Below are 141,264 nucleotides of genomic sequence, written 5' to 3'. Positions count from 1 at the left end.
AATTGGAGATAAGAGACTCATAGACCCTCCTGCTGGGGCTGGCTTTGAACCAAGATCCTCAGATCTTAGCCTCCTGAGTAGCTAGGATTATAGGTGTGAGCTATGGGCACTCTCTCCCTATCTAACCCTTTTCCTTGTCTTACTATGCTTCCTAGTTCCATTTTCTTTTTTTTTTTGCTGGTCGAGGAGCTTGAACTCTGGGCCTGGGCACTGTCCTGAGCGCTTCAGCTCAAGGCTAGCACTCTACCACTTGAGCCATAGCACCCACTTCCAGCTTTTTCTGTGTATGTGGTGCTGAGGAATCGAACCCAGGGCCTCATGCATGCAAGGCAAGCGCTCTACCTCTGGAGCCACGTTCCCAGCCCCTACTAGTTCCATTTTCACTATGTATATTGAGTCTTTTATTTTTAGCTTTTTTATTATCTTTTAAGTGGTTGTACAAGGAAGTTCCCATTCTGCCGGGCGCTGGTGGCTCACGCCTGTAATCCTAGCTACTCAGGAGGCTGAGATCTGAGGATCGCGGTTCAAAGCCAGCCCGGGCAGGAGAGACCGTGAGACTCCTATCTCCAATAAACCACCAGAAAACCGGAAGTGGCGCTGTAGCTCAAGTGGTAGAGCGCTCGCCTTGAGCTGAAGAGCTGAGGGACAGCGCCCAGGCCCAGAGTTCAAGCCCCACGACCGACAAAAAAAAAAAAAAAAAAAAAAGGAAGTTCCCATTCTACAAAACAGTAGATTAATACAAAGTGTCTGATGTATATTGAGTCTTATAAGTATATTCACCCCACAGTTTCTCTACCCCCCACATTATTGAGTTATTTATTCTAGTACTTTCTCTGTCTAGCATCCTATTTGGCTTCTTTTACAGCCATTTTCGCATCAGCCTCCTAACATGATGACATACAACGCACAAGTTCCTCCTTCCTTGTTTTCCATGTAGAGATACTGCTTGTGTTTCAATTGCTGCTGGAACCAGCTCTGGGTGTGGAATCCTCTCTATATTAAGAAATGGCAAACCTGTGAAAGTTGAGGTGACTTGATACAGGGCCTGGGGGAAACATGATGATATTGCGAAGCTTCCCTTCAAGTTCAGATCTAATGCTGTTACACCCCAGGGTGCTTTCAAGGGTCTCTGCACCTCCATGGGAGATGCTTTTCTCTGTGAGTCATGGGTGGAGGTCTGTGCCTGGTAGGTGCCTTTGAAGTTTCTCTTCACACCTTCCCTCCTGTTTATACACCTGCCTGTTTCCTCAATGGATGCTTTGCTCCTCCCATGTCATACACAAGAAATCTTTAGGACAGAGTAGCAAGATCACTTCCTGCCCTATCAGAAAGTGATCTCAGGCTTCTTTGAGCTGCCCAGGGCCAGCTTCTGGGTAGCTTAAACACCAGAACTAGGTCCTTTCCCACCTCAGCATCTCTTTAATTTTTGCCTGTCTGATAAGGAAAAAGCAGTCTTGTATTATCATCCTAATATTACTTTCACAGAGGGAACATCTGTGTGGTGTAGTGTGGTGTGGGATGTGTGTGTGTGTGTGTGTGTGTGTGTGTGTGTGTGTGTGTGTGTGTGTGTGTGTGTGTGTGTGTGTGTGACATCTGGATTAACTTGTATTTTTGGTTGTTGGTCATGGGTCTTGAACTCAGGGCCTGAGCACTATCTTTCAGCTCTTTTGCTTAAGGCTAGTGCCCCACCACTTTGAACCACAGTGCCACTTCCAGTTTTCTGATGGTTAATTGGAAACAAGAGTCTCATAGACTTTCCTGTCTTTCCTGCCTCTTTCCTCCTGAGTAGTACCAGGATTACAGGCGTGAGCCATCAGCGCCTGGCTTGGATTAACTCTTAGGTAACTGCCCACTATTTTTTTAAAACTATTTTTGTTTTTTAATAGGCATTGGCCAAGTATAGTGATGCACACTTATAATCTTAGCCACTTGGGGACTCTTCCTCTCTCTGAGAATTCTTGTTCATAGCTGATAACTCACCACTTGAGCCATGCCTCCATCTCTGGCTTTATGATGGACTTTTCTACCTGAATTGGTGCTGAACTATGATCTTCAGATCTCAGCCTCCTAAGTAACTAGGATTGGAGGCATGAGCCAGTAGCTCTTGGCTCTTTCTTTCTTTCTCCCTTTCTCTCTCTCTCTTCCTTCCTTCCTTCTTTCCTTCCTTCCTTCCTTCCTTCCTTCCTTCCTTCCTTTCTCTTTCTTTCTTTCTTTCTTTCTTTCTTTCTTTCTTTCTTTCTTTCTTTCTTTCTTTCTTTCTTTCTTTCTTTCTTTCTTTCTTTCTTTCTTTCTTTCTTTCATTTCCTTTTATTTTTGGTCTGTCATGGGGTTTAAACTCAGAGCCTGGGCACTGTCCTTGAACTTTTGTGCTTAAGGTTAGCACTCTTCCACTTTGAGCCACAGCACTACTTCTAGTTTTCGTTTTTCCTGTGGCTAATTGAAGATAAGAGTCTTATGGATATTCCTGCCCAGGCTGGCTTTGAACAGTGATCCTCAGCTCTCAGCCTCCTGAATAGATAAGATTACTTGAGCCACCAGCGCCTGGCTCTCTTTGTCTTTCTTACTGTCTACGCATTTTGTAAGTTGTAGACAGAGAAGCTGTGACCTACTGCACTGATTTACTTTGCCCGCTTTGGTCTGCATGGTGGGTGTGTGTGACTGTGGTCAGCCTTTGAAAGCCTTGCTGTCTGCAGAGAGCTGTGTAGAGCTGAAGTCTTAGAAGTGGTGTCAGGCTGCTGCAAGAGGCGCCTGGTGGAGCTGACTGCCTTGGGCTCTGTGGAACCCTGGGCAGTGTTCCACCTGCATGGCTGCCCTTGGCTTTTCCTGGGTTTGTAAGATGGAAGTGAACCTGGGTATTTGTGTTTCATGCCAGGGAAAAACATGCCAGTATTTGGGCTCAGTTCTCTCAGAAGGGTGTTAGCTAGTCATAAGAAGCCATGAGTGGAGGCATGGAAGTCTTGGGTGGGTCGGCAACCTGTGGGGAAGAAGGAGGCGATTCCATCCTTCCCATCCCAAGGCTTAAGGTTGATACTTCAACAACAAAAGGCAGGTTAAGCCAGGTACTAGTGGCTCATGCCTGAGATCCTAGTTTACTCAGGAGGCAGAGATTTGAGGATCAAGGTTCCCAACCAGCCCAGGGAAGGAAAGTCAATGATCCCTGAGATTCTTGTCTTTGATTACTCAACTAAAAGCTAGAAGTGGAGGTATGACTGAAGTAGTAGAGCACCAAAAGCCAAGCCTGAGCACTGAGTTCAAGTCCCAACACTGGCACACACATACAAAAAAGAGAGAAAGAACATGCCACCCTTCCACTGCATCCCTTCTTTTAGATGTTGAGTTACTGTTTCCTTATTGAGTCTTGGCTCAGGAATTCCTGACCGACAGAAATGTTCAAGGTCACATAATCAGATACCCATGTCATAAGACCCTTTTGTTGTAACCACACCCTATATTTGATGTGGCCCCTTCCTCTGTTTCCATTTTGTGTCCTCTACCTCTGACCTCTGCCTGGCCTGACTTCACTTTTCTGCCTAATAAAAGAGACCTTAGTTGCAATAGAATTATACCATTTCTTTGCCAGCCAGGCTCAAGAAGACTTGGGCACCCTTCTCAGGTTTGGAGTCCAATAAACTTCTTGGTCTGTTAAGATTGCCACTCTGCTCCTTTCCTTATTCATACTCATGGTACTAGAAATACTTCCTTAATATTCCCTTACAGTGGGTAGCTGGGCAGTTTGAGTTGAGGACCCCTATGCCTCTCACCCCATCCTTTCCTTGGGCCCAGAAACATGCAGAGTACTAATAGTTTGCAAACCAATTTGTATGGTTTGCTTAATAAACAAATTTGCATGGTCAAAATGTTCTCCAAAGGCCTTGAAAACAGCTAGGGTTCTTAAATGATGCAACTCTGCCATCTCATTTGCTCTCTTGGTTCCATAGCCCTTTTGTTTGTGTTTTTACAAATCATAAACAGATGTGTGTTTATACAGCCGCTCCAGCTTGAACACAGGCCTTTGTGTTTCTGGTCTTCCTTGCACTCTTGTCAGGTGGGGAGGGGGCTTCTATCCAGGCTGGACACTTGTCCCAGGGCCACTCCCTGGGCTGCCTCCCAAGGCCAGCTTCTCCCTTAGCCTTTGTGGAGAAGAAAGCACGCAGGAATGGAAGAGGGGGGCTGACTATGAAGGAGGAACCTCTGGCCAGTCTGTGTGGCCTGGAGAAAACGTCCCTCCTGTGTTGTGGAGGGCTTCACCTGCCATTAAGGGGGTCACAGGTGTCAATGAGGGCCTGTCTGCCCAGTGCAGTGAGTGACATGCAGGAATGCTCTGTGAATGTCTCTACTTACCCTTCAAGCTTCCTGGAAGTCCCCTATCCACCCTCTTATGGTCCAAGGGACATTTTGAATATTTATAACATTGTTCCTGAGCCATACACAATTATCCATATGGACAGATGGCTGTGGACCGCTGACAAGAAGCCCTTGAGAAGCATTATGTGTCTGTCTGGTCATGAACTACATGATTTCACAGACCTTATGTGGCCCAAGGGCTGGATGGTGGGCATCGGGGGCTGGGGGCTGGGAGCTGTTCAGAGAGCATCTCTGCTCTGTACCCTGAGGAACTATATGTAGCTGTGGAGGTCTCTACCAAATTCCCAGGCAGCCCAGAGGGGCCTGGAAGATTTATGAACTTCCACAGACCAATGTGGAAGAAAGAGTTAGTACAGGGAGTATGTGGAGGACCCCCTCTCTGACCCTAGCTTAGAGCAGAGTGGTGATTTGGGGCACCGCCTCAGCCCTGCAGTAGCCAAAAGTCCAACAACAAGGGAAAACAGATGGTGGGGGGAGCTGGCGAAACAGGGCAGGAAGGGGACACACATCTGGTGTCATGGGCTACAGACCCACCTCCTTGGTTCAAATCTCGTCTCTCTCAGCAATTTGGTGTTTGAGGGGGGATTTTGGTAAACTACGGGACCTCCCCAGCCTCAGTTTCTTCATTTGTAAATGGGACTCTTTGGAGAATTAAAGAGATAAAACGAGATTACTACTATAAGCATTTAAGCTATGGTAGATAGAAGTCTTTTCCTGGCTTTGGGGTTTGTTGTGACTTTGTGCCTCTTGGGCCTGAGGGTGGGGACCTTGGCTGGCAGCTCTTGGCAGTTACTTCCAAAGATGCTGTGGGGCTCCAATTGTTTCCAGATGAAAGGGGCAGAGTGGCCCAACCTCTGGGAGGTGCCGTGAGCAGAGGCCTGGGCCCCCTGCACAGGATGCTCCTCCCCAGACAAGGTGTAGTGGATCAGGGCTCTGGTGTCTCCTCCCTCAAACCTGCTCTTTCTCCTATCCTTAATACCCTCTCCACCCTCCTTTCCTGTTGTAAGGACTCCATACCTCTAAATTGTTTTCTGTTGTTAGTCATGTTTGTTTGTTCACTTTGGCAATAGTGGGGATTGAACTCAGAGCCTCATGATTGCTAGGCAAGTGCTCAGTCACTTGAATCACACCCCCAGTCCTTTAGCTTTTAAATTTGTCAGATAGGGTCTTGGGGGTGGGGGGTTTCCTGGACTGTCCTCTGTTTCAGATCCTCCTAAACTCTACCTCCTTAGTAACTGAGATTACAGGCATTCACCACTATATCTAGCTTGTCAGCTACCTTCATTCACTTTAGTATAATGAATATTTTCTTGTTTGTGGATTTCACTTTCAGGCTGGCTTTTCAGACACACTGAGGTAATAAGCAAGCCAAGTCCTAACCCTTAGTGAGCTGCAGAGCTGCCCACACTCACTCCTCATTCTAAATGGATACTGAACACCAATTCCATGCCAGGCTGTGCTGGGGCTGTGAATGGGACTCTGTGATAAGGGCTGAGGAGACAGTTTGCATGGGGTTCTAGGAGGCCTAGCAATGGATAGCCGCCCACTCACCTTCCCATCTCTCCTTAGCCAGGGCTTCCTGATGTAGAGAGGGTATAAAGGAGGACAGAATGGGGGACAAGGAGGGCCTGGCATGAGGGCAACTTTGATGCCACATGGCTGAGCTGTGCCTGTGTTTGACTTAATAGTTGGGACATTGGGCCATGGCAGAGGCCAGCCGAGCAGCCAATGGCAAGCTGTGGGAAACGGGTGGGTGGCTTCTCAAAGGCTTTAGCAGAACTACCATGTGGCCAGAAGTCCCAAGCCTAGGCGTGTCTGTATAAGAGCAGAGAATGGGGGCTTCCCAGTGGGTATCTGCATACCAAGCTCATAGCAGCATTGCTCGCTATAACAACCCACGTGTCCAGTGGTGGAGGAATGGGTGTACAACAAAATGGGGTGTAGAAAAACAGTAGGATGTTATTCACCCACAAGAGGATCGATATTTTGATGCACAGAACACAACTAGACCTTGAAAACGGTCTGCTAAGTGAAATACACTAGACACAGAAGACTGAAAGTTTATGATTCCACTTAATGAAGAACCAAGAAAAGCAAATTCACAGAGCCAGAGATCAGAGTAGAGGGGCTTGAACTCAGGGCCTGGGTGCTGTCCCTGAGCTTTTTCACTCAAGGCTAACACTCTACCACTTTGGGCCACAGTGCCACATCTGGTTTTTTGGAAGTTAACTGGGGATAAGAGTCTCATGGACTTTCCTATCTGGGCTGGCTCAGATAGGCTGGCTCAGTTCTCAGCCTTCTGAGTGGCTAGGATTATAAGCATGAGCACAGGCACACACTCCGTAAATGCATTGACTGCCTCTGCAGGACACACATGGTGACTATTGTGAGTTTTCAGGTGGGTCCTTTGCAGCCACTATCTGGCATCATGTGGAAGATGGTTGTAGAGATGGTGAGGGAGGCCCTAGGGGAGGCTGTGTTTAATACAGTGGGAATCCCACAGTGGCTGGAGGAAAAGGAAACCTCTCCACTTTCTGAGCTACTTCATTTGTAGGATAGGAGATGGTGTCTGCTCCTGCTGGGAGATCAGAGAAGCTTATATCCATCCAGGTGCTTAAAATACTACAGGAAATGACACCTAGAATAACACATTAATGCTGCTGAAAAACAATGGTGGCCAATGGCAGAGATAGGGAAGGAAACCTCTCTCAGTTTCTCTGACTTAGACAAACTTTTCACAAAATGCGATCACCCACATCACCTGTGTAAGGACAGGTGTGGGTGGTAATGGCTTTCTCCCCCTTGGCAGGCCCCCAGGGTGAAACTTTTGTGCATAATGGCGCTGCTTCTCATGAATAACCAGATTCTAGTCAAGGGTGTTCTCTTCAAGGAGTCCTCATTGCACAGCTGCTGAGTGTCACAGTAAAGCTGGGCTTCCCAGGGGAAGAAAAACAGTGTCCTGCCAGTAAGATGACGCCACTGTCTTTTCAAGATGAAACCAGGAACCAGCTGTTATGGAGATTAACTGTGCGTCCAGATGTGCTATTGAAGGCCCACAACAAATCCTGATTATATGCTGCAAAACAAGAGCAGCTGCTCTGGTCTGGGCTGGTCAAGATTTAGATCTGGCTTCTGGGAAGAGAAGGGGAGAAGGATCCAGGGGTCTTCCAAGCCCAGGCACATGGTACCTTATAGTGCATGCCATGAGATGGGGCTTGGGCTGTGCAGCCCTCATTGAGTGTCAAGACATGCAGCTTGTGGAGTCACAGCCAGGGCTCTCTGAGCTGGGAAGCTGCAAAGAAGCCATTGTTTGAGTTTCCTCACTTCACAGCTGGGGACCCCGGTTTTATATGGCTGTAGTATATTCAAGAGAATTGGTAGGGACGGGGAGTCAGAGTTGGAGCCAATGTCTGCCGTCAGCCTCGGTGGGCTGGGTCTGAGTGAACGTGTGGCAGTGGTCTTTTATTTTCTTTGTGGGTGTCAAGTCTTGGGTTGCTCTCCAGCATCTGCCGGTGACATGTTTGTTCCTATCAACTCTAACCCTTACCACTTATGGGGCCTCCCATCCCCAGTGGTAGAAACCCAGCAGGGACTCAGTCGGTTCTGACTGGATTGGGTGTGGCCAGCTGGGCTGTGGATGGCGCTATAGGAAGGACCTTCCTGGGACAGAGCAGGGGAGGGAGGAGACACTGTGAGAGGGCTGATGGTGGACCTCTCCTCTCTGTCTCAGATGCTGCTTAACCTGAGGGGGCGCAGCAAGTAGGTCCAGAGACAGCCAGTTTTCTGACCTAGCTGGGATGGACCACAGTGCTGATAGGGTCCACTGAGAAATAAACCTTCCAGAGCCATAAGCGGTGGCCATCTCTTGCCATGACATTTCCTCCTGCTGCATTAGCTAGCATAATAGATGTGAGCCACTGTTCCCAGCTGAGACAGTGATATCGATGCCTGGGATAACTGGGCTATAACTAGCACCACGTCTTAGAAGGAGGCAGCTTTCTAAACTATAAGAACTCTGATTTGAACCTTCTTAAATGCATAGCAGCTACTATAGGAGGCACTGAGCTGTCTGTCTCTGGGAGAGTTCAGGTAGATGTTAGAAGAGTTCTTGGTGGGGTTCATTCATCTATTCATTTGTCATCCATTCAATCATCAAGGCAGGTAGTTCTTGTGGGAGTGACTCCACGAAAGGAGGTAAGTAAAGGATGGGGAAGTCAGCCAGGGTAGGAGAACCACCAGGAAAGGTGTACAGCCAGGCAAGTCATCACTCTAGGCAGCTGGATAGTTCTGGGACCTAGTGTGGGATGGGTCCCTTGGTTAGGCCTTGGATGAACTCTCACCAGGTTGATGGATTTCTGGGCTGAGTAGGGCAGAGGCACTGACCTCCAGCACTTGTGGGGTGAGGGATAGACCAGAGCCTGGCAGTCAGGGAGGAAGTTTCAGGTAGATTAATCCAAGCAAGAGATGTTGGTGGCCAAGCAGAAGTGCTGTGGTCCTGAAGACTAGGGGACAAATAAGTATGTTGCACCTCTTGGAGACAGATACGAGGGGATGGCAGACATTACAGAGAGGATGGGAGTGACTGGTGACCAGGGGAGGAGAGTCTAGTGTCTCAAAGCTGCAGCAATCCACCCCTTGTCCAGCTCCCCCTCCCCCTTTCATTCCTCCCTCCCTCCCACAGTCTGTTTTCAGTTCACACATATCACAGGCATCGGCTCACTGTCCCAGTTTGTCAGCAGCTCAGCAGAGACACTAGCACAGCCCCCAGAGACCACGAAGGTATGTGCAGGGCCTGTGCTAACCACTTCAAAACAAGTGCTGGGCTGATGCCAGTACTGATCCCTGGACAATGGGTGTAAAAATGAGACCATCTGTTGTATGAGGGGACCTGGGAGGGCCCCTCCCCCAACCCCTGCTGTGTGCCCATGCCCTGCCCAGTGGAGGGGAGGAGATGGGGATAGTTGGCGGTGCTTCTAAGGACACGGGCCTCACAGGGTAGGACAGGAGTCAGGTTTGAATGAACTACAGTTGGTGAAGATTTCATTGCCAAGAATATTGACTGGGTACCTCAGATCATCAGGATGGCGGCACAGCCTGAGCCTCTGGGAGCAGTGTTCCCAAGTAATGCCTAGAAGGGTCTCTGCCCTGTCCCCATCCCCCAGGATGCCCTGATGGGGACACTGCTGTGAACTCCTTGTTCCTGTGACCTGGAAAAGCCTTGCACAGTCTCACCCACAGCCCTGTAGCTCTTGCCCCAGAAACTCGCATACACGGTTGGCTCCAGATTCTAAGTATTATATTCTCTCTCTTCTCTCTGTCTGTGTCTCTCTCTCCTCTTTCTCTCCTCTTTCTCTTCTCTTCTTCTCTTTCTCCTCTTTCTCGTCTTCTCTCTCTCTCTCTCTCTTTTTCTCTCTCTCCGGTACTGGACTTTGAACTTGGGCCTTGTGCTTGCTAGGCAGGTGTTCTACCACCTTCCTAGTTATTATTATTACTACTGTTGTTATTGTTATTATTTTTTTGCTGGTCATGGGGCTTGAACTCTGGGCATGGGCGCTGTCCCTCAGCTCTTCAGCTCGAGGTGAGCACTCTACCACTTGAGCCACAGCACCACTTCTGGTTTTCTGGTGGTTAATTGGAGGTAAGAGTCTTATGGACTTTCCTGCCTGGGCTGGCTTTGAACTGCGATCCTCAGATCTCAGCCTCCTCAGTAGCTAGGATTACAGGTGTGAGCCACCTGTGCCCAGCTATTATTATTATTATTATTTTGCTTTAGTTTGTTTTTCATGCTAACTTACCCTGGACCAGCCTCAGATGGGGATATCCCCACCTCTGCCTCTTAAATAGCTGGAGTTACAAGCATGCACTCTGGTGCCTAGCCATTCCTCCTGTTACCAGCTTTTTGAGATACCCCAAGCTGGCTTCAAACTTGAGATTCTCCCACCTCAGCTTCCTGAGAGTGCTGGGATTACAGACATGCACCACCATACCCAGTCTTTCATCCTTTTCAGCAATATTATTTTGGTGCTATCTATGGCTTTGGACATGCAGCTCAGCCTTTGTTTCCTAGGGGCATTCTTGAGCTGCTGGGGTTTGTTCTGCCTGTGCCTTTGGTGGAATAGGAGTTTTAGGGGAGGGGAATTAACAGCCACCTCCGGGACCTTTACCCAGTAACTGGGAGATGCAATAGCAGGACTCCAGCTCCCTGGAGCCCACTGGGATAATTCCATCCTCTTCTCTGTCCACTCTACTATATGGTCAGCATCACTTGTATTTATTGGTCCTCTATCAAGCAGTGTACAATTTGTCTGAGAGGCAACAGAGAGGGCAGACAGAGCCACTAGAGAAGAGGGGTTAGATCAAGTATATTGAAGAGCTTGGGGCTGCACACAGAGGGTCTAAAGAGATGAGCATCGTCTAAACAGCCTAGTGAGAATGGCTTCCCTCTATCTGCCAGCTGGCTCCCATAGCCAAGGCTATGGTCTGTGCAGAGGTGATCAGCTGATCTGAAGATGTTACAGGCTGATACAATTTGGACAAGGAGATTTGGGGCCGAACCTGTGGACTCTGCTACCTCAATGAACAATGTCTGAGCCTCAGTTTTCCCCTAACGGGACTATGAAGACAGTCCAGTTGGCAGCATGCAGTGTATGCGCCCAAGCCTTCTGGTCCTCTCAGAGCTCATTGTGGTCACCACACGGCCCCACTGCGGTTTCCTGGAGGCTCCCCCAATAGCCCTTGGGGGGCATACTCCAGGCAGGTTCCCCCTCCCAGGTGGGGCAAGCATGTGGCCTGGTAGAGGAATTTCAGGTGCCCGTGGTGCAGGTGGCAGTTTTCCTTGTGCAAGCCAGATTTCAGAGACCAGTCACACGAGCCAAGCAAGTCATCATCCCAGCCATGGTCTGCATCCCAAACCTGCACCCTCAGGGGCCCCCCAGTGGCTAGAAGCACATCCCCAAAGTCCAGCTGGGTCTCCCATTTGGGGTTGTTATTGTTCCAAACTGTTTGGGTCCTCAGCTCCTGGCCCCCAAAGAAGACTTTTACATAGGCATCAGTGGCAGAAATTATGTCTCCCCATAACCCGTGAGCTTGGATGATGGTTACCCGTAGCCAGGCCAGGCCCCTCTGGCGTGGACAGCAGTCGTGGTTGGTGGCCACAGAGCTGTGGCACACACACTGGCATGGGTTCCGGTGGCTCTTCTGCTTTCCCGGTGGGCAAGGCCTGTTACAGTCTCTCCAGCGAGCCCTGCTCATCAGGTACTGGCTCAGGGCCTGCCTCAGTGCCTCTCGCCTTGGGTCCTGGCTCTCCACCAGGATGTGCAGGGGCTCCAGGCTGTAATTCACCAGGTCAGGGCTCCCAGGCAGTGAGGCCAGCCAGGCTGAGAACTGCTCAGGCGTAGCCTTGTTCCCAAACAGCAGGTCGGTCACGGAGGTGTGTTCACCACCAACCACTTCATTGTGGCGCTCATGGTAGACCTGGTGGAAGGAAGTGTCCAGTTTGTGTCTCTTCTTTTTCTCCTCACAGGCCTTGTATGCGGATGAGGAGCTGGCATGGCCCTCGATGCTGACCTGGGCCTCAACGGTCAGGCAATCTTCCACCTCATCAGTGGTGAGCCCATCCAAGGCCAGCTTGCAGGTGCGCAGGGCTGTGAGGGACGTGATGCGGCCACCCAGATCCATGGCCCGGATGAAGTGGGTGCCGTAGGCATTGATGAGGCCATGGTAATCAGACTCGGTGGAGGCATTAAAGTAGGGAGGCAGGTTCCTGAGAGCCTTCCGGAAGTCAGGGTGCAGTGGGGGCATATGCACCAAGTGAGAACTGCAGGGCGAGAAGATGGTTAGATGGACCCAGGGTTGAGTAGTATGTTCCCTGTTCCAGAGCTCCTTCAGCTGGGTGCCAGTAGCTCATGCCTGTAACCCTAGCTACTCAGAAGGCTGAGATCTGAGGAGCATGATGTGAAGCCAGCCTGGATAGGAAAGTTCCTGAGAACTTTCTCATTTTTAATTAGCCATCCAAAAGTCAGAAGTGGAGGGAGAGCTCAAATGGTAGAGCGCCCGCTGAGCTCAAGTCTCAGTCCAAGTGAAAAGGAAAAGAAGAATGCTAGATGAATGGAACAATGAGATCCAGAGAGGAAAATTGAATTGCCCAAGGTCACACAGCAGTGAGGAGGAAGGACCAAGCCAAGTCTCTTGTCTCTGTCCCTACCCAGAAAAGACCCCAAGGGAACTATATCTAAATAGCAGCCCTGTGGGGCTCTCAGGCAGTCTGGCCCACATCCCCCGTGCTGGTCTGTTATTGGAGCCTTTTGGATTTGGGCCCTCATGGAGATAGGAGTCCATAGGCTGCCCTCACCTGAGTGCAGGCTCTTACCTGTACAAGCGACACTCTACAGTGTCAGTGTTGAAGCTATACTGGTCCTGCAGGGCCTTCTGGGCTGCGAAGTTAGCTGCTTGGGAATGGGAGCCGGCCACAGACACATGCACATTCGTGATGGGCTTGAGATTCACGTCCAGCCCCACCTGCCAGTTATTGTTGATGCTGGCTGCTGCCCCCTTGGCCACATCCTCAGTGGAGCTGGCTTTGACCTTGGCCACATGATGCTGGCAGCCTGAGCTGTGGGCACGCCAGTGGGTGAGTGCCAGGGGCAGGCGCTGCAGGGCATCCCTCTGCAGGGCGTTTTTACAGAGTGTGCAGGTGCCGTCCGGCCGCAGGAACCTCTGTGTGTCTACAGGGAAGGAGCGTGAGCGGCGGAGGGTGGTCACATCCACACCTTCCCCAGCCAGCCAGGCACCAGGCACGAACTTTTGGTGCTTCTTACACTCTGAATGAGCTGCTGTGTAGCAGGGAGCTGGGACAGGTGATGGCAGTAGCAGGAGAAGGGCCAGGAGGAGCAGGTGCGTGGCCATTGGAGCTGCAGGCTCTCTGGGCGCTCTGGAAAGCTGTGGGCAGAGAGATGGAGGATGCCTGACTTCTCCACCTGTCACAGTGATTTCTCAGAGAGAGGGACTGACTTTGATAGTTGCCATAGGGCTAAGAGTTATGAGTTAGGGTTGCCTGGTAGTTCTTTGGAAAGTTTTACAAATCCTTTTACATCTAAAATACTATAAGTTAATTTTTTTAATAAGAAAATGGTTGAGAATATAATTTGTAACAAAAGCCATATCCTGACTAATCTAGCTGTTTCTCAAAGATTTAGAACAACCCTATGATCTACCTTGTGAGAATCCTATGTATTCAATTTTGCCTTTGAAAGTTCCCACTACAACATCCCAACTACAACACTGTGGTCCAGTAAATCTATTGTTGCTACTGTTCAATACAAACTAAGTTGTGGTCACATGTAATTAAACACAATAGGACACTGGGTGGCCTATGGAAGAGACTTTTCAATTCTAAGTTCAAGGCTTAATATGTCCATATTTTCCTGTTCAAGTAGACATTCTATTGAAAGAAAAAATTCCAAGCAGGGGGAAAAAGGAGAGGGACTGAAATTCTCTTAAGTCAATGAATGGCAGGGCTGGCTTGTCCCTCATAGGCATGGTCAAAACCCTATTTTGCACAGATGGTCCCAGTCATGGAGCCAAGAGAAGCCCTTTTCTAGTATTTTACTATCTAAATACTCCTGGGTATCTAGAATGATGGCTTTGTCCCTAGGACACACTGTTGTTGGAGGAGAGGTATCTGGTTACAGAAGGGGTAGAGTAGCTGTAGAGGCTTAGGGGAGGGCCTGGGCTTCAGAGGATGCCTAGGTTCTGGAGAAGTGTCATTTTGAACCCCAGATCAGGTCACCCTCTTCCCACCTGATGCTTAATCTGTTTCTGTCTCTAGCTCTGATCTGTTTCTCCCACCGAGTTATGGGATGGGGAAGGAAATGAGATTGTGCTGTGTCCTGACTCCCTTGATTCTCCTTGGGGGTCTCCTCTGGGCCTGAACTGTGAAATGACTGGAAGCTGGGGTGAGCCCTTGCTGTGGCCCTGGGCTCTGGTGAGGAGGGATCTTTAGGTTTTGTCTGGTGCTCAGGTCTCCTCTTTGGCATTGCCTGCCAGACTTGGTGACTCCTGCCAGTGGCAGAGACCTTTTCAGTCCTTTCCATCACCCCCTTGGGAGGCTCACACTGTTGGCAGTTGTAGCCCAGTGAATTCAGCCCTTCTTGGCATCCTCTTATTGTTCCAGGGAGCCTATCTTCACCCCAAGCTGGTCTCAGACTCGCTGTTCTGGGTGCTAGGATTACAGGGGTGTGCTACCACACTTAGCCTGTTTCCAGCTTCTTAGGACCCTTTAGCTGTCAGCACTTGAGGGGACCTTTGGGACTGTGTCCACTTATACACAAGGATGCCGAGTGACACACAGCGACAGATGGAGGACCAGGGCTGTCTGAGTCCCAGGCTTCTTGTTTTAGTGTCAGACACTTCTTGTTCTATCAGACTCTTCCCTTCAGTCAGCCCCACTTCCTGTAGCCCAGGGGTCCCCAGCCTCTCTGGTCCCCGCCAGCTTCCTCCTTACCTGGAGTCCTATGGGATGGGTCGCTCCCAACCCAGCCTTGCTCCTCACCCCGGGCTCCTGAAATGGTGGTGACAGTCACCAGGCTGGCCCACCCCACCAGGGCCACATTCAAGTCAACTTCTGCTTCCTGCCCCGCCTCCAAACTGTGGCCACAGGTCCCACTAGCACCCACCTTCCTCACCTCCTCATCCGGCCCTGAGACAGGCCTCAGGAAGCAAGCTGCAGGGTCCCAAGGGTCATCTGCCACACAGCTGTCCTATGGGGACAGTTTTCATGGGTGGAGTGACTCACAGAATATCTTCTAGAGTCAAAGAAAGAACCGCACTGGTTCTGGGTGGGGACAAGTTGGCAAGTGGTGAGGGGGGCTGTGTCTCAACACCTCCAAGGGTGTCAGTGATGGGAACAGGTGACCACATGTGACACCACATGTCAGGGGTCACCTCTCAAGGCTCATCCTTTCTGGGTCCCTACTCTTCCCAGAACTAGGGTTTGGGTAGTCTTCTCAGAACCTGGCTCTCTTCCTTGTTTCCCTTAAATCACAGCTTCCTGGGTCTTTCAGTCCCTGACTGTGGCCTTAACCTCTGGAAAGTGGAGGCTGGGAGGGAAGGTAGGTAGTCTCAGACCTGCCAGGAAAGCCAGTGTGAGCCATGTTAATCCTAGCTTGCATCAAGCAGCTTGTGAATAGCTGGTGTCTGGCAGATGGGGCTGATGAGGGACCACGGGAGAGCATTTACAGCTGTGCTCAGCTGTGTTCAGTTGGTGGTGATATGTGTTTGATGTGTGCCTAGCGTTTCCTTAGAGACACAAGTTGCCACAAGTGTACATGTTTGATTACCAGACTATACCTGGAGTTTTGTGTGTGTGTGTGTGTGTGCCAGTACTGGGACTGGATCAGGGCCTTTGGCTTTCCCATGACTTTTTCACTTAAGGTTAGAGCTCCACTTCTAGCTTTTTGCTGGTTAATTGGAGAGAAGTCTCATGGGTTTTTGTGCCCTGGCTAGCTTCAAACTTTGATCCTCAGATCTTAGCCTCCTGAGTAGCTAGAATTACAGGCACGAGCCACGGGGGACCAGCTGTGTGCAAGTTTTATGTGGATGTATGATTTTTTTGTCTTAGATTTATACCTAGGAATGGAATTACTGGTTAACACCAGGTTTTACTTTTCGGGGAACTGCTTGCCAAAGTGGCTACAGCTTTTCACGTTGTTGCCAGCAGTGCATGAGGATTTTAGCTTTTCTCTTTATTATCTGCCCTTAATACCATCTGTCCTTTTATCCTAGTGAGATTGTAGTAGTAGCTCATGATGGCTTTGATTTGGATTTTCCCAATGAGAAATAAATGCATGGTTTTTCATGTAATGATAGGACTGAAAAAACATCTTTGGAGAAATGTCTCTCCCTTTTTTTGGTGGCATGGGGTTTGAACTCAGGGCCTTTCAGATAAGTGATCTACCACTTGAGCCACTCTCTCAACCTTTTTGCTTTAGTTATTTTTGGATGGGGTCTCATGCTTTTTGTCTAGGTGGGATTCAGACCAATTTTCTTTTTTTTTTGCCAGTCATGGTGGCTGAACTCTGGGCCTGGGCACTGTCCCTCAGCTCTTCAGCTCAAGGCTAGCACTCTACCACTTGAGCCATAGCACCACTTCTAGCTTTTTCTGCTTATGTGGTGCTGAGGAATCGAACCCAGGGCCTCATGCATGCAAGGCAAGCACTCTACCACTGAGCCACCTTCCCAGCCCCAGACCAATTTTCTTACTTATACCTTCCACGTAGCTGACCTCCCACATGCCACATGCTCCTTGCCTTCCTGTGTCCTTTTTTGTGTGTGTGCCAGTACTGAAGCTTGAACTCAGGGGCTGATGAGCTCTCACTTGGCTGGACTTTTACCAGTTAAGCCATGCCTCTACTTCTGACTTTTTCCTGGGTAATTGGAGATAAGAGTCCCTAGAGCCTAGCTGAGACTTGACTGTTTATATCTCTCCAAAATTCATGTGAAGATTCAATCCCAGAGTGACAGAGGGTGAGTCTGGTCAAGGTACGTGACATGCATACATGGACATGTCAAAAGGAAGCCCTTTTGTACAGCTAACTGATGCTAATAAAAAATATGGCCAGGATAGGTCTCCTTGGCTCAGGCTGAAATTTTCTGAATAGAGACCCGGAAGCACAACAAATCAAAGAAAGGTTGGACAAATGGGATTGCATAAGGTTGCAGAGCTTCTGCAGGGCAAATGACATAGCTAGCAAGATCAATAGAAAGCCCACCGATTGGGAGAAGATCTTTACTAGCCATACAATGGACAAGGGTCTCATATCTAAAATATACTTGGAACTCAAAAAATTAAACCACCCAACAACAAATCCTCAAAGAAACAACTGCCCAATAATAAGTGGGCGAAAGACTTAAAGAGAAGCTTCTCCGAAGAAGAAAGAAGGATGGCCAATAGACACATGAAGAAATGTTCAACATCCCTAGCCATAAAAGAAATGCAAATCAAAACAACATTGAGATATCACCTCACTCCAGTTAGAACAGCAAAAATCAAGAACTCTAACAACAACAGATGCTGGAGGGGATGTGGACAGAAAGGAACCTTGCTTCATTGTTGGTGGGAATGTAAACTTGTTCAACCACTTTGGAAAGCAGTATGGAGGTTCCTCAAAAGACTTCACATAGATCTCCCCTATGATCCAGCAATCCCACTTTTGGGCATTTACCCAAATGTTTACAAACAAGACCACACTAAAGCTACCAGCACAACTATGTTTATTGCAGCATTATTTACCATAGCTAAGATATGGAACCAACCCAGATGCCCCTCAGTAGATGAATGGATCAAGAAAATGTGGTATATATACACAATGGAATTCTATGCCTCCATCAGAAAGAATGACATTTCCCCATTTGTTAGGAAATGGAAAGGTTTGGAAAAAATTATATTAAGTGAAGTAAGCCAGGCCCAAAGAAACATAGGTCCCATGGTTTCCCTTATTTGCAATATCTAGTATAGGTATGAGTCAAGCGGAAAAGGTCAGATAATGTGATGTTAGGAAAATGAACCCTTAAATATGTATTTTAATGTTTTCGTTTCTTTCATGCATGTGTTTCTAACGCATTTATAAGATTATTTTTGTTGCTTTGTATGTCCCTCCCCCACAGTGTAACCCCCGCTTTCACTATATTTGATGTCAGTATAACATGTGGAGGAGATGGGGACAAACAAGTCATTTAAGGATTCAGGTGGACCTGCTGCAACAATGAGAAGTACAAAATGTCATGTCAAAACCAGCTTTACAATGTCGGTGTGTGTGTGGGGGGGTATGATTGGGTGGGGGGGAGGGGGGAGGCTGGGAAGGGAGGTGAAGGGTAAACAAAGGAGGAGGCTGCAATGCTTGGTAAGAAATGTATGCATTATCCTGCCCATGTAATTGTAACCCCTCTGTACAGTATGTTCTCAAATAAAATAAAATAAAATTAAAAAAAAAATATGGCCAGGTGCTGGGCACTGGTGACCTATCATCCTAGATACTCTGGAGGCTGAAATCTGATGATTGAGGTTACAAGCCAGCCAGGGCAAGAGACCAAGAGTCTCTTAGGCTCTTATCTCCAGTTAACTACCAAAAACAAAAGCCAGAAGTGGAACTGTGGCTCAAGAGGTAGAATGCTAGCCTTTAAACAAAACAACTTAGACACAGTACCCAGGCCCTGAAGTCAAGCCCCAAGACTGGCACACACACACAAAAATTGGCTGGGCACCAGTGGCTCACACCTGTAATCCTAGCTACTTAGGAGTCTGAGATCAGAGGATTGAGGTTGGGAAGGCAGCCCAGGCAGTAAAGCCCTCAAGACTCTTATCTCCAATAAATAACAACAATTACAAAAAAGAGTCAGGGGACTGGGAAGGTGGCTCAATGGTAGAGTGCATGCCTTGCGTGCATGAGGCCCTTGAGTGTGATTCTTCAGCACCACATAAACAGAAAAAAAGCCAGAAGTGGGTCCTGTGGCTCAAGTGGTAGAGCGCTAGCCTTGAGCTAAAGCCCTGAGGGACAGCGCCCAGGCCCAGTGTTCAGGCCCCACGACTGGACCCAAAAAAAAAAAAAAAAGGAGTCAGAAGTAGAGCTGTGGCTCCTAGCTTTGAGGAAAAAAGCTCAGGGCCAGGGCCTGAGTTAAACCCCAGGACACTCTCTCTCTTTCTCTGTCTTTGTCTCTGTCTCTGTCTGTCTGTCTGTCTGTCTGTCTGTCTGTCTGTCTGTCTCTCTCTCTCTCTCTCTCACACACACACACACACACACACACACACACACATACTTCCTAACTCTGTAGTGAGGAATGGAGGGCTGCTGCTCCTAAATTAATGATAAAGACTGCAGGGGGCCTTTCTTTTCTGTCCTCTCCCCCTTCTGCGGAGTGAGGACCCAGCAGTGCAGGGCCATCTGTGGAGGCCTCTGCAGCTACTGAACCAGGCCTTGATCTTGGGTGTCCAGTCCCAGAACTTTGAGTCTATTTTATTACTTACAAACTACCCGTTGCTATGGTTTGAATGTTTGCTTCTCAGAAATAATGTGTTGGAAACGTAATCTTCAAAATCACATATTAATGGTATTTGTGAGGTAACTAGAATTAAATAAGGTCATCAGGGCGGAGTCCTCATGACTGCACTAATGACTTTATAAGCAAAGGAGCCACCAGAGCTGATTGGCTTGCTCTATCTTGCCTTGTAATGCCTCTGCCAGGTGAGAATACAACAAAAACAAACTTTCACTAGATGCCGAGCAGATACCAACATCATTAGGGCTTCCCAGGCTCTGCCATGAGCTAGCCAAATTAATTTCTGTTCCTTATAAGGTTCCTGGTCTTGGTATTTCATTACAGTAACATAAAATGGACTAAGACACTAGTCTAGAGAATTCTATTACAGAAGCAGGAACAGAGTTCTTATTCTGTTTTCTTCAACCAATTGTAAGAAGTGTGCCTGCCACCTAAATCACAAACATGAACAAAGATGAAGGGGTCTTTTAGCAAACAAGTGTTCAGATCATTATGAAGGTACATATGCTAATATCTACAATGCAGCCACTGACTTTGTTTTCTTTACTCAGTGGTACTTCCTTGATTTGGTTTTCTTGATATGTTTATGAAATTTAGGCTTTTCCTCCTCCTTCCTCCTATGTCACCCACAGCCCTGCTCTTATCCCCCATGCTCTCGTAAAATGCACTGAACAGCTCCAGTTTTTCCATTCTATGGAGCTTGTAGGTGTGTAGGTTTTTTAAATGATTAAGCCCATATCTTCAGAAGTTACTGCTTTAGCAGAATCTCTCTCTCTCTCTCTCTCTCTCTCTCTCTCTCTCTCTCTCTCTCTCTCTCTCTCTCTCTCTCTGTCTCACACACACACATACACACACACACAGAGGCATGCACACACAAGTTTTGGCAAGAGATTTGTTTTTCTTCTTTACTAGTCTATCTAAAATTTCACACTGTGGGCTCGAAGTTGTTAATAATGTTTTTGGCCTGTCTTTAAAACAAATTTCTTCTGAACCACACTAGTGGTTCAACCTTGTTTTGATCATAGATTTAAAAATTGGTTTTTCTTTTTTGTTTCTGGAACAGTCTTGTTCTAGAATATATTGCAGTAATGTTTCAAAGGACCTGTTCTTGGCTTTACTCATGCTCTGTATTGCAGCATTATTTTCCATTTTATTTCATTTGTGTCCTTTTCTTCTTTCTTTTTTCCTCCCTCAATTCTTCAGGCTTTTTCTATTCTCTCTCTCTCTCTCTCTCTTTTAATTGATCATGGGGCTTGAACTCAGAGCCTGAGAGCTGTCCCTGAGCTCTTTTGCTCATGGCTAGTGCTCTACCACTTTGACCCAAGCTCTACTTCTGGTTTTCTGGTGCTTAATTAGAGATAAGAGTTTCACAGACTTTCCTGCCTGGTCTGGCTTGAATTGTGATCCTCAGATCTCAGCCTCTTGAGTAGCTAGGATTATAGGTGTGAGCAAGTGGCAGTACCAAACTTTTTTTTTTTAATTGTATTTTATTTTATTTGAGAACATACTGTACAGAGGGGCTACAATTACATGGGCAGGATAATGCATACATTTCTTACCAAGCATTTTATTCTTTTTCTCATTTCTTGCAATGAAGTCATGAGTCAATAACTTTCAAGAAGCATTGGAAAGAGATACTCTACCTTGTTCTCTAAGAAGCTTAAGTTTAGCATGTAATTTTTCCAACATTGCCTTATTTTTAAAATTCTCTCTCTCCCCCCCCCTTTTTTTGTGTGCCAGTACTGGGGCTTGAACTCAGAGCCTTGGCACACTGTCTCTTAGCTTTTTTACTCAAGGCTGGCACTTTACCACTTGAGCCACAGCTCCACTTCCAGCCTTTTGATAATTAATTGGGTATAAGGGTCTCAAGGACTTTTCTGCCTGGATTGGCTTCGAACTGCACTCCTCAGATCTCAGCCTCCTGAATCGCTGGATTACAGGGATGAGGTAATGGCATCTGACTATTTGTTTTATTTCAGAACATTCGGGTAAGTATAGCAACAACCAGTTCGTTCACAGTGTTAGATGACAGGGGACACATTTTCCTGTTTGAATGCCAGGATGTAAGCCTGTGGTAAGTGATGACTGAAAGAATTCACAGCACTCACACATTCATGCACACAATATTTTCACATTCGATCAGCCCAACAGAAGCAGTGAGATAAGGGCTTGTATAACACCCTTGCTTTGAAGTTCACCTCATTAATCTCTATTTGGTTAAGAAAACAGAAACCTAGTTAGCCACTGGTGGCTCATGCCTGTAATCCTAGCTATTCTTTTTAGGAAGTTGAGATCTGAGATTGAAGTTTGAAGCTAATCCTGGGCACCAGTAAAAAGTCAGAAGTGGAAGTGTGGCTCAAGTGGTAGAGCAGCAGCCTTGGCAAAAACAAACAGGTAAGAGCTCAAGGCCATGAGTTCAAGTCCTTGTACTGGCATAAAAATTGGTATTGGTTTCATGAATGTATTAAGAGCCCATCTGTAACTTGGGCTAGCTGTTCTTCCATATTTGGTCATAGTTGGGAGTTTTCTGATGACAACTACTGACCAAGAGCTTGTGAAAACACAAATACGTCCCTGAGCTCAAACCTGAATGGAAAAAGCTCACAAGAACTGAGTAAGAGTTACTGATGAGTCCTTGGAAAAATTGATGGGTGGCTGTGAATTTTCCATCTATCCTTCAGCTAGAAAAATTTACCCCTAAGACTTGTTGGGACTGGGCATTTGGGTATCACAAAGCACTATGCATGTCCTCCCATTATGTTGCTTACTGAAGGAGTCTTTAATGAGCACCTGCTACATGTCAGGCACTGGGACTGTAGAGAAGGATCTAAAGACAGAGGTCAGGGCTCTACCCCACCCTCAAAGAAGCTGACAATAAAGACTTTCTCGTCCAGATCCCTGCTCTATCCCTTCCCACAACCAATCTATCTTGGATAAGTATCTGAGTCCTTTAAGACTGTGTCTTATCTGTGAAATAACACCAATATGTGTGTTTGTGTGTGTGTGCATGCACATACGTGTGTGCACATGTGTGCCAGTACTGGGCTTTGAACTCAGGGCCTGAATGCTGTCCCTTAGCTTCTTCACTCAAGACTGGTCCTCTACCACTTGAGCCACAGCTCCACTTCCAGTTTTTTTCCTGGTTAATTAGGACTAAGAGTCTCACAGATATTCCTGTCCAGGCTGGCTTCGAATCATATTCTTCATATCTCAACCTCCTGAGTAGATAGTTACAGGCGTGAGCCACCAGTGCCCAGTAAAACCAATACTTTTATCGATTCCACAGTTCTTCCACTTTGTTGCAGTGATGACATGAGGGAATCAGTAGAGAGGGTCTGATGCTGAGTAAAAGCTGTAAGTTAAAGGTCACCGACATAAAACTGTGTAGGTGTGGGACGTGGTGCTTATTCATGAGAGGCTGTAGTAGTCTTGGAGAGGGGCTGACACTTTGGGGTCTGGTAAACTCCATGATGTCATTAGAATAAGAAGCTCCTGTGGAGCTGACAGGAGGCAGGGACTATGCAGAGGTGTTGGAGGAGGAAGCAAACAACTGCTAGGGAAGAGAAGGGAGAAGGAGTCACACATGTGAAGGACACAAGCATTTGCCAGCCTTGTGTGGTGGTGTGCAGCCTGTGGTCCCAGCACTATGGAGGCTGAGACAGAAATCCAACCAGGGCCATGCAGTGAAATCCTATCTCAAAATGGAAACTAAAACCAAAAGCCTCAAGCAACCAAGCAAGCTAGCAACCAAGAACAATATGGCAGCTGTTGATGAGTAGGACTAATTTGCAGGTGGAAACAGGTGGTGTTAAGAGTTGCAATTATTTTTTTTTAATTTAATTTTATTTTATTTGTGAACATAATGTACAGAGGAGTTACAATTACGTGGGCAGGATAATGCGTACATTTCTTACCAAGCATTGCAGCCTCCTCCTTTGTTTACCCTTCACATCCCTTCCCAGCCTCCCCCCTCCCCCCCAAACCCAATCCTTCTCCTTCCTCCCCCTTCCCCCCCCCACCCCCCCGCACCGACGTTGTAAAGCTAGTTTTGGACATGACAACTTGTACTTCTCATTGTTGCAACAGGTCCACCTGTATCCTTAAACAACTGGTTTTTCCCCATCTCCTCCACAAGTTTTGCAATTATTGTAAGTACCTGGTATTGAACATTTGCTTTCTTCCAGGTACTTGTTCCTATGCTTTCAATTATACAAATGAATCTTTCCCACAACCCAAGAAATCTCCCATCAAGTGTTGGACCACCAGATTGACATCCTTTGTAGAAAAAGCTCTTCACTGAGGAGAGATGGCTTGCAGGCAGACCTTACACTGGACAGGACAGTGGGGAGGTGAGCCAAGCCAAAGGCTGGGCAAAAGTGGGAAAGGGTAACTGGTAGGTCTGGGGAAACCAGGTTTTAAAGACTTTTCCACCACTATAGAAGAGGGCGCTGTGGAGTCAAGCATCTTGGCCAAGAGATCCTGCCCCTCTCCCCATGGGGGTTTAGGCCTATCTCAATTACGACAGGAGCAACAGAAGTTGCTGTAGAGAGGAAACTCAGGCTCATTCAGAGCACTGGCAAACAAAGATCCCCATGTGCACACAACAGGTTGTCAAGTAATGGATAGCTCCAGAAAGACATACCTACACATGAAGAATTTAATTTACTATTTCTCTTTTTAATTTATTATTATTATGTGGTTTTACAAAGAGGTTGCAGTTCTGTAAGTCAGGTTATGTTAATTCAATATTTCAAAAACAAAAGCTTTTTTTAAAATGACAGGATGTGGAAAACTAAAGCAGAATTATAAAAATTAAAACTTGATATCATTGGACAAAATGAAGATTTTTTTTTTCTTTTCCAGGGCTGAGGACCGAACCCAGGGCCTTGCGCACACCAGGCGGGCGCCCTTCCGCTGGGCTAAACCCCCAGCCCCGAAGATTTTTTTTAATGTCACAAAATTCAGTAAAGAACAACTCTCTCTCTCTCTCTCTCTCTTTCTCTCTCTGTAGCTCCACTTTTGGCATTTTGGGTGGTTAATTGGAAATAAGAGTCTCATGGACTTTCCTGCTCAGCCTGACTTTGAACTGTGATCCTCAGATCTCAGCCTCCTGAGTAGCTAGCATGGCAGGCATGAGTCACAAGTGCCCTGCAAGAAAAGCCTTCTTTTTTAAAGAATGGAAATGGGAGGTAAGCCAAGCACAGAGAGACAGATAGTACACATTTTCTCTCATATGCAGAAGCTATATCTAAAATATGATGGGACATGATAAGTTATACAGGATTCTAGGCCTTCACACACAGAGAGACTACGGGAGGATATTCCTATGAGAGAAATGCAATGGCGCAATGTCTGTGCCTCAGATCATATACAATAATATTCATTGAAATTAAAAAAATGGAAATGAAACAATTAGAGTGAATTAACTAATTATGTAAATAATGTAACTAATTATGTAACTAAATAATGTAAACGAATTATGTAAATAATGTCCTTAGATGGAAAGGAGAATGATAATCATTTCTGTTGACATGGTTTTGACATTGTCTCCTAGTTAGTGACCAGGCATTCTGGATGTATCTGGCTCCTGAAAGAGTGTAGACCTTTTCTTTTTCATGTGAGACTGACTTCACCCCTGAATTATTTTGGGAGTGAGGCAAAACAGAAACAATGAGAAAACAGATGTGGAGGATCTAGAAAAGCGTTAACCCAGTTAGTTGGCTTCAGTGATGGATGCAGAAGCTGCAGAAGATGATCTAGCTTGTGTATAAAAGAAACAGACCGTGCCTGTGCTGGTCACTCATGCCTGTAATCCTAGCTATTCAGGAGGCTAAGATCTAAGGATCATCATTTGATGTAAGCCTGGGAAAGTAAGTCTGTGAGACTCTTCTCTCCAATTAACCACCAAAACCTCAGAGGTAGAGCTGTAGCTCAAAGTGGTAGAGCACTAGCGTTGAGCCCAGGCCCTAAGTTCAAGCCCATGGCAAAGAAAAACAAACAAACAAAACCAACCAGGACTGCCCCCTTGAGAAGACAACATAGGAATTCTTGCCAGGTTCTCAGTTGAGAACTTGATTTGGAATGCCTTGCATTCATGCGGGCCCTGGGTTCGATTCTTCAGCACCACATAAGCAGAAAAAGCTGGAAGTGGCACTGTGGCTCAAGTGGTAGAGTGCTAGCCTTGAGCTAAAGAGCTGAGGGACAGTACCCAGGCCCAGAGTTCAGGCCCCATGACTGACAAGAAAAAAAAAGAAAAAGAAAAAGAAAAAAAGAAATGGAGATGATTTGTCACTTGGGGAAAGTGAGGAGCATCCTGGGGTTATCCGCTAAGCATTGTTCTCCAAGATCAAAGAAGCTTGGGATTTTTTTTTTGAAACTGATACATACTTATATGAGAAAGGTGGGAACATTTCTGAGCACCCTCAGCACGGCATCAAAAAGGCAAGATGGCAGTCAGGTGCCAGTAACTTACACCTGTAATTCTAGCTACTCAGGAGGCTGAGGATTATGGTTCAAAGCCAGCACTGGATGACAAGTCTAAGAGACTCTTTTCTCCAATTAACCAACAAAAGAAGCCAAAAGTAGATGGATAGCTTACGTGGTAGAGTACCAGCCTTCAGTGAAAAAGCTAAGCAAGAGTATGAGCCCAGGTACTGGCACAAACAAACAAACAAACAAGGCGAGATGGTGACATGAATGCTATCAGGCATTCTCAGTGGTGCCACCATAAACCAATTTACTCTAGACTGCCTAATAGAATGAGTCAGAGTGACTTGGTGACCTTAGCCACCTCCTGGTAAGTTTTTTTCTTTTTTGGTCTGTCCTGGGGCTTGACCTCAGGGTCTGGGTGCTGTCCCAGACCTCTTTTTGCTCAAGGCTAGCGTTCTACTTTCTGATGGTTATTTGGTTAATTGCAGTCTCACGACTTTCCTGCCCAGGCTGGCTTCCAACTGCAGTCTTCAGATCTTAGCCTGTTGAGTAGCTTGGATTACAGGCATGAGCCACCAGTGCTGGCTTCCTTGTAAGTTTTTCTAGAGAGTTTTAACTGAAACAAAAGGAGAGTACAACTCTGGAGGTGTGCTACCAATCTTTTAACAAGGCAGCAACCTTCTCCCCCCAAAATGTAGGGCTTTGCCCCATATTTAATGGCTAACCTTCAAAGCTGGTGGAGAGTCATTGAAGAACTCCAGCTGGGTCTAAGCTAAGCCCAGGTGAAGCTGGTGATGAAGCCCAAGGCAGGACAATGCTCTTCTTCCAGCCATTCCAGCTCCACTTCCAACATTTCTTCCAGTGACTGATAAGCCTAACTGGGGATGATGGGGGGAGGGTCCTACCTTTGCCCTTCTGCACCCTGACTGGGGTGTACTTGCATCACAAAGTCACTCACCAGCAACTGAGTATCTGACTCTACTCTCTCTGCCTAGGTACTCACGTCTCAGTGGGGTGAGGTCGTTGTGTGTGTGATCTCTACATCTCTGCTGTTCTGTGGGCAGTGGTGCTGCGTGGGTAGGGAGGGTGTGAGGGCCTATTTGGGAAATTCAGTGGAGATCAGTCACTTCCGAGTAGGAGGAAGCTTCCTCTCAGCCAGCAGGAGCGGGCTGTGGGCATTCATAGCTCCAGGGCCTGGCTTTGCATCTGGTAACATGCAATCTAGAGGTCTTTTTTAGCTCCATCCAGATTTGGGTCTTCACGCTGTACTTTAAGGCTCTTGTGATGACCCTGTGTTCCCACAGCTCCACCCCAGGCCTCTGCGCAGCTCCACTGGCCCTAAGTAGCCATCTGGTGACTGAGTCAGTGGCCTGGGGAGGAATTTCTGACCCTGTTCCCACCCTACCACCTCCCAGCTTCCCAGTGCTGACTTGGCTAATTGAGTTAGAAGCCTTGCCAAAGACATATTCCTGAGGGTATGTGGATGGGGGGGAGCTAAGATGTGGGGGCAGCGGGAGGGCCTGGCTAGCTTCAGCTGCTTGGAGTTATAAAAAGAAACAGCAGTGCTATGCGGCAGGGTGGGTGACTAACGTTGCAGAACTGGGCATCACATATCAGCCATTGGGGAAGGTAATCTATCCTTGCCACTTGGTTCCCAAGACCAAGAGCCTTCCTTACCTTCCTGTTCCTATATTTCTAATTTGGGCACAGGACTTGGCCAGTGGCCTTGTCTTCCCTGGTACTTGACTGTGGTCTAATCCAGGCCCAGACACAGTGACAGGCCATGTAAGGAGCCAATCTGAAGCCATGGCTTGGTGAGAAATTACAGATTAAGTGCTTGCAGCCTCGACAGGAGAGTGAAGTGTGGATTTTAGAGTCTGAAGAACTGACTTGCGGTCCTAATACTACCATTTACTAGTAACTTTTCTGGATCTTGGTGTGTCTCCTCTGCAAAATGAGGAAAATATCTACCCATGAGGGTTTTACAAAGGAGACAGGAAGCATCAGCTTTAACGTGACATGGGGTCTGAAGGGGAGATGTCACACGTGGCCAGGTCACGCTCTACCTATTCAGATATCCTGGATGTAGAATGAGCCCAGATGCCTTTTTTAAATTAATTTTTTATTTTCAATTGCTATTATAAAGGTGATATACAGAGGGGGTACAGTTACACAAGTCAGGTAATGAATACATTTCTTTTGGACAATGTTACTCCTTCTGTTGCTCTCTCTCAGTTTCTCCTTCCTGTCCCTGACACTTTTTCAGACAGAATTTTACTATGAAGCTCAGGCTGGCTTGGAACTCTCCATCCTTCTGCCTCAGCTTCCCTCATGTTGGGATTATATGTGTATGCCACCCAATGGAGCCCAATCTTTCTTCTTTCTCCTCTCTCTCTCTCTCTCTCTCTCTCTCTCTCTCTCTCTCTCTCTCTTTCTCTTTCTCTCTCTCTCTCTTTCTCTGTCTGTCTGTCTGTCTCTCTGTTTCTCTGTCTCTCTCTCATCCCCCATTACCCCTCTCTTTAATGTGCTGGTACTAGGGCTTGAACTTGGCTTGGGTATTGTCCCTTAGCTTTTTTCACTTAAAGCCTAGTGCTCTATCACTTAAGCCACAGCATTTCAGGCTTTTTGGTAGTTAACTGGAGATAAGAGTCTCATGATCTTCCCTGCCCAGGCTGGCTTCGAACACCATTGATCCTTAGATTTCAGTCTCCTGAGTAGCTAGGATTACAAGTGTGAATGAGCCCGAGTGAGCCCAGCCTCTCAATACATACTCGTATGAACTACTCCTCCTTTGTTTCACAAAGTGTCATTGTTACTATCATTCTGCTGGTAGGGAGGCTCTCTCCTTGGGGACTTTTGCCCAGAGGTTGGCTGGAGATACGGTCCTTGTGGGCTTGCTCTTGGAGAAGCCCTACCACTTGGAGCCTGGCTGCAGGTCCTCATACTAGGGCAAGTACGCATGATTTCTGTCCTAATCTAATGCCTAGCCTCACACCTTTTGTCACACAAGGACTTGCCCAATCCTCTGCAGAGTTTGCTTGCCCAGTGTGAAGAACTGGGGTGCTGAGGGAGAGCAATACACATTTATTGAGTGCCTACTGTATGCCAAGGTCTGAAGAGACAAGACATGTTCCTAAAGGCACAATGAATGCCTCTGTGCCTCTGAGCATATAAAATAGTATTGATCAAAAGGAACTCCAGGGAACATTAAAGGAAAATTCAGACCCTTCTACAATCCAGTTGTTCCAACTTGGTTCTGTCATTTTCATCTTCCTAATAAGCTGCTTTTCTTTTACTGTGAAAAAAAGAAATGAACCTCAGGGAATGGAAACAAAAGGTGTTTTTTTTTTAATTTGGAGTGTTGTTTTCTGTCTTGTTTGATCGTTTATCTGTTTGGGGGAGGGTAAGGGGGACACAGAAATGGAGGAACAGGGGTAAACAAATGCGGCTGTGGTACTCACTAGACACTGTTGAAAATGAACTATACAACTTGTGGGTGATGATGGGAGGAGAAAACTGAGAGAGTGAGGGAAGGGGTGACATTGTCAAAAAAGGAATGTTCTTTTTTTTTTTTTTTGGGTCCGGTTGTGGGGCCTGAACTCTGGGCCTGGGCACTGTCCCTCAGCTCTTCAGCTCAAGGCTAGCGCTCTACCACTTGAGCCACAGTGCTCTACCACTTGAGCCACATATCTTTTTTACTTTTTTTCTTGTTATTATAAAGGTGATGTACAGAGGGGTTACAGTTACATAAGTCAGGTAAAGAACATTCCTTTTGGGCTGGGAAGGTGGCTCAGTGGTAGAGCGCTTGCCTTGCATGCTTGAGGCCCTGGGTTCGATTCCTCAGCACCACATAAGCAAAAAGAAAAAAGCCAGAAGTGGCACTGTGGCTCAAGTGGTAGAGCGCTAGCCTTGAGCTGAAGAGCTGAGGGACAGCGCCCAGGCCCAGAGTTCAGGCTCCACGACTGGACCCCCCCAAACAAACAAACAAACAAACAAAACAAAATAAAATTGAAAAACAAAAGAAAGGAAGGAATGAAGGAAGGAAGGAAAAATGTGTAAGAAATGCTTTAGTCAAGAAGCCTTTGTTTCTCTGGACCACAAGAATCTTCTGACACTGTAGCTAGATCAGGAAGTCATAAAGCATTAATTCACATGCTTGTTCATTAGTCCATCAACTATCTGTAAAGCCTCTACCATGTTCCAGGTAGACAAGAACTAAAGATGAGTGGAGGCCTGTTGTATGTATGTGGGGGGGTTTACAGGAACACTTGGAACACATGGGGAATGGCATTCTGAAGAAACAGTTTGTGAGAAACCCCGGGGGCTGAGTCACCACTGTCTGGCCCGAGACACCACAGAGATGACCTCACCTCCCCACTGGTTGCTCTGCGGAAGCTGGATGCTCAGGGCAGAAGGGACAGCCTAGAGTTACCCAGCAGCTTAGTAGCAGACTTCTGGCTTCAAGTTGGCATCTTCAGTTTCTAGAGAGGTTTTCTCAGCATCACACACAGTACCATCTTTGTCACTTGTTGGGTCCCAGCACGGTCATGTTGAAATCATCTCAGTGCAATTCTAAAAGTGTAACAGTTTATTGGGCACTAGTGCTTTTCAGGGTACCAGGTACATGGCAGGTGTTCAATACATGCCAGAAGTCCTTTCATGGCTGGATAGAGAAGGAAGACATCTCCCCACCTCAGAGGACACACAGCGACATCTTTGTACTACGTGATGGCTTTGACATTGGGTTTTTGAATGCTCTAAGCACAGAGAAGGCAAGCATCTCAGGCACCTGCATTACTCAGCTTGAGAGAGTCAGGGCATCATGGAAATAACCAGATGCCACCTCTGACCACTGCCCTTTGAGTGCGGAGAGCTGGGGGGCTTCACCGTCATTTGAGGCTTTCCTTTTGACAGGACTTAGGGAGAAGCCGAGATAACAATGATGGTTCTGGGTCCATTTCTGCTTCTGCTTCGTTCAGAGAGAGAGAGAGAGAGAAAGAGAGAGAGATTGTGTGTGTGTGTGTGTGTGTGTGTTGTGTGTACACTTCTGCGTGCTGTGGCCTTGGTTTCAGAGGCCAGATGCTGCTATCTCATCTTTTTTTTTTTTTTTTTAATCTCCTGAATGTGGCAAATTGGTGCTCAATGAGGGAATCACACTCCAAGTTAACCTACTGGAACAAGATTGGCTTGGATAAAGGGAAACATCACCACCACCATGGCAAGGCTTCAGGAGCTGTGTCATCATGGGACTATCCCTCCATTATATTTAATTGTGCAACTAATGGGAACTATGCTGACTGCAAAGCTGGGAGGCTGTTCAGAGGTAGGGTGATTCCAGCTGCTGCTTGAATGGGACCTTAGTTGTTTTCACCCTTTGAGCATAGGTCTTGGGAAAAACCAGAGAACGATACTGTATCAGAGGTTCAAGGTACTAATCAAAGGCTGGGGTGTAGCTCAGTGGTAGAATACATACATAGTATGTGTGGACCCCAGATTCATCCTTAGCATCTACCAAAAGAGAAAAACATAAGTAAGAGAAGGTGCCCATCAAGTCGATTGAACTCTTTCTGGGTGTGGAGATGCCTACCTGTCGTCTTTGCTACTCAGGAGGCTGAGATGGGAGGATCATTTGAGCCTCAGGGATTCAAGGCCAGGCTGGGCAACATAGCAAGATCTAGTCTCAAAAAAAAAGAGGTCATTGGACTCTTGATTTATGGATATTTTTATTCATTTATCCAATCTTTCCTTGTTTCTGTTCACTAACTTTTGTTCTCTCTTAGTATTTCATTAGGAACTCCCCACAAAGCAAGTTATCTTTTTGGCTGTACAGAAGATTGCACTCAGGGCTTCACTCTGGGACTTCACCCCTTGAACCACCTCTCCAGCCCCCCTTTTGCCTTGGTTATGTTCAAGGTCGCATCTTTTTTTTTTTTTTGGGTCTGGTTGTGGGGCCTGAACTCTGGGCCTGGGAGCTGTCCTTCAGCTCTTCAGCTGAAGGCTAGTGCTCCACCACTTGAGCCACAGCGCCACTTCCAGCTTTTTTCTTTTTACTTATGTGGTGCTGAGGAATTGAACGCAGGGCCTCAGGCATGCAAGGCAAGTGCTTTACCACTGAGCCACCTTCCCAGCCCCTCAAGGTAGCATCTTGATTTATGGTCAAGCAAGCCTGGACTTTGATCCTCCTACTTGTGCTTCCCTGGGTCTCTGGGGGATGCACAGGACACTGCCCTTAGCCATTGGTTGAGATGGAGTCTCACAAAACGTCTTTTTTCCTTTTTTTATGCTCATACTAGGACTTGAACTCAGGATAGTCACTGAGCAAAGTGCCACCAGTGCCTGGCTGAGGCCTGACCCTCTTAAGAATCTACAAGGACACAGAGATTGGGAGAAAAGTTTTGTGAGGAATGTGCAAATCTCTCTGAGATTCTTTCTACCTTACCCAAGGGGCTCCAGGAAACGGGAAGGCTCTGCTTTCTGCTTTCACCTCTCTTGAACTCTAGAGGCCAATGTCAGGGGCTGTCCTGGCCTCTGCAGTGGGAGGGTGCTTGTGTTACAATCGCCAGCCTCCAGTTGCAGAAGGAATGGTGGAAGCATGGCTGGGGAACACAGCTGGTCTCTCTGGCCACATTCCTACAAGGGCGAGGAGACCTCTTCTCCTGCCCCTTCGACACGCAGCAACCGCATCATGCAACCGGACACGCAGGGCACAAACAGCATTGTTTCTTAATGATCTCACACTTCAGCTGGTCCCTGGGGGTGGTGGGGGTGAGAGGTTGTTCTGTAATATGCGTGACAAGTCACTGTGGTTAGCTTACCCCATCTGGGTCTCCTAGATACAGCCAGTGGATACCTGCCAAAAATGTCCAGCAAGAACACTGGGGAGAGGGAGGAGGAGGAGGATGTGGAGAAAAAGGCCACAAAGTACAGTCCCTCGTGGGGTGCTCCTGGAGCCTGCTTAAGCTTCGGGAGCTCAGATAAAGCTACAGCTCAGGCTTGAAGATTGTAATGGATGAGGGTGGTAAGCCTGAATGAGGAGCAAGTCACAGACTGTGGTTATTCTTCATTCTAATTTGACCCTAGTTTCAAGTCTGAGCCCCAGCTATGTACTTGGCATCCGCCATTCCTTCTCCTGCAACTAGATGTCTGTGATTGTGACTCTAGTAACCTCCCGCCCAGAGTCCAGGGCAGCCCCTGACATTGGCCTCTGGATGCTTAGAACTGCGATTCTTAATTTTGAACATAGGTCAGAATTTCCTGGAGGGCTTGTTGAACTACAGTGCTGCTCCTCCTCAGGCTCTTCCAGCAGGTCTGGGGTGCGGCCTGACAGTAAGCGCCTATGTGCTGCCCCCTGCTGGTCAGGATACTAAAACATTTCCTGATTTGAACGTGTGTGCAGGCCATGGCTCTCAGGTAGCAGGAGGAAGAGAGCTAAGCTTTCTCTTTCCTTCTCATCCAGGTGGGAATAAACAGTGGTGGCTGGCCCAACGTGGTTCTGAGATCACCCAACTAGGAGCTCTAAGGGGAGCTTTAGAGGTTCTGAATGACCTCGTTATGTGATCACAAGAAACTCATGGTCCCCTCTGGGCCTCAGTTGTCCCTCCTGTAAAATGAGATGGTGGCACTTTCCTGTGTGCATTATTGTTTTCACAACAGAAGAAAAATTCTTAAAAATGGAAAAGAAGACAGTGAAGCAGTTTGTCTCGCAGGATGAGAGTCTGGAAACCTGGGAGTTGGGGTCCAACTTGGTTTTGTTAGCATGAGGATTGGAGTGAGCTGTCCCACTTAGCAGGCCCCAGCCTTTCTGTCATCTACCAGTGAGGTAAGGATGCCAATCTGGGCAAGTTACTGAGGCAGGGGAAGTGAATGTGCAACAGTGCACCTGGCCACCGTGTCTCAGTGATGACAGTTTGTTTGCGATCTTGTTGAGGCTTAGGGGGATAAGGAGGCGGCCTCAGTCCCCATTGCTGCCACTCTTCAGGAGGGGATCTGGTGATGCTGATGTTGATGGTAGATTTATGTAATTCCCACATGTCTCAAAATTTCCTCTGGAATGATTGTTTTGGGAAATACTTAACTCACCAAGATTTTTATGAACTGTTCCTTCTCTAAGTCCTATTCATTTGATTGTTAGCTGAATATTTATTGAAAGTCTATTTGTCTTCCCAACACAGGACCGGCACTAGACAAATGATAAAAACCAACCATCCTACCCAGAAGCTATTCCTGCTCTGTAGATCTCACAAGATGGGGGGAGGATGATGTCTGCAAATTGGCTGGGTTAGCCAGGTGCCAGTGGCTCATGCCTGTAATCCTAGCTACTCAGGAGGCAGAGATCTGAGGATTGCAGTTCAATACTGGCTGGGGCAAAAAGTCTATGAGATGCTTATCACCAATAAACTACTCAGAAAAGGCTGGAAGTGATGCTGTGGCTCAATTGGTAGAGTGCTAGCCTTGAGCATAAAGAAGCTCAGGGACAGTGCCCCTGGATGGGTTAAAAAAAAAAAAGAGTCTGGGTGAAGGAGAGAATAGAGTCTTCAGAACATAGGAAATGGCCTGTGCAAAGCCCCTGAAGCAGGGTGCACATGGCCCCTGTAAGCTGTTAGGCTGGAGGACTATGGAGTAGGAGACAGGGGAGTCTAGCCTTTATGATGAGAAAATCAGAGCCTTTGGAGGTCTAACAGCAGAGAGGGACATATACTGTGAGTTAGGATTCAGATAGCTTCTCTGGATGCCATTGGAGAAGATTCTAGTGGCCAAAGCAGAACAGGGAGATCTGTTAGGATAAAACTATGTGAGTGCCCAGAGCAGAATATACTGATGGACCTTGTGTGTGTGTGTGTGTGTGTGTGTGTGTGTGTGTGTGTGTGTGTGTGTGTGTGTGTGTGTGTGTTTGAAATGGAGAGAAATAGCTGTACTTGGAAAATCTCTGGAGTCTGCTCTGTAAGATTTGGAGGTGACAAGTGCAGCCCCTGGCTGCCTGGCCTCCTGACTGGCTTACCTAGGTGCACAGCGGAGCCTGTCACTGAGCTAGGGGAGAATTCCTGTCTCCTCTCCTGAGTACTTCAGATCCGTACAGGTCATTGGTTATAAGACAAGGACCTTCTGCATATATTCTGGGTTCCTCACCTTTTCTAGGTGGCCACAGAATGTTTAGCACAGCAGCTGGTACTCAATGAACAACAGCCACTTGCTGTCCGTGTCCCCCCCCCCCCAAATGACAATGCTGTGCCTCTACCCATCCACTGCAACCTGTCAGAAGCTTTGGGCTCTGGGCTCTGGAGCATCATGACACCCTTTCTTCTTTGGGAGCCTTATGAAATTCCCTTTAAGGTGGGGAGACTTTATGTCACCATCTTCATCTCATCATGAATGCCAAGCAGGAAGAAAGGGAGAAAGGAAGAGAGGCTTGTCTGAGACTGTGCTTTTATGATTGATAGCAGGTGCCTTTGGAGTGAAGTCAGTGGGTGAATGGGGCTGGCCCCGCTCTAAACTAGCTGTGTGAGCAGTTATTTTGAGTCTAGAGTCCATTTCCTGCTCTAGATCTTAGTTTGCCCAACTGTAAAATGGAGCTGGAGCATTGGACTGGAGTTTGACTTTGCTCAAAGGAGCTCAGGCTAGAGGCTGGGCCTGCTTTCTTCCTAAGTGCAGGGGCTTTGTCTCCACAGCCCACCCAGCTGATTTTCAGACTTGTGGCAGCAAACCATTCCATACTTAGACCCTTCCACCTTCCTTTTCCTGAGTCCCACCCCCCCTTTTTTTTGGTCGGTTGTGGGGCTTGAACTCTGGGCCTGGGTGTTATCTCTCAGCTCTTCAGCTCAAGGCAAGCATTCTACCACTTGAACCACAGCTCTACTTCTGGTTTTCTTGTGGTTAATTGGAGATGAGGGTCTCACGGACTTTCCTGCCTGGGCTGGCTTTCAAATATGATCCTCAGATCTCAGTCTCTTGAGTAGCTAGGAGTATAGGCGTGAGCTACCTGTGCTCAGCTTTTCTTGGGTTCTTAAATCCTAGGTTCTTGCTGGTCTGGTTTTTCCTCCTCCTGACTGTGCTGAAATCAGGAAATTCCCTTCTTTATACCTCTCCTGTGGAGAAAGCAGCTGGAATCTAGTCTCCCGAAGTCTTCCCCTTGACCCATCCCCCTTCCCAAGGTCTCCTTAGTTCTCACTGGCAAGCGTCCTTCTATGGTTGCTGGCTCAACACAGTGCTAACTTCTTGTATTCCTCTCCCCAGGGCTTTTCACTGTGTAATGGAGAAAAGATTAGAGACCACTAACCAGAGAAGCCCCCAAGTCATTCTTTCCTGCATACAATCCCCAGGTAAGAGCCTGGGAAAGCCAGAACTCACATTCCCAGGAAGGTCCCCAGCTGATGCTCATAGATTTCTATGCTATGGCTCTGTTGATCTCCAGAAAATGGGGCCACTCAGCCATTTCCCCCAACTTCTGGCCCAGACTCTTGAGTTATGCCCCCACATCCAGTCCCCTTCTTCCTAACAAAGGCTTCCTCAGTAGAAAAAAAAAAAAAAAGCCTGGACACATAATACTTGCCAACAAAAGCAAGCATTGTCGCCCCAGGGAAGGAGGTGGGGGCAGGGAAGCAGGGTGAGGCCTGGCTTTCTGTTTGCCAGACTTTCTGTAGGGTCGGCCCCAGCCCTGGGCTGGTGACTCAGAGGCTGAGGGCCCAGCTGTACTCTGTCTTCTTGACTTGCTCTGCTGGATGCAGGATGGATCCAGGGACTCTGAGTTTTTAAAGGGAGTTTTCGCTGTGGGGACCTCTCAGCAGGAATCCTAATCTCACATGTTGCATCCTACAGCTTGGAAGATAGATACCCTGAGAAAGGGAATTATTATCTTGCAGTCATTTGGTGGGTTTCTAGACAGCCAAAGCAGAATGGCTCCACCTGCCCTTATTCCTGCATTATCAGTTTCCCCACAGAGCACCTTCCCTGGTTCTTGACTGCATAGATTTTTTTGGGGGGGGCGGGGGTGAAGCAGTACTGGAGTTTGAACTCAGGGTCTCACACTTGCTAGGCAGGTGTTCTACCAGTTGAGCCACACCCACAGACTTTCTAACTTTCATTATTTTTGAGACAAGATCTCCCATTTTGTTCTGGATAGTCGGAACCTAGCTCTATCCCCCTATTTACACTTCCTGCCCAGCTGGGACAACTGTGTCCCACCTTGCTTAGCTTTATTGGTTCAGATAGGGTCTTGCAAATTATTTGCCCAGGCTATCCTTGAACTGTGATCCTCCTGATCTCTGCTTCCCAAGCAGCTCTTATTACAGAGGTGAGCCACCATACTCAGCAACCTCACAGATCTTAAAGAGCCAGAACGAGTCCTCTGCTTCTGCACTTACTATAGATCAGCTTGGGGCGGGGGGTGCCATTTCCAAATAACTGGGATCTCCAGTGTAGCTTGGATGATGATACTTGTTGGCTCATTGAACCTGCTTTCGGAAATGAGCTGACCCCAAACTTCAGCATCATTTGTCAGACTTTATTTCAACAACAACAATAATAACAATAACAATAATTTAAACTTTCTCCACTCAGCCTTACTCTTGGCTGAGACTCAGGACACTCAGAACTCCCCGGAGGCCAAGAAGCTGTAATCTGCAAAATGGGTTGATGCAAGGGGTCGGCAGCTAGTGGGGCATCGGGGCCACTAGGAGAAGAGGAGGGCGGCTTTTTCCTGGGGGCGCACTCTGTTCTCCCCCATCCTGCCTCTGTCTGACCCCCTTCGGAGCTCAGGCTCTGAAGCATCACCCAGCAGCCCTGGAGCGGAGAAAGAGGCGTATTGGGGCCATCACTCCGGAAAGCTCCGGCGTCGGAAGGGATGATCGTCCCGTGTGTGCGCGCGCGTGCCAGGAGCCCCCGCTGCAGCTCCGCGTGGCACTTCCGATCCCGGACGCAGCCTGCCGCAGTCCCGCCCCGCCCCCGGGCGCCGGCGCCCCCCGCCCCGACCCGCGCCCGGCCCCGCCCCGCCCGCTGTGCCCACCCCTGGCCCGCCCCGAGCCCCTAGCCCCGTCCCGCCGGGGTCCCCGCAGCCGGCGCTGGGCACCGGGGGCGCTGGCACGTCGGCGGCTCCGCGGTCCCGCCCGCAGCTTAGCGGTCCGAGCCGGCGGTGGCACCGTGCAGGGGGCCCGGGAGCGGGAAGCTGCGAGGCCGGGAGAAGGCGGAGGCCCGAGGCCGGCGCTCGCAGGGGCGGCCCGGGTGCGCTTCGGCTTGGCCGGTACTCGGACGCCTGCCCGGCCCGCGTCGCCGCGCGCGCGCGCGCGCAGACACATGGCTGGGCTCCGAGCGCTGCTGTGCTGCCTGCTGCCCGTGTCCTGCGCGCTCAGCGCCGCCGCCGCGGGCAGCCAGGCCCCAGGTGCGTGTGGGTCGGGTGCACGGGGCCGCGTGGGGGCCGCGGGGTGCTGAGCCACCGGCACAAGGTTGGAGCATCTGATGGGAAGCGGTACGCGCCGTCGGAGCTGAGCTGTTCTTGCTTCTTCCCTTCGGTTTTCTCTCCCTTTCTATCACTATAGAGAGACACCCCCCCCCCCCCCCCCGGAGAGGATGTGGGAGCATGGAGTCTCTTAGTGTTTGTCTGTTTGTCTGTCCCTCTGCCACCTCCGGTATGGCCTTCATTTTCGGTGTCTGTGGTCTTCCACATGGGCTCGCCCGTGTGGGAGCATGCACTTGTGTATCTGGTTGTCTCACACTCGGTCGGGCTAGCAGGTGATGGCCATGCACACACACACTGCAGAGAACACTGGGCGCACACCCAGCCGCACAGAACCAGCTTTGCATCTTTGGTCCCCTCCAGCAGAATCTGCAGCAGCCTGGACCCAGCCAGGTGCAGGCCAGACACACTGTCTCTCACCTTGAAGCATGCAGTTGGTAGCGTGGGTAAGAGGAGAGTGAGCACTTGGTCACTGACTACCTTGGGAGTTTCAGGACACCGTTTTCTATGTTTTATCAGCACCGGGAACTGGAGAGATGAGAGAGCTGTGTGGAAACGAAAATTCCTCCCGAAGTTGTATCCATGAATCACTAGGCTTGGAAGCCAGGGAGCTGTCATTCCCGCCTGGCCTGTGTGAGGATGAGGTGGCTGGCATGTGTCCTGGAGCATGGGGCCATGACCTCACACTTAATTCAACCCAAGTGGGCAGGTCACCTCCATGTCTCCTTTTATTTTTGAAGATCTATATTTATCCTGCTTGGAGGTGGGCCATGTCGAAAGCTTTGCAGCCACTATGCTGCTTTGAAAAAAAGTTTTCTTTGTAACCTTGAGAATCACACACACACACACACATACACAGAGAGAGAGAGAGAGAGAGAGAGAGAGAGAGAGAGAGAGAGAGAGAGAGGAGAGAGAGAGAGAGAGAGAGAGAGAGAGAGAAGAGAGAGAGAGAGAGAGAGAGAGAGAGAGAGAGAGAGAGAGAGAGAGAGAGAGAGAGAGAGAGAGAGAGAGAGAGAACTGTGTATTCCTTCCCTTCCTCCTGCAGCCCCACCTTCCTCCTCGCCATGGGCCAGGCTCTCCTGGGTTTCTAGGTGTGTTTGTTTTGGCAGTGTATTCTTAGGAGCTTGGTGAGGAGGGCCCTACCCCTGTCTGATCTGGTGACTTCAGCTCACCGGGAGAGTTTGGGCAGATTGGGTCTTCCCTTCTCTTGCCCTGAAGGATTTCAGAGAATTTCAGCCCCTTCCTTGGCAATGCTCAGGGTTGGAAAGCTTGTTGTTAGAGTGATAAGGCTCTGTTTGGCTCATTTGCTCTCTTCTGCTAAATATAAAAAGGACCTGAGGGCTACAGGGAGCAATGTACGCCCCCACAAGTTGATATCTACCTGAGTATAGTTCTTCCAAGTGTAGAAATCCAGAGGCTCAGAAAGCAACCAGTGAAAGATGGAAGAACCTATGGGAGGAGGGGGTCCGTTGAAGTTGCCAAGTCCCAGCCCGTCCTCATGGCAATTCCAGCTTCCCTGTTACCTCTGCATGTGAAATGACCCTTTGTTTTCTTCTGACAGAGCCTCGCCTCTCTGGGAAGCTGAATGACTATGGTATGACTGTGCCCTGCAGTACAGATTTTCGGGGACACTTTCTTTCCCATGTGGTGTCTGGTCCCTCAGCAGCCTCCACAAGGAGTGTGGGTGTGGACCGGCCACCTCTTCCCTCATCGCACTCCAGTCACCGGGTGGCTCGAAGCCCCCTACGCCCGGAAGGAGGGCCCCGGCATCCTGGCAGGGCTGGGCATCACTTCCTCTACTTCAACGTGACTATATTCGGGAAGGAGCTACATTTGCGCCTGCAGCCAAAGCGGAGGTTGGTGGTGCCTGGGGCCTCCGTGGAGTGGCAGGAGGATTTTCAGGAGGTTTTCCGGCAGCCCTTGCGGCAGGAGTGTGTGTATACTGGAGGTGTCACCGGAATGCCCGGGGCAGCTGTTGCCCTAAGCAACTGTGATGGATTGGTAAGAGACTCAGCTCATATTCTTATAAGCTGCCAGCCCTTCTTCCCACTGTCCCAGCTCAAATGGTAATCTCCTGGGCTCCTCTGAGTTTGGCAATCCTATGGGCCTGGTATGTCATGGGGGCAAGCCTACCCATGATCAGCCTGAGACATGACCCAGCCTGGAGAAATATCACACAGGACTGATTTATCTGGGTCAGGAAGTATCCAGTGCAGCCTTTTTTTTTTTTTTGATAAATGAGGAGTATGAAACCCAGAGAGAGCAAGTAACCTCCTCAAAGTCACACAGCTAATGAGAACACATATTAGGAGGCCACCAACGCCAGCAGTCTCATCCCAGACAGGCCCAGCCCAGGCTCTCCAATTAGCCCCACCTCCACCCCAATGTCCAGAGCACAACTTGTCTCCAACACCCTGTACCATGTGGCCACACCATCATCCTCACAGGGTTTCTGCTCATGAGCCTTTTTGGTCCTGTTCCCTTCGGCATCTAGTGGACAATCACCAGGTGTCAGCAGATTCTTGAGCTGGTTCCATACCACAGGAGGTTCTCAGGAAGCTGCTTTAGTTGAGACATCTAGCCTACATTTACTGAACACCTCTGGCATGCCCCAGGCCAAGAGGGAAGTTATACAAGTGCCTGTCCTCCAGGCCAAGGTGGCACCCCCTACCTGCCCTCCCCTGAGTCCATCATCTCATTAGTAGAGACCTCCTCATTCCCAGCTCAGCCAGGACAATGCCAGAGTTCTGGGAGAGCAATGGCCACTTCTCACGGCCCTAAGAGCTTACCTTTGGATCAGGCATGCTACAGAAGCTCTGATGACTAGGTTCAACTTCATACTTTGATAAGGTCTCTGGATTTTAACCTCATATCCAACGTCTACAAAATATGCACCAGGCAGCTCTTCAGACGGGAGGAACACAGGACCTATGGTGGAGCTAGTTCGGGAGGAGCTGTGGGATGCAGGGGTGAGATGCAGAAAGGGGACCCCATTTCTAATTGGGGCTGTACACTCCCAGACCACAGACCATCTCTACTTTCCTGGGTCCTGAGTCTTGAGGCCATGGAGGCTTAGCTATGCTGCCTCCCTCCCCCCCCCCCCCCATCCTTCAGTGCCTCTGTGAGTCAGGGCCTGGCAAGGAAGTGGTCACACGTGTAAGATTTGTCACATCTGGTTCTGTTTTCCACTAGGCAGATCCTGCCTTGTTAACGGGTTACTCTGAGTAGACCCAGGCAGGCAGTGGGAGGGGGCAGGGAGGCAGAATCCCAGTCCTGTGAGGTCCAGGAAGCCCTCAGAGACACAGCTCTGCTATCTTTACAATGGGTCTGCAGTGACTGAAGAGTGAGTGCTCTTTCCCCTTTTCTTTGTCAGTGAAAATACTCAAAATCCGTATAGATCCTGAGCAGCAGTAAATGTGTACTTTAAGTGCTGGGTTGTATAGTGCGTGAACTGTTACAGGAAGTTCCTGGGCTACAGGAAGGCCCTGGAAAGGCATTGCTAGTGGTAGTTATGAGATGGTCTAGTCAGTGGAAAGTGTGGGATCTTCAACCCTAGTGCCCACTGTCTGTGTGACCCTGAGTTAAGTTCCTAAATCTCACTGGGCTTCGGTTTCTCATCTGTAAGGAAGGGAAGAAGAGAGCGGCGGTCTGTAGGAGGTTCAGAAGATTTAGTGAGAACATGTGATGTGTCCCATTGATGGTGGGGCCTTGACAAATGAAGATTATTATTAATAGTAACATTTATTGACTAGTCATTACTATAGTAATCATTACTAATGACCAATGTGAGGAAGATCACTAGAGTCTCTTGTGTTGACTTGACATGTAGATTATCCGCAGACGTCTGACAGATGTCTGAGGTTAGCTGCCTCCTTCTGCATGGTGTCCTCTGCCGGTGCTGGGGAGTTCCTGTACCTTCCTGGGGGCAGGATTGTGCTGAGAAGAGTTCACTGGAACATTCTACTGACCATATATGGGTCCTTGCCTCATGGCTAGGCCCTTGACTAGGGACTGCAGGGGTAAAAGTCAGCCCTCTTTTCCTGGGTCAGGAAGTGTACCTAGTATTACTATAGTGTAACAAGAAGGTGGAGGTGGGGCACTGGTGGCTCACTCCTGTAATGCCAGCTACTCAGGAGGCTGAGATCTAAAGATCTCAAAGCCAGCTGGGGCAGGAAAGTCTGTGAGACTCTTATCTCTAGTTGGCTGCCACAAAGCCAGAGTAGAGGTATAGCTTCGGTGGTAGAACACCAGCTTTGCGCAAAAGGCTAAGGGACAACATCCAGGCCATGAGTTCAGGTACCAATACTGCATTCCCGCTCCCCCCCAAAAGGCCAAATATCATGGGTTCTCACTAATTTGTAGAATACACACCAAAAATGATGATGATGGGACATAAGTATAAATGGGAGATAATCTGGGGGAGGGGTCAACCAGAGAGGAGAATAGGAAAGGATACTGAGGGGTGAAGAGGTCTATGTAAAGACAGTATAATTAAACCTACTAGACACTATGTATATGGAATTATCACAACTCCTCATATTACTAACATGCTAATTCAGAAAATATAGTAAAATAATCAGAGGCTTAGCTGAGTCCCTCTAGTGCATTTGTAAGGTGGCAATAAAGGCCCCACCTCTCAACCAGATCTGGTGGTAATTTGGTTTCAGTATATCAACATGGCAGGTAGGGACTCACTCCACTCCTAGCAGTGAAGCCCTCTGTGCTAGGAGTGAGTGGGTGACCCCAGAACCACTTGGATTGAAATCCCAGCTCTGCCATGTGCATGCGGTATGACCTTGAGCAGCTACGTAACCACTCTGTGCCTCTGTTTCCCTTATCTGCAACCTGGGAACACTAAAAATCATCCCTTCATAGAGCGGTCAGTGGGTAAAGGGCCACATAGTACTAGCGACATGTCAACTGTGGCTATGAGAGGTAGGGCCTCAGTAATAAGTCCATGGGGTCTGAGGAAGTTGGCAAAAAGAAAGAAATCCAGAGCATCCCATTTGTCTAGCTGCTGTACCAGAGGGGCCTTTGGGCCCTCAGCCAGATCGGCAGAGCCCATGCCAGTCCCAGCCTTGCCAGGCCTGGGTGCAGCTTGCTGTTCACCCACAATGGGTATGTGAGGAACCTGTCAGCCTGTCACTTGAGTCCATCCCTTGAACCTATACCTGCCCAAGTGCACTAACTTTCCCCTTGTGTGACAGCTTTCTGACTGTGAGTGAGCGCCTGGAGCTGCAGGCTAGAGTCAGCATGGGACTGTTTGGCCCTTGCCAGATCCTGAAATGCAGGCAGCAAGGTTTTCCTGGGGAAGGAAGGCAGCGTGGGCACATGAGTGAGTCAGTCATCCACTGCTGTGTAACAAAACATCCCAGAATGGAGGGACTTAAGAAGCACTCTGTGTCATTCCTCACAGTTCTGTAGATTGCTGGGCAGTCCCTCTCTTGGTTACTCTTGAGCTTTCTCTTAAAGGGTGGTCTAGAGGGTCCCACCTGGCCTTATTCACATGGGGGTATGATATTGGCTATAAGCTTAGTGGCCTCAGTCCTCTCCCTGCCCAAGGCTCTCTTCCTCCATGAACTACCATTGCCATAGTCCCTGGGCAACATTCCAAGAAGGGGAAGGCAAAAGCTGTACAACCCCTTAAGGCCTAGCTTCAGAAGTTGCTTGGCATTACTTCTGCACATTCTATTGGCTGAAGAGAGCCCTGGGCCCAGTGTGGGGACATGGATTTCACTGCTTGAGGGGAAGAGCAGCAAAATCTTACTGCAAAGAGACAGTTCATAGGGGCAGGAGGGGCTGTTGTAGCCTTCTTTGTAAACATACCTCCATATTGTCATTCCTGCACAGTGATGAGGCCTGTCTGAGCCTCAGCCCTGCCTTTAGTATACAGATATTAGTCACTGAAGTGCCCGGGACAAGAGATGGGAACATGTACTGTCACTGGAACAACACTATGGTGGGATACACAGAAGTTTTCTTGCAGGCCCACCCCAGGGCTCTTGCTCCTGCTCCCCAGATGGCCGATTGACCTGGCTGTGGCCTGTGTGAGTGCAGTCCAGGGGTGAGTGCTGGGAGATCAGTCAGTCCTTGAGGCTGTCTGGTCTTCCAGACTTGACTCGCTGTCTCCTCGTGGCTGTGCCTTGCTGTCTGCCCCGGATTAATAACTTATTTATGATATGGAATAAAAGCCAGACATCACCTCACTGCTGCTGCTGCTCTGGAACAGAGTGGCTTTTCCTTCCAATGAGGGCTGGTTGGATTTTCCTTCCTCCAGCAGTGACGGAGGCTACTTGGAGGATTGGGGCTGGGACATATGGAGGATGGAGTTTGCCCACCTGCCTCCCAGTGAGTCCTCAGGAGCCCTCCCAGGCCCCTTGCAGCCTGGAGCTGCTGTGCCAGCCCCCTGTGTCTTTTGCTGGCTCCTATCATGTATATACCATGTGGCGGGTCTCAGTGCAGCATGGTTCCCATCCTCTACCCTAGCCTTGGCCTGAGGTGGAGGTAGCTGTGGTGGGAAGAGGTCCAGCCAAGATCACCAAAGCTCAGGAAAGGGAAGAGACTCACCCAGGGTCACCTAGCAGCCAAACATTCTTTTTTCCACCATTCTTTGGCCTGTGCCAAGACGATGGATGAGGATACTCTATGTGACTTTAGACCATAAACCATATGAGATTCAATGACAGGGTAGCTATGGCAACAGCCTCAGGGTGATGGATGCTATAAGAGATTGTTCCCTGGGATCCCTGGGCCTGGTAGGGTACTTAAGGAGGTGCTTATGTGGTTCTCACTGCTGAGTTGGGCTGTCCAACTTCTCTGTGTTTCACTGTCTTCCCTAAAAAGAAGAGGCTGACTAAGAACACACATGGCAACGGGCCAGTTGGTAGGAGTTGATGCTCAAGTGGAACCTTCTGGTGTTATTATTTTTTGTCCCATAGTCACTACGGCTTCTGTTTTCTTTGTTTTCATAATACTGGAGGGGCGGTGGGCTGCTCTTGTGTGCATATGACCTGTCGTGGAACATTAAAAACCCCGGAGCTTCATGTACTCCAGTGACATGTGGGGGGAGCTGTGGATGGACCGCTGTAGAGAGGTCGGAAGGTGAGAGTCTGTCAGGACACATCTGGTCTGAATATGCCAGTTTTGTTCCTAGCAGGTTGCTGAAGGCCTCTGTCAGTCTTTGCTTTGAAGCTATTTACTTGTTTCCCCTGTCCAGAAACTGCTCTCCCTTACCTCCCCCCACTCAAGCCACTTTTCCATCCTCTTCTTTATACATTCTGTGTGACTAGATTGACAAATGTTCACCCAACATACCCAGCTTTTGTTGTTGAAATCCAGTCTTACTCACGTTTTCCCTTGAGCATGATTCTCCTGATCTCCACATCCCCAGTATCTTGGATTACAGGTATGATTCTCCACATTCAGCTAGTGCTAGCAATTCTAAAGGAAAAATGAATGACATAACAAGAACAACAAAAGCTGTGTGCTGGTGGCTCACGCCTGTAATCCTAGCTACTCAGGAGGCTGAGATCTGAGAATCGTGGTTCGAAGTCATCCAGGCAGGAAACTCTGTGAGACTCTTATCTCCAATAAACTACTCAGAAAAAGCTGGAAGTGGTGCTGTGGCTCAAGTGGTAGAACGCTAGCCCTGAGCACAGAGAGGTTCAGGGACAGAGCCCGGGCCTTGAGTTCAAGCCCCAGGACTGGGAAAAAAAAAGAATAACGAAGCACTAGGGTGCCATGAGCTTTCTGTTCCCTTGGTGGTAGGAATGACTAACCAAATCCATCACCCTTGTCCCACAGTCTACTCTCCCCCGGCAGCCAGAGCAGTCCTGTAAAAATCCTCCTCCTCCTCCTCCTCCTCCTCCTCCTCCTCCTCCTCCTCCTCCTCCTCCTCCTCCTCCTCCTCCTCCTCCTCCTCTTCCTCCTCCTCCTCCTCCTCCTCCTCCTCCTCCTCTTCCTCCTCTTCCTCCTCCTCCTCCTCTTCCTCCTCCTCCTCCTCCTCCTCCACATGGTTCCTCAGTCCTCCTTACTGTCCTCTTTCTGGGGACATCCAGGTATTGCTGGGCCCTGACTTTTAGTTCCCCCACCTCCAAGCAATTTTTCAACCATTGCCTTACTATGATCTCCTCTCTCTTCGACCTCCAGTTCTCTCCACCCCTCTGCTTCTCTTGCTCCATACCTTCCCTCTGTGCTGAAGGTCTGTGTATTTGTACCTGTCTCGCCCTCCATATCTTAGTATGGTAGCTCTGTGCAAAAAAGAACTTTTGACTGCATGCCCAGCATCTAAATGTGGGCCTGCTCTGCCGAGCTCTCATGAGCAAATGACTTTTTGTTGCAGGAAAGGATGGAGGAGAGGTAGAATGAATGGCAGATGTCTGAGTGGGAACCCATCAAATGGGCCTACTGGCTGCAATGTGGAGTATCTGTGCTGGTGACCGACAGACACACAGTGATGAGCGGTCAGAGTTCTGGAAATCTAGAACATACACTTATGCTAGCAGGAGGACTTGACCATTTCCTACCCCGTGCAGAGGAGGCCTGTGTCATCTGGGTGGCAGTATACTATGTATGTATGGGCTCTTTGTGGGGCTAGCACAGGGCAAGCACAGAGCTTCAGGCATCTAGGGCCACACCGATTGCCACTCTCCTATGCTGGCCTGGAGAGCCTCTCCTCAGCCAACTGCCACTCACTGCACGCTGAGTATTTGTCAGACTCCATGATAAGCATTTATATGAACGGTGGCACAGTTTACAGCACTGTCTGATCCAGGCTGCTGCAGGGTTGGCTCGGAGGGAAGGCCTGCTGGGACCCAGACCTGTCCGGACCTGCTCCTGCCAAGGGGCTGGATGTGACTTTACTCTGGTGCTGTCTTTCTGTTGGCTGGCTGGCATCGAAGCTGTGGGCTGTAGACTGCAGGACTTCCTTACAGGCAGCCGCTCATTAGCTCAGGGCCTGGCAGTCAGGCTGCCTCTTGGCATACAAGGGCTGCTTCCTGTCTCCTCGTCCCAAAGCCACAGCCAAGACTCAGGGCCAAGCAGGGGGCCAGGGAAAGCTCCCGGGCCCAAGCACGGTGGGCTGTAATGGTGACGAAGTGGGAGAGGCTCCCAGCCACGTGGCTCCCAGGCACTGGGGAATGGAAATGGGTTGGCTGTGGACCCAGAGAGGTCTGCCTTGGCTCTGGCTGGGCTCCAGGGAAGAGCTTGCAATGAAGGTGAGCCTCTGATCACCTGCAGAGGGGGCTGAGACAGGACCTCTGCTTGTAGGAGGTCTCCTGGGGGAAGGAGAGTATAGGGAAGAAATCAAATGTGACCCATCATCCCTCTTTCAAGCTTTTGACCCACCTGAGCACTTAGCTTTAGTTCAAGCAAGAGGATCAAGTTAATTATCACCTTTATTATCATCATGATCATTGAAAACATCAGCCTAGAGGTACCACAAATGATTGTCCTGTCTCCAGATTGGGTGGCTGTGACATCATCAATTTGCCATTGGCTGCCAGCAAATCACCCTCTTCAGAGCTTTTCCCCTTCCTCCATCCTGCTCGGGGAAAATTTAGAAATTATTCTTCATTCAGAGAGAAGATGAGATGGCACTGAGTCACAGATTGCATGTGGTCCTGCAGGCTTTTGGTCCTGTTCAGCCATGGAGGGGCTTACAATGCAGGAGCTGTACAGGTGCAGCCCTGCCTGAACTCCATCCTCTTCAGGACACACACAGATGGTCTGTCCATCTTTCTTTTCATCTTCTTTCTTTCTTTCTTTCTTTCTTTCTTTTCTTTCTTTCTTTCTTTCTTTCTTTCTTTCTTCCTTCCTTCCTTCCTTCCTTCCTTCCTTCTTCCTTCCTTCCTTCCTTCCTTCCTTCCTTCCTTTCTTTCTTTCTTTCTTTCTTTCTTTCTTTCTTTCTTTCTTTCTTTCTCTCTCTCTCTCTTTCTTTCTCTCTTTCTCTCTCTCTCTTTCTCTCTTTCTTTCTCTCTCTCTCTCTTTCTTTCTTTCTTTCTTTCTTTCTTTCTTTCTTTCTTTCTTTCTTTCTTTCTCTCCTTCCTTCCTTTCCTTCCTTTCTTCTTTCCTTCCTTCCTCCCTCTCTCCCTCCCTCCCTCCCTCCTTCCTTCCCCCTTCCCTTCTCTCTCTCTTTCTCTCTCTCTCTCTCTTTCTCTTTTCTCCCCCCCCCCCCATTCCCTGAATCGTGATGAACTCCTATTCTATTGGTGAAAAGAGACACAGGCAATTCATTCATACATTCCATGGGCTGGAAGCCTCTGGCATTTACAAGTGTGGTTCTCAGCACTGGCTGCACACCTGAGATCTGTTTGCATGCCTGGTAAGTGGCCCAGGGAACAGTAGTTCTGCAGACTCCTGGAGCGAATGAAATGAACATCCAGCCCTAAGCCCCGCTGCCATGGCCATTGGGAGAGTCTGCTGTGAGCGGGACAAAAGCTGCCATCAGGTGGTGGAGGATCAGGGAGCCAAGTGAGGAAGAAAAGAAGACCCTACCCTGCTGGGGACCCACTCTAGGATGGGCATTTCCTAGCCTTAGACTTCAGTCTTGGAGAGGGCTAGTGACACATACCTGGGAGGGAACCCCAGGTATGTATCCCTCACCAATGCAGTCTCTGAACCACTTGTCAGGAAGCCATGACAGAAGAGGAGGGCTACTTTATGTTAGTGCTACAGTTTGGATCTGGAGTATTTCCCAAAGGCACTTGTTTAAAGGCTTGGTCACCAGCCTGTGGGAAATGGGCCCCTGTGGAAGGAAGTTAGGTCATCGGGGGTGTGTGCCTTTGAAGGAGGTATTGGGACCATGGTCCCTCCTTTTGTTTTATTCTGTCTCTGTCTCTGACTTGCTGTCATGAGAAAAGCAGCTTTAATTCAGCTTGTTCTACCTGTTATGGTGTACTGACACCATAACTGACACCAAAACAGTAGATCCAAATGTCCAGTGGATGAAGCCTTCTGAAACCATAAATCAAAATCAACCTTTCTTCCTTCTAAGCCAATTGTCTCAGATATTTTGTCATAGTAAACCTTGCCTGACACATTTAACTTCTTTTGTTGAACTTCTTTAGGGGAGAGGAATTATATGATTATTTCATGCTTTGGGTAGAACAGGCATGCCATTGGAGATAAGGAAATCATTGAAAAGTTGGGAAGTACCTAAACATTTACAGAGAAAAAATTGTAGAAGATCTTACCACCCAGCACAACCCCCTAACAGCTGGGTACATTTCTGCTCCCCCACTTCTTGTCTGTACATGTTCTTTTCTTTTCTTTCTTTTTTTGTCAGTCATGGGGCTTGAACTCTGGGCCTGTACACTGTCCCTCAGCTCTTCAGCTCAAAGCCAGTGCTCTACCATTTGAGCCATAGCGTCACTTCTGGTTTTCTGGTAGTTAATTGGACATAAGAGTCTCACGGACTTTTCTTGCCTGGGCTGGCTTTGAACTGTGATCCTCAGATCTCAGCCTCCTGAGTAGGATTACAGGTGTGAGCCACTGGCCCCTGGCTCTTTTTAACCTTGAAAAACACCCTGTTTTTCTTGCAAAGAGTTTTTCTTCCACTGGCATTTCTTTCCCAGGTTTGTCTTCCCTTTTATAGGCAGGGGATCTGAGCAGGTCAAAGCCAGGCTACAGTGGAGCCAGAAGCTAGGGACAAACCCTCTAATATTTTGATGCTACAATGTTTCCAGCCCTGAGGGCACTGCTCCCTTCCTGAACAACTGGGGTTCCCAGGCAGAATTTGAAACATGCTGATGAGCATCAAGACAGCTACACTTTTGTAGCCCTCGCTGCATGGTCAGGACCACAGTAGGTGCTTTCGGTGTAATGCTTTCTTAGTATCTACAAAATAGGTACTACTGTAGTCTCAAAGCACAAGAATGATATATCACTTGCCCAAGATGACATGTAGCAGGAGTAGGAGAGCCAGGATTTGAACCCCAGGAGTCTCTAGCTCTAAGGTCTGTATTTACCCACCACACCTGCCATATTGCTTCTTCTCTGAGGTAGATTCTTGCTGCAGATGGCCTGGGTACCCAGCAAGATCTCAATGACTTTTACCCACCAGCCCTCAGGGCTAGAAGAGGTCCCGACCCTGAGAATGGGGTCTGCATGGAGGAACTGGCTTCTTGCCGCTTCTTCCTGCTCTGGGGTGTGAATTCTGCTGGTGTGGGGCACAGCAGAGCATGCCAGGTGTGGGCAAGCCTGGCTGTTTCAGACCCACTGCCAAATGTCTCCTTACCTCTGCCTGTCCCCAAGACTGAAGCTCTGTCTGAATCAGCTTGCAGATTTTTCTTGGCTTGGGCTGAGCCTTTGGCTTCCCTGAGGCTCCAGCAGAGTTCTGTGGTTGAGGCTTCACATCAGGTTTGAGTTACACGGAACCTCGGTGTCTACAGACTTTCATCTGAGCCATGTTGACTCACGCCTCCCCAGTAGTAGGCAGCTTTGGATGCCTCTCTTCTCCCTGAATGCATCATGATTTTTATTAACAGCCTGGAGATGCAATTCATGTACCATGTAATTCACCCATTTAAAGTGTACAATTCAGTGGATTTTTATTGTATTCACAGATATGTGCAACCTCTCTGCAGTCAGTGTTAGATTTTCATCACCTCATTAAAAAATATGTGTGTGCCTCCTTACCATAACCCCTGTAGCCATATTCTACTTTATGTCCTATAAATTTTCCTATTCTGGATATTTCATATAAATGTTCTTGTATGATGCATGACCCTTTGTATCTGGCTTGTTTCACTTGGTGGATTGTTTTCCTCTATGTTAAGTGTGTACTTAGTACTTCTTTTTATGGCAACATAATATTCCCTTACATGGATATACCACATCTTGTTTATACATTCTTTTGTTCAAGGGCATTTGGGTATTTTCCTATCAATAGTGCGTCTAAAAAATATCTATGGACAAGGTTTTGTAAATATATTTTTGTTTCTCCTGGGTGTATACCTAGCGATTGAATTTCTGGATTGTGCAGTAACTGTTGACTTGTTTGAGGGACTATAGGACTATTTTTCCAATTGACTGCCCCATTTTCCATTTCCCACCACAGTGTATAAGGGTTGCAATTTCTCTGTGTCCTTTCCAGCATTTATTAACTGACTTTGATTCTAGCCATCCTAGTCGGTGTGAAGTAGCTTTCAATTGTGTTTTTGATTTGTCTGGTGACTATGATACTAATACCTTTACATGTGCTTATTGGCCATCTTTGTATAGCTTATTTTAAGAAATGTCTTCTCAGATTCTTTGCCAGGTTTTAAATTGGATTATTTATCTTTTATTATCAAGTTGCAAGAGTATTTTTTAAAAAATGTGTTCCAGATACAGATTGCTTACCAGGGAGTGGAGGCTGGTCTGTCTCTTGTTGCCTTTTGTACCTGCCTCCCAATCCCATCATACCTAGTATAAGTAGATGCTTCTTAACAGATGTAGGGACATGTTGAAGAAGGTAGAGATCTGGGTTACCATGGAATGTCCTGGCAGGAGCTATGTTCCAGCATCAGAGGCAGTGGTCCAAGATGACCCATTAAGATGGTCTGGACTCTGCAGTTTATGTGAGGGCTGCTGGTAGCTGAGCTGACTTCCAGAACCAGCAGGGACTGTGGGACTTGATCCTTGATCCACCTCTCCCCTTTGAATTTTGGCTTAAGCGCCTGTTTTAAAAAGGTGCCATTTGCAGAGATGGAGAAGATGAGGAGGAGTGAATCTAGGGTGGAATCCAGAGTTCTGCTGTCAAGTGTGAGCTGCCCAGTGGTGATCCAGGTCTCTATGGAGGGAGTTGTTGGATAATCCTTTTAAGGAATTCTGGGAAGAACCAGAGAAATAGCCAGGGAAAGTCCAGGGCTAGGGGAGATCAGGACAGGAAAATGATTGCCTGGTTGTGCCACATGGCGGTCAAGTGAGCAGCTAGCTCCCAGGAGGTGGTGGTGACTGCAGAAGATCATTGAGGTAGACACAGAGGCAGTGGTGTAGACTGCCCTTTCTGCTATGCAGGGAAGTAGTAGCTGGACAGGGATGGCAGGGAAGGGATTCTGAGGATGCAGATACTCTGTGCACTTGGCTGTTGGGGGCAATGAGGGGAGTGTATCAGCTACAGGGGAGGAGAAGAGAGGAGGCCCAGCTGTGAGAAGGGAAGGGAGGGAGCCTGGGGCAGTGTTGGATGTCTGGAGCTGTTGTATGCTAGGGAGATATGGCAGAATCCTTGGCAGCATCATGGGCACATGAGATGTGTGGCTGCTACTTTCCAGTGAACAGAGGGCAACAGTGCACCAATGTCATCGATGCGTGGATGTGGAGGGGAAGACCAAGACAGAGGAGCTTCTTTTTGTATTTTTATTGTGCTTGTAAGGGTGATATGCAGAGCAGTTACCATTTCATAAGTCAGGCAGAGTACATTTCTTTTCAGAAAATGTCATTCCTTCCCCCATTCTCTCCCACTTTTCTCCTCCCATCCCTACCCACCAGTTGCATAGTCGTTTTCAACAGAATGTCTAGTGAGTATCATTGCTGCATTTGTTGAACCTTTGTCCCTCTATTTCTGTGCCACAGAGGAGCTTCTTTGGGAGAATGTGATATAGGGAGAGAGGGAGAAAATTAATGGGTGTTTGTAAGAGAACTATAGTGTATTAGATGAAGAGGTCAAAGATGGTGAGTTGGAAAGTGAGGGCTGGGAGGGGTGGAAATCAGGAGCCCATGCTTTGGAGGTCTCCACAGAGTTTAATAAAGGCAAGGTTGAATGTGCAGTTCTGTGATTGGAGGGGAGAGACTCAGAGGTTTTAAGCTGAATTTGCTGGAAGCCTAGAGCCCGAGACAGCACAGCTGGCAAAGGTGTGCCCAAAGCCCAAGTTCAGACCCAAGGCTGTACTCCTGGGGAGGTAATGGGATGGCTGGCTGGGCAGTGGCCTCTCCTCTGGGGAGACCTCAGATGAGCTGGCTATGCAAGAAAAAGGAAGAGAAGATCTGGCCCACTCACAGCTGTTTGCTGTGGAGCCACCATCTTGAAATAAACCCTTCATCCAGACCTTCGGAAGGTCATGAAGTCCAAGTGGGCAGTGAGGGGGTTGCTCCTGAGTTTTATCTTTCCTTCCTTCCTTCCTTCCTTCCTTCCTTCCTTCCTTCCTTCCTTCCTTCCTTCCTTCCTTCCTTCCCTCCCTCCCTTTCTTCTTCCTTCCCTCCCTCCCTCCCTCCCTCCCTCCCTCCTCCTCCTCTTCCTTCCTCCCCTTCCTTCCTTTCTTCCTTCCTCCCCTTCCTTCCTCCCCTTCCTTCCTTTCTTTCTTTCTTTCTTTCTTTCTTTCTTTCTTTCTTTCTTTCTTTCTTTCTTTCTTTCTTTCTTTCTTTCTTTCTTTCTTTCTTTCTTTCTTTCTTTCTTTCTTTCTTTCTTTCTTTCGTCATGGGGCTTGAACTCAGGGCCTGGGCACCATGCTCAAGACTAGTGCTCTACCACTTTGAGCCACAGCTCCACTTCTGGCTTTCTTGTGGTTAATTGGAGATAAGAGTCTCATAGAGTTTTCTGCCTGGGCTGGATTTGAACTGTGATCCTCAGATCTCAGCTTCCAGAGTGGCTAGGATTACAGGCATGAGCCACCAGTAGCACCCTAGTCAGTTGAAATGGTGTCAGAGCTATTTGCATCTGTTAGATTGCATGCTGGGTTCTTGTTCACTGACTGACAAGGCATAAATAGAGCCCTGCCCATAGCTAAGTTTGTATTTTTGCTGTCATAGAACATTTTCCAATCCTGAAGACTGCTTTGTTGGCTCAGTGAACCCAATCTACATGCATGTCCATGCAGTTTTAGAATAAACATGCTTGCACGTACATGTGCACATAAATGCATAAATTTCAAACTAATCGGGCTTTATAAAATCTTGTGACCTTGCTCTGACTGTAGGCAGCTTCTAAGGACTAACTGAAGATGCTCCATTTAGGGCCCACAGCAGCACATAAAGGTGATTTCTAAGCCATGCTTTCTTCAGATGCCCTGGGATTTCACCGTAGACTGGAGAATTTCCTTGAGGGGAACCTATGTAGCCAAACCTCACTTAGCATGGCTTGGAGGCCTCTGGATGATGAGATGAGAGCGGCTGTTGCCTCTGCCCTGAAATGATGTCACCAGTCATATTGGAAAATTCAAGCCATCTTCTCTGTAAACCCTTACCCATCAGCCACACACCTCCCAGGAAGGACACTTCAGAAGCAACCACATTAAAGGGAATTTAGGGCAAGGCTGGGTGGCCAGGCCTGCCTGTTGGAGAGTGTCTACTGGGGGAGGGAGGGCTGAGGCCCATGTGGTATGGGAGGCCCCACTGGATATAATCAGTGGCTCTTTGTTTTGTTTTTAGTGCATGAAGAAGCTCTCTCTAGTATATATTTCCTTCTTATGTACTATTTGCAAAAAAATAAGGTATGGGAAAGAGATACGGTTGACATTTATTTTCCAGACTACCAGAATTTATTTTCCCTCCCTTTCAGGCCTTGATGTCTTATCCAGAAATTTGATTTGATTTTAGTACTTTAAAATTAGCCACCACTTTTCAGAAATATAAACATCTCATAAATTGAGAGACTGGAGTAATTTGGTGAGGAGGCAGGGAGCCAGGAGGTCTGCTTGCCAGTCTGTCTGCCTTGCATGGTGCCTGGTTTCCTGGCCAGGCAGTGATTCAAGGAAACTCGGGCCAAACCTCTTATTATGCAGAGGGGAGACCCAGGTCCTTGGGAAAGGGACCAGACCTGTCCTGCCCAGGTAGGATCTCTTGACAAAAGCTAATAGTAGCTGGACCCAGCTGCTGGGCCAGGCCTGTTTTCCTAGCCTCTCTCAAGAAGGAGGTCTCTGAGTCCTACAGGGAGGGAGCCTAGAGCTGGACAAGGTGTAGATATCATAATAAATAATAAAAGGGACAAAGACATCTCTGAGGAGCTTCTTTCCTGATTCCTGAAGGTTCCAGTGACCCCCCAAACAAATGGAAACATTTCTTTCCTGGTTACTGGGTCTAGCTTACCTGTTCTAACAGTTAACTGGGATGTAGAAACAGATCTTTAGCACTCTCTTATGAGAAATGGGGGTGGGGCATTTGACTCTATTCACCTATGGAATCCACTGTGGTGAGAGGAGGGTGGGGGGCCCCCCAAGGAGCAAGAAGCTTTTTAGGCTGAGGGTTAAGGGGCTGCTGGGGAGGTCCTTTCTTTTCTCCTCCTCCTACTTTCTCTCTCATCTCTTCTCATTCTCTCTCCTCTCCCCTTTCTCTTCTTTTGTGCCAGTACTGGGCTTGATGCTTAGGACCTTGTTATCGTGTGTGTGTGTGTGTGTGTGTGTGTGTGTGTGTGTGTGTGTGTGTGTGTGTGTGTGTGTGTGTGTGTGTGCTTCTCAAGGCTAGTGCTCTATGACTAAAGCTACATCCTCACTTCCAGCTTTTTGGTGGTTAATTGGAAATAAGAGTCTCATGGACTTTTTCTGCCCAGGTTAGCTTCAAACCAGGACTCTCAGATCTCAGCCTCCTGAGTAGCTAGGTGTAAGACATCAGTGTTTGGCTCCCATTCCTTTTTATTTTGGCCACGTTGGGGTTTGAAATCAGGGTCTCATGTTTACTAGGGAGATAATCTCCCTCTGAGCTATGCTTCCAGCCCTCTTGTGCACTGGTTATTTTGAGATAGGGCCTCACTTTTTTGCCCGGGCATGTGCAATCATTCTCCCCTCTCCCCCCTACCTTATTTTATTATTATCTTTTAATTGTCAAGGTGATATACAGAGTGGTTACAGTTACGTAAGTACTAAGTACACTTCTTGTCAAGCTTGTTACCCTTTCCCTCATTTTTTCTCCTACTTTCCCTCCCCCCACATCCTCTTTATTTTGCAGACTCCCCGCTTCTTTCATTGAGATGAAGGTTTTTTCCTTCCCCTTTGGGATGGCCTGGAAATGTGATCCTCCTAATCTTAGCCTCTTATGTAGCAGGGATGACAGATGTTCTGCTCTGCTCATTTTATGGGCCACGTGCCGCTGTGTTCAATCTCCTCTGTTCTCTTGTCTATGGTGGAGGTGGTCTGGCTTCCATAGGCAGTTTTATCCAGGGGTAGGAAGTGAGCATCCTTGCTCTGCAAGGTCAGATCAGAGAAGAGGCCCAGAAAAGGTCTTTTACCTTGTTCCCACTGGCCCCATGGCCAGATTCAGGCCCAGAGATGGTTCCAGGCAATATAGCTTAGTGGTTAAGCATCATGTGTTGCTATAGTGCTGATACTTGTGTAACTTTGGGAAAATTACTTAATCTTTCTGAGTTCTATTTGCTTATACCTGAAATGAGTCTAGTATTAGTGCTGTATCACAGTGCTATGAAGATGAAATACTTTAAGATAATATATGCAAACCTAAGGACAGTCACTATTATTAATTGTGATAGTGAAAATAGACTTTATAATGGGTAGAATGTAGGGACGTGTTTCAGCTTAATAAAATGTTGGTGTGTCCCCCACACAAAATACGTTGCATCACAAGGGAGGGTATTTTCTGTCACTGGAGGCATTCAAGCAAGAGGCCTCATGGTTGCTTCTCTTGTTGAAGCAGGAAGCCTCTGTCTGGGACAGGCACGATGCTCTTGAAAGGTCTGTGGTCCATGATTGTGGCTTACTGCTTGGCTCTACATCATCAAGATCATGCTAGAAGTTGCAAGCCTCTTGTGAGCCATGTGAATTCATCAGGGCATAAAGCAGGGAATGCCAAGGTTTGGAGGATCCTCTGTGCAGTTTATTGAACAATTTCTAGAACAGGAGAGGGCCTTGGTGAAGAGGCCAGTATATGAGGAGCAGACTAGCCAAAGTTTTCTGCTTTGTGGTGTAGGAAATTCTCTGCCAGGTTGCTTCAAGATGTGTGAGAAGCCAAGATGACACAGACCACCAGCCTGGGAAGCCTGCTTGTGTGAACTTGGCCTGAGTGGGCCTGTACTGGAAGGATCTCTTGTTTTGCTTGTCCCAGGGGCAGGACCAGCCCCCACTAGGGATCAGAGAGGAGTACAGGAAGTAAATGGAAGGGGTGCAGCCACAGAGCTGTCGTAGCTGTCCCTTCTGCCTACAATGCTGCTGTACCCTGGAAGACAGGCTTCCCTTGGAGGGTTCTGCAGGTCCAGAGTAGCAGATGTTCTTGGGTTTGGCCATTACTTCTTGCCTAGGCAAAGCCTGTGCTGCTGAGCCTGAAGACCTGGGCCTCACACCTTTACCCTTCTGGTTAAGGGGTCTGGCAAGCATGCCAATTTCATGGTGCTGGACCAAACACAGCTCTCTGTTAGAATGTGTACATGAGCCTGTGAAAGAAAATCTCTGATGGCTGGGGGTAGGGTATAGATGTGCTGCAAGCATGGGGCATAGACAGCTTGTTGAAGAGAATGAGGCTGGTGCTAGGAGCGCATAGAGCATTTGTGTACCTCTCTTCTAGCCCTTGCTCCTGCCAAAATTTGTCACACATGCTCCTTTGGGCTAGAGGGTTCAGATTGAATTTCTTGCTTTTATAGCCTAGATCTGTTTTTTTTGGGGGGGTCCGGTTGTGGGGCCTGAACTCTGGGCCTGGGCGCTGTCCCTCAGCTCTTCAGCTCAAGGCTAGCACTCTACCACTTGAGCCACAGCGCCACTTCCGGCTTTTTGCTTTTTGCTTATGTGGTGCTGAGGAATTGAATCCAGGGCCTCATGCATGCAAGGCAAGTACTCTACCACTGAGCCACCTTCCCATCCCCTAGCCTGGATCTTGATGCATACGTATCCCTCAGAACCACCTCTAGATGCCTGATCACACCTGTGATAGCGCCAGGCAGGATATGCCTTCTCCTTGACCCCTCTAGAAGTCCATCAACTCACAGCCAAAGGCTGGGCCTGACTTACTAGTCTCCCCTGGCCCAGGGCACATGGCAGGTATACTTTGAGCCAATTTTAACGAGCACATCAGGACTTTTGCAAGCTGTGGAAAAGTGCCTAATCGTGCAGGTCCTATATCACAGTGATGCTGTCATCTTCCCTGGAGGTGTCCTCAGCCACTTCACCAGGTCTGTGATGGGGAACAGAAGGCAGCCTCTTGGTTGTGTGATCCAAAGTGATGTTTTTCAGTTCCATCAACAAACATGAAGAGACGTGACCAGGGTTGGCTGTTGCTGGGGGTGGGTGTTTAGAGGTCTCAGAGCAGGCTGAGCTGGGGAAGTGGGTGGAATTGAGCTGTTTTTAAGTGACTGCTTTTTTTTTTTTTTTAAAGAAGTTCCAATGGAGTGGATCTGGTGAGCTCATAAAAACTTCCCTCAGGCCCTGCTGTGTGTTCACAGCTGCCTACCTAGTGCCTGTTAATGCAGTGGTCACTCAATAGACGTTTGTTGAATGAACGAACCAGTTCCACAGCTCTTTATTTATTAAATATTGCCTGCTATTTTCCATGCAGTGTGGTAGGTGGGTTGGCATTCTACTTTATAGAGATGATGTGGGCAGGCTTGTCTCTACACATACGTAGGCACACGTAGACTAACGCACATCTATTTATATGTTCCATTGCCTCCCCTTGATTATTTTCTTCATTGGTGGCTTACAAGACATTTTGGGGGAGGTTTGGCCAAAATTACATATTTTTATAAGCAAGGCCAAACACCTGATCGTTTTGAAAGGAATATTTTGATGCAGACAAAATGGGATTGAAAGCAGTGAGCTGAGCCTCCCTTTCTCTTCCCTTCACTCTTCTGCCTGGAACCCTAGGCCCTGGAGGAAGAGCCACATGTGTGTGGTCACATATATTTACATTTGCCTGTCCTGTGCTATGTACTCACTCCTCCCCCTCTCTCCCTGCTTTCTCTTGCTCACCACATCCCTGCAGGCAGGTCTCATCCGTACAGACAGCACTGACTACTTCATTGAACCTCTGCAGCGGGGACAGCAGGAGAAGGAGGCCAGTGGGAGGACACACGTGGTATACCGCAGGGAAGCTGTCCGGCGGGAGTGGGCAGAGCCTCACGGGGACCTTCACAATGAAGGTAGGTAGTGGGCAGAAGCTCTAAGTACTACTTTGGTCCACGTTTCTTGGGTAACTTTTGACATTGAGCTTTCAGTGGTTGGCCTCAGTGTACTTATCTGCAAAAAGAGCTTGGGTAACACAGCACTGTACAGCAGAATAGTCTCAACAGGGCTACTATAACTGGTGGGAGCAGAGGCTAGAGGACCACAAAAGTCGTGAACCATAGTTCTCAGGGCTCCAGTGACTCCTGGGACAGAGGGAAGGAAGGTTCAGTCTTGATGTCAAGGTTATCTCTGAGCTGAAGCAGAGGGTAGAATGGCTACTGCTGGTTCTTCCCCCCTAGAAATCAAATGTACATTGTTGGAGTCTCAGCAAGGAGGTTTGTTGAGGCCGTTGTGGGAAGTTTGTGGTGTCCAGGCAGCCTGGGACCCAATGGATCATCTTTTTTTTTTTTTTTTTTTTTGTTTGTGTGTCAGTCATAGGGCTTGAACTCAGGGCCTGGGTGCTGTCCCTGAGCATTTGTACTCAAAGCTAGCACTACCCCTTTGAGCCACAGCACCACTTCTGGTTTTCTGGTGGCTAACTGGAGATAAGAGTCTCACAGACTTTCCTGTCTGTGCTGGCTTTGAACCAGGATCCCCAGATCTCAGTCTCTTGAGTAGCAGGCATGAGCCACCAGCATCTGGATCCCAATAGATCACCTTTATAGCTTGCCTCTGATTCTGTCTACTCTGTGACTTGAGTCAGGGACCTTAACATCTCTGAGTCTCATGTCCCCAGCCAGTAAAGTGTGGGTAGTAAGGGTCTACCTGGTAAGGCCACTTTGTCTTGATGAGGGTATATAGAAAACTTCCAGTGTGGCACATGGTGTACAGTAGGGACTTGATAAATGGGAGTTATTTGGGGTAGCTACGGGCCATAAGAGGGGCTATGTGCCTGGTGGCCAGCTCAGGGGTTCATATCCTGGCAGACTGTGGTTGAGTGAAGGAAACAGGGTCAGTGACAGGTGCTGGCTTTGGGCCAGCTTCATAAGCAGACTTAACTTTGTCACGAGGCCCCTTTGAATAAAAGGTAATGACGAGGGCTGGGCGGAATCTGGTCCTGAGTAGACACACCCTGTGCCAGGGCCCTGCAGGGCTGGGCCTCTTTGGAAGGAATGCCTGGAAGCTGGGTGTCCCCTATACAGTTGCCTCCCTTGGAACTCCAGCTGCTCCCCAAGTGTCACTTGTAGAGAAGCAGTGGAGGGGGCTGAAGTCCTGGGAGTGGATGCAAAAGGTTGGGAGGGGACTCAGAGGATGGGGGTGGCTTCAGGAGCTGGCTGGTGTTGGGTACTGTCCCTTCCACATGACTGAGAGAGTGATATGCCTCCCACTGGGCCTGAGCACTGTCCCTGAGCTTGAGCCACCAGTGCCCAGCACAAAAGACCTTTTTGATCTCTCTTTTTGGGGAGAGGTCCTGGAGGAATTGTGGTCTTTTTTTTGTGGTAATACTTTTTTTTTAAATTTATTTTTTGTGAACACACTGTACAGAGGGGTTACAATTACATGGGCAGGATAATGCATACATTTCTTACCAAGCATTGCAGCCTCCTCCTTTGTTTACCCTTCACATCCCTTCCCAGCCCACCCCCCCAATCCTCCCTGCTTCCCCCCCCACCCCCGCACCAACATTGTAAAGCTCCTTTTCGACATGACAACTTGTACTTCTCATTGTTGCAACAGGTCCACCTGTATCCTTAAATGACTTGGTTTTCGCCATCTCCTCTATAAGTTATACTGACATCAAATATAGTGAAAGCAGGGGTTATACTGTGGGGGAGGGACATACAAAGCTACAAAGAGATAATCTTATAAATGCGTTAGAAACAAATGCATGAAAGGAAAAAAACATTAAAATACATATCTAAGTGTTCATTTTCCTAACATCACATTATCTGACCTTTTCCGCTTGACTCATACATATACTAGATATTGCAAATAAGGGAAACCATGGCACCTATGTTTTTTTGGGCCTGGCTTACTTCACTTAATATAATTTTTCCAAGTTTTTCCATTTCCTAACAAATGGGGCAATGTCATTCTTTCTGATGGAGGCATAGAATTCCATTGTGTTATATATACTACATTTTCTTGATCCATTCATCTACTGAGGGGCATCTGGGCTGGTTCCATATCTTAGCTATGGTAAATAATGCTGCAATAAACATTGTTGTGCTGGTAGCTTTAGTGTGGTCTTGTTTGTAAACATTAGGGTAAATGCCCAAAAGTGGGATTGCTGGGTCATAGGGGAGCTCTATGTGAAGTCTTTTGAGGAACCTCCATACTGCTTTCCAAAGTGGTTGGGAATTGTGGTCTTTTGAGGTAGGGTCCCAGGGAACTCTGGGCCCCTGACCATGAGCTTGGAGGTGGACTCTTCATCTGGCCACACAGATGATAGCTGGGGAGCTAAGCACCTGCAGTTGGAGTCTAGGGAAAATATGGCAGACAGTCTGTGTTTCACAGCACCTGGATGAAGCTCCTGTGTGACAGCCTGTGTGGGGCTGGGGCTTGTCCATCTATGGTCCCTTATCAAAAATACAATCGAAATCTTTTTCTTTTTTTGTCTGTTGTGGGGCTTGAACTCTGTACCTGAGCACGGTCTCTCAGCTCTTCAGCTCAAGGCTAGGGCTCTACCACTTGAGCCACAGCTCCACTTCCTGTTTTCTGGTGGTTAATTGGACATAAGAATTTCATGGACTTTCCTGCCCTGGCTGGCTTTGAAACGTGATCCTCAGATCTCAGCCTCCTTAATAGCTAGGATTATACACATGAGCCACTGTTGCCCAGCTGGAAGACTTTCTTTAACATGGTACCTCTGGCTGAAGGCAGCAGGGGTGGGGGTGGGGAGAGCAGCCTGGAAGGGGATATGCTGGCCTTTGAGGGTCCCGCTCATCCTGGGCTCCCATTTATGCTTGGCCCCATCCTATTCATCTCTTTTATCTCCTGGTCTTGAACACCCTGACCACTCCCTACAGGCTGCAGGTCCTGGAGGACAGATATCAAGAGGTCACCTCACCTTAGTGCCCTTCTCCCCGTAAGGATGTCTAGTTTGTCTGGGGGAAATCTGGGCAGTACCAGAGACTCCACCATACAGCTTGCTAGCTGAGCTGTGTCAGGGGCTGCCTAAACCCTGGGCTCTTTTGTGAAGGGCTTCTGTGTTTACTGTGAACTAGGGCTGGAGAACACTTGTCCTCTTGACACTTAGGTACAGCTTCAGTGGCTGTTTCCCGAATGGAGCATAAATGTGCACATACACTCATCCCCACATACACAGCAAGTACACAAGCAATCCCTGCGTACCCTACGCTCTCATCCCTACTCATCTACACCTTACCCCCATTTGTTTCCCCACACATATTCACATTCACCCCACATCCGCATCCACCTATGTTCGTGTTAACACACCTCACACGCACTCACACACATCACTGGGCCTCAAAGAAGAAATGGTGAGAGATGGAGCCCATCTCAGTGCAGAGCTCAGACTCCAGATGTGAACTGCTGTATACCAGGTCCTCAGGTGTTCCCTTAAACCCTGCCTTGGCCTCAAGCTGTGTTCTGAATTCCCCTCTATGGGTCTCCCTCCCCCACCTCCCATTCTATCCAGGCTTGCTCAGGGTTACTTCTTCCCCTTCCCCATGCCACTCCTAAGAAGAGAACTAGGTGTGAACAGGCCCATTCTCCTATAGCTAGAGCTCTGGCTCTCAGCCAGCCTGGGGCTCAGGGCTGCTACTACTGATGTGGTGGTAGTGATTTCTTTTGAAGACTTGAGAAAAAAACAACCCAAAACAAAACAAATCATTTTAACAGTTTTTAAGTATGCAATTTGGGGATATTGTGGTGTTATTTCACTTTATCTGTATCTAATTCCAGGATATTTCCATTGCCCCGTAAAACTCTCTGTACCCATTAGCAATCCCTTCCTTTTCCCTTCCCCGCCCTTAGTCAGCTTCCTATTCCTGTAGATTTCCTATCCAGAATGTTTCCTCTAAGTGGAATCATGTAATGTGAATTGTTAGCCACTGGCTTCTTCTTCTTAGTGTTTCAAAGTTAACATGATGGCATGCCATTTTTATGACACAGTAATATTGTACCACCTGTTAGTTGTCTATTCCTCTATATAGATATTCATATTCAGGTGGCTCCTATATTGGGGCTATGGTGATCATGCTATAGGTGATCACAATACTTACTGTGAATGCTTGCACCTGAGTTTCTTGGGAACATATGCTCTGTTCCCATGGGTATAGACCTAGGAGTGGAATCCTTGGGTCATGTGGTGACTTGTCATTCAAGGTTTTAGGGCAGTGCCAACGGTTTCTTCAAGGCAGCATCATCATTTTCCATTCACTTGGGGTTTCTAGAGTGGGTTCCTTCCCCTCAAATCCCCTCAGGTGCTGAGAGGGAATTCTAGGTGAGCCCTAATAGGGTGTGGTAACGGAGGAGGGAAATTATGCCATTAATCACTGTGGAACTTAGATGAGTCAGGTGACCACTTTGAACCGCCTTTGACGGAGCTGGCAGGGAGGGCTTCTAGAAGTCAGGTTTAGTGTTCTATTGCTACTGTAGCCAGCTTCTGCTTACAGGCTGACGTGACTGTTATTTACTCTCCTGCTCCATGGGGAGAGCCCTGGCCCCTTGCTCTCCTCAATGAGCAGCCTTCCTCTTTTCTCCCAGGGATTTGTCTGAGCTGTGGGCTCACCACTGAGGCTGTCATGTCCAAAAGGTTTCAGAATTCACATGTTTGGATTAGGGTGCTCAGTTGGCAAAGTCTAAGGAAAGGGACACTCCATCTGTATGTGGCTACCATCAAATTCTTATTATGTCTCCCTTCCTGTCTTGGTTCCAGCCTTTGGCCTGGGTGACCTTCCCAACCTGCTAGGCCTGGTTGGGGAGCAGCTGGGGGACACAGAGCGGAAGCGGCGACACGCCCAGCCAGGCAGCTACAGCATTGAGGTGCTGCTGGCAGTGGACGACTCGGTGGTTCGTTTCCACGGCAGGGAGCACGTGCAGAACTACGTCCTCACCCTCATGAACATTGTGAGTGTCCCTGTGTCCTGGGGGGGGGGCGGGGCGGACACCAGCGCGATGCAGATACACCATCCTGTCCCAGACACGCCAGTTTTTCAAGGAATGTCAGAAATGCAGCTCTCTAAAAATATTTGTTTTAGAAGGTCCTTGTGGAAAATTTAAACCCCCAGTTTTTAAATGTTAAAGGAAAGGACCACCATGAGTGCAAACAGAACATAGCCACATGCCACATTTGGCCTGTGGGCTCCCGGGCCACCTCTCCCAGCCAAAGGGCAGAGAGGAGGGACAGCAAGAAGGAGGGGGGAGGGGAGGGATGGTGTAGAGCTAGTGCACACTTGCCTGTAACTGGGTGCCTGCCTCTGGGACTCCGGATGGACAGGAACCAGTCTGGTGAAATGAGACCTTAGGTGAAGATAGCACAGGTTCAGGCCCAATGTTGGGGAGAGGGCAGCATCCCAGGCTCTCTCACAGAAATCCCAGAGGAGAAGGTGGTGAGGAGTTGGGGGTCAGGCCTAGCTCAGTAGAGAAGCTGTGGCATCCAGACAGGAAGGAGGTGAGCGATGGCATGAAAGAGCAGATGGCATGTTGGCAGGAGGGGCAGGGCAGGGTCATACAAGTCCGTCTGGAATTTGAGAACTGGGAAGGGATGCATTGCATATACACATACATGTACACACATTCACACACACACACACACATGCACACGTGCACATTTATGCACAGGGTACCCGGAGAATCTGAGTGGTGCCCTTTTTTAGAAAGCTGAAGTTTGTGGCCAACCATGAGCCATTCCTGACCCTCAGGCCAGGGTCCTCGACCTGTTGGAAGAGAATAAAGAAGCTGGCTGACTGCATTCTCATGTAGACTAAAAGATAATTTCAGATTGGTCAGGGCTATGGCAAAATCCCCAGGGTAACACAGACAGGCTTTGGAGGCTCTGATGGACATGACTAATTACAAACTATGTGAAGGAAAATATTAGTGTCTCAGCTGGAGCCCAAGCCCTGACCATGCACTTCTTGCATTGGTGACCTGGGAGAAGAGTTACTAAACTAACCTTCTTGAGAATCTCATTCTGTGCTTGTGTTTATTATTATTTCAATTAAAAAATCTGTTTGTGTTTGAGTGCCTGTACTGGGGATTGAACTCAGGGCCTGGGTATTGTCCCTGAGTTTTTGTACTCACGGCTGACACTCAACCACTTGAGCCAAAGCTTCATGTCCAGCTCCCTTTTCTGTGGTAGCCTAATTCTGACTGACTGCTCTGTAGGACAAGTTCTGGTCACTAGCAACATGTGGCCGATTCCTATTCCCATAGGTCTGTGGCCAGAGATAAAAGAATTTTCTCTTTCAGTTCCCAAGCAAAAATCCCTGGGCAGGAAGGACTCTGATTGGCATAATTTGGATCATATGACCAATATTTGTACAATCAGTTTTCTAAAGGTAGATGAGGATTAGGGTATAGACATAGGCAGACACTCCCATTTATGTGGAGTACAATGGTTTACCTTCCTGTACCTCTACTTTTTCATAGTATTGTCTTTTCTTGGATTCATTATTATTTATTTATTAATCTACACTAAATATGTGTAGAATATTTAGAATGTGCATAGCATTGGGTAATATTATTCAGAGAGTGAGAGAGCTTTATCTTTGTGTATATGTGAGTAAGTTAGTCTTTGAGCCTCTGTAAAGTCCTTTGAGGGGGAGGGACTTTGTCTTACTCTTTTAGAACTCCAACAGCACCCAGCACAGTGTCTGAGACCTGATAGGTGTCTCAGACTGGTGTCTGAGAGAAGCAGGTGGCTGGTGTCCACACTCATGGGCAAAGGAAAAAGCAACAGAGTTCCGTCTGTAATGCTGGCATGGGCAAAAATGTAGAGCTCAAGATCAGCCTCAGGCACAGAAACTCCAGGGAAGGGCAGGTTGTCTGGCCCTGACATCTATCTCTGTGTGGATAGATGTTCCTTCTTCCCTTCTTAGAGTCTAACTGGTGTCTTGGGACCTAAGAGGAAAGACTCACTTGTGGAGCTGGCTGAAGAAGAGATGAAGGGAAGGATGACCATGAATGTGCACATGCCTACCTCCCTGCAACACTTGACCACCCAGACTCTACAAACCTCAGGCCCAGCCTAGGGCCACACAGCTGAGTCTAATCTCATTGGTCAAGCTGAGAGCTAGGTTGGGCCATAAAGAAAAGAGTAATGGAGATGCCTGAGAGGACTGGGCACCTGGTCCTGCATCCAAAGCTGGGGCTGACAGTGCAGGAGTGTGAGCCAGGCTGGGTGGCATTTCCAGGCTGCATCTCGTTGGACAACTATAAACATTTTTGTCCATGGTTTCTGTCCCTCCTCCCTAGCTAGCACAATGGTACTGTCCATCTTGCAACCAGATATCCTCTCTGATCTTGCCAGGCCAGCCCTCGCCCCGGAAATCAGGATCAGATGTGGTCACAGGCAGATGGGCAGGAGCAAAGAGACACCCTTTTCATTGGCTTTGTGGAGTCTCCAGGGGAATCTGTGCTCCATGAAGACAGATGCCTTACACAATGGACAGGAAGAGCTGAGGGTCTCCTGGGTAGGAGAGGCCATCCGCTGCCCATCCGCTCACCATCTGTCTGGTTGTCCTCTGTGCCCAGGAAGCTATAGCCCCTTCGACTTACTCCAGTGTCCAAGGCAACAGTCTCTTAAAGTACCATCCATCCTGGTGCTGTGAGCTCCCCTCATATGAGCTGGGCCCACCTACGAAGCTTTGCCTCAACTGAACCCATCCCAGGCCCTAGATAATTTTCAGAAAAAGATGAAATCATAACTTGCCTACAAAATTAAAATGCTGATAAGGTCTGTGCCCAGGAGAGGTAAGGGAAAGTATGAATACGTTGAGGGCTGTCCTGTCTTCCAGGTTTCATTTGCACTCATTTGAAGATGTACTGTAAAAGTAAACTTAGATTTTTTTCCCCTCATTTCTTTCCTCACTTATCTTTTTCTGCATCAGTTTATCCATATTACAGGGTCACTTTCCCTAAAATACTTTCAAATCTCAGAACCAGAAAACCATCTAAGACTTTAAAATTATTATTATTTTTAACTTAATTACTTTTTTATCGTAACAGTACTGGAACTTGAACTCTGGGCCTCTCACTCCCTCTCAGCTTTTTCACTTATGACTGATGATCTACAACTTGAACTGCCTCTCCACATGCGGCTTTTTTGCTGGCTAAGAGTCTCTAGGTTTTGTTCACCTAGGCTAGCTCTGTACTGATCTTCAGATTTCAGCTTCATGAGTAGCTAGAATTACAGGTATGACCCAGCAGTCCCTGGCCATCTGAGAGCTTTGAAACACGTGGAGAAGTTATTTCAAGCATTTAGTGAGCACCTTTTGGGTGCCTGTTATTGTAGACAGACGCGTTTCCATTCTAGAAGCTTTGCTCTGACAGCAAAAACAAGCCTCAGCCCCTTGGAATATCAGGGACTCATGAAGATGCTGCTGGAGGGGTTTAGAGGAGGTGGCCATCCTGTAGATGGGACTAGAGGAAGGCTTTCTGGATAGGGTTAGAGGCAGATGAGACAGCCTTGGGGAAAAGCTAAGTGAGGAGCTAGCAGGAGGATGTGGAGGGCTGTACATACAGGATGACTGAGGCAGATCAGGCTCTGTGGCAGCCCCTGTGGCAGAAAAGCCCCTAGGATGGTGGCATGGGCTCTTTTCTAAGGATGTAGGAGGAACAGTTTTGGATGATGGTTCTTCAGGTAGACTGAAGGAGAGGGCAGACAGGAGGCTGGTGGAGGCTGGGATGGGCCAGTGGAAAGGTCCAGGAGAGAGGGACCAGTCTCTCATGTCTGCCAGGGAGCTGAGCAGTTTACAGATGGCTTGAACCCCTTTGGCTGTCCATCCCTGATGCCTCCATGGCTTGGAGTTGCTAAGCAACTTGCTCAGAGTCCACCAGCCCCTAAGTAACAGAGTCAGACTTTGACTCTATATTTGCCTGATTACAAAATTTATGCTCTGTACCCTTCCACTGCCTCTGTTACAGAATGTGAGGACAAGCAGTTAGGGGGACTTGGGGCAGAAGGGGAGAAAGGAAGACCCTGGTTTGCAGCTGGGAGATGGAAAGAATGGTTTGACTTTTCAGGACAGTATCTGCCTAACATGGGTCTGATGGAGCACAGACTCTGTGCCAGACCCTACTCCAAGTGCTCCACATCTGCCCTCACCTTCGTCTTCCTGTCTCCACAAGGTATATTTCCTCCTCACCGTAGGTGAGTGCATGGGGCTCAGAGGGGTGAACTCATGGGGCAGCAGGAAGTGCAGAGCTCCAGGTGTCTCTGATTACACACAGGCAGGCCAACTTGGGGCATAAAGGCTGCTGCGTTTTGCAAGTAGGTCATGGGGGATAAAAGCTGAGCATTGTGAACGTGTGAAAGGGACTCTGTTGGGCTGGGCGGGTCCATGCCTGTGCTCTCTGAGCTACTCTGCACAAACAACCTGAGTATGATGGGGACTGAGCAGCTTGAACCCCATGGAACAGCCGGGGCCAGCCCACAGGCTCCATGGAGACTTGAAGAAGTGTGCTGGTTAACAGGCAGTGGACATACCAGGGTTACATGGTCATGAACTTCGGCAAGAGGAAATGAGGAAGGATACTCAACATCCTCAGCCTTACTCTGCCCCAAGAGAAGCTATAGCCTCCATGCCTCTCTGGTGTCTGTGGAGGCAGATCCTTCTAGAATAGCACACAATGGAGCCTAGTCCCCTGGCCAGATCTACGTTCCAACAGGGCCCAGGCCTGATTACTCTATGGTAGGTCAGCCTGAATCCCAGGGTGAGCATGATCTCAAGCTGTGGCAGCAGTGGATTGCTGATGTCTATCTAGTCACACCAAACACCCTCACTTTGGATAGAAAAACTCTGCTTGACCGCAGAGCCTCTTGGGGGTTGAACAAAGGAAGAGTTTCTTGTGATTGTTGCTTGGCTGTGTTGCTATTGACCAGGGAGACCTACCTCCACACACCTTTGGACTCAAGAAAGACTTTTTTTTGTGATCAAAAAGTCAAATGCACGGATATCAGGAGGAGAATGTGTGATACAGGTTCCAGAAAGTGCCAAGCATGGGGTCCAGCCTTTCTTCCTACTTCTCCTTCCTTGCCCAGTTGCCTGGCTCCTGGTTGATTTTCTGCTTTCTCAATCCATCCTTTTCCTTATCATCTTTGTTGTTCCTTTCTTCATAGGCCACCCATATTCAGGACCCAGGAGCGTGAGGTTCATCTCTCCAGCTCCTCTGGCTGTCCTCAGCTCACCTCCATGGAGCCTGGGTACCTCTACCAGTGCAGCCCATCTTCTCCAAAACACTGTGAAATTGACTGGATCATAAGGATCAGTCTGTGTTTCTACCCTTTCTGAAGGGATAGGGTATACTTCTGAGGATGAGGAGACAACTTAAGGAATACATTGTGTTGCAAAGACAGAATGGCAAGATGTTCATGGCCAGGACCGGCCTGCAGTCCAGGTCCCAAAGTTAAGGTTTAGTCTGCTTCCTGCTGATGCTTCTTTCAGCCAAGTCAGGCCTTGGGCTGAAGAAAAGGACTTGTCCTTCCTCCTTTGAGCTGTGAACTGTCCTTATCTTCTGTCGCCCCAGCCCAGAAACTGGTTCTGAACAGCAGCTGAGCATAAATGGCGGGGAGAGGAAGGGCCTTGAACAAGTGTCTTAATCTCTCCAAACTTTGGATTTCTTATCTGTGAAATGGGACTAACTCTGCTTTGTAAGCTGGTCTTGAAGTTGTGTTTAAAGCCCTCACACAGTGCCTGACACACAGAGGGCACTCAGAGAGCAGCTTGTTTTACCTCCAACTCCAGCACTTTCTACCTGTCCTCTCTATTTGCTGCTTTGTCTCCCCTTGGCCAGGATCCTGACCTTTGCTTGTTTTTCTGGTATACACCCAGTGGCTATCTCAGGCCAATGTGTGATGTCAAACTCTAAACCTAGGGGTCCTGGCAGAGGTGACCTTGAACTTGGCTGAGAGATGAGAAGCAAGGGTACCAGACACGCTGTTCTTTCGGCCCTGTGGGTGTGTCTTGTCATCCTGCCTTGCTCCCAATCACAGGAAGCAATTCCTGATCACCCCAGAGCTGATTCCCTAGCATCCCCTCTAACATTTGGGTTGGGTTGTAGCCACAAAAGGCTGCCAGGGCCAAGATTTGGGTGACAGCCAGGCTAGAGAGCCTGTCAGGAAAACCCACAGATGTACCCCAGAGGGTATGAGGTCCTATGCTTCCCAGATAGGCACATCTCCTGACTGTGGTACTCTGTGCCTGGTGGCCTCTGATATTCCATCCAACATGGCAGCCCTGTACAGCCATTTCCCTGGCCTGCTTCTCTGCAAAGCAACAAGGCAGTTCCAGCCAAGTCAAAGCCACTGAGATCTCCACTGGAGGGTCAAGCTGGGAAGGGTATGTGCAGATGAGTGTGCTAAAGTCCAGAGAAGGACTGGACCAACGAGCTTGGAATGGAAGGGCCAACTCCATCTCCCAAATGACCAGAGATGGCAACCATTGGAACAAGGCCCGCTGAGATCTTGATGAGTGAATTTGATCTTCTAAGTGATGGACAGAGATGACTACTATTGTTCCTCAGCATCCTTGGGGATTAGTTCTAAGACCCCTATGTGTATGAATATCTATGGATGCATAAGTATCCTATGTAATCCATATGGTTCTCCGGCACTCTGAATCATCTCTAGATGATTCTTGATCTCTAGATGTGGTACTTGATGCAATATAGTTATTGCATGTAATAACTATGTAGAGTTATTAGACTGTATTGTTTAGTAAATAATAGCAAGAAAGAGTATACATGTTCAGCATAGACAACTTTGTTCTATAGATTTTCAGCGCATGATTGGTTGAGCCCATGGATGCAGGGCTGACTGATGCAGAGAGCCTGGGCTCTAGCAGATACCTGCCCCGTGATTCATCTCTTCTCTGTAGACAAGCATTGGGTTTAACATGGGTACCTGTGGTACACAAAAGAGGCTAGGAACCACTCTTGGTATACTCTCAAAGTGATACTGAAAAATCTCAACACCAGGCTCAGGTCCTTTGTCTCTATGATCTTGAAGAATGAGTCAGCAGACACAGAGGGAGGAGTAAAATGGCAAAGGTTTATTGAAGAACAGACTCAGAGGGGTCCTAAGGGAAGGCACCTCCAGGGGTGTGTGGTACAGGGGTTAATAAGATGTCTGTAGGAGAGAGCTATGTGACTCTCAAGATCATTGGACATCCTCTGCACCCTGTCAGTGTCCAGACCCCATCAGAGGCTCCAAGAAGCCCATACAAGCTCTTCATGTGTTGTACAGCCACTCTGATTAGATGGCCTATCCAGCATACACCTCCAGGTCCAATCAGTCCACTGTTTATGTGCAAGTCTTTCAGGGACAAAGGGCCATGACATGCTGCCCATGCGTCCGCATATGTGACTACTCGTGGCCATGGTGATGTGTTACCTAAAGGCCTGCATATAGGACTGCTAATGGCAATGGTGTGAACCTCTATGGGAGGGGGCCTTTGCCATGTTTTCCTAGCCAGACTCTTTTTCTGTTCTCCAAAGCACATTGGAGGATTCCTCCTCCCAACACTGGCCATATCACTGTGTGGAAGGAAGGCTGTAACCTGGCATTGGGGATGGTGGGAGGCCAGGTTGTTTAAGTCACTTTGCTGCAGGGCATCCTCAGGCAGCTAGGGAGCATGGGTGTGGGGCATGTAGGGCTGAGTGGACCTGCAGTCTTCCTGGGCCAAGCCTTCCTTGAGACTTGGGTGTGGGCATGCAGGTTGAGGAGGAAGTCGTCTTTGTGCTGTGGAGAACTTTGTTCCTGTGAAGTCTTTGCTGTGCTGGGGGAGGGCTGGACCCTTGTGCCTGTGGGTCTATGTGGCATGCTTTGGGATTGGCAGGGTCTGTTGCCCACAGTGGGGTGCTAGGCTTTGTTCTTAGTGCTTGACTGGATCCAGACATGGGTGCTGGGAAGGCCCGTGGCAGAAGCCTGATGCTGGCAGCTCTGAGTTGTGTACATTCATGCCCTGGGATTGATGCCAGTCCTGGGCACTGTGGGGCATGTGTGCCTCTGTTCCCACAGCTTGGCTGTGTCCTAGGCTGGCCTGGCAGAGGTGTGTCAGCCCAGGAGCAGGTGTCCAGCTCCTCTCCCCATGACACTCACACATGCGTAGATGAAAGCCCTGTTTCATTTGGTAGACAGTGGTCCCTTTGTGGGTTACAGGTTGATTGCTTTGCCTCTGTGTGTGGGAAAGAATTGATGGCTGAAGGGCATAGGGGAGATGGGATTGGTCAGAACAAGCACAGGCAGAAATCCATCCTAGCATCCAGGAAGCTGTGTGGGCAGGAGACACAGGCTGGCTCCCACTTCAGCCTCCATCACTGTTGCTAATTGTGTCCAACAAGCCCACGACTTACGTGTTTCAGAAAAGGAAACAGAGGTTTGAGGAGTTCTCTGCTATAGCCCAAGACACCTAGCTCATAAAGGGGCCAGGCTGGGATTTGAACCCTGAACTCTCCCCCAGAGCTTCTGCATTGTGTCCTAACACTGACTGGCTACGCAAGTGAGTGCTCCTCTTGGGCAGTCGCTTCTCTCCAAGACTCTGAAGCTCTTTCAGGTTTGTTACATATGCAGTGGTACAGCCCAGACAGACATCAGGGATGCTGTTAAAGATGCCATTTGTGTTTTCAAAGCAAGCAGACTATGAGTAGCACATTTTGTAAGATAACAGCCATACACATACACATATGTACATACACACATCACAGGAATCTAGGTAACTCTGCTTATTTTCTTTCTTTCTTTCTTTCTTTCTTTTTGGAAGGTCGTGGGGCTTGAACTCTGGGCTTGGGCGCTGTCCCTCAGCTCTTTAGCTCAAGGCGAACGCTCTACTGCTTGAACCACAGCACCACTTCCGGTTTTCTAGTGGTTTATTGGAGATAAGAGTCTCACAGACTTTCCTGCCTGGGCTGGCTTCGAACCGCGATCCTCAGATCTCAGCCTCCTGAGTAGCTAGGATTACTATAGGCGTGAGCCACCGGCGCCTGGCTTTGTGCTTATTTTCTATTTGGCTACTAGTAGATTATTTCTTCTTCTTCTGGCATTTCCTCCTCCTCCTCCTCTTCTTCTTCCCCCTTCTTGTCCTCCTCTTGTGCTAATTGTTGGGCTTGAACAATTTTTTTTGCTCAAGGCTAGTGCTCTACTATTTAATTCACAGCTTCACTTCTAGATGTTTTTGGTAGCTAGAGATAAGAGTCTCATGGACTTTCTGGCTTGAGCTGGCTTTGAATTATGATTCTCAGATCTCAGCCTCCTGAGTAGCTTGGATTACAGTTGTGAGACACTGGTGTGTGGCCTGTATTTTTTCAAAATTTTATTTTACAGCGAAATGTTATTTAAAATGAAAAAGCTAGAGTAACCAATGGGATACTCTAGAGTATCCAGTGTATATCTTTGGGAAAGCCATGTGTGGGTGTCATTTCTGGAAGGGCAGTACCATGGGTTGAATTCTGTAGTGACTGTGGAGGTACCTGGGCCTGTAAAAGGAAGGACTTGTCCTGAGCAGGGCTCCTTGAGCATGACTGTGTCTAAGAAACACCTGGGCATCTTGTACTAATGCAAGTCCTGATTCAGAGACTGGGGTGGGAACAAAGACTATATTTCTAACCTGCTCCCAGGTGATGGGAAGCTACTTCTCCAAGGCCCTTGAGCATGGCACCTAGATATTCCCTGCACAAGGAGCCTGGGCACATAGGGCGGACATCATCCCAGTGGTGGCTGGAAAGGTACACAGGCTGCACAGAGGGATATCAGGACAAGTAACTGGAGCAGAGGTCCCTTGAGTCAATTGACCTTTCTGGCAAAGGCTCTTCAGGGATTTGCAAGGATGAACATCCTGGTCAGGGGCTGAGTGTGAGACCAGATCCTTTCCATCCCACCTGACTTTGGCTTTGTGAAAAGAGTTCAAGATGGAGATTAAACTGCCCAGTATTTGAATCCTAGCTCTGAATTTTCTTTGCTGCATGTTCTTGGGCAAATCACTGTACCTCTTGGCCTCAAGTTTCCTTACCTATAACACAGGGGGAGAGAATGCCTACTTGAAAAGGACCTGGTGGATGAAAGGGGCACTATCTGTTAGGAATTTAGTTCAAGACCTGGCACACCATAGGGTGCTGGTGTGCTTGTTTCTGTTTAAAATGTGCCTACACTCCTTGCAGGTGGATGAGATTTACCATGATGAATCCCTGGGGGCCCACGTGAACATTGCCCTCGTCCGCTTGATCATGGTGGGATACCGACAGGTGAGTCCTGCTTGTCAGCTGGCTGGGAAGCCACAGTGCGGGATCAGAAACTGTCTCCAGAATCAGAATCAGTACTCTAGGTGCAGACATTGGAGGTGGGAGCAGGAACTCCAGGCTCCTTCAGTGGAAAAATGGACATCCAATGCCATGAAAGGGGGTCTGCCTTTTCTTAAAGAATTGAGAGGGAAATAAAGGAGGTCATGACCACGACAAGTCCTGGCTTGGGGGTGCTGGCACTTAGTCTGTCTAAATTGGGGGACAGACACAGAGCTTTCCTCTAAGGCTGCCGTGAATGAGATTAATGTCAAGTCCAAGGAAGTACTCAGCACAGCACCTGCCTTTGGATTAGTTGTGGTTTCTAATATACTTGTAAGTCACAGTGCATGGCTTGACACACAAGTACTCCCTGAAGCAGAGAGGGCTGTGTACCAGCAGCATGCCAGGTGGTAATAGCTGGTGATCTCTGGGGCCTTCACTGAAGTCCTGGGCCTCAGAACTCCCACCTGGATGTGGGAGGAGAGCTTCACAGTGTCTGGAGCTCTTACCACTCTGCTATCATCTCTCTGATGCCACCTGTAGTCCTTGAGCCTGATTGAGCGAGGGAACCCGGCCCGCAGCCTGGAGCAGGTATGTCGCTGGGCACACTCCCAGCAGCGCCAGGACCCCAGCCACACTGAGCACCATGACCACGTTGTCTTCCTCACCCGGCAGAACTTTGGGCCCTCAGGTATGCAAGGTACTGTATTTGCCATAGCCAGGTGTATGCAGCCTGCTGGGCACAGCTAGAACCTCTGGGCTGGGCTGTGGGGAAGGTAGAAGAGAAAGGAGCTGGATGGACATAAGGATGGATGAGCATTGGATGGTTTCTTGGGGGCCAGGACAAATGAAAAGGTCCTTACTCATGAATCTACTATCTTGGTCCGGTCCTGGGTCCTGGGCCTTATGTCTCAAAGGGACCTTCAAAGTGCTTTTGCCCACATCATGTCCTTGTGTCCTATGGGCACTTCAGGTATGGTTATGTCAGCTGCAGAGAAAGAAGCCCATGCTTCACTAGTGCGGGGATCCAAGTTCTCTTCAGTTGCTGGGTTTTCTCAACACTAAAATGGGGAAGATTGTATGTAACATATGCCTTCCTCCAGTTTGAAGCTGCTCACAGGACTTAGAGGTACATGTAATGCCTGTGACAGAGTATTAACAACCGTAAGCATCTGGAAACTTGCATAGCTTTCCCTTAAGGGGAAACTGAGACACTGGATGGTGAAGAGGCTTGCTCATGACAACAGCAAAGTGACAGACTTGAGACTAAACAGACTCTCCAGACCTCATGTTGAGGGCTTTGTGGGTTTTTTGTTTTGTTTTGTTTTGTTTTTTGGTTTAGTGCTAGAAATGAGTCAGATAGCCATACCTACCCAATCCTTATCTGAACCATGAAGCCCAAATATGGTATACAGATACATATACACACATACACACATGTGCTCAAATGAAGATGTGAAACTTGCACACATGTGTAGACACAAACAGATTTGCAGACACATATGCGCACATGTACAAGCACACAGACGCAGTACAAGCACACAGACGCAGACATAGGCACACACTTATGCATGCAATGACATGGTATATAACATAAAACCCCAGAACTCTAGGACAATAAAGGCCTGAAACCCCTTCCTGCAGCAGCTTTTTATTAAATTCTCCTAAACAAAACCTGATGGAAGATCATTTCAGCCACAAGCTGAGACAGAAACAGCTCCCTCGGGTCAACTGCAGAGGCTTTCCCCAGCTCAGCCTGCTCTCCTGGTTTGTAAATGAGTTTTTTTGGGGGGAGAGGGTGCTAGAAATTGAACCCAGGACCTATGCTTGCTTAGCACATACTCTTCCATTGAGCCACATCCAAGCCTGAGTTGCTTTTGAAAGCAAGCTGATAGCATAGGTCTCACTCACAGCAGTGGTTAGTGTGTGGTGGCCATGGCTGTGGCTCTAGGTCAGCCCTGCTGTCCTGCCCCAGTCCTGTGTGGCCTGTCTGTACCTTGGCTGGATCTCTGTTCTTACCAAAAGCCATTCCTCCCTTGAGCCCTCTAGTGGAAACCATTTTCTTCCCTTTCTCCATTCTGCCGGACACTTTTTCCTCCTTGAACTCTGCCCCTTCAGGCCCACCCCTAATCTAACCATCTAATCTCTGTGTCCACTTACACCTGCCTTAATAGTGGCATGTGCTGGAGGGCAGGAGAGAAAGGCATTATCTGAGTTCTCCATGGAATTTAGAAGAGTTTTATTTTTATTTTTGAGATTGTATCTCTACATTTCCCAGGCTGGTCTCAAAATCCTACTTATTCAGGGGGCTGAGATGTGAGGATCATGGTTCAAAGCTAGCCCAGACTAGAAAGTCTATGAATCTCTAATCTCTAATTAACCACTGGAAAGCTGAAAGTAGAGATGTAGCTCAAGTGATAAAAGACAAGCCTTGAGAGAAAAAGTTAAAGGACACTGCTCAAGCCTCTGTTCAAATCCCAGAACTGGCACAAAAAATATTTTTAAACTTAAAAAAAATTATGGGATAAGGAATCCTCCTACCTTAGTGTCAAGAGAAGCTGGGGTTACAGGTGTGCACCTCCACTGGCTCCCTGTAGTATATACAACACAGCCATTTTTTGCCTTCAGATAGAAAGTATTTTAAGCTTATTTGTTGACTGGAGGCAGAGAGAGAACTTGGAAGTAGAGTGTGCAGGCTTGGGTCCTGCCTGGAAATTCCATAACTTGTTCAGAAGAAAAGCCAACACACCATAAAGAACTATAGGGGCTGGGAAGGTGGCTCTGTGGTAGAGTGCTTGCCTTGCATGCATGAGGCCCTGGGTTCAATTCCTCAGCCCCACATAAGCAGAAAAGGATGGAAGTGGTGCTGTGGCTCAAATGGTAGAATGCTTGCTTTGATCTGAAATGCTGAAGGACAGTGCCCAGGCCCAGAATTCAAGCCCCACGACCAAAACAAAAGAAAAAGAAAAAAGAAAAGAACTATAAGCCAAGAGGGATTTCTCAAGCATACAGAAACTGTTCAGTCATTCTGAGATCATGATGTCGCTGTGGGGGCTGGGCTGGACAGACCTCTGTATACCTCACCTCACTTGCCTGTGATCTCTGTCTGCTCTCTTTTCTCCTTGTCAGGATATGCACCTGTCACTGGCATGTGCCACCCCCTGAGAAGCTGTGCTCTGAACCATGAGGATGGTTTTTCTTCAGCCTTTGTGGTGGCTCATGAGACTGGCCACGTGTAAGTGGTACCAGGAGGGTGGGCACCAGGTGGTGGCTCTTTGGCTGTGGGCTGTGCCTTGAACTCTGAAGAGTCTTGTGGATGAAAAGGCTTTGCCTAGGTCAGGCTGTGGTCCCAGAGTCCCAGGAAATGCCTGAGAGCTGGCTGTCCACGGTTTCAGAGCTCAGAGAGGGGGGTCCAGCTTCCAGGAGGAGAAATCTAAGGGGACCATAGCAGTTCTGTGCCTGCCTTGGGCTTTCCCAATGGCAGGTCATGGGGATCAGATGCATCCTGCCTTTGAAAGGGAGGCTCAGTGGCTGTTTTGCCATAGGCCCAGCCTGCTGCCTGGGTCTCTATCCCTGGCTTCTCTCTACTCTGTCATCACCTCAGCTGCTTACCCTGGCACTGCTGCTTATTGGCCTTACAGGCACATTTAGAGCCCAGGCAGTGGGCCAGGTACAGGACTCCGGCTCTGTGGGCTTAGTTGTTGTTTATAGCACATTCCTTGTTCATTCATTCATTCAACCAATAGTTCTTAGGCCCCTGCCATGTGCCAGGCTACAGTGGAGACCAGGGCAGAGAACCTCCTCAGGAAGCTACAGGGTGTCCAGAAACCCAGGAGTTACTGTCCACTATGTCAGGTAGTGCTGTACACAGACTATAGTTCTGTACTGGCCTTGTCCGTCTACAGGAACAGAGCCAAGCAAGGGACTCCATCAGCTCTGTTGGATTTCACCCATGCTCAGTTCCTTGACCTTGCTTTCTTTCCCTGGATCTCTGTGTCTTCCTGAGACATGGAGCTGACTCCAGGGAAACCTCTGAGGCCCTTCCATGCTGTGGGAACTTATGGTCCCATTTATTCTGGAGCCAGGAGCCTGTCTTCCTACATAGGGCAGAGGCTTCTTCCTGGGGAGAGATAAGGTCAAGCATCCACTTAGTGCCCAAGGCCAGGTGTGGCCACCTGGGAATATTTAAGAAATTAGGATGTCTAGTTTTGTCAGCTCTAAAGAACAAAGTGTTCAGTCCTCACCCTCACAGGGTAGATGTCTGTATGTGCAGAGCGCTGTGCTATGCCCCACAGGATCTGGGGGAGTTTAAGAGGCTGGCATACAAAGGGGTGTAATGAGTGAGGTTGAATGGATGAAAGGAGACCCTGTTTTGGCACTCAGAGGCTTTCTCTTTGGTGGCAAGTCAGTGAGCATGCACAAGTTGCTCATGGCAGCCCAGGTGGACCTTGCTGCAGAAGCCATCTTATGGACAGTGCAGCAGGGGCTGGTGTCCTGGAGCAGGTCTTGGGCTGGCCTCAGGAGCTGGAGGGTGGGGACTGGTAGCAAGGAGGAAAGAAAAGGGGAGTAAAGACTTGTACAGCAAGAGGGGTATTCCGCTCCCCCCACACACACATACTAGGGCAGTACCCACCCAGCAACTTTGAAGAGAGACAGAAGTGTTCTACTTTAATGCATGATTGGGAAACCCAGGCCAAGGAATAAAGTTTGAATTCCTAGTTGGAACTGGGTCTCCTGTCTCAGGCTGCCTTCCCAGGGCTGGGCTCCTCAGCATGACTCAGGGCTCATTCCTGTTCCCCTACCTTTCAGGCTGGGCATGGAACATGATGGGCAGGGGAATGGCTGTGCGGATGAGACCAGCCTGGGCAGTGTCATGGCTCCCCTGGTGCAGGCCGCCTTCCACCGCTTCCACTGGTCCCGCTGCAGCAAGCTGGAGCTCAGCCGCTATCTTCCGTAAGTCACCTGCCTCAGGGCTGGGGCTGGGGATCAGGTGGCCTGCCATTCCTTCAAGTCATTAGTCACCTGCCAGGTCTGACTCTTACAAGGCTCTAGTAGTCTAAAACCCCAGCTCTTCCCCCCCCACCCCTCAGATCTCTCAAATATGCTGATTAGAATCTGCTTGGTTGGATCTGGAAACCAGGATCAATGGGTACCTCAGGGAATATTACAATGAGGATTAGAGTCACTGGACTGGGGCTGAGTCTCTCTGTCTCCCCAAGGCCCCAGAGAGTGGCATACCAAGGCCTGAGAACAGCACTGAGTGGATGGGGGAGACAGTTGGAGGCAGACATGCAATCCTGACCTCCTATGGCAGCCTGCCCAGTGTACATGAGTACATGACACACACTGGGAACACTTTGCCTCAGGGTGTTAAGTCCTCAGATTGTCCACAATTCAATTCCTAATCTTGGCCATATATATACTGTAATATGGGTAAAACTGACCTTCTAAGGCAGCTATAGTTGGAGCTAAGTCCAGTCCTGGATGATCTTGTCCTTGGCTAGAGATCAGGCTCCCCTAGTCACTGACGGGGGGTGGGGTGGGGGTGGGGAGGGGTGGGGGGTCCAAGGCAGCCTATCCTCAGAAGGTACAGCTGGGGTCCAGGGTGTTGGTGCAGACTCCTGCTAGGCCTTTCTTGTTCATTAGAAGCCCCAGTTCCTGAGAAGGGAGGGCTATGGACTTGCTACCCCCAGTCTGGATTACCTTCCCTCTGTTTTCACTACAGCTCCTATGACTGTCTCCTGGATGACCCATTTGAGCGCACGTGGCCCCTACCTCCAGAACTGCCCGGGATCAACTACTCAATGGATGAGCAGTGCCGCTTCGACTTCGGCACTGGGTATCACACCTGCTTGGCAGTGAGTACCTGGCCTCTGCCAGGCCAGGGCATGGCTTTGTATGACCCAGGATAGTTGGCTCATGGGCATCTTCCATCACAGGCTTAGTGTCAGCCATGGGGGGCGGAGGGGGGGGAGGAGGGGAGGTACGGAACAAAGGGATGCAGGGCACAGGGCACAGGCCCCATCCAGCCCCGCCTGGGGACAGAGGCTTGAGCAGGCCTTATTCCTGGGGAAGGTAGAAGGAGCAGATAGCGAGAACGGATGATGAATGGGGCCCTGGCTGGGCTGGTTGCCTGGGGAGTTACCTGAGGGATGGGTCAGATGCTGGGCCTTGGGGTCTGGGGAAGGAAAAGTTTCCACCCCTGGGGTTTGGTGGGTCATTTTGCTCTAACTCTTTACTCCTCCACCTGCAAGTCACTTCTCTTCAGAGAGTTACTTTCTTACTCCCAACCTCATGCCTGAGGCCACAGATACCAGACAACATCCCTTGAAACCCTGGAGATCAGGCAGAGCTTTATAGGAGAGAAGCAAATGGGTTAACTGTGGACTGGGACTCAGAGAAGGGGACACATCAGGGTGGGGCTTTCTGAGGGCAAGCCTCAGTAACCTGAGTGTTTACCACCTGCAGGCAGGGAATACATCCTTCCTCACCTCCCAAGGCCTCTACTTGGCCCAGAGAAGCCTGTGTGAGGTCACCTCCTCTACTCTTCTGACCACAGTGGGACATGTGGTCTGACACAACACCATTTTGGGGATGGAAGAAAAGAGTGTGGGATCTTAGGTCTCAGATGCTGTATTTGCAGAGTGTTTATCTGCCTGAGAAAATAGTAAGGAGATTGGGCCTGTCCCAGACTATCTGGGACATAAGGTCACCAACCTCTGGCCTTGTTCAATGACCACATTAGAAGGAGATGGGGGTCACAATCTCATCTGAGTCTCCTCAAGATCCTGTGTGCAGGAATTGGGGAACATGTTGGGCCTAGACCTCTCAAGAGCTTCAAACTCTGGGCCGAGTAGCTCCTACAGTGAGAAAATGAGAGGCAAGTGTACCATGCCCAGCTCCTTCTCAGGGCCTGATGGGAGAGAGCCCGGGGCCACCTGCACTTGCTGTGGAGTAGAGCTGAAGGTTATGGGGGACAGAGGCTTCCTCTGAGTGCCCTGAGCTCCAGGATCCACTACACCCTTCTCCCTATCACTGTCCTTTGCCCCCAGGCAATTGTCAAAGCTGGACATCAGCCTAGTGAACTTTTCCCTTTGCCATGCAGTTTAGGACATCTGAGCCCTGCAAGCAGCTGTGGTGCAGTCACCCTGACAACCCCTACTTTTGCAAGACCAAGAAGGGGCCCCCACTGGACGGGACGGAGTGCTCACCAGGCAAGGTACCTGATGGGGGCTGCAGCTGTGCCTTTTGGGGTGGAATGAAGGCCGCTGGACACTAGCATGGATGCAAGTGCCAGGGCCTCCTGGCTGTGTCTTTGCAGATGGGGACAGTGCAAAAGGAGAGGCTGGAGCCCCGTGTTTGGCAGATGTGCCCAGAGGCTTCCCATGCCTTACCCACTCCCCTGCCTTTCTCTTCACATCATGGTCCTTTGCTTCACCTTGGCTGCTTTGCATGATCTCAAGGCCAACCATCAGAAACTTTCTCTCACTGTTTGGATGAAAAGAATGAAGCCTAGATTGATTATGGTCCCACAGGGAGGGATTAGCCTATGGGGGTGAAGGGAAGACTTCAGGTGTCCTGCCCCCTCCCCCAGGCTGTCCTTCCTATACACCTGATCTTTCCTCTTCCCCATCATGTACTTCTCATTTCTCCTATTTCTGAGTATGTCTGCTCCCTTCAGCCTGAGTGGGTGCTAGAATGGGGTTCATCAGGGGCCCTTGTGGCTGGCTGAAGAGAGCCCTGAGCTATGCTTTTGCTCAATTGTTGGCCCTGTGGTGATGTGGGATCGTTCATTGAACTTGAACAGCTCCTCCAACCCTGCCCATCTTGACCAATCACCCCTCAGTGTGGTTCTGCAGAGACTGGACCAAAGCAAGAGTAAGAGTTAGAAGCAGTAGTTGTGAAGAGGGATTTGCTATGAACACAGCCATGGTCATCTTGTCCTCTAACCTGTGACCTCTGACCTATCAGGCTCCTTCTGTTCCCACCTGTCTCTGGGCTTTGTGCCTTTATGGATAGATGGGGCCTCCTGTGGCCCTGCACAGGCCCTGGCAGGCTTTCTTCCAAGATCCTTGTACCTGCCTCAGGTCTTTCCCTCCTTACACCCTCCAGGCGTTTGGAGTCACAGGTCATTCCCAGTCACAGTTTCACATTCAGTGGGTTTCCATTTTGGCTGCATGTTAATTCATCCAGGAGCTGAAATCATCCTCATTACTGTAACAGGAGGTGATTATAGATGGCCCAGAGGATCTTTTGGGGAGGGGTGGTGGTGGAAATGTTCTAAAATTGGACTAGGGTGAAGGTTGCACAACTCTTTGAATTTATAAAAAAAAGTCATTGAAAATTGTACACTCAAAATGAGGGACTTTGTGGAATATAAATTGTCCCCCATTGTGGCTTCTTAAAGGCCCAGGACTGTGACTCTGCTGGTCTCCAGGCTTCCACAGTTCTAAAGTCCCCCCAGGTACCTCCAAGGTGGAGAACCACTGAGTTCACCTCTTGAGAAAGACCTAGAGCTTTGTTATATTTCTTCTGTGTTACCCTATAGTGAAAGGGAAGGGAGCTGCCTTTGGTGGCGTCCTTCTTGGAGTCACCAGCCCCATGCTCAGGCCCTTACAGCTTCCAGTTCTCACAACATTTCCATTTAATGATTGGGCAAAACTGAGGCTCAGCGAAGAGAAGTGACCATACACAGCTAGAACTAGGCTAGCTGGGATTCAAACCCAACCCTGCTTCTGTGCACATGCTCCCTCCTCTGCATGGACAGATCTCCATATGGTAGACTGTTTTCCCAGGGACACATCTACTTGTGGCCGAAGGAAGGTGATTCAAAAGGCAGAACCAAGATCAGCTCTAGGGACTGGGAAGATTATGGCTTTTCTCTGGTCTCTGCCCTTTATTTTGGAATGCGGAATGAAATGATAGTTCATTTATTATCATCATTAATCTCTTGACTAATACCTGCCATTTCTGGAGGGCTTTGTGTGCCGGGCACTGAATGCCACGGACAGAGGCAGTTATCCAGGTTCACAGATGAGGAGGAGGCCCAGGGAGGCAAATCATTTGTCTGAGGCTGTTCAGCTCCTGGAAGGGGCAAGGTTCTGTCTAACTCCAGGATCCTTCTCTCAACCTCTCTTTGTCTCTCGCTGGGCTGCCCCATGAGCTGTTCTACCAGCTGTTCCTTGTGCCCCCTTAGCACCCTCAATGCAGGTTGTGCTGCAGTGGCACGGGTGACCCTGTGCCCTCTACCCCACCCAGTGGTGCTTCAAAGGTCACTGCATCTGGAAGTCACCGGAGCAGACATATGGCCAGAATGGAGGCTGGAGCTCCTGGACCAAGTTTGGGTCCTGTTCTCGGTCCTGCGGGGGTGGAGTGCGATCTCGAAGCCGGAGCTGTGACAACCCCCCGTGAGTGTGCTTGGCTAGGGTGGGCAGAGCAGACCCCAACTCCTTAGGGCTGAAGGCCTTGGAGGGGAAGACAGTAGGGGGCAGGATACAGGAAAGAATGGTCCCTATAGGTAGTTATATGTTCTAGGCATGAGGACCCAACTGTTGAGGTACAGCAAATCACTTCCTCTTGCATTGGCTAGCCACCCATCAGTTCTGACTTCTGAGAATGTATCTGAATTAATGATTCCAAAATTGCCCTATACACAAGATTCCCAGAGAGTCTGGGTGGGCCCAGAGCCCCTGCTGCTTAAACAAGACCTCCCGTGATGTTGATCCTCTGGCTAAACTTCAAGTAAACACTGATCTAAGTGTGTTGTGTATCGCCTCCAAGTTTATGTTTTACCTCCTGTGCAAAGCGTTCTTACATTTTTTGACTTGCCTTCTTTTTTTTTTTTAACATCAAAGCCCTAAATTATTTAAAGCATTCTAAGGAGACATCTGTTTGTCACTTTTTACCCCCTCTGAAGGATCTCCATCCCTACTCTACTATGTTTTTGGAACTTCTGAACTACAGTTCCCCATGGCCTCCATTCTCCAGGCTGAAGCATTTGGTTTAGAACGGCTTTATGAGAGACAGGAACTTGTTAAGTCCACCATGGGGTCAGCTGGCCTAGTGGTTTCTATACAAACAGGACCTGGCCTAGCCTCTCTGAGCACTGAACACTTAGAAAGGCAGATAACAGGACCACAGTGGTTCAAGCACCCTAAAAAATAATAATATCTTTTGTATTCTGTTGTTTGCCTACAGGGGTGGGAAGCCTACTACCCTGTTTCTTTCTTAGACACCTATTCTGACATTTTACAAATGGGAGCTGTTTGTTCTTTTGTTAGACTGTCCTGATCTTCTACACACGGGAGCCTTGTAATTAGTTCTCCTGTACTGTAGCTACAGAAGCGGAGGTGATGGGAAGGCACAGTGGCACTGGCCCTGATAAATCATCTGGCAGTTATGGCCAACAGTTGTCACCTTGATGAAAGCTACCATTTATTAAGCTTTTCTGTAATAATAACTGTTTTTACTTTATAAGGTTTAAAGGAAATTATTTACATGCAGTACAGGTTAAGCACTTAATAAGTGACAGCTGCTTAATAAGTGACAGCGTGTGGAACACTCTGAGCTAGGCAGGAGGCTAAGTTCAGTCCCTGTAGTTCCAGCATCTCCATGAACAGGGCACTGTAAGGGAGAAAAAGACAAGAAAGGGATTTACAATATACAATATCCTTTCTTGTCCTTCTTCACAGCTCTTATTCACATAGAATAAGCTATGATGGATTTTTTTTTTTTTTTTTAGCAGTACTAGGGTTTGAATGCAAGGCCTGGAACTTGGTAGGGAAGCTCTTCACCACTTGAGCCACACATTTAAAAAAGTTATCTTCAGATAGGTTCTTGATTTGCCTAGATTGGCCTGGACCACGATCCTCCTATCTATGCTTCCCTCTTAGCTGAATTCATAGGCAAGCACCACCATACCCTTCTTATAGTGTCTATCTTTTTGCCTTCAAAGGCCTTGAACCACAATTCCTTCCGTCATTCCTCCTGAGTAGCTCCAGTTACAGGTGTCACAGTTTGCTATTACAGTTTCCTATTCCCCACCCTACATTTTAATGGACAGTTAAAACACTGCAAAGCTAAATTATTGGGCCAAGTGTACATGTCAGGTCTTAGATATTAACTTTTCTGAATCCAAATCCAAATCTCATTGACGACTTTCTCTTTCGTTTATTATCACAGTAAATGGAAGTAGATACAAACAGAAGTCATTTATTGAGTGCCTACTATATGTCAGACATAGTGTAACTTTTGGAGTAATACACAAGGATGATGAGGAATTAGAGATGGCTATCTAGTCCCTGTGTCTGTCTGTTTGGCTATTTTACTCTCCCTCTCTTTCAGCATATACAGTGGGACAGGTGGGGTAGACCTGAAGAATGGGACAGTCAGGAAGGAAAACTTGAAGTCTCTGAGCTCAGCAGCCCCTACACTGCCCTCACTTTTGAGTGGATAAAGTAATGGAGCCCTGTGATGCTGCCCTATGGAATCAGCCGCCCCTTGGGAGCATGTGGGGAGCTTCCCCTCCTTCCTCTGCCAATCCCCCCAGCCAATTAGGTCACCTGGCCTCTCTGTGTCACCTCAGCCCAGCCTATGGAGGCCGCCAGTGCTCAGGGCCCACATTCGAGTATCAGATCTGCAACAGTGAGGAGTGTCCAGGGCCCTACGAGGACTTCCGGGCCCAGCAGTGTGCCAAGCGCAACTCCTACTACATCCACCAGAATGCCAAGCACAGCTGGATCCCCTATGAGCCTGAGGATGGTGAGTGATACTCTTTGTCTATCCTCTCTACCATGCTGCTAGTGAAGTAGAGGGATCTAGGAGTGCAAAAAGGGAGGTTTGCAGTCAGCAGGCTTGCCACATACCTTTGTGTAGGCCTGGTGCATTGTGTGCCTCTGGGGCCACTGTCCCTATCAAGGTCATCCCTGGTCTGTAGGTTCAATGAGAGGGTCCTTCACCCAGAAGTACTATAGAAGTATGACAGTGCTGGGTTAGAACTGGATGCCCTTCTGACATCTGCCCTTAAGAAGAGGGTCCAGGGCTGGGAATGTGGCTCAGTGGCAGAGCGCTTGCCTTGTATGCATGAGGCCCTGGGTTCGATTCCTCAGCACCACATAAGCAAAAAGAAAAAAGCCGGAAGTGGCACTGTGGCTCAAGTGGTAGAGCACTAGCCTTGAGCTGAAGAGCTGAGGGACAGCACCCAGGCCCAGAGTTCAGGCCTCACAACAGGACCCCCCCCCCAAAAAAAAAGAAAAAAAAGAAGAGGGTCCAGCTGGGTACCAGTGGCTCAAGTCTGTAATCTTAGCTATTCAGGAGGCTGAGATCTAAGGATCACAATTCAAAGCCAGCTGGGGCAGGGAAGTTCTCCATGAGACTCTTAACTCCAAAACACCAGAAATTGGAGCTGTGGCTCAAGTAGTAAAGTGCTAGTCTTGAGTGAAAAAGCTAAGGGACAGCACCCAGGCCCTGAGTTCAAGTCTTAGGACTGGCACAGAGAGAGAGAGAGAGAGAGAGAGAGAGAGAGAGAGAGAGAGAGAGAGAGAGAGAGAGAGAGAGAGCACATGAGAGAGAGAGAGAGAGAGCGTGCATGAGAGAGAGAAAGAGAGACAGAGAGAGCACATGAGAGAGAGAGAGAGAGAGAGAGAGAGAGAGAGAGAGAGAGAGAGAGAGAGAGAGAGAGAGAGAGAGAGAGAGAGAGAGAGGATTCCAGAGAATCCAGAAACTTGTGCTGCGGGGGGAGTAACTAACCTTCTGGAATTTGTCTCAAAGTCTTACTGCCTGCTCACTTTCCAGCACCTCCTAGGGGTTTGGGCACTCTTCATTTTACCTAATCGGCATCTGAAGAGCTGAACCTATCATTGGTTCAGCAGTTGCTGAAGGTCATTTGAAAAGCAAGCAGGTGAGAGCCTGTGGAGTCTTCTTACTAACCTCTTCAGACTGCCTTAGGGAAAACTCATGCATAGGGTCTGGATTTGGGTAATAGCTGGTGCCAGCTGCCATGTGTTTCTGCCTTGGCCTCTGTTAGGGGTAGACCCACGGGGCATAGCACATGGAGTTTCAGAGCCTCTGGCTGGAAGGCCTTCACCATCCTCTGATCTTGCCTCACCTGCTGGCTTCTGTGTGTGTGTGTGTGTGTGTGTGTGTGTGTGTGTGTGTGTGTGTGTGTGTGTGTGTGTGTGTGTGTGAGAGAGAGAGAGAGAGAGAGAGAGAGACAGAGACAGAGACAGAGAGAGAGACAGAGAGACAGAGAGACAGAGAGACAGAGAGACAGAGAGACAGAGAGTGCCAGTCCTCAGGCTTGAACTCAGGACCTAGGCACTGACCCTGAGCTTGTTACCTCAAGGGTAGTGCTCTACCAGTTGAGCCACAGCTCCACCTGTGGCTTTTGGGGGGTTGTTAATTAGAGTTAAGAAGCTCACGGACTTTTCCTGCCTGGGCTTGCTTCAAACTTCAGTCCTTGGCTTCCTGAGTAGCTAGGACTTCCAGTGTGTGCCACCTGTACCCAGCTTCTCTGTGTCCTTTAAAAGACCCTCTGCTATGCTCCAGTGAGAAAAGTCTCTCAGGACCCTCAGCTCCTGTTCACAATGGCATTCTCCCGTTGGGAGGGACATCAGAGGCCCACCATTGCCAGCCTCCTGATGGGGGGCACTCCACCAGGGAGCGTCTTCTTTCAGCCTGGGTTCTTCCTGCTCTGGAGGGCTCACCACTCTCTTTCATCATCAGCTGGCTTCCACTGCTGCGGGGCACCTCCTACTGCCTTGTACAGGGCCAGGATGTGCTTGTCCTGTGAACAGTTGAAGCCCCCAGGTGGGGAATCAGGTGATGTGGGATGGGATGAATGTGGACTGCAGTCTTGGGTACTGGAGATAAGAAGCTACCTGGTATCAAGTAGCTGGGGAGGTACATGGGTCCCTAGGAGTGGGCTATGGGAGAGGCTTACTTTAAAAGCCTTCTAGGGACATTCTGAAGTCAAACCAGCAGCCAGGACTGAGAGGGGAAGGCAGGAAGGCCTTTGGGGTGGCTAGACTTCAGACTTTTCCCAGGACTGTGAGATAAATTCCAGGAAGTTAGCTAAGCCCCCAACCTTGCTTTTTCTAAGAAACACAGCAAATGTTTATATGCTCTCTGGAACCTCCTTTTAAGGACATCAGAAGTTCACAGAGAGAAAGAGAACATTCCATTGTTCGAACCAGAAAGGACCCTTGCATTCTGGCACTCCATTACCAACTCCAAATACAGGGCACTGTTCAGCCTCACACTCACTCCATCTTCTGTTGGGTACAAACCTGCTGAGATGCTAAGATGCCCAGCCATCCACAGGCAGTGGACAATGCCCACTGAAGGCTAACACCCAGGCTGAAACTTAGGCTGAGCCGCTGTGTAACCATGAGCAGTGCCTTAAACCTCTAATCTTCGGTTTCCCTGCACTGCTAGAACTTACCTTAGTGCAAGGCTGAGAAGGTTCAATGAGTTAATTCACAAGCATTTCAAATTGTATGTACATAAAGACTTCAGAAGTGTCTGGAACAGTTTGTTGTCATTTTCGCATTTGGTTTTTCTCAGTAACCTGACAGAGCATTTTATTGATCAAAGATAATGGAAATGGGGAGCTGGGTCTCAGGTGACATGGGAAGCCTTAGGTCCCCTCATGGGTCAGGAAGGGCCACAGCAGGGATTTTAAAGCCCCACACTGACCAGATCAGGGGTCACATGCTAGGTCATCTTGGGCCAGCTAAGTCCAGCAGGGATCAATAGAGTCTTTCCTCTCCCCACAGATGCTCAGAAGTGTGAGCTGATCTGCCAGTCAGCAGACACAGGAGATGTGGTATTCATGAATCAGGTGGTACACGATGGGACACGTTGCAGCTACCGGGACCCGTACAGCATCTGTGCCCGCGGCGAGTGTGTGGTGAGGGCCCCGTCCAGCCTCCACCCTCTGCTTGTTCCTGGGGCCTGGAGGGCTATGCTGCCCACCTCCTGCTCCCTGAGGAGGCCTGGCTGCTCCCATTACACTAGATTTCCACCACAGCCCTGTGCTGCTGGGCAGGTATCCCTTACTGCTGGCCTTGTTGAGGGGAGAGGAGGTGGCAAGAATTATTACCACACCGTGTTCAAGACCTGGTCAGGGCTGTGGGGTGAATTTTCAGGATAGCCCTGTTCTGGGAGCCCTCAGGCCAGAGTTCCTCCCTTGGCCAGGGTCTGAGGACCAGGGAGAGAGTCAGGCCTCTGGCCTGGTGCAGGGTGATGTGTGGTGAAGCCTCTTCTCACTGACCTTCCCTCTGGCCTCAGCCTGTAGGCTGTGACAAGGAGGTGGGGTCCATGAAGGCAGATGACAAGTGTGGAGTCTGTGGTGGGGACAACGCCCATTGCAGGACTGTGAAGGGGACACTGGGCAAGGCTTCCAAGCAAGCAGGTGAGTAGACTGGGGCATCCATAGATGGGTTTCCCTTCTTGAGTGATGCTTACCAGGGTTCAAGATAGGACCAGGAATCAGGAGCTTGGCCCCAGACCTTCCCAGGATGTTAGACATGGGTGACCCCATCTTTCCTGCCTGCTGTTCTTAGGGCTCAGGAGCTGTGAGCAGCATGATGCCCTACTGGGTGACATCTTATGACAGGAAGGAACCCAACCCTCTCTTTGGCTCTGGAGCTGTTGCTAGGATCAAGGGATCAGAGCGATCTGAGGGTGTGGCTGAGACTACAATGGTAGTTTTCCTGGCATCTCATTTTTTAAAATTTTAATAATCCGTGGCATCTCCTGCTTTGGACTCCTGGTATCTGTGAGTTCCTTAACTTCATACCTCCAGTCTGACCAAATTTGCTGTGGTAAAGGATCAGATATTAGTTTTTTATAGTTCAGTATGAATTAAATCTGTTTCAAAAAAGTCAAGAAAGTGTGGGAGATGATAATAGCACATAGGGCAGTGCTTGCAGAAGCCCTGGATTCCCAGGCACTTAGACTAGTAACGTATTGTCTGCTCCTTCCCAACTGTCCCTGCTCCCACCCTGGCTGGTAGGAAGAAGGTCCTACTTCTATTTTACAGATGAACAGACATGTTCAGATTGATTTTGTTCTTGTTCCCCATTGGGGTGGTGTGGGGTACTGAGCTAGGGCCACCTGCTAAGAACACTCACTGCTTTCCCTGGATCCTTCCCTGTGTCAGCAACCACTAAACTGGTGCAGATCCCTGCGGGTGCCAGGCACATCCAGATCGACATGCTGGAGAAGGCTCCCCACCGCATCGGTGAGTGCCAGGCCTGCCTGCAGGCATGAGCGTCAGTCAGGGAGAACAGGAGTGTGAATCCAGGGCAGGTGGAATTTCACAGGCTTGGATGGGGGAGGGGCAGAGAACTCCTTTTATTTTATTTTAATTTCCATTTTATTTTGTCAGTCATGGGGCTTGCACTCAGGGCTTGGGGGCTGTCCCCGAGCTCTTTTGCTCAAAGCTAGTACTGTACCATTTTGAGTCACAGCTCCACTTCTGGTTTTCTGGTTAATTGGAGGGGAGAGTCTCATGAACTTTCCTGTCTGGGCTGGCTTTGAACTATAATCCTCAGATCTCAGCCTCCGGAGTAGCTAGGATTACAGGCATGAGCCATCAGTGCCTGGCTTTATTTTATTTTGAAATGTGTGCTGAATTATTCAGACATCCCATGGTTCACATTTGAAAAGGTCTAGTGAACAGCCCCAGCCCCTGTACACCCTGGCCCCTTGGGCTAGTTTCTTTGCTGGAGACAATGACTGCTCAGATTTCTTGTGCATTTAGATGGCTTTTGAAGGAAAACTATTTAAATTTTTTATTGTTATTATAATGGTGATGTACAGAGGGGTTACTATTTCATAAGTCAGGTAAAAAGTATATTTCGCTTTGGATAATGTCACTCCTTCACTTGCTCTCTCCCAGTTTTTCCCTGCTGTCCTCCCCCCCCAAGTTGCATAGTTCATTTTCAATATAGTATCTAGTGAGTACCACTGCTCCATTTGTTTACCCTATATCCCTCCATTTCTGTGTCCCCCTTTACTTTTCCCAAAGACAGATAAATGAACAAACAAGACAAAAAGAAAAGAAAACAAAAATGTCAACAAAGAAAAAGCCTCTTGAGGAAAACTACTTTTATAGAGTATATTGGCCAGTTCTTGCTGCATATCATACCACTTGAAGCCACTGTATCTTGTTTTATATCCCTAGTCAGGGCTGGGTTCAGCAGCTGGTTCTTCTACTGGCTGCCTGGAGGGACTCAGGCAAAACCTAACAGCTGTAGGTCTAGGAAAGTGTGGTATTGGTACTGACTGACATTTGGGGTTATGAGGGTGACAAAGTATGGCCTCAGTAGGCTAAGCTGGGGTTCCTCCCATGGTGCTATGGTCTCAGCAGAGAGGGACAGGCCCAGGAGATAAGTACTTTTCAAGTCTCTGCTCACATTGTTTTCTAGCATCCCATTGTCTTCAATCACATGACCAAGGCCAGGTTCAAGGGGTAGAGAAACAGTGTGTGTGTGTGTGTGTGCGTGCACATGTGTGTATGTGCACATGCCAGTCCTGGGGCTTGAACTCAAGACTGGGTTATTGTGCCTGAGCTTTTGTGCTTAAGGCTGACACTCTACCACGTGAGCCATAGTTTCATTTATAGCCTTTTGGTGGTTAATTGGAGATAAGAGTCTTACAGACTTTCCTGACTGAGCTAGCTTCATAGTCCTCAGACCTTAGCCTCCTAAGAGGCTAGAATTATAGGACTGAGTCACTCTTGCTTGACCAGAATGTCTCTTGATGAGAGAAGAGTAGTCCAGTACAAGGGGGTGCTGCATGCAGGAATGGAGGGACTGGAGTGCTGTGTCTGTAGTCCAGCACACTGGCCCTTTACGTACCCTAATAATGCTACTTAACAAAGAGTCATAAGCATGCAGACTGTCTGTGAGCATGTGAAGGAGGCGAGCCTGGGGTAAAGGCCAAGACTGTCCAAACTCGAAATGAGTTCACCCTGTTTCTCACCGAAAGCTGACAGTCAATGAAGGAAACTGTTGCCCCGTTTTGCAGTTGAGGACACTGAGGCACAGAAAGGTCCAGAGTGGGTGAGTGGTGGAGTTGGAAGTGCATGGTGACATCATGCTGGTCTCCCCCCAGCCCTGGGACAGGGGTGTATGCAGGCGTCTTCCACCACGGCTGCTGTGAGCTGCCACAGTGATCAGGGCAGTGGGGGAGCTTTCTTACTCCAGCCTAAGAAGTCTGGGAGATTGGATAGCCCACGGGAGCACCCTGGGTGCGGAGGGTAGTGAGGGAGGATCTTAGGAAAGGCTGATGCCCTCTGGGCCCCCTTACCCTGCCCCTACACTTCTCTAGAGTTCCAGGCTCTGGCCCAGCTCTATCCCTAGCTCACTGTGTGTCCAGGATAAACTCCTACCCCCAGTAGAGCCTCTGATGGTATCCTGACTGCCAGATGTGCATGGGGATACAATTGAAGAACCCCTGGACACTGTCAGTGAGCAGTTAGGATGTTCTTCACACCAGATGACAAGGACTCCTCCTGGACACCCTAGGGCTCCTCTCTGTCTTTCCCCTCCTCTAGGCCACAGGCTGTGGCCCTTCTCCAGCCTTGGATGCTTCTGGGGTGGCTGAGGGTGCACCAGGACCTTGGCTGCCTGTTTTCATCTGCACAGGATCTCCTGCCACCACTTCTCAGCACCAACTTGCCAGCTGCTCACCCACTGGGACTTTACAGGATAGAGATCTCTGTATACTTGTCCAGCATAGGGCTCAGCATAGGACTCAGTTTACAAGTTCCCAAGAGGGAACAGTGCTACCAGGCTGCTGGGAGAGATGGGGTGTTTAGAATCACAGAAAGTGTGCAGAGCTGGGTATGGTTCTGTTTTCACACTGATAGCACTCAGTCCAGCACATCGTGCTCTCCACTGAGACTGTGCACCCAGGGCTCCTTGCAGCGCTCAGCAATGCCCCACAGGGTGGGATACTGCTCGCTGCTCCTGGGTGCTGTGTGCTGGCTACAGTGAACAATCCCACTTCAAAGATGGTTGCATGAGGGCTAAGTAGTTTCCCCAAGACCAGCCAGACTCCAGAGCAGGACTCTTAACCTCTCAACTCTGTTCTAGAAGCTGCAGGGGGGAGGAGGGGTGGTCAGCATCCCTGAGAGCAGAGCAATCTCAGATGGCTTCCTGGAGGAGGGGATTATGCTGAGCAGCAGCTGTGAATGGAAATTGGCTGGTCAGGAAGAAGGGAGTAGGTAGTGGTGTTGCACCAGGGTCCAGAGGCAGTTTAAGTTTATTTAGGGGGTTTTGTGTAAACACCCATGTGGTGGGAGGGCTGGAGAAGGGAGGATTGGGCCCAAGGGCCCTCTGGGAAAGTCTTTATTGTCATATTTATGGGCCCCTGTAATCAAGGGGAATAGAAATCTGTGTGACCCTCTTCCCTGGCCAGCGGTGAAGAACCAGGTCACCGGCAGCTTCATCCTGAACCCCAAGGGCAAGGAGGCATCTAGCCGGACCTTCACGGCACTGGGTCTGGAGTGGGAGCATGTGGTAGAGGATGCCAAGGACAGCCTCAAGACCAGCGGACCCCTGCCCGAAGCCATCGCTGCCCTGGTGAGCTCTCCTGCCTCTTGTCTCTGAGAGCCAGTCTGATGGTGTCTGCAGGAGACCAAGGTGCCCTCCTGGGACAGCTCCTCATTTGAGCCTGAGCACTGGCAAGATGGCGAGGAGAAGGAAGTGGTGTCTCCTTGCTATCAGGAGGGCCCAGGCTCTCCTTTACTGTAGGCTTGGAAATTGGAGCCTGGAGGAGACAGAGCGGATTTGGAAGTTCATCCAGCATCATCATTGTGCAGCATGATGTGGCCCATGCCCAAGTCCTAAAGTGTCTGTCTCAGGCCTTTAAGGCAGCTGACCTGCAGCACCACCTGGCAGTGCCAGTCTCTGAGAAGGGGACAGAGCCTTGGTCCTGGCCTGGTCCTATCTTTGCCCAACCCATTTAGCTAGGCCTGGGCTGGGGGTTAATAAAGCAGGAGAGCTCTGTCTGCACACCTGTGGCTCTGGTGGGCAACTGGGGGAATCTTGGACAGGCTTTGTTCCAGGTGTAGTCTTTTCTAGCCAGAAAGGTCTCTAGAGGGCAGGCTCTATGGCTGTTGATACTAGCATATAAATTGCATCCACATACTTTCTATTTGTTTTACCACCTGAATACCTAGGGCCAGCTGATTTTCAGCAAGACTATCAAGGCCATGAAAGGGGGAAACATATAGTCTCTTCAACAAATGGTGCTGAGACAACTGAACTTTCACCTGCAAAAAATGAATTTGGACCCCTACCTCACACATACACAAATACCAATACAAAATAGATCCAAGACCCAAATATAAATCAGAAAGCTACAGCTTAGGAGAAAACAGGGGTAAAATTTGATTGCCTTGGATTCTTAAGTATGAAGTCAAAAGCACGAAAGCAAAAGTGGATAAACTAGACCATTAAAACTGAAAACTTTTATACGTCAGAGGACACTCTGAGAAGTCAAAAGGGCTGTGAGTATAGCTTAGCAGTAGAGCATCCGCTTAGCAAGTACAAGGTCCTGAGTTCAAACCCCAGTACTGTCAAGAAAAGAAGGGAAGGAAGGAAAAAGGAAGGGAAGGAGAGAGAGAAAAGGAAGTAAGGAGGGAAGGAAGGAGGAAAAGAAGGAAGGAGGGAAAGAAGCAAGCAAGGAATTCCCAGAAGGAATCATCCACCAAATGGGAGGACATGTTTGCAAGCCATATATCTGACAAGGGTCCGGCACCCAGGCTACTTAGCAACCATCGCTTGCAGCCAGCTAAGGCCTAGGCTGCTATGAACAAGATCCATAGGCATGGCTCCTGCTCTTGCCAGAATGTAGGTCTGGCAAGGTGCTGGTGGCTCACTCCTGTCATCCTAACTACTCACGAAGCTGAGATCTGAGGATTGAGGTTCAAAGCCAGCCCAGGCAGGAAAGTCCATGTGAGACTCTTATCTCCAATAAACTATTCAGAAAAGGCCAGAAATGATAGTGCAGCTCAAATGGAAGAGCACTAGCCTTGAGCACAAAGAGGCTTAGGGACAGCACCCAGCTCCTGAGTTCAAGCCCCAGAACTGGCCAAAAAAAAAAAAAAAGTATGTCTGTGGAGGGAGGAGCATTAACCAGCATGGGGGTTGCTTTCAGGCTTGGCACATAGCCACTGTTTAGCACAGGGGGCAGGAGTTTGTCCATGGCCATCGATGTGAAAGTCCCATATGTGTAGCCACACCCAGCTCGCTCTCCATTCCATGCCTGACTCTACCTTGCTCCCTGCTTCTTATCTCTGGTCCCATGCCGCCTTTTTCTTGTGTCCCCTCAGGTGCTCCCCCCAGCGGAGGGAGGCCCCCGCGGTAGCCTGGCTTACAAGTATGTCATCCACGAGGACCTGCTGCCCCTCATTGGCAGTAACAATGTGCTCCTGGAGGAAACGGACACCTACGAGTGGGCGCTCAAGAGCTGGGCTCCCTGCACCAAGACCTGTGGAGGAGGTTTGGCTCTCCTGCCCTTCCAGTGCGTGGGACGGGCAGTTCAGGTCCTCTGGGGAGGAGAGAAGCCAGAGGCAGGGCTGATGTCTCCATACGATGTGTACCCTGCCTCAGATTCTCCTCAGAGAACTCCAGTGTGTGGAAGCTGTTCTGGGTAGGGCCTTGGGTTGGGTCCCAGGGCAGGGCCTCTGCCCATAAGAGTTCTCCTGGGGGTAGGGAAGAGGTAGTGTCCGGAACCAGCACTGTACCGGAAGCAGTCAATGGCAGAAGGTGTCCTGCAGCAGGTGGCTTGGGCAGGTGGAGCTGCAGGTAGACTTGTGCCTCCAGGCTTTTCCGAAGGTCCCCTCCCTTTGGATGTAGTCATAACAAGAGGGTCCTGGAGTCGATCCCCAGCACTCTGCCCTTCACAGGAATCCAGTTCACCAAATATGGCTGCCGCCGCCGCCGGGACCACCACATGGTACAGAGGCACCTGTGTGATCACAAGAAGAGGCCTAAACCCATCCGCCGGCGCTGCAACCAGCACCCGTGCGCCCAGCCCGCGTGAGTGCTCCCAGCCTGTGAGTGCTCCCAGCTTGCGTGAGTGCTCTCTGCCTCCCTGAGTGCTCCCAGCCTGGGTGAATGAGCCCATTTGGTGTGAATTCTCACATCCTGTATGAGTGCTCCAGCCTCTGTGAGTGCTCTCTATCTGTGTGAATGCTGCTAGCCTGTGGGGGTACTCCCAGCCCTGAATGCTCCAGCTTTGTTAGTGTTCTCAGCCTCAGTACTCACAGCCTCCATGAGTGCTTACCACTTCCCTGAGTGCTTCTTAGCCTGTGTGAATGCTCCCCACCTAGGTGAGCACTGCTGGCCTGTGAGTGCTCTCAGCCCTGATCACATGTCTAGCCTTGGGGCTCTAACAGCCTTCATGAGTGCTCCAAGCTTCTGTGAGCACTCTTACCCTGAGTAAGTACTTTCAACCTTTGAGCGCTCCTACGCTGAGTGAGTACTCCCAGCCCTGTAAGTACTCCCGGCCTGTGAAGACACTGAGGGATGGGCACCTTCTCCTGCCTTTCTGAGCCCTGTCCCAGGAAGAGCATAGCTGAGCCTGTTTCTTCAGTGCTGCCTCCTGAACACAGCCTGAAGCCAGGCTTCCAAATAGAGAGCAGCCCATGTGTGGGCTGTGACAGCCGTGGCAGTTGGGGTTTTTTGCATCACCTCCTTCTCTAGATGGAGGAAGGCACTGCCTTTGCTACCCCTCCCAATGTTTGCTCACAGACAACTGGTGATTTTCCCTAGGTGACACTGGGACTCAAAGAAAGGTAAGGCATTTCAGTTCTGCTTGGCCTCAGTCCCTGGCCACGACTCTGTCCATTGCCTCTTCTCTGCCTGTTCATTGGCAGTCTGTAATGCCAAGCTTGCCAGTCTCCAGCATGGGCTAGCCGGGGTTGGCATTCCCTAACCTCTTTTGATCACAAGGTCATGTTCTTTGGATTGTTGAGGGAATGGGAGTGGCTTCTGGGAAGTGAGAGTTGGGCTTGTGGAGGACTCAAGGTCAAGCCTGTGACCTTGCTGCAGAGTCAGCCCCAGGACCTCCCAGCTTCCCTGGTCTCCACTCTAGGCAGTGCCAAGGGTAACTTCCCTGTCTGGAACTGCAGAGGAGTCTTCCTGGGCAGGGCACAGGGTCACTATCTAGGTTTCCCTATGCTCTTGGACTGGAGGAGCCCCAAGACTAGACATGTGATCAAGGGCCATGACCGGAGCTAAAGGCCAGACCTTCATCCCCAGCCCTCTGGTGCTTGAGACAGCTTCCTCCTTCCCTCTGCACTTCTTTTCCATTTAATACTTTGCACTATCATTCACCACCAACTCCCCCATGGTGATTCCCCGATGTATGTGCAGGACTCACTCCACCGGAGAGCCTGGGTATCTACCTGGGCTGTGGCTGTTTACCCTCAACCTTGGACTTCCTGTCTGTTTTTTTTTTTAAAGACAAGGGCTGACTTTGGGAATGTAGCTCAAAGAGCTCTGGTTTACTAAAAGAAACATCAGGAAATGGGGAGGAGCTACCCTCACCCTCTCCCACCAGCACAGTTTGCTGCTAACTCATCCATGGCCAGCGTTAGATGCTGGTAGAAGTTGCTTTGCCCCTGAGATGCTTGCTGACCCCAGCAGAGGTGCTAAAGTGGTCCTAACAGCACTCCTGTCCCCATAAGAAGACACCTGAGAAAATGTGGCTTTGGTCCTTGCTAGGCCTTGCTGGGGAAGCACCTGCACACACTTTTACTGGGATATTTATGGGATATTGAAACCACCCTGGTGTAAAAGCGGGGAACTGAGGCCTAGCAGGGTTCATACATTGTCCAAGGACAAGTGGGGTGCCAGGACTTGAAATGTGCAATGAACTGTACTTGAGGAAACAGCAGAGAGAATAGAGACCTCTCTGAGGCCACGCAGGTCAAGGTGGACCAGTTGTCCTGCTCTCAGCCTTCTGAAGTCCAAACCTGCTGTTTGTGACAGGAATTGGTAGGCTCTAAAGAGAGGTGTCCCCTGGGTCTCACTTCACTCCACCTTTTGTCTTGTCTGTGACCAGGTGGGTGATGGAGGAGTGGGGTGCCTGCAGCCGGAGCTGTGGAAAGCTGGGGGTGCAGACCCGGGGAGTGCAGTGTCTTCTGCCCATCTCCAATGGTACTCACAAGGCCATGCCAGCCAAGGCCTGCCCTGGTGACCGGCCAGAAGCCCGGAGGCCCTGCCTCCGCGTGCCCTGCCCAGCACAGTGGCGGACAGGAGCCTGGTCCCAGGTAAGGGTTCCTCAGGAGTGGGAAGTACATGGGTAAGAGTGGGGTTTGGGATGGGAAGGATCTGAGGGTTTATCTGGTGTGTCTGAATATCTCCCCACATCCAGGCTGGTTTTTCTGGAAACAGAGTAGCTCCCACATATGCTGTGCTGAGGGTCTGTGCCAGGTTTTGGATTCATTTACATCTCTGCCAAGTTCACATGGCACCAGGAGGCAATTAGAGCACAGTCTTACATGCAAGAAATATATTCCAAGTACAGCTATATGCTAAGAGGTTGGAACCTGACATCAACCAGCAGGCAGGTTCTTGCCCTTGTGGACCTCAGGGTCCAGTAAGGGACTCAATAGATAAGTCAACTGATGACAGAAGTAATGCTTCAGATTCAAGCAGGAGCCATAATAGGGAATATGACCAAGGACACGAATAGAGAGTGGTCAGGTAGGGTCTGCTTGAAATAATGTATATTAGAGAATTTAAAAAAATTTTAGTGGTACTGGGATTGAACTCAGGGCCTTCCACTTGGTAGAGTACCTTTAAAGAACTAAAGTTCCTGAACTGGGCACCAGTGGCTCATGCTTCTAATCCTAGCTACTCAGGAGGCTTGAGGAAGAAAGCCCAGGCTGGGCAGAAAATTGCAAGAGAGTATCTCAAAAAACAAAACAAAATAAAAAACCCACAAACAAACAACAAAAACCCCAAAACACAAGACTTGAGATGTGGGTCAGGTGTTAAGGGTACCAGTTGAGGAAGCAAGCTGAGCGAGCATGATATCTTGGGTTCAAAACTCAGTATTTCCTTTCTATCTTTTTAAAAAAAGGAAGAACCAAAATTCCTCACTTGTGTGTGTGTGTGTGGGGGGGTGTAGCTCAGTGGTAAAGCATTTGACCAGCAGATAAGAGGCCCAGGAGTCAATCCCCAGCATTTAAAAATAGAGAGAGGACAAAAAAGATCCCTACTCAGTTCATGCAGATCTTATATTCTGCATATCATAGTTTCATTTGTTTTTACACAAGACATAAAGGTTGTAGGTCCTCCAAGGCCTAATCCAACATTAACAGTAGTCAGTAGCAATGTAGTCTCTTGGAAGACCAACAGCCTCTCAAGGCTGTGGTTTGGGATTTTTTGTTCTCATGAGCGGATCAGCCATGTTTGTTTCCTTGCCTCCCTCAATGGTCATGCTCCCCCCTCCCCCCCGCAGTACAAGTGAAGTTTTGTGAGTTCTTCGTCATCTTGCTAGATGCCACAGAGAGTGACCCAGTCACAATGAGCAGCCTTGCCTTTTTGAGGACCTTACAATGACATGTCAGCACCCCTCCCTGCTGACCCACTTGTCACAGTAAGAAGAGTGTCAGATACAGGGGATAGTGTCTGTGGCAGCCCTAGCACACAAGTTTCCCTTCTGCCCTCCAACCAGGGAGTAAGAGCTCATGTGCTGGCCTTTGGTGCTGGGTCTGTTGAATCCCTGGATCAATGACTGTCATACCAGAAGGGTCCACGGAGAACCTGTCCCCTAGCTCTCCTGCTTTACAGAACTGGAAACAGCCAGTGGGCAGAATACCCCTACATCATGCCATGTGGTAGATCAGAACAGGGAGCTTGCCAGAGTGCTACATGAAATATTTAAGAAGCAGGCACAGAGCGCATACACAGTGGACTCAGGTGTCAGTGGCTGCAGTAAGGAGCAGAGCCCAGGGCTCCAGAGCCCAGGGCTTACTGTTCAGATTGTGGGAGTGCCTGTGGGTCTCTAGCTCTTCAGCACTGCTTTGTGAGAACCTGCCAGTGGGGGAGGGGGTGTGTCCTGGTGGGGCTATTGAAAGCAATCTCACTATGGTCAAGGTGGGGGGGAGATATACATCTCCTTTGTACCCTTCCTGTCCTTGGACTGTGGCTGAACTCTGAGTTCAGTCCTCTGTCTCTGAGGACACCTACCCTCATATGGGTGCTGTGGCCTGGCCTGATCCTCCCCTGCAGTGCTCTGCCACCTGTGGAGAAGGTATCCAGCAGCGGCAGGTGGTGTGCAGGACTAACGCCAACAGTCTCGGGCAGTGCGATGGGAACAAGCCAGACACCGTGCAAGTCTGCAGCCTGCCTGCCTGCGCAGGTGAGCAGATGGGATGGGTGGCCTGGCCCAGAGCTTCTGCCCTGGTCCAGCTGAGCCTTGGACCCTGCCTTGCCTTACATCCTGGCTCTTGGAAATTCCAAATACAGGTTGAACATCCCTCCCTAATTTAAAAATCTGAAACCCATAACTTTTTGAGGATCGACAAGTGGAGAATTCTGTGCCTGAGCTTACAGGATAAGTCACTGTCATTCCCTCAAATTACCCAAAATATTGTACAAAATTACCTTCATCATACATGTCAAGAAACATAAATGAATTTCATAATTAGATTAGGTCCCATCCCCCGAATGCCTCATTGTATTTCATGTAAGTATTCCAAAATACCCTTCCCCCCAAATGCTTAGGCTAAACATTCTAGTCACAAGCATTTTAAATAAGGGATGCTCACCTATATACTATAGTTGCTTCTCCTTATGCACAGGAACTCTCCAGAATTCCACAGTGAAGGATTCTACCAACAGGATATCAGCAAGTAAGTGCACTCTAGGCCCTTCTCCTCCTCAAACCTTTCAGGTGCTTGTGCCCCAGTGTGGGCTATGCACGGAGCAGAGCTTTCATGTATCTGGGTGGCCTCAGTTTCCCTGGGCCTTGGAGCCTGTAGCTAGAAAATCGGAGCAGTGCCGTCCTGGCTTCTAGAATTACAATGTGCTGGGAGCTAAAAACTTCATTCCTAAATGTGTAGTGCACACAATCTCTGGTGACAAAAATCTGACCTGGATTTTATAGTTTGGTTGCAGAATGCTACCTTGTTTGGTAAGGTACCATCCCCAGTCTCTGTGGATGTTCTGTAATAGACATTATTCTTTGGATCCCAAAGTTTGGAACCATATCTGGTTCTAAGCATTTTGGATCAGCAATGGTGGAGCTGTGTTTCTTGGGGCTGCCAGGGGAGGGGGTGGAGGGATGAATGGAAGGAGTTTATATTCTGCTGTCCTATGTGGCCAGTTAACCACACAATGGCAGTCACCCACAGCTCATCCTCACTTTTCTTCACTCATAGGCCCATAGTACCATGTTGCTTGTTTCCTGCTGTGCTGAGCTTTCCCTTTCTAGTTTCTCTCTCCTTCCTGCCAAACAGGGTCTCGTAGGGTGAGTGGCAGAAAAGTCAGACCTCAACTCCTAGTTAGAGGGCCAGGGGGCTGTGCGATCTTGTGCAAATCTCTGTGCCACTCGGCTTCCCTACTCAGAGGCTGGCTAAGTTCCTGGGCTTCCTTCTTTCTGTCCTTTCCCAAAGTCAAGGGATTCTGGTTCTGAGATGTTGGCTCCACCTAGAGGCCACTTGGTATTCCTCCTCTGAGATCTGTTCCCCTAAACCTCACTGCCTATAGCCATCTCTGGCAAAAATGAGTTGAAAGCCATACTCCAGCCTTCGAGCTCAGTCTAGAAAGCTCTACTTGAATTACACAGAAACATTTTATATGCCATTTAGATCAAGGAAAAACTAGGACAACAAGCAGCACCTGTGTGCTTTATAAATGCAAGTAATGATCTTAATGTTATCGCTTATTGGTACCTGTCAGCACCATCCCCATTTTACAAGGTGGAGAAATGGGCCTGGAGAATTTAAGCAGCTTTTCCAAGGTCTCACAGCTTTTAAGAGCTAGAGCCTGGACTTGGGCCTTGACTAGTAACTAGGGTTATATACATGGGCAACCTGGATCACAGCCTGACTGTGGCTGCAGGGGTCACAGTCCTGTGGGTGCGTTGGGGGTCGGAGGGGTTCCCACTTCTCCCTGGAGCAGGGTTTTCATGATGCCCCATGGTCACCAGCCCTCCCTCCCTCCTCCCCCTTCCCCCCCCCTAAGGTTCTGTGGGGAGGAGCTGGGCACAAGCCACAGTGATTCCAGAGCACAGCTGAATCAATGAACGAATCCTATAGGACTGAATTCTCAGGTCCCCCACCCTGGAATCTCCTGGTGGTTTTGTTAAATAACAGTTCAAAACCCACTGCAGTTTCAGGTGCACCCAGTCTGGGTGGGGCCTGGGAATTTGCATTGTCTCTAAACTTCTAGGTGGTGCTGATGCTGGGTGGATTTCCCTACCTAGGGACCTACTACTCTAAGGGACATTAGTTCCTCTTCCTTTGGGAAGGATTCTTTCCTGTCAGGTGGCCTGTGTCCACCTCTGGAAAACACTGTGTAGTAAGGACAGCAGGGGCAGGGGAGGGAGGATGGGCCATGGGTAAAGCGAGTGGGAGGTAGACCTATGTGCCAGTGTCACTCTCTGCTATTGGTCCTTGTGCTGTGTGCAGTGGAGCCCTGCGTGGGGGACAGGTCCATCTTCTGCCAGATGGAAGTACTGGATCGCTACTGCACCATTCCTGGCTACTACCGACTGTGCTGTGAGTCTTGTACCAAGAAGTCCTCAGGCCTCAACTCTAGCCTGGACCCCAGTCTGACTTCACTACCTTCCTTCTCCACTCCTGGGAGCCCCTTATTAGAACCAAGTGCTACTTTCAAGGCCACAGAGCCTACCAGAAGGCCAGCAGGATCCACTGACCAGCAGCAAGGCCAGCCCACACAGCTCCCGGAACCACTGGACACAAGTGCCTCTGTGACCCAGCATCACTTGGTTCCTGGGACATCGAGCTCCAGATCACTCAGGGACCCCTCTCCTGCCACCCCTCAGGGACCACCTTGGGGCTGGACCCAGGCAGCTGTACCAACCTCCAAGGATCAAGGACAGTCCTGGGAGGAGGACCCAAGGCATTGGGGCACCAGCCTTCCTGCTACCTCCCCAGTGACTTGAGCTGCACATGCCCTTCCCACCAGCCACCTTTACACTAGGTGCCACCCTGTGACAGTGGGGCAGGGACAAGGACAGACTTCCTTTTAAATTATTTGCTTTCTTCTTCTTGTTTGGGGTTGTGGTGCTCTGTACCCCATGGTGGGTGGGGGGTGGGGAGAAAAGAAAGATCAGAGAAAGCCCTAACCAGAGATACCTCAGCTAGCAGGCCCAGACCTGACCTCTCAGGGGCTTTTGAGGCCTTTCCTGCCATGACCATGACTGTGACCAGGACCGAGGGCAGTCCAGCCGCTCCCTACCCATAGCCACTGGATCAAGGCAGTTCCGTAGCTCACCCTAGCAGCTGTCAGGGCTGTTTTTCCAGGTCTTACAGGGACCCCAAAATGCAAAGCAGGGCCAAGGGAGGCAGTGGCTACCCACAGGGCAGGCCCAGAAGTAGGGCTGGGATGAATGTGGGGGTGAGGCTTTCCTGCTACAAGGTAGGGGTGAGGCAGGGCCAGATGATCTTAGCTGTAAGCTCCACAAAGATCCATACACATCTCTGCTGGCTGGGGCTGGGGCAGGGGCAGAGGCCAGCTCACCTTTGCTGACTGGAAGGCAGAGATGTCCACAGCTCTGCCCCTTTACATGTCACTTCGGTCACTTCTAGTCACTACAGGTTACCGACCAGCCCCCAAGGGCATACCTAGGCCACCAGAGGAGGGGGCCTCAGACACTCTGGACCCCATATTCTCAACATGCAGGGGTTTCCAGACTGGTGCTTGACCCCTGGCTGCTCTAGGAACTACAACTTAGGTTGTCACTTGGGATGGATGGGGGCCTCACCTGGAAGGTGACAGAGACCCAGAGGAGATGTGATTTCTCAGGCTGTGCCCCTCTGTCATCCCCTTCTGCCAAATCCCACTCCTGCTGGAGTCCGGGCCCTCACAGTAGGCTGGAGCTGAGTTCGAGGTATTCGGTCCTGTGCAGGGTGACTTGGCACAGGCCTGATGACCAGAGAGGGCAAGGGCAGCAACTTCTGCCCCAGTGCTGGGCTCACATTAAGTCAGGCTCAGTTGCCCTCCCTGTCACTGCCGAGGGAAAGTCCTTATCCCTTTGGCTCTCAGGAAGGTACCCGGGTCCCTGGATGCCTCCCAGTGTCCTCACTCTTGTGGTCACCGGGTGGAAGAGGTGCTGTCAGTTCTTCTTTCACCAGGCTGGAGGGTTTGGAGCGATGGACTCCAGGCCTGCAGCCTCCTTAGGCTGAGAGCTCTTGAGCTCTCTGCTGTTCAGGTTCCTATGGGAACAAGCCTGGCTTGGGATAAAAGTATATATTGTGAATTTGGAAATCTTGATATTTTAAATGTTATGTATTTATTCATATTGTCTTTGGCATTTTATTGAATCCTCAAAAGTGATATTCTCTCTCTCTCTCTCTCTCTCTCTCTCTCTCTCTGTGTGTGTGTGTGTGTGTGTGTGTGTGTGTGTCCTTTCTCTGCTTTGGAGGAAGACAACAATGAAGCCAGAGCACTAAGGGGCTGCACTGGGCTATAATAGCAAGATGATTGGGGGTAGAAACTGGCAGAGAGGGGACACGGGAGCTGTGTGGCCTTGGGAAACCATCACCCACAAGGTAGAGATGCATAGGAAGTAGCTTTGGGATCCACCAAGAGAAAAGCATTCTAGTGATCAGAGCTTCTAAGAAGCGGTTTCTTTGGAAGGTGGTGAGCTCTCCTTCCGTGGAAGGAACTAAGCAGAACCTGACTCCCAGGCAGGACTGGATATGTTTTATTGAACATGGAAGGCTGATATGAATCACACCACGCAATTTGTGCACCACACCAGGCATGAGCCAGGTGTGATGTCCACACCTGTAATCCCAGTAATCACCAGGTAGAGGCAGGAAGACTGCAAGTTTGAATCCAGACTGATCTACATAGCACGTTCATGGCTATATACCTTGTCAACATCATGAGACTCTGCCTCAAAAAAGACCCCAAACAGAGTGTAGATCCACACCTAATTCCTTGCCCATGTCAGACATCATTAATCCATTACCAGTTTCAGTGTGCACACATGTCTTTCCCTAGCATCTGTGTCCTGGTACAGGAGTACAGAGACTGCCTTTTTTCCCTCCTGCAAGGTCCTCACAGGCCAGTGTGTGGACAGAGAAGCCCTGTCAGGTCAAGGTCCATTTCTATTCTCCTCCACTCTTCTTCACACAGCCTACCCCACTGCAAACAGTTGCCAAATGGGCCTAGGAGTGCACACATGGGAACCCTGCCATACCTCTGGGGACTGACGCAAAGAGATGCTAGCATAGGCCCCACTAGTAGAATTAGGAGGAGTCAGGCAGGAAATCCTGGTTCCCAGAGCCTACAGAGAGGATCCTAGCAGGCACTTTCCCCTTGGCCTAGAGTAAACCTTTCCATGGAGGTAGAAAGGGCAGAGGGTGCTCTTGAAGAGCCCTAGGCCTCCAGCTCTCCCAGCAGGCCTGGCCCATTGTATGAAGCAGGTATAACACATGTCCGCCCTATCTTGTGCTCATGGTGGATATTGCCATGTGTGCAATCTGTGCCCTTTTCCCTGTGAGCCCTGCTTCTCCCTGTGTCTTTCCCATAGAGCTCTGGGCAGTGGCACCACGGGGACAAGGAGGAGCAGCTGTATTGCGCTGATAATGTTTTATAGCACTAGAACCTTTGTTCAGGCCCCATCTTGAGCAGGAAGTAGAGCAACATCCACAAGTAGGAATGACCTTAGTACTTGAATGGAAGGAGGAAGATGAGGAAACCAGCCCAGGGAGCCTCCATGGAGGGGAGGATGAGAGTCAGATACCCCTGGGGAGCCACCAGGCTTCAGTATCCTGAGCCCACCTGTTCATCTCAGAAATGAGGATGAACCTGTTCATGAAAACAAAAATTAACCCACTGGGTGGTAGTGGCTCATGCCTATAACCCTAGCTACTCAGGAGGCTGAGATCTGAGGATTGTAGTTCAAAGCCTGCCAGGGCAGCAAAGTCTGTGAGATGTGTAGTACCAATGAATCACCAGAAAGCCAAAAGTAGAACTGTGGCTTAAGTAGTAGAGTGCTAGTGTGAGCATACAAGGTAGGGGACACTACCTGGGCCCTGAGTTCAAGCCCCAGGACCAGCACACACACATGCACACACGCACACACACACACACACACACACACACACACACACACACACACACACACTGCATCTTCTTTCTACTTTTTTCCATCTTCTCTTCCTAGATCCACTGTTTTCCTTTTTCTCTTTTCAGTTTCTTTAGTTCCTCAGTTTTTCCACACATAAAGGAAGCATATTATGCATCTCTCTCTGTACTTTAATTTTGTTATATAGTTTGAAGATCTTTCCTTATCAGATTCATACCTGTAATCTCAGATACTCAGGAAGCTGAGATCTGAGGATTACAGTTTGAAGCCAGCCTGGGCAGAAAAGTCCATGAGATTCTTATCTCTGATTAACTATTAAAGAGCCAGAACTGGAACTATAGTTCAAGTAGTACAGTGTCAGCCTTGAGCAAAAAGCTAGCAGACAGTGCCCACATCCTGAGTTCAAGCCCTAGTACTGACACAAAGCAAAACAAAACTCTATCTTAAAGACACTGGATATACATTTCCCAACTTCCTTCCAAAAGGATTGTTTAGCTTTGAAGTCTCTCTAGTCATGCCATGATCAACATTGGATAGTATTTACAAAAGGGGATGGGAGGCCGGGGAGGGCTGAGACCATCAGTGTCCAATATTCTGTCTGCCTATTGACCAAGCTAGTATTCTGACTGGGAACAGTTCCTATCTGAATGAAGACGCCAAGACTCAGAGGAAAGCCTTGCCACAGGTCATATGAGGAGTGATAAGCCTGGATCTGAAGCTACCATATCTGCTCTGCCCTTGTCCGCCTACCCCCGCACCCCCACCCCAGCTAAAGAATTGTAAAACTGGCCACCAGACAGAACTAAGCAGTCAGAAAACACTTTCTGTACAGTGGAAGGAATTATACGCTCCCTACTGATAATTGTCTGCAGCTTATAATGTTATAAAACACACTTAACATAGACCTTTCCCTGCTCCATGATTGGATAAACCTCTCCCCCTTTCTGGGGTTCCTATACAACAGGTGATTGAGCTAGAGGCTCACTGGGCAATGGACCAGCTAAGGGAAAGAGAAGCAGTTCAGTTGGTTTTGAGCCCAGAGGCTACTGGTGCCTGGATGAGAATCATCAGCGTGTGGGACAGGGGATAGCTGAGTAAACAGAGGAAATCATAGCATAAGTAAAGGGACTACAGGTGTGCAATGTAGGCTTGCCCAACTCCAGGCAACCTTGTTGATGAGGGTGGGGACAACAGCCAGAGAGCTGTAGTCAAGTGGAACAAGGATCTGGTGTTTCCACTGCTTTAAGAGAACACTCAGTACTGATTTTCACATATTCAAACAAGTACTCCAAAGGTCAAATGAAACCTATCAACTCAGTGGGTTTGGTCCGTGGCTGAGCACAGTAAAGGAATCTCTTATCTAAGGGAGGCCACCAACCTCTCTTCCTTGACTTTCAAGTCCAAGGTGAGCAATTCCAGGTGAAATAACAGGCCAGGGTGTGGAGAGACCTCCCTGGCTCTGCCTGGACCAGTAGGAAATGCTGCTGCTCACAGATCTGGAAAGAGAGAAGCTGGGCTAGGAAGCCAAGAGACCTGGGTTTTACCAATGCATCTGAGGGGAGTCACATGTCCCTCTGTGCCTGAGTTTCATTTTGATCTCTCAGTGAGACTTGGGCAAGTGGTGTGCTGTATTTATTATTAGCTGGGGTCACTTGATCTCTCTCTGCTCCAAATGGGCATGATCATAAAATACCATCTCACTGGCATGAGGATGGAAAGGGTAATGTGCACTGAGTGACTTCATTACTGGAACTCCACATGATTCTATAGTTTGAACTTAGAATCACAGGTTACTAAGACGTGGCCTAAGATCTGGGAGTGCAGCTCAGTGGTACAGCACTTACCTTGCAAACATGCGGACCTAGGTTCAGTCCCTAGAACTGAAAATTTTACAAAGGAAGAGAGAGGAAGGGAGGAATGGAGGAAGGAAAGAAAGGAGGAAAGAAGAAGGAAGAAGGGGGAGAATGAGGAGGGAGAGAGGGAAAGAAAAAGAGAACATTGCCACTGAACTGAGCAGTAGACTGAGCCCCCAGAAGACAGCGAGCTTACCCAGGGACAGACAACTAGCTAGAGGGAGGTTTTCCACTGGCAGGGTTTGGAAGGGAGCCTAACATGCTCACACAGATCACTGGCCCATCATTCAGATGCTATCCGTGGCCAGGGCTGGAAAGCCATCTACATTCCCCCACGGGCAGCAAGACTATCCAATATTGGCAGTGTTAACTTCCACGCTAAGGTAGAGGAGATGACCAGGACTCAGAGCTGCTGCTATTTTCCTTCCCCTTTCCGCTGGAAGAACCTTCCCAATCATTGCCCTTGGTTAATGATCTCTGACAGCAAACACCTCGCCAAATGAACAAACCAGAGCAGTAGGCTGTGCCCATCTAATGCCAACTATTCAAGTCCAACAAGCCAGGGATATCAGAGATCAAGACTGTGGTTTGATGGAATTTATTGATGTGGTGGAATATGGTGGAGAAGAGGAAGAAGGGTGTGAGTCTTCTAGTCTCACTGGTGTGGTCTGGGGAGGGTCAAGGCAGGCAGGATCAGTTCTGCAGAAGCAAGGCAGGGATGAAATGGGGATGGTTGCTGCCACAAACCAAGGTGGCTAAGCAATTTGGTGGCCCTGGGAACAGGTTAAAATAGCTATAGCTCTGGGATCTCACTGGTAAGAAAGTTTAGTGGTCACAAAAAGAGGTGGTGACTGTGGTGTTTTATAGTTGCTTTGTGACTCTTTGTTAATTGTCTTTGTGTTCTGTTTTATGCATTTTATAGCTGGCTTTGACATTGGGTATCCTCTAACTTGAGGAAGGGCAGGGCTGCTTTTGTGTTTTTTAGTCTGGGTTGTTTTTGCTTCTTCACAACCAAGTCATAGACAAAACACAATTAATGTCCGGTGCTGGTGGCTTACCCCTGTCATCCTAGATACTTAAGATGCTAAGATCTGAGGATAGAGGTTCAAGCTCAGCCCAGACAAGAAAGTCGATAAGACTCTTATCTCTATTAACTATCAAAAAGCCCAACGTGGAGTGGTGGCTCAAGTGGTAGAGCGCTAGCCTTGAATGAAAAAGCTGAAGGATAGCACCCTGACCCTGAGTCCAAGCTCTTGTATCAACATATACATAACACACACACACACGCACACACACACACACACACACACACACACACACACACACACACACACACACACACACACACACACCACTGCTGCCACCACCAGCAGCAGCAGCTGCAACAACAATGACTACTATGGCATCTTTGTTGCTAGTTTTCTTTCCTTTCTCGTACAGTGCCAAAGAAGGAGTCACTTATGTGGAAACCAAGAAGGATCTTGACAAAAAGCACCTGCTCTGGAGGAGAATCACCTAGATATGGAACTAGCCCTTTAGGACAACTGATAAAGGCTGTAGGAATAAAGTGTGCCTTGTACTCCAAAAGTGGTCAAAGAGAAAGCTGAACATATCATAGTCTCCTTGGTTTGGTAGAACAAAACAAGGACTGTGGTGTTGAGGCTCTGTAAATGAAAAGAAGTTTCATTTCATGCATTAAAGAACTCATTGTGGAGAGACCAGATCGAAAACTTTAGAGAGACAGAAAATGGACAGGTGGTGGTATAGAAGAGGGAAATGGGAGTGATGGCTAATGAGCATGGGGATTTCTTTTGGGGAATGATTGAAAGTTTTGGAACTGCTTGCATTGTATACTCTAAATATTAAAAACTATTGAATTGTACACTTTAAATGGATAGATTTTTATAGTGTGTGAATAATGTCTCCATAAAGCTGTCATATATTTTAAAAGCAGGGGAAATTGGGTGTAGAAGAATGTGTGAACTCTGTACTCTTTTCAGAGCTTTTCTATAACTCTGCAACAGTCCTAAGATTCAAGGTTTCTTTTAAAAATTGCAAGTGAAGAGCATGGAAACCCAGTTCACTCACTGGCTCCTCAGGACCCAATCAGTCTTCTCTAGGCCCTCTGTGCCATGTATCTAGAGGGTAAAGCACAGAAGCTCTAAAGTAGCAACTCTGATTCCCTCACCCCACAAACAGATACTAAGGAAGGACACAGGACCAGATATAGGAAGTGCCGAGGGAAGCTGTGCTTGTGTGGCAAACCTGTACAAACTACAAAAAGAAAGGAAGAAGAAAAGAGGGAACACCCTATGGCTTAAATGTCGATCAAAGGTTAGTTCCAATGTACCAGTACTCAGGGGATAGGACTAAAGCAAGGATTTAGATTGTGAAGGTTTTCCCCCCATGACTGCATTAAGGCCTTTGACAGAGAAGTGGCTTATGGGTTCCTGAATGAGATTGGCCCTTTCCCTCCACTCTCTCACTTGTGCACTGTTGCTCTTCCCTGTGTATCATAGGATGATACAGCTACAAGTTCAGATCATGGACTTCCCACCCTCCAGAATGTTAGGAAATAAATCTCCATTCTTTATTAATTACCCATGGTCAGGTAGTCTTCTATAGCTGCACAAAACAGACTGTGCAGGAAAGAAGAGATGGATTTCATGCAAAGGACAGAGGAAGCACACATCTTTGGAAGGAGACACACCCAGTACATAGGAGAAAATATTTTGGAACCTTGAAACAAGAGATTGAAACAATAGAATGAGGTGAAGTGGCGCTCATAGGGACTTAAGAAAAAAAGGACACAAATACCACCACTGTAGAGAGGACGAATGTGAAAAAAGAGCAATTAAAGTAGCAGAGATCCAAAACATGAGAATGCACATCTATCCCATGGGAGGTAGAAGACATATGAAAAAATATGCAGTGGCGGTGGAGCCATTAGACCACCTTATCAACCCAGGGACGCATGTATTTCCCAGATGTTCATCCTCAGCAAATCACTCTGACACTTCTCAGTTCTCCTTTATAGCCCTGTGTCATGAAGGGATCTACCATGTGTGGTCATTATAGGATGCACAGGCTCAAGGATGCACTCTGCCTATTTAATGTCCCAGCCAGGGTTTGAATCCTGAATCTGCTTATTACTTTATAATCTTGAGTAAGTTACTTCTTTGAGTTCCTTATTACAATAATATCTACCTCCTAAGATCCATGTCTGTATTAAAACACTGAAGAATTGAAGGTTGCAGTTCTGTAGCCTGGATGAACTCAGGGCCTGGATGCTGTCCCTGAGATTTTTTTTGCTCAAGACTAGTTTCTGCCTCCCAAGCCACAGCTCTACTTCAGGCTTTTTGGTGGTTAATTGGAGATAAGAGCCTCACAGATTTTTCTGCCTGGGTTGGCTTTGAACCATGACCTTCAAATCTCACCCTCTTTAGTAGCTAGGATTACAAGCATGAGCCACCATGGCCTGGTCACTTCAGTGATCTTGGAGTTATCTATTACATTGGAAAGGTCAGTGTGGAGTAGCTGGGAAAAACAGAGGCAGAATTCTTGTGAGATGGTGCAGTGTTACAAGAGCAGAATGGAGCCAACCCATGGAACCACATCTACTGGGCCTATCAACTATGCCTGCAGAGGAGGAGCTGGGAGCCAAGGTGGCCACAACACCCTCCTAACCCAGATTTCCAGGGAACTTGCAGAAATCTCCAGGCAGACATTAGACTTCCCCAAGGATCAAAGCCATCTTCTCTAGATAATAAGACCAGACATATCCCAGCTGCTCCTTGGGGTCATATTCATGTGACGCCCTCTTCCTTCTTGCCCATAACTATTGCCCATAACTATTTTGCCATTTTCAGAAACACACCTACAACTTTGGGTGAGGGTTGCTGGTTTTTGTGTTTTTTTTTCTCCTTTCAGTCCTGGGACTTGAACTCTGGGCCTGGGTGCTATCCATGAGCTTCTTTTGGTCAAGGTGAATGCTCTACCACTTGAGCCACAGTGCCACTTCCAGCTTTTTCTGCTTATAGGGTGCTGAGGAACCAACCCCAGGGCCTCATGCATGTAAGGCAAGCACTCTCACAGAGCCACCTTCCCAACCCTATTTTTATTTTTTGACATCTTATTGGAGATAAGAGTCTTATAGACTCTTCTGCCTCGACTGGCTTTGAACAATAATCCTTGGATCTTAGCTTCATGAATAGCTAGGATTACAGGTGTGAGCCACTACCGTCAGGTGAGGGTTGTCATTTTTAAGTCAGTAGAATGCAATCGCTATCAGCAGATTCTGGAGCCAGGCATGGGCTTATTGTAAGTGATACACCAGGACTTGCTTCATGACTTCAGCCCCTGCCTCCTTCCAGAATAAACAACACGAGCAAAGCCACTGCTGCTAGAGCGTGAACCGTCTTCTGCAGGGGAAGACAGGATTTTATTTGGCATTCTTTGTTGTGGAGGTGGTGGGGCGGGAGCACACATAGTTCAGGGGTAGCTTCTGAATCAGATGGACTAGACTTCCTTGTTCTTCTCAGCCTTTGGCTTAGCTGCCCTCTCCTTTTTGTCCTCATGATGTATCTTGAGGACTTGGGCTTTTCCAATGTACTCTGGGAGGAGAAAAAGACCATGGGCAGAGAGGAGGAGCTGCCTCTTCTCCTGGTACACGGAGAGAACAGGTGGAAAATCACGGCCACCTTCAGCCCTCTACTGTTCTGGGGTCCTGGGAACAAGCTGATTTCCTTCTCTGCAACTCAGCGCCCTTCTTCATTTTCATCCAGGTCATGAACAATGAAGTGTCTATTCCAGGCCAGATGTTTCTCAGGCAATTAGGACTCTGTCTACTGCCAATGTGCCTTCTCTCCTCTATACCTTGTTCCCCTCCCCCCATTAACCACACTGGTCTAAGGCACCAGGGTGACTGTGGGGGAGGGGGGCCTCCTCCCTCAGCTTCCTCTTCCCTTTTGTCCCCTGCCCATCCCACACGCCACACAGTGGCCACGAGACACACTCCCTTTGTAGTGCACCTCCAGTGCACCCCAGGCCTCTTTGTATAGCACCCACTTCCCTTTCCCCACAGGCTGGCTGGCCCCTGTTCACCTGTATTACGTCACCTCTTATTACCATCCCAACCCACAGGGTCCTGGCCACTCTTGCCTGTTGGGAGCTCTGCTTGTGTGCTCTTCTTGGACATACCCAGGTCTAGGACCTCCCTTGTGATTCTGCTGAGTGCCCTTCCCACCCACCATGTCCACCTGCCTCACTTTCCCTACAGCCCCTCAGGGGTTTTCTGGGTGATCCTCTGTAGCTTCCTGTTGGTTCCTTGATACAGACACTTGTCTCAATCCTTCCCAAAGCTCAGCAGACAACAGGTACTCAGTAAGCATTTGTTGAATGAATGAATGAATGAATGAATGAGTGAATGGGTGAATGGACCAGCTTCCTCAGTTGGGAACCTATCCCTAAGTTGCCTTGAATCCCCTGAGGGACCCAGCTGGACTGGGCCCCAGTGAGCCTCAGAATGGTCCAGGCACAGGAGCTTACCTGGTTTTTCACTTTTCGGGGTAGGTGGTATCTTGGTCTTCTTTTGGGAAAGACTATAATCAGATACAAAAGAGAGGCTTATGACATCAGGCTTGCTCATAACTAGGGGGTGGCAGGGTGGTACAAGTATGGTCAGTTGCCCTCTCCAGGGAAAGGTGAGGGGTCACCTCAGGCTACTGGGAACCAAAGCCCTCCTGTCCTTGTGAGGGACCGTGACTGATACAGCTTTCCCCCATAGCTCCTTGCTTGTCCCTTGTGCTCCCCTGTCAGGCAGGGGAGAGCCTTTCATCTGCATGGAGAAGACAGGGCCCCTGCTTCTGGGACAGGGTCACAGGTAAGTGTGAATTATATTCTAGCTTGTATGAAATTTTACATGGCCTAGTCCTTCCTACAACTCTGAGAGGGGTTTTGGAGAGAGGGTGAAACAGAGGTGGTACACAGGGGGGCTTATCCCCCAGGGCACTCATGGCTGGCCTCTCTAGGAAGAAGAGACAGTCAAGACTACATCTTCCAAAACCTAAGTCACACTGGGTGGTGTTGGTAGCTACTTGAGAAGCTGATATCTGATGATTGCTGCTCAAAGATAGCCAGGCAGACAAATCTGAGGGGCTCAAATTAACCAGCAAAAATGCCACAAATGGGATGTGTCTCAAGTGGTAAGCAATAGTCATAAGAAAAAAGAAAGGCAAGCAAGCTGAGCCCTAAGAGCTCAAGCCCCAGTAACTGACAAAAACCTTCAGACACTTTCCCTACTCCTGTGTGTGCCCCCCAAACCCATACCTCTCTAGTCACATCAAACTTGGCATTGCTTATAGGATGTTCATTCCTGATATCCTTGTTGTTGTTACTTGGAGAATTCCCACTTCTTGGCCTTTTTTCATCTTCTCATTTGCTTATAGAAACCTTATTAGTTGCCAGGAGTTGTGGCTTGTGCCTGTAATCCTACCTACTCAGGAAGTTGAAATTTAAGGACCGTGGTTCAAAGCCAGCCTGGGCAGGAAAATCCATAAGACTCTTATCTGCAATTAATCACCAAAAAGTAAGAAGTGGAACTGTGGCTCAAGTGGTAGAGCACTAGCCTTGAGAGCAAAAGTTAAGGGACAGTGACCAAGTCCTGAATTCAAGCTCTAGAACTGGCACAAATAAACAAATAAAAATATACTACCACCAACAAAAAAGAGTCACTCCCCCGTCTTCCCCTACTTTATCAGTTTCCCAAGCTCTGGCAGAAATATTGGGTGATTTGTTAGGAATACAGATCCCCAGTTTTACCTGCATATTGGTATATTCGTTTTGAGCCTAGGGCCTTGTGCATACTCAGATTACATATCTGCTGAGCAATTAACCAGTCAGTTCACTGAGTGAGCCTCAGGTTTCTCATCTATAAGATGGAGTTAGGCCGGGCACCGGTGGCTCACGCCTGTAATCCTAGCTACTCAGGAGGCTGAGATCTGAGGATCAAGGTTCAAAGTCAGCCCAGGCAGGAAAGTCCGTGAGACGCTTATCTCCAATAAAAACCACTAGAAAAGTGGTGCTGTGACTCAAGCGGTAGCGCGCTCACCTTGAGCTGAAGAGCGCAGGGAGCCTAGAGTTCAAGCCCCATGACCAACAACAACAAAAAAGATGGAGTTAATACTGCCTCAGTGGGGCTATTAATCTACAAATATGTAAGCTGCCCAGCAGGGTCAGGCAAGTGTAGTAGTAAGCTATCAGTTAGCACTGCTCTCTTGGAATTTTACCTGCCTCAAAGGCCTTTCACAGAATCAATCTGCTTCCACTTTAGCCATCTGTGGCACACATAAAGTCCTTTAATTTGCCTAGCTTGTGCTAGATGCTCCCTCCTACCTGTGTCCATACACCAAGAACTTGTGGCAAGCTAGATGAACATATTCAGCCCTGACTTGAGACCCTACTAAAACCCTACTCACCAGCAGGCAGGGGTCTAGTCTGGCAGTATGGGCCTTCAGGCTGCACACCTAGACCTGGGGTGGTGGGTCTCTGGAGAGGTCAGGAGACAGTCCTGGGCTACTTGCTCCATCCAGGACAGCCTTGGTCAGCCCAGCCCAGCCCAGCCCAGCTCAGACTAGCACCTCCTTCTCTAGGTCCTGAGGGCTTTCACCTGGGGATAGATGTTTGACCCTGGGAGAATGGTCCTGGGAACAGAAAGGCAGGTGAGAGGTACAGAGCTCACCTGTAGGATGCCTGCAGGTTTTCCTGAGGCTCTTGAACTTCTTGGAGCTGATTTAGGAGCCTTTCTTCCGGAATGGACGTTAGGGGTTGAGGGAACTGTTGAGCTACTGCAGTTTGTAGGAGCCCCAGAGCAATGTCTTTTTCTGGAAGCACAGCACAGAATCCTCAGCCTCTACCCACTTCCTGACCCTAGATGAGACGAGTCTAAACAGGGCCTCCACATCTCCCCAAACCAGCTCAAGGGTAACTCTATTTATCCCACATTCTGCCCACAGGTCCACTCAGGAGAATCCCAGAGTGTTCCTGGTCTCTGAAGAGAGCACCCAGCCCTTCCACACCCTTCCCCCCACTCAAGGACATGTGCACCTTATTCTGACCTCATCCTGCCCACTGTAGCCCCTGGCTGCCTTTGGAAAAGCTTTCTTTTTCGTTCCTCCTTATCCTTTTCTCCTCCCTCCCCTTCTCTCTTCTTTCTCTTCCCTTCCCCTTCCTCCTCCTGTCTACTCTCAACAAAGGAAACCTCTTCCAGCCTCCCTCCAGCTTCCAGCCCTCATTATTACTCATTCCCTCATCACTACACTCTCCATCCACTGTCTATTGTGTGTCTGTGTGTATTGGTGTATTTTTTTTTTGTCAGTCGTGGGGCTTGAATGTATTGGTGTATTCTTATGCACACACCTATGGCCTCCCATTTGTACTTGTGTGCATGTGTGTGTGTGTGTGTGTGTGTGTGTGTGTGTGTGTGTGTGTGTGTATTTGTGTATAATTCCCACAGTAGCAGCAGAAGAGGGACTGTGTCTTCTAGATAGTCATTCACTTTCTCCTTTCCCAATGCCTAGTCCTGGTGCCCACATCAAGGGGAGGTTCCCTCCAAGAAGCAGGGCCATAGAAATTCTTCAGTAGGATTGAGGTAGGAGAGAACAGTGAAGTTGTCCAGTGGGACAAAAGACATCCAAAATGGAGAAGGAGGAAGGTGTAAAAACCAAGAAACATCTGAGTCCTTGAGACCCAGAAAACAAGAGCCAGATCTTGGCAGCCTCCACTTGGGGAAGGAGCCATGCAGTGTCCTTACCCTTTGAGGGAGCGTAAAGCAGCCAGAACTGAATGGCACTTAGAGAGTCTGTCTGCAGAATCTGACACAGAAGCTCCAGGATCTGTGGGCAGGAGGACATAGGGAGTCAATGTGATCATGACATACTCCTGCCAGGACTGCAGACACCAAGGTTTATGGACACTAAGAGCTCATCCCTGAAAGTGAGCTCCCTGAGCCAAATGCTTGGCTCAACTGGTCCTGTATGGGGCCTTGCATTGTATGGAGGGCTTTTTCCCACAGCAGTCCTACTGGAAGTCTAGACTCCCTTTTAGACAGGTAATGAATCTGAGCCCTTGAATGAGGAAGACCCCCCAAGCAGGATTAAGGCTCAGATATGAGGCACATGGGCTCCTCACTCTTGGAGCCTATTTGGGCTGGTTGTATCCCCAAAGCCTCTCACTGGAAGGGCAAAGTCAGAGCAAGCCAGTTACCTCCTCAGAGACTCATTGTCTCCCATGCCTAAGTGTTTGGGGTTATGTATTTGGGGTCATCCTCAGGCTTCCCCACCCGGAATTCCAAAAGTCTAGAGATATTGGCAAAGAGATAGGGGACTCCCAGAGGGTAGCCTGAGGGCTGGGGTGGGCTAGTTTTGTAAGCTGCCCAGTATAGGGCTCCATCCTGCAGAGCAGTGGGTATTCTCAATTTCTGGCTGTCTCCTCAGCCTTTAGCTTCTTTCCTACTTCCGGGTTCCATTTCCCCTGCAGCCTCCAATTGGGCAGCATCTGGAAATGATCCTGTTTTGTCTTGAATGGCCTGTAGAGGCTTCCGAGGCCAGGTTGCTGCTGTTGGCTGTGCCTATAGTAGGCTGGAAGGACTGGAATTGAAGCCCACGTTGGAAGGTAGAACCCCTGGAGTCCTAGAAAAATGTGGTTCCTTCAGCATTGAGCAGGCATTCTTCTTGGGGCCTGGAGGAGCCTGTTAGACCCCAGCAGGCCTGGGTAGAGTGAGAACTCTACCTTAGGAACTTATCCTGGTAGAGTTGGAACTGGGTTGGGTCTCTCCCCAGCACCTGTTTGGGTGCCAACCCTCACCCTCAACACCCACCCACCCTGGTGTGCCCCTGTGACCTTGTCTATTCTCAGCGTCCTACTTACCTGCCCTGGGCCCCCTCCCCATAGGACCTGAGAACCTAATTCCAGGCGTAGTGAGACCATCCTACAGTGGAGAAAGTATTGGTTCTAGTCCCAGCTATGTTGCTCCTTGTCACCTGGGTGTGACCTGCATCACACAGTTCCATAGGGCAGGTTTTCAATCTCCTCATCAATGGGATGTCTGCTTTATCCACCTCACTGGACCTTTCAGGCAGGCAGTGGGATGCTGGCTCAGAAACCGCCAATCCCTACTCCACTGGAAGGAGCTCTTGATGGGGACACTCAAGAGTGGAGGAGGTGGAGTTCGTACTCTGATGAAACATTGGCAAAGGTGGGGAAACAGGCTGGGACTGGCCTGGGAGGTTGTAGGGTGCAGTCTGAGAGCTCACCAGGCAAAATCTTCATTTCTGAGCATCTCAGTCCTCCATCATGTTCCCTGATTAACATCAGATGCTTTAGCTGGGATGGGCCTCCATGGTAATGTGCTTACACTCACTTTGGACAGATCATGGAATTAAAGCCCATTGAGGAAGGACTTACATAGAAAAGGACCAATGGACACAGGGTCCTTTAGAGGCAGAGGGGGCTGGAGCCTAGGCTGCTGACTCTCAGGCCAGGATCTTCCTATCTTACAGTCTCAGGTCCCAGTGCACCTGGAAGGGTGCTAGCTGGCAGAGCTAGGAGCCAAGAGGATAGTAATTACTACAGCCTCTGAACCCAGACTGGTTCTTACCAGTAGTTCCTGGTCACGCAGGACAGAGGCCTGGAGTACATCATTGTTCAAAAGATGGCTCCGCTGGCCCTGGTGGAAACTGCGGCGCTGGAGATTGTGAGCGGAAGCCGGAATGAGTCGACCAGTCTCAGCCGAGTACTTTGCTCCATGCACCCTCAGAGGAGGCTCTTGTTTCTGTTGGGATAAAAGTGGCACAGACTCCAGGAGCCAGTGAAAGGAAAGGGAGAAGGCAAAAGAGAGAAGATAAGAGAAAGCTGGGTCATATCCATCAGTTTTGTCCCTGCTTCTACTTGTCTTTTATCACCCAACTCGGCATCTCAGCGTTGAATGTGGATGAATGTCTTTGGGTATCTTGAGCTTTTCTGCTGTGGCTCCACTTGGGCTATCAGACATATATGATTGACAGATAACAAATAGGTAGGTAGGTAGACAAAGGTAGATAGATAGGGCTGGGAAGGTGGCTTAGTGGTAGAGTGCTTGCCTTGCATGAATGAGGCCCTGAGTCCAATTCCTCAGCACCACATAAGCAGAAAAAGCCAGAAGTGGCACTGTGGCTCAAGTGGTAGAGTGCTAGCCTTGAGCTGAAGAGCTGAGGGACAGTGCCCAGGGTCCAGAGTTCAGGCCCCATGACCGACCAAAAAAAACAAAGATAGATAGATAGATAGATAGATAGATAGATAGATAGATAGATAGATAGATAGATAGATAGATAGATAGATCAAACTGGAGTTTGAACTCAGGGCCTTGAATTTGCTTAGCTTGCTTTCTCTGGCTGGAACTCTACCACTTGACCCCTGCCTCCAGCCTAGCTTCTTGTCAGTTATTTTGGAGATTGGCATCTCATGTATTTTTCTGCGCAGGCTAACTTCAAACCTCAACTCTCTAGATCTCAGCTTCCTGAGTAACTAGGATGACAAGCATGAGCCATTGGCAATCAGCTTGCTATCAGAGATCTAAAATCATTATCCTGTGCCAGGGGCCCACTGTCTAACCTTTATTCCTAGTGCTGCCCCCATATCTATCCCTCACCGCTTGACATTCTTTCTTTTCTCTGAGAAGTCAGGCTTCTTGCTCTTCAATTCCAGTTAAAACTTGTAGTCGTAACCTTACTTCCCTCCCTCTTTCTGAACCGGAGTTTGAACTTAGAGCGTCTTGCTTCCTAGGCAGGTGCTCTACAAATTTTTGGTTAGCTATTTTTAGATAGGACTTCGAGTTTTTACCTGGGCCCATCTTTAATTCTCCTACCTATAGCTTCCCATATAGCTGGGATTAAAGAGTACATTACCATTATAGCTGGCTTATTTGTTGAGATGGGTTGTTACTAAATTTTTTTTTTGTCTAGCCTGACCTTGAATCTACTTCATTCTTACCTATCTCTACCTTGTGAGAAGCTGGGATTACAGGTATGAACCACCTCTCCTCCTCCTTTGAAAGCTAAGAAATCCATAACTATCTAACTTAGCTAAGTCACTCAGAGCACTGAAGAGTGAAAGGAGGAATGAGAAGCCAGGGCTACTTCTCCACTCTGGTTGCCCAAGACTCCTTTGTTCTGCTCCTACCTCTTTGTTTTTCTGCTCAGTCTCCTTGGTGAACACAGTCACCCGGGAAGCCAGATCCTTCAACTCCTTCTTCCAGGTCTCTGGGAGGAGAACACAAGGTTCTGGGGGTCTTGCTCACCCTCCCTATGACACCAGGGTTGGGAGGGCAGGGAAGGCTCTAGGTAAAAAGAAATGCCTTTCTCCTTTCATGTCATCCTGCCCCAGTCTTGGGGGAAGGCAGGTAGGGTGTCTTGGAGGGAGAAAGATTAGGCATGGCATTGATGCTGGGGGTACTGCTGTTCTGCCTATGGCATTTCTGGGAGATGGGCTTGTGTCTAGTTGGATGTGATTTGATCACTTCCCCTTAGGTATCTGGGGCCAGGATTGCGATTCAGGAGATAAGGAGTCTGCTTGTAAGACCGTTCCCCGACTCCCCCAGTCATTCTGCAGCCAGCCAGCCAGCCAAAACTTTCTGCCCTACACTGGCTTCCCCTCACTAGCTTGACTCTCCCATACCCCAGTAGCAGAGAGATAGGACTTCCCAGGGCAGAGGCCTCTATTGGCCACCCAGCATCATGGCTCATGGTCTGATGGGCAGGTGCAAGTCACTATTACAAGTGTATTCCTGTGTAGCTGTCAGTCATGTGACTTGCCAAAAATCTGCTTGAATCCAAGCAAGGGCACTTTTCTCAGTGCTAGAACCGGGGACAAGGTAGGAAGTAATCCAGAGATGAAGCTGCCCTGGGACAGCCTAGGTGACCCACAATGTAAGACATGGTCCTTTTTCCCTCAGGTATCTCACATGCAGCCCTTGGTGACTGGTATGAGCCCTATAGAAAGATGTTGGTCCCAGTACCCACCAGTAGAAAGCTGGGGATTCCGATTGGACTGTGGGTCCCCGATGGGGGCAGGGAATGCGGGCATCCCCATCAGATAGCTGGATAAGAGTGCAGACCGAGACAAGGGAACCAAAGAGAAATCGTCCTTGACGAAGCAGACAGGTTTCCCAGTGAGATCTGTGGAGGAGCAGAGTCTGTAAGGCAGAGAAGTGGTGAATCCCAGAAAAGGAGGCAGGGTAGGCAGGGAGAACCCTGGGTCCTTTTGTTCTAGGAAGCAGCAGCCCATGGATCATTGGAGCTGAAGAGGCTTCTACAACCTCCTAGAGCAGCAACCACCTTGTCCACAGGCACTGAGGATGAGTGGGAGAAAGACTGCTCTGGGTCACCAGTAAGTTGAGCAGAGATGAGACAAAACCCTAGTCTCCTCTATAGAGCCTTAGAACCGTAATCTTCAGGTCCTTCTGGCAGCCTATGAGAGGGCAGGTGTAAGCATGAGAGGGGCCTGGCTAGAGTCACAGGAGGAGAGACTGAACTGAACACTCCGGACAGAACTTTCTACTGTCTGTCATCTTGGAGGTGGTAGAAGCAGTTCCCACGTGAAGACCCCTTCCACCCAGAGTATGGTCAATTTTGGTGTAGTCATGCAGAATTCATCTCATTAGGAACTCCACATGTCTGCTGTCTCCTTCCTGAAAATAGTCCTTCTTGTTCCAGGACTCTCACTCTGTTGGCTCTCCTAGCTTACTGGTCTCTCTTTGTCTCCCCTGCTGATTTCTTTCAATCCTCTCAGGCTCTTAATCCTGGGGACCCAGGGCACAGCCCCCAAATTCTTCTTATGTCTCCATGATCTGCCCAGAAGCATCCATCTTTCCTCAAATACCTGTCATGTCTGTCCCTCCTCCTATCATCTAAGGACTAGCTTGCATTCCACCTCTCCCACTCCCAGGACTGGCTCTCTGGCTCCTTCCTCTCCTTGTTGGCCATTGGTAGCTTCCTCATCTCAGTCAGGGCACTGTGTTTCTCTAGTGACTCAGAGTGAGCCATGACATCTCTGTGCCACCACGATCTGCTTCCAATCAGTCACCAGGTCCCCTGGGCTTTTATGTTGGGTGTGACTCTAGACTAGGACCATGGGCTCTTCCACTGCTTCAATAACAGCCACCAGCAAGACAGAGGCCAGGGTGATTGTGTTCAAATTTATCATAATTTATCACTTCTGTAGTCTCAACTTTTCAATGACTTGCTGAGGTGGCATAATGGTGACACCAGGGGCCTGATCTGACATCAAATCCTGTCTCCCTTTTGTCACTCTGCTCCAGCCATCATGAGCTTCTTTGGTGTCCTTTCAACACATCCAGGCCTTTCTATTTGCTGATCCTCTCCTGGAATATCCTTGCCCCTGGTATCTCCATGGTTTCTGCCCTTGTTCAGACATCACATTACTGGCCAGGTCTTGTATGATCATTGTCTGAAATGCCAGTCATTCTCCCTCTGTAACCTAGACACCTGGCCTATCATACCCTTGCCTGCTGGATGTGAGCTCCAGCCCCTCAGCAATTGTTCACTCTCCATAAGCACCTGCTGCAGTAAGTGGATCAATGGCTCAGGGAAATGGCTTGACTCAGAAGGCAGAGCAGCACTCTGGGACTATTAATCCTTTATATAATTTATAAAGTAGGAGAATCAGGCAGAGAAGGAAATCCTTTAAGGTACCTGATTACCCTTGGAGCCTGTGCTTTCCTTCTGTCTCCCAAGTCAATCGGTATAGTCACTTGGCAGCCTTGGGACCCTGGTCAGGCCCCATGTTCTCTGAGCCCTACCTGGAAACAGGCTGGAGTGCACACTCCTTGGATCTTGAAGCCAAAGTTGGGGACACCTCCTATGGAACTCCCACCCCTCCCATCACCCCCAACTGGACCTTGTAGTCCTAGCCCTACCTTGGATGTGGGTCACACGTTGAGGGTGCGGATGGTGCCGGGAGAAGAAAGAATTGTGGCTGAGGTGGCCGAAGCGGTGGGTGCCAAGTGCCTGGGGCTTGGGGGACTTCAGTGTATCCCGGATCATCTCCAAATCCACAATGCCTGGGCTTACTTTTTCTTTCTGTGCCCCACCATCCCCGTGGCTCCGTGGCCCATGCCCCGATTTCTTCTCGGGCTTCAGTTCAGCCTTTGGACTGAAGGAGAGGGTTTAAAGAAAGGAAGATGGAGTCTTTTCTGGCAGCGATGCCCACCCAGACTCAAGCTTAATTCTTTATCCTTGAGCCCATTCCCAGATACTGAAATCCATCTTTCTGGATTTCAAATCCCAACCAGTGACACCCAAGGCTCAGCTCCCCAACTCCATTCCCATTGGTGCAGTCCAATCCTTAGAGAGCCTATGTCTTCCTGAGATGCCTTGGCAGAGAGCTAGGATCCATGTGTGAGAGCTCAGACGGATTCTCCCAAGACCTGTGTTTTCTCCCAGGGATCAAATCTAAAACCAGAAAGAGAAGCCTCAGACCCACCTAGTCCTCCACATATCTGAGATAGAGCAAAGGCCCTTATATGCACCCACTAAGGGCACAAGCCCCACTAGGGGCTTCTCCCTAAGCCAAACTTTGGCAACCCTGAGAAGCCAGCTGTGGGCTATCACCCTCCCCCGCTGTGCCTTCAAAGCCCGAGGGTCAGAGCTGGAGCTGAGGCCAGATCAAGCCAGGCAAATCCTTTTCCCATAAGGCCCCGCCCTGGGACGCAAAGCTGTGGGCTGCCACGCTTGTTTCAGGAAGCGTCAAGCTTTCTCTCGCTGAGCTTCCCTGGAGACCAGTTGTCTCAGGTTCCCTGCACCCTGAGGTTGCTGTGCCTTTGCCCCTGGAAGAAGAGGTGGAGGAGGTCAAGCCAGTATGGATCCAAACGTGGGCCACTGGGGGTCTGATGCACCACCTGCCTGGTGGCTGTCTGCACTCCCTTCTCCTGGCGGCCCTGGTTGGAGGGACTCCCTCTGGAGGAGGATAGGTAGATTCTGGATATGTTAGGCAAGTTGTACTGCCCCTGGGCCCTGTGAGAACTTCGCTGATCAGGCCCCTGAGCTTCCTGTTCCATTCTGCGTTTGCCTTTAGGGAATCTGGGACTTAAAGAAACAAAGCAAATCTTCTCTGAAAGTGGCCGTTAGCAGCTACCTCTTCTGTCCCCAACTAACAGGCATTTACCTGAAACTCCCCCCAACCCAGCCTGTGCTCCAGGCTCCTCCTAACCTCCCCTCCATTTCTTATCCCTCCATACCCAGAGAGGGGCTCAGCCCACAGCCTGTGCTAACAGCCTGAGAAGCCATGGGGCCCTGGATGATGAGCTAGCATTGAACTCAGATCTTCAGGTCAGGTGAGGAAAGGCTGCCTCTCAGCCTACTGCTTTCTTTCAAGGCCACCTTTGTCTCCCACCCTAGCCTCCGGCAGGTCAGTAAGTGGGACTTGGGCCTTACCTCATCAGTGAATGGTCAAGAGTCTTTGTCTCTGTAGGCATTGTAGAGTGACTAACAGGATGAAGACCAGCACACATGATGCTAGTGTTCGTGATGAGTAACAAGAACTCTTATGGACGGGTGGTAGAAGCAGACACTTCTAAGGAGAAAAAAAAGAGACAATATTAAAAATGAACCTTGGATGCTATATCACCCAGAAACTTCTGTCCCAGATATAAGAGAAAGACTTGTAGATGTACAGAAGGGGTGAGGGTCACCGGGCGCTGGTGGCTCACGCCTGTAATCCTAGCTACTCAGGAGGCTGAGATCTGAGGATCGCGGTTCAAAGCCAGCCCGGGCAGGAAAGACTGTGAGACTCCTATCTCCAATAAACCACCAGAAAACCGGAAGTGGTGCTGTAGCTCAAGTGGTAGAGCGCTCGCCTTGAGCTGAAGAGCTGAAGGATAGCGCCCAGGCCCAGAGTTCAAGCCCCACGACCGACCAAAAAAAAAAAAAAAAAAAAAAGGGGTGAGGGTCATGGGTAAGGATGCCCTTGTCCACATTGTCCAAAATAGCAGAAACCTGATGATCCCTCACATTTCCAGTGACAGAATGTTCACCTAAGATATGTTATATGCAGAGACTGGGACATTTTGTTGTTCTGAGAATAAATAATGCCTAATGTGGATGTCTCTCCTCAATATAATTTTGGGCCAAAGAAAACATGTTGCAGAAGGTCACCTAGTATGAACTACTTCTTAAAAAGTTCCAAGGCAAACTCAAAAAATTAAATCCCCCAACAACAAATCCTCAAAGAAACAACTGCCCAATAAATAAGTGGGCTAAAGACTTGAAGAGAAACCTCTCTGAAGAAGAAAGAAGGATGACCAATAGACACATGAAGAAATGCTCAACCTCCCTAGCCATAAAAGAAATGCAAATCAAAACAACATTGAGATACCACCTCACCCCAGTTAGAATGGCTATAATCAAGAACTCTAATAACAACAGATGCTGGAGGGGATGTGGACAGAAGGGAACCTTACTTCATTGTTGGTGGAAGTGTAAACTTGTTCAACCACTTTGGAAAGCAGTATGGAGGTTCCTCAAGACTTCACATAGAGCTCCCCTATGACCCAGCAATCCCACTTTTGGGCATTTACCCAAATGTTTACAAACAAGACCACACTAAAGCTACCAGCACAACAATGTTTATTGCAGCATTATTTACCATAGCTAAGATATGGAACCAACCCAGATGCCCCTCAGTAGATGAAAGGATCAAGAAAATGTGGTATATATACACAATGGAATTTTATGCCTCCATCAGAAAGAATGACATTGCCCCATTTGTTAGGAAATGGAAAAACTTGGAAAAAATTATATTAAGTGAAGTAAGCCAGGCCTAAAGAAACATAGGTCCCATGGTTTCCCTTATTTGCAATATCTAGTATAGGTATGAGTCAAGTGGAAAAGGTCAGATAATGTGATGTTAGGAAAATGAACCCTTAGATATGTATTTAAATGTTTTTTTTTCTTTCATGCATTTGTTTCTAACGCATTTATAAGATTATTTCTTTGTTGCTTTGTATGTCCCTCCCCCACACTATAACCCCTGCTTTCACTATATTTGATGTCGGTATAATTTGTGGAGGAGAGGGGGAAAAACAAGTCGTTTAAGGATACAGGTGGACCTGTTGCAACTATGAGAAGTACAAGTTCTCATGTCGAAAACGAACTTTACAACTTTGGTGCAGGGGCGGGGGGGATTGGATGGGGGGCGGGGGGGGGGAGGCTGGGAAGGGATGGGAAGGGTAAACAAAGGAGGAGGCTGCAATGCTTGATAAGAAATGTACTCATTATCTTGCCCATGTAATTGTAACTCCTCTGTACAGTATGTTCACAAAAAAATAAAAATTAAAATTAAAAAAAATTTCCAAGGCAAGCAAACCAACACAAACATAGGATCAAAAACAAGGACATGAAAAATTCCAAGAGAAGGTGGATATTTCTGGATAGAGGGGGAGCAGAAGAGCACATAGGAGGTATGGGAGAGGCTATTCTAGCTCTTGGTGTGGGTAGCGTACTTACTAGGGTTCATTACACTTTTAAATAAACTAATTAAATTAAACCATGAATGATTGAAGGTGTCAAAACCAAGAACACACCAGGTGCCAGTTGCTAACGCCAGTAGTCTAGCTACTCAGGAAGCTGCGATCTGATGATGAAGGTTCAAAGCCAGCCCAAACAGAAAAGTCCATGACACTCTATCTCCAATTAACTACCAAAAGGAAAGAAAAGGGAAGGAAGGAAGGAAGGAAGGATAGAAAAGAAGGATAGAAAGGAAGAAAGAAAAGGAAGAAAGCAAGTTAGAAATGATGCTGTGGCTCAAGTGGTAGAACAGTAGCCTGAAAAGCACTAGCTTTTTAGCTTTGCTAAAAAGCTCAGGGATAGCACCCAGGTCCAAGGCTCAAGACCAGTACACACACACACACACACACACACACACACACACACACACACACACACACACACACACACACACACACACACACACACACACACAAGGCTCAAGACCAGTACACACATACACACACACACACACACACACACACACACACACACACACAAGGCTCAAGACCAGTACACACATACACACACACACACACACACACACACACACACACACACAATGTAAAACCAAACAACAACAAAATAACCAAGAATGTTCTCAGTTATCCAGTCTCCAAGGGACCCCAGAAATCCCTCAATGCGTCTTCATCAGGTTAGGGTGCCATAGGTTGGCCTTGTCTGTGATCAGGAAGGGGAGCAATTTGCTGGGGACAAGTACACATCAAGGGACCAGAGCCCAGACAACTGACTCACAGACTCCTGGTCTTTTCTGTAACAATGAGCTGAGATTCCTTTTCAGGAAACTTTAGTGGAGCATCCTCAATGGCAGGGGCTGGGCTCTCAAGTTCTTAGATGCCACTCTCTTGACGACTAGGCATTTGGAAGCCTGGAATCCACCTACCTACAGGAAAAAGCACTCTTTAGGACAGACTCTGATTAAAATGTCTGTAGGAAATTCATGGTTCTATTAGGACCCAGTTTCCATATGTGTACTTGGGCATATGTTGTGCAATGGAAACAAATTTCTAAAGCAGTATTCACCTGCATTGCATGTGATACCCCTAATATTCATGCTAATTTTTGTTGCCATTTTGTGAATGTTAGATGTGATTCATTAATCTGCTTCAATAAGCTGCTTGTGAGTCATGAACTATAATAGCAGGGACCTAAGAAACTGTTTTTATTTTTTTAGTGGAACTAGGGTTTGAACTCAGGTCTTCACATTTGTAAGATAGAGACTTTGTCATTTGATCCATGCTACCAACCCTTTTGCTTTAGTTATATTTCAAATAGGGCCTTAATGTTTTTTGACCAGACTGGCTTGTATCAAAATTCTCCTATTAACATCTTTCATGTGTCTGGGATAACAAATAGCACCACATCTCGTTTATTTGTTGAGAAGCAATCATGTTAACGGTTTCCTTCTGGGGCTTGAACTATGGTACTCCCAGTCTCCGCCTTCTGAAGAGCTGGGATTATAGTTATGAGCCACTGTACTAGGCTTGGACATGCTTTTTATAGAGTGAGGCAGGTTGAGACCATTGCAGTCTGCTTCTTCTCTGCCCTCTCTCTGTTCCTGGTCCCCAGAAGCCAAGAACAAGAGGTCTGTAGGCAGCTACCAATCCAGCCATAGGTCTTTTTTTCTACCACTGATCCACAGGGCCCTTTCCCGCTAAGAGTCTGGCTTTGGTGTCCATTTGTCACCCCCAGAAGGCCACTGGACTCACCAGGAAGATGTCCACTACAGCATATGGGAAGAAGTCCCAGCTTCCTGAGCAGGACAGCACAGTAAGAACGAGCCAAGGGGAAGGCTCAGAAAAACTGTGGGCAAGCCAGTTGCTTTGTGACTGCACAGAGTCTGTGGTTGCTAGGCTACCCCTTCCCTACAACTCCAGAACTGCTCCTAAGCACCACTCTCTCTTACCCCCCACTACTCAGTTCCTCTTGTTCCCCCAAGAGGGCAGACAGATCAACAAGGATCTCTTCCTGTTCTTCCAAGCTCCATCATCCCCATTCAGCACTTCCAATAAGGACCAAGGGAGAAAAGGTTGAACATCTGCTTCTGCCAGCCACCAGCAGGCAGAGAGAGAAAAGCTGATGAAGGATGCCAGTGGAGCTATCCCCTGCATCTATCTTTGTCAACCCAAGTCAGCGAGATGTTTCCATGGAGGAGTCTGGCACTGTACTTTCTGTTTCTGAAGGGTTCACAGGGTTATCTCTTAGAGGAAACAAGATCCAGAGTGTCCTTCTAGCCTCACTTTGGTAGGAAGATTCTGCATTTTCACCTAGTCAGGAATCCCAATCAAATTGATACCTCCTAGTTGTGTTACCTTGGGTAAGCTGCTTGTACTGCCAAGATTCAGAATAGTACTAAGAACCCTCTGTTCAAAGACTTTTCTACTATTTCTTAGCCGGGCGGTCTCAGACTATTAACTCAAATTTCTCTGAATCTCTATGTCTCTGAAACAGAAATGATACTCTCATTTATTCTTTCTTAAAATTTGAGTGAGTTTATAGTAAAATATTTAGAACAAGTCAGGTTCATGCCTGTAATACTAGCTACTCTGGACTCTGAGAACAGAATTGTGATTCCAGGGATAATCCCAAGAGGAAAAGTCTATGGGATTCCATTTCAATAGACGCTGCATGTGATAGTCATTCCAGCTACTACACGAAGCCTAAAATAATCAGGTGTAGCCCAATCATGTACCTGGACAGGAAGAAAGACCTTTTCTCAAAAATAACCAGTACACAACAGAGTGGACAGGATGGCTCAGCAAGAGAATGCTGGGTTCTAAGTTCATACTTCCAGAACAACAACAACAACAACAAAAGCCAGGTGCTGGTGGCTCACGCCTGTAATCCTAGCTTCCCAGGAGGCTGAAATCTGAGGATTTCAGTTCAAAGCCAGCCTAGGCAGAAAAGTCCCTGTGTGGTAACTCTCATCTCCAATTAACCCCTCAAAAACCCAGAAGTGTGCTATAGCTCAAAGTGGTAGATTGCTAGCCTTGAGCAAAAAGAGCTCAGGGACAGGACCCAGGCCCTGAGTTCAAGCCCCATAGTGGACAAAACAAAGGAAAGAAAGAAATAAATGAAAAGAAAAAGGAAAAGGGAGAATCAAAAGGAAAACATTACTGGTGATCCTCTCCATCATTAGTGGTACCTGGATAGGATTATATAGTAGGGTGAGTCCTTAGTCCAGAACTACTTTGGGGAATTCAATTCACCATGTTTCTCTAAAACTTGTGAATCCTTACAAATGAGATCATCCTTAGGCCTGGGGCTTGGGCATTGAGTCTGTGATGAGTTCAGAGACCATGAGGTCTGTACACAAGGTCTGCAAGCTACAAGAAGGTTTGCAAGCTGAGCACCAGTGGTTCATGTCTGTAATTCTAGCTACTCAGAAGGCTGAGCTCTGAGGATCAGGGTTTGAAACCAGTCTGAGCAGGAAAGTCCGTGATACTCATCTCCAATTAACTACCAAATAAGCTGAAAGTTGTAGTTCAAGTAGCAGAGCACCAGCCTCAAGCAAAAGTAGCTCAGGGACAGTGCCGAGGCCCTGAGTTTTAGGCCCTGAACTGAAGGGTGCATGTGCACATGTGTGCATGCACCCCTCCCCCCCAGAAGCTTTCAAATGATTTTCATGCTGTCCTGGGAATGGGGTTCCTGGAATTCAAAACTGATGGGGTGGGTCTTTTAGGGTCTTACTTCTCAGCACCCTGGCTTCCTATAAGTGCTCTAATGCCTCTAGACTCAGTGACTAACCCCTGGGAAACAAGAAAAGGAAAATAGGACAATGGGAAGCTAGAGACAGTCTCAAGCCCTTCTAAAGTTCTGCCCCTCCTAACTACAGTGGCAAGTCACATACCTCTGTGGCATCCCATGGGGATGGCCTTACATCTTGGCCTTGCTCCAGATACTTGTCCATCCCTTCACTCAGGATTTTCCCTGTCTGAGTTCAGACAATTCCTGGGCCTGTCTGTGCATGACTAATGTGACTTAGAAACTATTGTGAAACCTTCTCTTGCTCACTGCTGCTTAGCCTGGTGATGGCTGAGATGAATCGTATTGTGTTTGAAAGAAGAGAAGGCTTTCTTCCCCATGACCAGCCCCTCCTGATGGCTTTCAGCTCTCTGGGGGGCTTTCCCATCATGTGAGCTGACACAGCTGGGAGGAAATCCCACTCTGGCCCTCCCCCTGTGATGCTTTTAATGCTTGCTTTGTATTTAGAGTTGAACAGAGAGTCTGCATGTAGATTGCAGCTGGTTTGGAAAGGAGCTGGGAAACTGTGGGACTTCCCCTTCCCCCGCTCAGGGCTTGAACTCTTGGCCTGGGCACTGTACCTGGGCCTCTGTGCTCAAGGCTAGCACTTGAGCCACAGCTCCACTTCTGGCATTTTGATGGTTGATTTGGAGATAAGGGGGTAATGGACTGTCCTGCTCCATCTGGCTTTTCCTGCTCAGGTCTCAACCTCCTGAGTAGCTAGAATTACAAGCATGAGCCACCAGTTCCTAGCTTATAAGTTCAATTTCTTAGTAGTTATACTACTAGTCTAACAGTCTACTTCGTGTTCAGTGAATTTTAATGATTTGTGTAAGTTTAAGGAGGTAGTTTGTTCCTCCTGAATTGTCAAGTTTATTTGTGCAGGGTTGTTTGTAATGCTCCCTTATTGTGCTCTTGATGTCTGTACAGTCTGTAATGATATTCCTTATTTTGTTCCTTGTATTGCTCATTTGTCATGTCTGAATTTTCTCATCAGTCTGAATGATCGATTTTATAGATTTCTTTTCAAGGAATCAGTTTTTTTGTTGCATTCATTTTTTTCTATTGTTTTTCTATTTTGTGTTTCATATATTTCTATTCTGATCTATGTTGTTTCTTTCTTACGCTTGCTCTGAGATTTCTGTTTCTTGTTTTTCTTTTATCTAGGTTTTTGATGCGTGTTTAGATTCATGGTTGAGACTTTTCTTCTGTGCTGATATATATGCATTTAGTAGTCTAAATTTCCCTTGTAGCACTATTTTGTAGTATCTCAAGTCTCAATATGCTACATCGTCATCCCATTCTGTTCAGCTTATTTCCCTCATTTCCCTTGAAGCTTTCTTTTTGACTGATAGATTATTTAGAAAGCTATAATTTAGTTCCCAAATGTCTGCATCTTCCCTGGTTATCATTCTGCTATTGATTTCTAGTTTGATTCCACTGTGCTTGAAGAACATACTCTGTATTATTTAAAAATTTTTTTTTTGGTTGGTTGTGGGGCTTGAACTCTGGGCCTGGGCCCTATTCCTTAGCTCTTCAGCTCAAGGCAAGTGTTCTACCACTTGAACCACAGTGTCACTTCCTGTTTTCTGAGTGGTTTATTGGAGATAAGAGTCTCAAGGCCTTTCCTGCCCAGGCTGGCTTTGAACTTCGATCCTCAGATTTCAGCTTCCTGAGTAGCTAGGATTACAGATGTGAGCCACCGACGTCTGCCTTATTTAAATTTTTATAGTTTGTTGGTTTGTTTAATAGACCAGAAACTGATCTGTATTGTCATAGATTCTGTAGGCCCTTGGAAGGAATGTGTATTCTGCAGCTCTGGGATAATATTCCCTATACATGTTCACTACATCCTGTTAGTTGATGATGTCCTTGAATTCTTATGTATTGTTGCTGATTTTCTGGTAGGGTCTTCTTGATTTTTGAGAGATTTGGAGCTTCCAACTGTAATCGTGAATATATTTTTTTTTTTCATTTTAACTTTTCCCCATACTTTATGACTCTGTTCTCTGGTGTGTACTGATGTATGTCTTCTCATGGACTAGCACTTTGAACAGTGTATGATATCCCCTCTGCCTCTGCTAATTTTCTTTGCTCTGGATTTTACTTTACCTGATATAAATATAGACACTCCTTTTTTTCTTTTAATTAATGTTTGTATGATTTAGCTTTGCCCATTCTTTTGCTTTCAAATTTTATGTATGAATATATTTGAGATTAAAGGGGTTTTAGGACATAGTTATATTAGTTTTTTGCCCATGTATGTGGAAGGCAAAGCATCATGGTAGAAGGAATAGAGCTGCTTATCACTAGGGGTGATCATTTAGGAAACACTTGGCAAGGATCCAAGCATGTAGTTGATGAATAGTCTAGGATTCTATGATTGACTCATTCATTCATTTACTCAACAAACACTGGACACCAAGAGCTATTCTAAGTGCTGGATAAAGTAGGGAATGGCAGAGAAAGATTTTCACCTTATGGTTGCCAGGAAACAGCAATAAGGAGGGGCCAAGGGCAAGGTATACCCTTCCAAAGCATACCCCCAGGGATCTGCTTCCACCAACCAGTCCCCTCCTTCTAATAGGTCATTCAATATAACTCAAAGGATTAAGTCATTGCTAATCTCATTATTGATCATTCATGATTGATCATCTCATCCATGACTGATCACTTCTCAATAGTATCACACAGGAGCCTTTTGGAAGAATACTCTTATGTTTTGGGGTTCTAGTCCTGGGGCTTGAACACAGGGTCTGGGCACTATCTCTGAGCTTTTATCCTCAAGATTAGTTCTCTACCAGTTGAACCACAGTTCCACTTGGAGCTTTTGGGTGATTAATTGTAGATAAGAGTTTCATGGGCTTTCCCACCTGATCTGGCTTTGAACCAAGATCCTCAGATCTCAGCCTCCTATAGCTAGGATTACAGGTCTGAGCCACTGGTGCCTAGCTGACACTCTATGTTTGAACCATAACAGCAGTATATAGTTGTGTCAGGCCTTTTAAACCACTCTACCATTGCATGATTTTGTTTTATACCGTTTCCTGTGAATTTCTGAGACCTCTTATTTTTAAATTATTATTTGAATTATATATTCTTTGAGTGTATCTCTTTGTATAGGTATTTGGTAGTTGCTCTATATATGCTTATTACTGTTATCTCCTATTTCCACAGTTCAAATGAAGTGTAGATGCTCACTTCTCTTTATGTTCCTTTTTATCCTTGTTTACAGTGTAATTGTCTGAAATATTTTATATTCACATACATCGAGAGCTATATTCAGCAGCACTATAATTCAGTTCTTACCCATAGTTTTACTTACTCATTTCTTCCTTCTATCCTGATATTCCAAGCTTTCTTCTACCATTGTTTCCTTGGCATTTAGAGAACTTTTTCTATTTCTGCTTTTAGAGTAGTCTGCTAATGTCAAAGTCTCTTCGTTTTCCTTCATCTGAGACTGTCTTGATTTTCCTTTGTTTCTGTAAAGTATTTTTACTGAGGTTTAGAATTCTGGGTTGAAGGTCCTAGTCATCCATGATTGAGCTGCATTCTTTAATGAGTGTGAAATATAACTTTTATGTATTTTTGTGGTCTTGGTTAACATCTTTGCCTATTTTTTTCTGTTGATTCATTTAAACAATTTTATATGGATATCTACATTTATATGTTATCCAGTTTATCCTTTTATTTGTAATAGGAGTAATAAGTAATATTTTTCTCTAGTTTGTTGTTTTTCTTCTTACTTTACCTAGCTTGTGAACTCATATTTTTATTCTGCTCCTCTAGTAAGGACTTCTCACCTGGTTTTTTTGGGTGTACTTCAACTTGCCATGCTTTATTGGGCTCTTGTTGAACCTCCATGAAATGTTTCACAGAACAGAGGCCACAAGCACAGGCTCCAGACTCATTAGGCCTTCTGTGACTGTAGATAAACTTTGATAATTTCTAGGCCTCAGTTTTCTTGTCTGTAAAATAGGAATCATAGGAATAGGAGAACAGGAATTAATTCTGTTAATCTTACAGGGATATTTGATGGCCAAATAAGACAGTGTTTATACAGTCTCTGAGTACAAGGCCTGGCTTACTGCTACAACTTGATGCATGGTATTTGTTTATTATTGTTTGTCAAAATTCACCTTGCTTTTCACAAAAAGCTGCTGTGTTTTGATGTTGTTTCCTATTAGTGAATAAAAAAGTCTTGGTACCATGTTCCCTGCCTAACTGCTATATTGTCTCTGCTTGTACTGGACTGTGGCCAGTACTATTGATGCTTTGGTAAAACCTGGCTGCTTTGAGGGCTGAGTCTTTGGCCAGACTCTTGGGATATTCTTACCATGCATGGTCTGTGCTTTTGTTGACTCTGACGATCGTGTGAGTAGTGAAGAAAGCAGTGGGGAGGAAAGAAAGCAGTGTGGCTAAATGCCCACATGCGTTAGCACCTGGAATGACCGAAGTTGCCTAGTTATCTGTCATCTGAGCAGCACCTACAGCTCTGGGACTGACAGGTGTAGACTGGTCTAAGCCAGTACTCAGGAAGGCCACTGAACTGGAAGATCAGGCCTTGGAACACTTGAGAAGTCCAAGTTCAGTAACCATACAATCTTCCTGTATGCATTCTTTTTCAACTCAAATGACTTTCTCCCCTCACACTCTCTCTTCCTACCCAGGAATTCTCACAAGTCCATAAGCTCTAAGAGTTCAAAGACCACATTGTCTTGTTTTTTTACAAGCATAAGATGTTGATTTGTGGGCAAAGGATACATGTTTCGTTTAGATGTAGAAGCTAGATTTAGCTAATGAACTTGTAAGTAATTATGTTGGGTGGTATGCAAGTGTTTAGAAATGTATTAACTGAATTATAGTAGATTTGAGAGAGACCTCTGATAATGTAATTCTTTACAAAGTCAAATTCAGCAAAATAAAACCAGGAGGCTGGTCCTCAAAAGGGGTGGGGTGGGGTCAAGAGAAAAGTGGTAGACAAATGAAGAAAAAAAAAGTGGAGAACACAGTCAAGAATCCAATGTATATCCTACAAAATTAAAAAGAACAAGGGAAGGAATGGATAAAGGGAGGGATGAGTGAAAATGTTGAAAAGGGTAACATTGATCAAGATATATTGTATTCATAAACTGCCTTGTTAAACGGCAACTCCTTTGTACAACTACTTAAAGACAATTCAGAATAAGGTATTGATTTGTGTAGTGGTTACCTAGTATGTTCATTTTGTGCTAATTGATAAAACTCTCAGTGTAGTCCTTGACATCCAGTGTTTGTTGAATGAATGGAATAAATAAAAGAGTTGGTCATAAAGGGATATTAATCTAGACTATTCATTAACTGCATGCTTGGATCCTTGTCTCACTATTACCAAATGTTGGCTAGTATTTGTCAATTAATCATCCCTTAGTGACAAGAAGCTCTGTGCAATTCAAGGCTGTCTGTTCATTTTCTATATAGTTCATTTTCTTCCTTTCTTTTCTTTTCTTTCTTTCTTTCCTTTCTTTCTTCATTTTGCTTCTCTTCTCTTTCTTCTCTCTTTCCTCTCTTCCCTTCTCTCTCTTTCTCTTTCTTTCCCTCCTTCCCTTCCTTCCTCTCTCCCTTCTTCCCTCCCTCCTTCCCTCTCTCCCTCTCTCCCTTCTTCCCTCCCTCCCTCCCTCTCTCCCTCCCTCCCTTTCTCCCTTCCTTCCTTCCTTCCTTCCTTCCTCTTTCTTTCTCTTTGTTGTAGGGCTTGAACACAGGGCCTGGGTGCTAGCCTTGAGCTCTTTTGTTCAAGGTGAGTGCTCTACCACTTTGAGCCACAGTGCCATTGCATGTATTTCATTTTCTATGTAGCTCTGTTGGCTAGAAAGTTCTTTACATTGATGAACTGGAGGTGCAGCTGAAGTGGTAGAGCATCAGCCATGGGAAAGAAAGTTCTTCACATTGAGCTGAAATATATTGGGCTAATTAATATTCCATCCTAAACTTTATGGCCATACACATCAAAATGAAGTTATCTTTACTATGACAATCCTTTCGATATTTGAAGTTTGTTCTCATACCTTTCTCTTCTCCAGCATAATTAAAAATAATTCCTAGACATACAGTTGTTGAGCATCTATAACATGGAATAGGTTAGAGAATTAAAGATGAAAAAAATATGATAGCTGATCTAGTGGTTACTGATCTATGGGAGCCAGAGAAACTAAGACCGTGATAAGTTTAAGTCTAAGCCTACACTGTAGTATTTGGTCCAAGAAGATCAAGAAGGGAATAGCCCATGGCAGGTTTGGGCTAACTCTTAAGTAGTTCCATATGGTTAGTGATGGAAGTCTTAGGTGTAGCCTACTTTATGTCTTGCTATCCCAGAACAATTAATAACCTGTCATCAGTATCAACATTTCTTTGATGGGATGATAAATTGTATGACTGAAGTATGGCTGAAGTCTCAGGATGAGGTGGACATGGGGGAGAAGAGGATAGAGAGAGGCAGAGGCTGATCATAAGGGCCTTGGCTGCCAAGCTTGGGCAGAACATTCAGTGAGCTGAGCTTTGTGTAGCGTCTTTCCCTTTGTCTTCTCCAGATATGATCAAATTCATAGGCAGATTTGTAAGCCACTGACAGATGATTTTTGTTATGGCTTAGCACTTAATGGAAAACACACCAGGCAAGAGAGCACAGGGTGAAGCTCAGACAAAATTTGCTGACCCTTGCTAGTGTAACTGAATCTGCCAAAAAGTCTGGGTTTTTGGCTTGTATTTATGACTGTGTGATTGCATCTTGTGATAATATTAGGCAATTCCCACAGGAACTTCCTTTTAAACCAGAACTTTTGAAAGTCTTCCCTAAGGGGGGTCATATGGGGCCAGCAGCAGACCTACTAGCTGCAAACAATTTGTTTTCAAGCACTGATATGACTTGTGTATTGTGGAGACTTGGGAGAATCTTCAAAGGGAATGATTAATTGATTGTAAGGTGGTATACCACATAGAGATGCTAAGTGAGATGTTTGAATGGGTAGTCAGTGGAGAGGATTTAAACATTTGAAATACTTGATGAAATGGGTGGCAGACAGAGTAGAAAGACCAGACATTTGAAATATGTCTGAGAGACTAGATTTTTCCCAGAGACCCCTGCGACATCTGTCTGAACAGCAGCTGTTGGTTTTCATCCAATAGTTGAAAGTAACAGATCTACTCAATAGCCTTCAGGCTGCTTCATGTTGCCACTAGGCTGGGCTCCATATGCCTCCCAACCATATCTCAACCTACTACCGATGCTCAGAGTGGCAGGCTTTCCCCATCTCCTCTGCCAACCTAAGGAGGTTTAAGCTAAGTCTTGGTCCTTTTTGTGCTGCTTTAACAGAATCCCACAGGCTGGGTAATTCATAATGACCAGAAGTCTATTGGCTTATGGAAGCAGAGAGGTCAAAGACTGAGGGACTACTATCTTTTGAGGCCTTTCTTGCTCTTTCCTACTGTAGAGAGGACAAGAGAGGGCACAGCTTAAAAACAGCATTATTAATTTGTTTATATGACCTAAGTATCTTTGCTCCTACCTCCCAACATCATAGTATCACAGATCAAATTTCAGCACATCACCTATAGGGGAGATATTCAGACACAGGCCAGTTTGGAAATCTAGATGTTTGCCAACCAGGCTGTTGCAACGAAATACCACAAAGCATAAACAACAGAAACTGATTGGCAGCTCAGGAGAACAGAAGACTGAGATCAAGATGTTCACAAGGGAGGTTCTCTGTGAGGGCTGAGGAACAACATCTTCCATGTCACTCCCTAGTTATTGGTGGCTTGCTGGTGATTTAGTGTCCTTTGATGGTGGTGATGATAATGATAACTTTGAAAGTCAGTCATCATCATCATCATCCTCTCTCTCTCTCTCTCTCTCTCTCTCTCTCTCTCTCTCTCTCTCTCTCACACACACACACACACACACACACACACACACATGACCATCTCTCTATTTGCATGTGGCTTTCTCCGTTTCTAAGTCTGTCCAAATTTCCCCTTTATGTAAGGACATCTGTTGTTTGAGAAACAGCCCATCCTACTCCAGTTGAAGAGTTAAAAGTGGCTTCGTTTCGAAGCAGTAGCCTTCTGTTGCTCATATTAACCTTGGGCCCACCTGAATTTCAGAAATCGTCTTGTTTGTGCTGAAACTGCTAAACCATAGATTACTTGAACAAAGCTACTCTGAGGTCAGGCCCTACTTTGTACTATAGCTGGCCTTGGGTCCCCACAAACTTCAGGAGATGACCAAGCTGGCCCAAGATAAACAGACCACCAATTACTCCCTGCTAAGCTTTAACTGCTCTGGAATGTCCAGATGGCCCATTGAGACCCAGCCAGTTTGATAACTCCCTACTACCTCTTATCACCTTGGAATGCCCTGCTGACGCCTCTAGTTGCCGTAGATTTGTCAGTCTGTGATTTTTTTTCTCTCCTTCTCCTTTTGTAACTTTGTAGTTTTTGCCTTTATAAACCCTGTGACATTTCAGCTCGGGGCTCTCCTCCTAAGCTCCACTGAGTCAGTGTGTAGGACGAGGCCCGAGCTGCAGCCCACCTGAATAAAGCCTTGCTTTTGCATTTCGGAACGTCTGACTCTCAGCGGTCTTCTTGGTGGGGGTCCTGCGACAGGGGTACAACACAGTAACCTTCAGTGACCTTATTTCCAAATAAAGTCTGCAGAACTGGGACTTGGGGAGTTCAACATTTGAATTGAGCCCATGACACTTAGATTGACACAGCATCAGCAGAAATAGCCATCCCTATTGGTAGTAACAAATGTTAAGATTTAATGGGACACCATGAAGTAAAAAAGAACCTGATGGCAAAGGGAGATGCTCCCTAGTTCTGCAACAAGTTAAATGTATGTAACATATTAGATGGAGTTCCTTTGCTCTGAGTTATGTATGTGATTCCCCACTCCCCACTCTTGGCTGAGGTGGCGGGTCGTCACATTGGAGTCTGTTGTCCTATTCTCTCCCAGCCATTCTTCATATTGAGCAGAGTATTACAATGTTGGTACTTTGGCCCCTTGATGCAAATGACCTTAATCTGCTGTGGCTCTTTGACTGAAGATCATCAAGCTATATCCTACTTGTGGACCCCGAGGTCTCAGACAGGAAAGTTGCTACCTCATCTGTTTCACTTGTGCTTATTTAAAAGTAATTTCACTGGTAGTATTCCATTTTTGTTTCTTGGTTGGTTGGTGGGACTTGAGTTTGAACCGGTATTCCATTTTTGTTTCTTGGTTGTTTGGTGGGGCTTGAGTTTGAACCTAGCCTCACACTTGGTAGACAGGTACTCTACCACTTAAGACATAGGCCCAGAGTCTGTTGCTTTAGTTGTTGTTTAGGTAGGGTTTGGGTTGATCTGGACTCTGACCTCCTATTTATGCTTCCTGTATAGCTGGGATGAAAGGTGTGTGCTACCATGGCCAGCTAGTTTTTGAGATGTCTTAAGAACTTTGTGCCTAGGCTAGCCTTGAACTTCGGTCCTCTCTAATTTTGCTTCTGGAAGCTGGAATTATAGGCATTACATCAAATACTCTGTTTCTTGATCTGGGTTGTGCTGAGCAATGGTATTTGCTTTTGATACTCATCTAGATCTACTTTGACTTGTGAACTTGTCTGTACAAGTGGTATATTGCAATTAAAAACAAAATCTGCTCGGCTCTGGTGGGTCAAGTCTGTAATCCTAGCTACTCAGGAGGCATAAATTTGACGATCACAGTTCAAAGCCAGCCTGGGAAGGAAAGTACACAAGACTCTAATCTCCAAAAAGCTGGAAGTGGAACTGTGACTTAAGTGGTAGAGTGCTAGCTCCATTACAAAAGCTCAGGAACAGTGCCCAGGCCCTGAGTTCAGGACTGGCACAAACAAACAAAAAACCCTTTCATGGGTTTTTGAGCTAGAGCTCAATGGGAGAATACTTGCCTAGCACTGCACAGGTCCTGTGTTCAATCCCTAGTACTATAAACAACAACACACAGCAACAACAACAAAATTCCTCCAGAAAACAAGCAA

General features: G+C 48.2%; 3 protein-coding genes across 7 annotated transcripts; 1 reads left to right on the top strand and 2 right to left on the bottom strand.

The window, feature by feature from the left end:
• Positions 1 to 10,710: 10,710 nt before the first annotated feature.
• On the bottom strand, positions 10,711 to 15,058 carry Prf1 (perforin 1). Of its 2 annotated transcripts, none has more exons than XM_070020916.1 (3): positions 15,039 to 15,058; positions 12,734 to 13,302; positions 10,711 to 12,181 (listed from the first exon to the last, which is right to left on the bottom strand). In XM_070020916.1, the coding sequence occupies exons 2-3, from the start codon at positions 13,267 to 13,269 to the stop codon at positions 11,053 to 11,055; spliced, it is 1,665 nt and encodes a 554-aa protein (XP_069877017.1). In that variant the 5' UTR covers positions 13,270 to 13,302; positions 15,039 to 15,058; the 3' UTR covers positions 10,711 to 11,052. The 2 variants fall into 2 exon arrangements, with proteins under 2 accessions (XP_069877017.1, XP_069877016.1); XM_070020915.1 differs by lacking the exon at positions 15,039 to 15,058 and adding an exon at positions 14,867 to 14,953.
• Positions 15,059 to 38,130: 23,072 nt separating this feature from the next.
• On the top strand, positions 38,131 to 105,158 carry Adamts14 (ADAM metallopeptidase with thrombospondin type 1 motif 14). Of its 2 annotated transcripts, none has more exons than XM_070020913.1 (22): positions 38,131 to 38,215; positions 39,852 to 40,291; positions 59,123 to 59,279; positions 64,148 to 64,338; positions 74,587 to 74,670; positions 75,250 to 75,397; positions 77,836 to 77,941; positions 79,516 to 79,659; positions 80,432 to 80,564; positions 81,812 to 81,925; positions 83,965 to 84,113; positions 86,291 to 86,466; positions 89,481 to 89,614; positions 89,995 to 90,118; positions 90,869 to 90,949; positions 94,135 to 94,298; positions 96,053 to 96,221; positions 96,629 to 96,761; positions 98,791 to 98,998; positions 100,968 to 101,097; positions 101,540 to 101,590; positions 103,370 to 105,158. In XM_070020913.1, exons 1-22 carry the CDS (start codon positions 38,131 to 38,133, stop codon positions 103,864 to 103,866), a joined length of 3,618 nt encoding a protein of 1,205 aa, XP_069877014.1. In that variant the 3' UTR covers positions 103,867 to 105,158. The 2 variants fall into 2 exon arrangements, with proteins under 2 accessions (XP_069877014.1, XP_069877013.1); XM_070020912.1 differs by having other exon boundaries at positions 75,250 to 75,406.
• An 8,120-nt stretch (positions 105,159 to 113,278) lies between these two features.
• On the bottom strand, positions 113,279 to 129,291 carry Tbata (thymus, brain and testes associated). 3 transcript variants are annotated; one of them, XM_070020420.1, is made up of 12 exons: positions 129,199 to 129,291; positions 128,225 to 128,372; positions 125,360 to 125,498; positions 124,829 to 125,011; positions 123,844 to 124,079; positions 121,928 to 122,083; positions 121,089 to 121,168; positions 119,530 to 119,703; positions 117,685 to 117,766; positions 116,614 to 116,755; positions 114,423 to 114,475; positions 113,279 to 113,488 (listed from the first exon to the last, which is right to left on the bottom strand). In XM_070020420.1, the coding sequence occupies exons 3-12, from the start codon at positions 125,434 to 125,436 to the stop codon at positions 113,394 to 113,396; spliced, it is 1,278 nt and encodes a 425-aa protein (XP_069876521.1). In that variant the 5' UTR covers positions 125,437 to 125,498; positions 128,225 to 128,372; positions 129,199 to 129,291; the 3' UTR covers positions 113,279 to 113,393. The 3 variants fall into 3 exon arrangements, with proteins under 3 accessions (XP_069876521.1, XP_069876522.1, XP_069876523.1); XM_070020421.1 differs by having other exon boundaries at positions 128,225 to 128,368; XM_070020422.1 differs by lacking the exon at positions 124,829 to 125,011.
• Between the last annotated feature and the right edge of the window lie 11,973 nt (positions 129,292 to 141,264).

Source organism: Dipodomys merriami, unplaced genomic scaffold, assembly GCF_024711535.1.
Source record: "Dipodomys merriami isolate MVZ:Mamm:240054 unplaced genomic scaffold, mDipMer1.0.p SCAF_14, whole genome shotgun sequence".
NCBI classification, from domain to species: Eukaryota; Metazoa; Chordata; class Mammalia; order Rodentia; family Heteromyidae; genus Dipodomys; species Dipodomys merriami.
Note: the sequence above shows the minus strand (reverse complement) of the source record. Positions and strands in the feature narration are given on the sequence as shown.

Bases quoted from the DNA above. Each gene is read 5' to 3' on its own strand.
- Prf1 (XM_070020916.1), bottom strand. From the start codon at position 13,269: ATGGCCACGCACCTGCTCCTCCTGGCCCTTCTCCTGCTACTGCCATCA. The intron at 12,182-12,733 runs GTAAGAGCCTGC...CTCGCCCTGCAG, and splicing joins GTAGAGTGTCGCTTGTACAG to TTCTCACTTGGTGCATATGC.
- Adamts14 (XM_070020912.1), top strand. From the start codon at position 38,131: ATGGCTGGGCTCCGAGCGCTGCTGTGCTGCCTGCTGCCCGTGTCCTGC. The intron at 74,671-75,249 runs GTGAGTCCTGCT...TGCCACCTGTAG, and splicing joins TCATGGTGGGATACCGACAG to TCCTTGAGCCTGATTGAGCG. The intron at 96,762-98,790 runs GTGAGTGCTCCC...GTCTGTGACCAG, and splicing joins CACCCGTGCGCCCAGCCCGC to GTGGGTGATGGAGGAGTGGG.
- Tbata (XM_070020420.1), bottom strand. From the start codon at position 125,436: ATGTGTGCTGGTCTTCATCCTGTTAGTCACTCTACAATGCCTACAGAG. The intron at 124,080-124,828 runs GCAGGTGGTGCA...CCTCTCCTTCAG, and splicing joins GGAGTGCAGACAGCCACCAG to TCCAAAGGCTGAACTGAAGC. The intron at 116,756-117,684 runs GTAAGGACACTG...CTGTGCTTCCAG, and splicing joins GCTTTACGCTCCCTCAAAGG to AAAAAGACATTGCTCTGGGG.